The 144,179-nt window shown below is 38.0% G+C and overlaps 1 protein-coding gene across 1 annotated transcript; it reads right to left on the bottom strand.

Annotated features, from left to right (window-relative positions):
• Positions 1-28,389: 28,389 nt before the first annotated feature.
• On the bottom strand, positions 28,390-124,056 carry TBC1D32 (TBC1 domain family member 32). Its single transcript, XM_075707715.1, has 33 exons — positions 123,902-124,056; positions 120,195-120,356; positions 117,131-117,308; positions 116,417-116,488; positions 115,929-116,054; positions 114,943-115,021; positions 114,688-114,788; positions 114,539-114,600; positions 113,895-114,039; positions 113,100-113,159; positions 111,555-111,654; positions 111,138-111,279; positions 109,653-109,741; positions 109,259-109,401; positions 104,392-104,519; positions 103,049-103,250; positions 99,993-100,075; positions 98,153-98,291; positions 97,358-97,445; positions 94,906-95,024; positions 94,168-94,284; positions 90,584-90,672; positions 75,075-75,197; positions 73,737-73,845; positions 72,820-72,913; positions 62,192-62,317; positions 47,480-47,563; positions 37,687-37,756; positions 36,770-36,885; positions 35,596-35,750; positions 33,785-33,925; positions 31,747-31,935; positions 28,390-28,509 (listed from the first exon to the last, which is right to left on the bottom strand). Exons 1-33 carry the CDS (start codon positions 124,054-124,056, stop codon positions 28,390-28,392), a joined length of 3,906 nt encoding a protein of 1,301 aa, XP_075563830.1.
• Between the last annotated feature and the right edge of the window lie 20,123 nt (positions 124,057-144,179).

The raw sequence follows: 144,179 nt of genomic DNA, 5'->3' as shown, positions 1-144,179 counted from the left end.
TTCATCTAAATGACATGATTCAGCCTATAAAATAAGGCAAGAGCTGTATAAATGATTCATACGTACTAAAGTTCTAGAGTACTGAGTTTTAGGAAGAAGATTTTATAAGGGATCTTGTGGTTGAAGGAAATGAGAATTAATGAAAAGTGGTACTCAGAAAACATGACAGAGTGAATTCATGTAACAATGATGTGAAATAGTCTGATTGGGTCCTGCAGAAACCTTGATGACCTTTCAAAGAATCTCTGATCTAATTCAGCTTTGTAGGTTGGAAGTGATGCTCCTTAGAAAGGGTACCTGTAATCTATGAGAGAAACCATTTAAATACAAAATAAAGGTTGTATTTAGACTGTGACTTTCCTTTTATCTGCTCTTTCTGGACTTCTAGGCCTTGCTCAATAACTGTGCAAGGATGCAGAATGAATCAGAACAGTCATTTACATTTCATTTGAATGCAGGTAGTATGTTTTGTCAAGAGACTTGAACTTACCTCTTACAGTGGAAGATAACTTTGGCAGTACTGGGCCTGTAATAAGTAAAGATTATAAAATACTCTTCTGCTTGCCTCTTATTTCTTCAGTCCAACTATCTGTCTATCTGTTCTCCTCCTCTTGCAAATGGAGGGGAGGGTCTCAGCTGATGTCTAAGAGAGAAGTTAAATATTAGCTATCAATCCTCTTTCTTTGGTGCAAGAAATGTTCTAGGGAGAATTCCTATATGTTGTTTAATAGACAAAAATGTTAGGGAGGAATGTTTCTTGCAGCAAGTTTTGTAAGAAGAAAAGTCTTTAACTGTACTACAGTTAAAGAGGAAGCAGTTAATGACCTGCTACGCCACCTGGACGCTCACAAGTCTATGGGGCCAGATGGGATCCACCCGAGAGTACTGAGGGAGCTGGCAGAGGAGCTCACCAAGCCACTTTCCATCATCTATCAGCAGTCCTGGTTAACAGGGGAGGTCCCTGATGACTGGAGGCCTGCCAATGTGACGCCCATCTACAAGAAGGGCTGGAAGGAGGACCCGGGGAACTACAGGCCTGTCAGCCTGACCTCGGTGCCGGGGAAGATTATGGAGAGGTTCATCTTGAGTGAACTCAACAGGCAAGCACAGGTCAACCAGGAGATCAGACCCAGCCAGCATGGGTTCATGAAAGGCAGGTCCTGCTTGACCAACCTGATCTCCTTCTATGACCTGGTGACCCGCCTGATAGATGATGGAAAGGCTGTGGATGTCATCTACCTGGACTTTAGCAAAGCTTTTGACACCGTCTCCCATAATATCCTCCTCGGGAAGCTGGCAGCTCACGGCTTGGACAGGCATACTCTTCGCTGGGTAAAGAACTGGTTGGGTGGCCGAGCCCACAGAGTTGTGGTAAATGGTGTTAAGTCCAGTTGGCAGCTGGTCACGAGCGGTGTTCCCCAGGGCTCTGTTTTAGGGCCAGTCTTGTTCAGTATCTTTATCAATGATCTGGATGAGGGGATCGAGGGTGCCCTCAGTAAGTTTGCAGACGACACCAAATTGGGTGGGAGTGTCGATCTGCTGGAGGGTAGGATGGCCCTGCAGAGGGACCTGGACAGGCTGGATCGATGGGCCGTGGCCAACTGTATGAGGTTCAACAAGGCCAAGTGCCGGGTCCTGCACTTCGGTCACAACAACCCCATGCAACGCTACAGGCTTGGGGAGGAGTGGCTGGAAAGCTGCCTGGCCGAAAAGGATCTGGGGGTGTTGGTAGACAGCCGGCTGAACATAAGCCAGCAGTGTGCCCAGGTGGCCAAGAAGGCCAACAGCATCCTGGCTTGTATCAGGAATAGTGTGGCCAGCAGGAGCAGGGAGGTGATTGTCCTCCTTTACTCGGCGCTGGTGAGGCCGCACCTGGAATACTGTGTCCAGTTTTGGGCCCCTCAATACAAGAAAGACATTGAGGTGCTGGAGCGTGTTCAGAGAAGGGCAACAAGGCTGGTGAAGGGTCTGGAGAACAAGTCTTATGAGGAGCGGCTGAGGGAACTGAGGTTGCTTAGCCTGGAGAAGAGGAGGCTGAGGGGAGACTTTATCGCTCTCTACAACTACCTGAAAGGAGGTAGCAGTAAGGTGGGTGTTGGTCTCTTCTCCCATGTAGCTAGCAATAGGACGAGAGGAAATGGGCTCAAGCTGCGCCAGGGGAGGTTTAGGCTGGATATTAGGAAAAATTTCTTTACAGAAAGGGTAGTCAAGCATTGGAACAGGCTGCCCAGAGAGGTGGTGGAGTCACCATCCCTGGAAGTGTTCAAAAAACAGGTAGATGTGGCACTTCGGGATATGGTTTAGTCTAGTCTACCCTTGATTGGTTTAGGTGGGCTTGGTAGTGTAGGTTAATGGTTGGACTGGATGATCTTAAAGGTCTTTTCCAACCTAGACGATTCTATGATTCTATGATTCTATAAAATGCCTCTTTCTGGTAAGCTGCTGGGAAATATTTATTATTTAAAAAACAAACCCAAAATACAAAAAAAATGCTGTTGCCTGAAATGTCAGATAACAAGAATGGTTCAATTTTTTTGCTCAAAGCTTTCTAATACCTCATTTTTTTCTGGAAATAATACCTTTGCACTTATCTGAAAGGACTTTGCATTAATTTAGTCTTATAACTCTCTTACAAGACAGAAAAGTACTAGCCTTCTGTCATGGTTAAGAGAAGCAGGATACAATGTGTTTTAAGTAACTTCTGTCAGGTCATATATGGAGTCACTTCAGAGTCACCATGATACAAGATTGCTGAATGTATTCTTTCCTCTTCATCTGTTGTACCTATTCTCACATAATTGCCCCCCAGGGGCATGGAGACAGCTAGATCAGTGGGAAGTTTTGTCTTCTAATAAGTGGTAGATAAAATTTTGAAAAATATGTATTAAATGGGGCATTTTGCTTCACTGTGAAGGATGAAAAGAGGAAGATGATATTTCTGCCCTTTAGAGCAACCAAACAAAACATTTGGCAAAGCAGGAATCCTATGACTAATTAAAACCAGTGATCATTCATATAAGACAGTTTTCTTTTCATGAAAGAAAGACAATAACAAAAGAATGGAAGAAAGAAAGAACAAACTTAGGAGTGTAGTCCAACCTTTCTGATACATGAGTTGGAATAAGAATAGGATATATATAAAATGAGTGCTCATCTCATGGAGAATTTCTGTTAGTGTTTGGGTTAAAAAAAGGGTTGCAGTTTGAGGAATGACTTCCATTTTATGCTATTACATTTAACAGTTGTATGTTGAAGCTCTCCTCCTGCAAGTTCATGTATCTATAAATAAATTTAAAAAAACAGGTTACACCTGGAAAAGGCATCTGGGGATGAGAATGAGTGGTGGTAGGTTACCAATTCACTGTGAACTAGTGGTTCCCTCCTGTGCTAGAACAGGCATGGTCTGTGGGTGCAAGAGCAGGAATTTATCAATGAAGACAGAAAGATGTCCAAAACTGAGCACGCTGAACACTTGGAAGAAGTTTAATAAAGAAATCAGGCAATTTTAGGTCTTGGAGAAGGAAAAAATAAAAAAAAAAAAAGAAGAAAAGAAAAAACCCAGCGACAACAAAAAACCACGGAAGACTCCACTTCAGTGAGAGATCTAAGAAACCCAGTCAACTTAGCGTTTAATTTAAAGCAGCTTTAAAGGTGAAATGATTACAGTACAGAGGTACCTAGCTACACGGATTTCTGAAAGTGAAGAGCTTATTAAAGTAGCAGAAAAATGCAAACCACTAAAGAAAGGCTGAGTACAACCAGATATGTTTCCATAACAAGGAATATACTGCTACTTTTCACTTTTCTTAAGGATGGCAATTAAATACGGCCATCAAGCAGCATGAGAATCATTTAATACTTGAGCCTTACATCAAGATTTAGATATAGATCAAACAGAAGTTATGGGTTGGGTGAGGTGTGTGGCCTGTGTTATGGAGGAAGTCAGTACTTGATGGTAAATGATTCGTTAGTCCTGAAGATTTGTGACTTTTCTGTAAAAGCAGTTTTCTTATTAGTGCTTTAATCTATATTTCCAAGGAAAGCAGCTTTTCCTTTTAATCCTCAATTTACCTACAGCTAGGTTTTTTCAGAGCATTTATGTTGTCCTGTTAAGAATGCTCCCAGTTGAACACTTGCATCCTAATTCCCTCAAAATCATCCATCCACCTCATTAGCACTTTTGAAGGTAGGACTGTATTCTGGGTATCACTAGATGGATTTGGGATGGATTGGGGATCAAGTTGCATGGCTCTTTGACTATGCAGCAGTTTGTTTCTGGGGGCAGTGTCCTGGTTTCGGCTGGGATAGAGTTAATTTTCTTCCTAGCAGCAGGCATAGTGCTGTGTTTTGGATTTAGTAGGAGAAGAATGTTGATAACACACTGATGTTTTAGTTGTTGCTAAGTACTGCTTATGCTAGTCAAGGACTTTTCAGCTTCCCATGCTCTGCCAGGTATACAAGAAACTGGGAGGGGGCACCACCAGAATAGCTGATCCAAACTGACCAAAGGGCTATTCCATACCATGTGACATCATGCTCAGTATAGAAACTGGGGGGGTTGGCCGGGGAGCAGTGATCACTGCTCGGGAACTGTCTGGGTATCGGTCGGCGAGTGGTGAGCAATTGCATTGTGCATCACTTGCTTTGTATATTATTATTATTATTATTATTATTATTATTATTATTATTTTGTTATTATTATCATTACTATTTTACTTTATTTCAATTATTAAACTGTTCTTATCTCAACCCAGGAGTGTTTCTCACTCTTTCTCCTCTGATTATCTCTCCCATCCCATCGGGGCAGGGGGAGTGAGCGAGCGGCTGCGTGGTGCTTAGTTGCTGGCAGGGGCTAAACCACGACAGGCAGAGATGAGGAAAGACCCCCACAGAGCAGTAAAGAGACAAGTAAACAGTTGGCTGAATGTTCAGAACCAGTGTTTGCAGTTACAGTATTTGACGTCTCGTCTACTACTTTGATCTTGGGTAGCAATAAGCAGATCTTTTGTTACTGTGCATATTAACTGCTGTTGGCCAGATGTGAAAGTAAATGTATCATAGTCCAGCTCTTTGCCATCACCATGGAATAGAATGAGAACATTGTAGATGGTGGGACTGTGTAATCACTATGCAGAGCATATGGACTGACAAGCAATGCTAACACAGGAGCTTTTGTCCTCTTGTGCAACATGTTGTCCATAGAGATACAGATACCTGTCTGTCAGTGACTAAACAGGACAAGACCATATCCTTTGATTGGTGTATTTATTACTCAACTGCTACAATAACAACGGACACCAGGTGACTGCAGACAGAAAGTTTTCTGTTGAAGTGGGTTTGTGTCATACCCAGTATCTAGGGTTTCATCTTAGCAAGGACATTGCCACATTTCTATACACAGCCAGTATGTGTCTGTCCATCAATGGAGTCAGTGGGGGCCTGGCAGTTCACAGATTAAGTAACAGCTAAAAGACATGGTCTCTATCATCATTTAATTTAGCTCCTGATTGATGAGATTTGGCCAGTTTTCCTTTCATTCCAAGATGAAAATATTTTAACTGCACTTCAAATAGAAGAAAGCTACTCACTTTGGTTCTGACAGAAAGCCCAGCAGGGAAGAATAATTTTTGAAGCGGTAAGAACAAAACAGTCTGTGCCGTCTTCACTCACCCTAGTAAGATTAATTTCTTGCAGATCTATGCATTACACATCCAGAGGCTGAATATCAGTTCTGAAGGAAACCAGAAGCAATGAGTAAGACAGCTTCACTTCTTTACAATGCTAGCATCATTTGGGTTTATAGTGCCCTCGTTAGCTAAATCAGAAATGCCACATAAGTCTAAAGTTATGACATCTCTTCCCCTAAAACCAGGAGGAAATCACTTGCTTTTATAATGAAATATCATTTGCCACATGGGCTGTGCTTTCTAGATGTGGCCTGAAACAATTTTCATAGCAGTTAAAGTCTCCTGTATTTATTGAGTGTAAGGGAACTAGAGGCCAAATGCACTACATCTTTTCAGCTGAATTCGTGATTCTAGAATGGAGACTAGGCTTTCACTAATAAAGCTTGTAGTGAGGCTAAGAACAGAAAAGATAAGCCCTTTGCTCTTTTTGCTACTCATTTCTGGGACTGAAATGTGAAGTCTGAACTTTTGCAAAGGTGCAGAACAGCACTTTAAGATTTCTTGAATAGTCTATTCTTCTTAATGGGCTTTTAAAAATCCTGTTCTGAGTGTTTTTCAAATTGTACCCTATTTCAGCTTTTGTTTAGCACTTCTGCCTTTACTCCACACTATCATTGTGATAGCCAAAGACTGTCTGCACTATATACGTTTCAGAGGAAGGCAGATGGAATTTTTGGCTTGCTTTGTTTTTTACCTAAGGCTTCACATCTTTTATTAGAATACCAAGGCTTTTACTTGCTTATATATGTTCACATTGCTTATTGCTAAAACCAGTGTTCAAGTTTAATCCTCGCTGCAGTCCTGGGAGCAGACCCTCGTATGGGTTAATTTTTGTAGTTGCCAGAAATTTTGATGAAACACTGACCACTTTACGTCAACAGAGCATTGTCTCTGTTCAGATGTAATGTTCCATCCATCTTGCCGTGAGTTTTCTCATCTCTTCTTGAAGGAAAAATGGAGTTATAGAAAAGAGACAATATCCTCCGTAACTGTAAATCATTGTAGGATTGATTTTGGAGGGAGGAGGAGATGGGGAGACAAAGCTATAATGGTTTGTAAGAGTTGAGATATCTGGCCATAATAGCAGACAAAATAGGAATTCATTGCAGTGCAGTACCATATATTCCTTCTTTTGGGGAAGATCTTTGCCACACAAAGGTGGCATCTATACGAGTCTGTAATGCGTCCAGCCTGCATGTACTGCAGTGGGTGAGGAAACTGTGGGGAGGAATTGCACTTAGCTCTACCCGCTGCCCGTATTCTGCCCATGAACTTAGCCCTGTGAGGACTGTGGGAGCTCAATGCACTAGAAAATGGCAATGAGCTGAATTAAAGTCAGGAAAGGGTGATTTCCTCATCAAAGTATGCTAGCCTGAACAGAAGGGCATCGGTATTCAGTACGAGCTGGTAACAGGTTTAGAAGATGTAGTATAACCACCACGTTCAGGAGACAGGATAGGCAAAACATTTCTTGTCTGCTGCTGTAGAATAGAAATTACGTTGTCCCAAAAGGCTGTATTGAAATAGAACTTCGTATCTGTGCTTTGTGCTTTATAAAAAGTTGTGATACTTGGAGACGGCTGAACCAAAAGTTTCTTTTCTTCTTTTTTTTTTTTTTTTTATACCTGAGGAAGTGGGAGAAGTTTTATTACAGCGATATTTGCTAACAGGAGTTGTTGAAGGTGTGAGCATACTGTAATGCCTAGAGCAGGAAGCAACAACTTAAACAGCCTCAGGGAAGGCTTTTAAATGGGTTCCAGGATACCCAATAGGCTCTGTTTTGAGGGTTGCTCATGATTTTACTGAAGTTAAAGAAAAGAATGAAAGGAAATATTTTCCCAGCAAAGGTCTTTCTGAGTTGACCTTATAAATGTCTTACTCTCTAGTCTCTGCTGAATGAATAGTGAGGGGATCAACACTGTCAGTTGTGATGCATGCAGAAATAAATAACAAAATGTGAAAGAGAAACAGTTTTCTGTAGTTTAGTTGAAAACCATGAAAGTTACGGAATTATGTGAGGCATGTAGAAATCTGCACAGTTTCTTGGAAGGAGAAGCATAGGCCAGGATCCTATTTCATTATGTCTGGTTTTACCTCTGACTAGCTTTTAAGAGCACAACAGTCTAACATTTGAAACCCACAGTCACCTCATAATGCTGTGCTACTGTGGAATATCATAGGTGCATAGGTGATGTAGATTGAGGTGAGCATTGCTCACATGCAAAAGTCAGGAAAGGTCTCAGCTATGAAATTTGGATCCTGAAATGGTGATTCATAAAGTTTTTTAAATGTCTGGGAGTCTTTTTAGTTTTGCATAGAATCAGCTCTTATAATGAGATAAACATGGAGCCATAATTTAGCTTCACTGTTATTACAACAATAAGTCAGAACTTACTTAACAAAAATGGAAAAGGCGTGATTTTTTATTCTTCCTAAGACGCTAAAAAGGTATAGAAATTTTCACTTTTAACTTCTGTTAGAATTGAGGAGGAGGGAAAATTTTTAAGTTTTTGAGACTTTTATCCATGTATTGTAAAGGTTTCTGCATGCACTGATGATGTTCAGAATTATAACTTTTATTTACAGAGATATAATCTCTCTATATATTTGGTAAAGACCAGTTTGATTCTGAGTGAGGATAAGGAGGGTTGATCTAATGATATTCAGTTATGTTCACAGCAAATAATAGACAACTTTCATATGAAAGCTCCCTGGAGAGTGGCATCGTTTCTTACATGGACCAGGAAAGCAATACGAACAGTTCCTTATTTTCCTCATCTGCCTTTTTAGCTGTCCGTGTTAGTTTTGCAATACCAAATCAATTAATCAGCAGTGACATTCTGTAAGAAAAGTCTCATTGCCTATCACTCATGCACTAAAAAAACTATTATTCAAAACTACAATGTCAGGCAAAATGGACGTATTTTATTTTACTCCTGTGTCAAAGACTGAGCTTCTGATGATGACTGTTACTTTCTTAAAAGGGATTATGTTTCAGATATTTCTGAGAGCACAGAGAATCATCCTAAGTACCTCAAAGAGGCTAAGGCACCAAGTCACTCTCTCTCAGTTGAAGAATGATCAATTCTTGTAATCAACAGGAACCAAATGTGAATTTTCCCTGACATGCTGCACATCCAACATTGATTTATAGCTCATGAAGTCCCTCTTCTTTCTCACTGGTGCTATTAGATTACCAGGCATCCTCACAGAAGAGTAGACCATTTTATTCCACATCATGGTGTGTAGTAAACACAGGTAGGATGACATTAAAAAGCCTGGGATGAACTAACCATCTGGGACCTTCAAAAATCCAACCCTTGGCAGAACTGACCTTGGTCTGGTTGCAGGTATGGCATGCTAACGTCTGACTCAGAGCTTAGGACTGAATTAGAGCTAATCACTGCAGGCAGCATTGCAAGGCAGAGAGAACAAACAGCGACATTCAAATAAAGCAAAAGAAATTTGTGCTAAATAAGGAAGGATTGAATGAGTGGCTCTTTTTTATTATTTTGTAATGAAAAATTTGGGTTTATTACTGACCTATTGCTAAAGCCACTAGCATTAAATTGGAACTGGAATGTTAATAACCGAAGTATTTCTTCCTGATGATTCAGGCTTAATGCACCTTTAATTAAATTTATTGGAACAAGTGCTTTGCTTTTCTTGGAAAGGTTAAAAAATCTTGATAATGATCCATTACTAATTTAGGGATTGCATTTTTTGTAACAATCAATGCAATTAGTGAAGGTTGCTTGGATAGTTTGAAGCAAAATGTAATGTTAGAGCTTTGAAATGTTTTCTGTAATCTTTTTACACGTATAACTCTTAGCAGGCTGCTAAAATAGGATAGTGATAACAGTAAGACGATTATTCCTTTTTGTTATTTTTCTCAAATGCTTTCCCTATAGCAAGTACTGCCAGCAGTATTAAAAAAAAAAAAAGAACCACCCCGAGTTGACAAAGGGAAACCAAAAGCATCTTTATTCTTTCCACTTTATTCCTGAGCATGTGAATGATATGCCACTAAATCTTACCTTTTACGTAGAAATAAAGGTGGAAAAACAAAAAGTGAATTATCGATGCTATTGAAGTTGATGGGAAAACTACCCTGACTTTATCAGAGGTGAGTATGAACTCAGAATGAACTCTAAATGGCTGAAAGTTCAGTTCTGGCAGTAGATACTGAAAGCATGGCTGGCTGGCTGATATACCTCAGCATCTCACTAGTGCCTATTCATTTGCCTGTAACCTGCAGTCATGGCTTAGATAACAATAGTGGTAAGGTAACGACCTTGGATAGGATCTGCTCCAGAGGAGGTATATTCACCCTCATTTGCTGTTTGTGTGGCAACAGTGGGGAAGGAAAAGCAGAAGAAAAAAGGGAAGAATTGAAACCTTCTTCTGAATTTTCTTTTTCTAAGGGGGAAGAAAGTATAGAGTGCTTAATGTATGATGGTAGACTCCTTATGGGGTCTAACAGAAGAGCCTATCTGTTTCTATTCAAGAATATAACTGGGGAAGTTTTTCCACTGCTCTGATATCCGTGGGAAAAGAGAAAAAATTGCTAGAAATATGGCTAATGCAAAGGAGTTTCTGTTCTCATTAAAGTCCCCCCCTTGCTGGCGTATAGCGCAATTTGCTGCTACTCGGTGTTTTTTCAATACCTGATGTGAGGCATCAACAGGGAAAGAATCCTTCTGAACTGTAATCACTGGGCTATGGCAACGGATGGTGGTAATGACTCCCCTGGGGCTGCGTTTGTAGACAGCATTAAGGTCTGTTGTGGTATACCCAGTATTGCTTTGCTTAAGACAGAAGAGTTTGTACCAATAAGATGCCTTTCAAACAGAAGAATTGATATCCAACAAGATACTGCTTGTAAGATACTTGTGTTTTTTCTAGACCAGATATTAGTGCCAACCAACCTGTGACAGCGTGCACCCACCTCTGAAATACCTGTTTGGTTAAGATTAAACTTTGTTGCTTGCTGGGTGTACTGTAAAAGAAAAATACCAATGGCACATCTGCTTTCCAGGCACTTTTTGGTCAGGGAAATCACATGTTGCTGAATGTCATTAACTGCTCATGGGCTGGGAAAGTTTTTAGCTTTGGGAATCTACATTCTTCCATGACAATATAAATAACAATAAATACATGCTTAGTACTGATAGATGTTATAGTGAACTATTAATCTGTTTTAAAAAATGCATAAAGGAAAGCAACCTCCAGAAGGTGTGAAGAAACCCTGTAAGTTCCTGTTTACAGCCATGCATGGCAAGAAGGAGAGGGCTTGGGCTGGAGGCAGAAGTACACTTAAGTGTATTCTGCTGATGTAGCAACAGACATTGTTAACCAAAAGTCTGAAACCTAGTTTTACTTGTCCAAACAGTGTAGTACACATGTATGGATAGGCATTTCGGGAAGAGAGGAATGTTATAACCCAAAAAGAACCAAATTCGAACACATACTAATAAAGTTGACATAGATATTTATACTGAGCAGTTGAGGAAATATTATGTATATAGATTATTTTAATGAATCATTGCTATACAGAACAAATTTTCAGCTGCCCTGTAACAAGTATGTGTACCAGTCATCAATAAGGTGTGCTAAAGTTGTCAGAAACCACCGCAGAGTATACATAATTTAGAATTGTTACAGATGTCAAATGGCAATCCTGGAATGATAACAAAAGCCTTGAAAGTATAGGCACAGGAGCACAGAGAGGCCCTCAGACTATAAACATGGATGACTACTTATTGATCAGTCTGGATGCAACCTGGAGAGAAACTGGTTTTAGAGCATAACAAAAAACATATTGTTTGGCTTACCTGTGCTGATTGAAGGCAGTAGTGAGGCCAAGGTGTGTATCCTGAATAGTGCTGAAAACAGGAATCTCCTGCTGGAATAAAATGTATATTGTGAAAAATGGTAAGGCAAACCAGCAAATTTCTGTTAAATCTTTTGCCAAGCACTGTATGCAGGGTTCAGGTAGCTTAATCATGAATAAAGTTGTCTATCAGCCTGTGAAAATTGACTGTAACTCATTATATAGGTGGAGGTGTCTTTAGATTGTTTTTGCATGTCTGCCAAGACAAATCACTGGGTTCACTGTTACCATACTTCAGAAATTAACATGCAAAATTTATCAGTCTGATATCTTCCACTGTATTAATATACATGGGAGTATCATCTTACCACTAAAGACTATCTGGGTATTTGGTTAAGTTTTGGTTGATTATGTTTTGATCAATTAGTTTGGTTATATGCCTTTGAGGACTGGGTATTAAATCTGAATGCAACAGGACTTTGGGAAGGGCTTCAGGGTTCAAAATTTCAGTCTGTATACACTGTCATAGACATTTTTTTCTCTATAGGTTTGGAAATAAGGTCCTCTTAATATAGCCACTGTGGCAAATCCTGACAGTTACCTGTTCAGCTGATCACCTATAACAACTTGTTTTATCCTTTCAAGTGGAATAGAATAAATGAGAATTTTCCACAGTTGAATTCTTAAATTGGCATAAGCTGAACATGGCTATAGTTTGTCCATTGATGATGTCTCAAAAATTATGGAAGTTGCATCACACCATTCATCAGTATACTGGAAAAGTATACTGGAAAAGTAACCACCTAAAAGGATGGGAATGAGGTAAATGTTATCTGTTTTTAAAAAACATTTACATTATTTACTCCAGTGTTACAAAAATGGGGAAAATACCAGAAATAGTTGTTCATTTTCCTGGGTGGAAGAAAAGCAAAGAAGCTGTAACAATTAAAGACAAAGTTAGTAATTGATTTCCTCCTAAAGTGTGGGGAAAAGATGATTAGTATGTCAGAAAAAAAACACATTGTGGTGGGTTGACCTTGGCCAGCTGCCAGACCGCCACCCAGCCACTCCCTCACTCCCCCTCCTCAACAGGACAAGGGGAGAAAATATGATGAAAAAGCTCATGGGTGGTGATAAAAGCAGGGAGATCACTCACCAATTACTGTCATAGGTAAAACAGGCTCGACTTCAGGAAACTTGAGTTTAATTTAGTGCCTGTTAAAAACAAAGACAAAGCTAAACCACCTTCCCCCCGCCCCCCTTCTTTCCCAGCTCAACTTCACTCCTTTGCTCCCGCCTCCTCTACCTCCTCACGCCATGAGTGATGAGTTTTCCCTCAGCGCTGGGCAGTGTTTTGCCCTTCCTCACGCACGCAATCCCCGAGGCGCCGCCATCTTGGCTGCGGGGCTCAGCCGTGCCCTGCCGTGGGTCCGCTGGAACCGGCTGGAACCGGCTGTGTCCGGCACGGGGCAGCCCCGGCCGCCCCTGCCAGAGGCTGCCCTGCAGCCCCCCGCTGCCAGCCCCTGGGCACCTGCACCCCGTACACACACACAAAAGGCATGTCGGAAGGAACAAAAAAAGTGAAAACCAGAACTTTCAGCACATGCTGTAGAAGAGGGGAGGAAAAAGCAGGCAGAAAGAAAGTGCAGTATTTGTTTATATGGATATCTGAAGGGATGGCCAAGATATTCTCGCTGCTTTGTGCTCGGTGTGGTTTTCACGGCAGGCTGCTGGAGTGCCTTCCTTGCTGTTTTCCAATTTGTAGAATATTAGCTTTGAATGCAGAACGCCGAGATCAGTTTTTGGCAAAGGTTCAGAAAGAAAGACATTTTATAAAAAAACAGAGGAGTTTTATGTTTCGCATGATCTGCTGGAAACTCAGCAGGGTTGAACCCATGTTGGAAGCAGCATATGCCTTCATGGAGCCCCTTACAAACTGGGGCCTCGCACAGCCTGCAGCTCTGCACGCTCCTGCCTGGCTCCCGGAGATTAAGCAGAAAGAGTAGAAATGCTACTCAAATAAGTGTTAGTATCTAAGTGCTAAAATAATTTTGGGTGGGTCATTATTTATAAAGCTTATGGCAGAGAACTGTGGCCTGTAATGAACTAAACTCTACTGCTTTAAACTACAGGTATTCATGAGCCTACTGCAGCCCTGGTTTACGGGCAAACCGAGCTTGAGGGAAACTCAAACAATACAAGTGAGGAGCGGTGTCCTGCACAAGCACTATGGAAAAAGAGGTAAAGTTGAAAAAGTAATCATAGTAAACACAGGAGGAGTGTTATCAACGGCCTTAGGTTGTGAAAAAACAGGTCCTTAAGAGTTTCTTCAGAAATGCTATACATGTAGTGATAGTAGCTGGTGGTATAAATTTCTTTTACTGACCTCTTTTGTGCACAGGCAGGCAGGCTGAGATTACACCCAAGAGTTAGGTATTATATGGTAGAGATTCAGGAATTATGGAAGAGCCAGGTGTAAATTTTAGAGTTTTAGTAAATCTAAAAGGGTTGGATTCGGTTTGGGGATCTCCCGATCTGAAATTTCAGAGGCTGAAATCTCTACAGGGTTAGAGCAGAGATCAGCAGTGATTTTTACAATATCAAAGGCAGATTAACGAAACGATTCATAGGTAGTTGGGTCCTAATTCTTCCTAATTCTTTTGGTATTGTGGAAAATGGCCTGTATTATAAAATAATCACAATTATAAAATATAAATATCTTTCTCCTATTGGCATTAAACTGAGGTGTCGAACAAACATAAAAGTCATATTAGAAGAGAATGAGAAAAAAATCACTATCCCCATTTTTATTTATTCTTGGTGGTTTGAAGGCTTTTTGTTTGTTTTCTTTCAATCCTTCCCTCTCCAATTAACTTTTGGTGTTTACTGGGAAATTTGAGAAACCAAAGTAATTTTTAATTAATTGCTCTGTAATTCCTCATTTGCAAACATCTCATCTATATCAGGTTCTAAGACTGGTGTTTTGCTTTCAGTCTAACATACAGCAAGGAAAACGTTCCCTATCAAATTGGGCATGGGCTTAATCCCTACTTTTTTGTGGGTGAATGGGGTTAATTTTTTTCCAGTCTGAAATCCTTCTCTTTGATGAATGCCCTATGCTGCTTAAGAGCTTTTGTACCTTTCATCTCTAGACCAGGTGGAGTGCTGCATTGCTGCATTTCAGAACAGATTTTCTCTAACACTGTTCCCTATTCACAAAGAAATAAATGGCTCTTGCAGAGTCACAGCAAAGCAGAGTGGGGAGATGGGGTTAGTCACAATCTGAAAATAGTCAGAAAGAAAGCAGTCTCCTGAATGAACACTTTACTACTGTATGTGGCTAATTAAAATCCATTACTGATTTTTGCAAAGGAAAAAGCAGTTGAGACAGATTATTGGTGGCTTGTGGATAAAGCCTGAAGAAGATTGTATTGAAAAGCAGTGAACTATTTGCAGCTAGATATTGTACAGTAATGTATCGGTGATGTATGTCTGAGACTGACTGTGAATGATCAAAATATTTGAAAGAAACTGACCAAATTCTTAGGACACACCCCCATAGTTGGCAGTGGCACATCCAAAAACCAGTTTTAAAGCCTTAGATCCTATAAAGATGTGAAAAACATCTTTAGAAGCATCTAAGTACATACAGCAATTTGAATGTCTATACAAAGAATTGGATGCCAAGCATTAAGTGCCCCAAACAAGTATGTTTCTTTAAGCTAGTTTCCAGGATTTGTTATCTGTTGTAGTGCTGTTGGAATACCTTTACTTAAACAAATGTGTAGAGCTGGGACTTCTAGTTGATATCTTTTAATTGCTTTTTGATTCAAAAATCTGGAACTATTTAAGCACTTACATGTACTAAGAAGGTGTTCAGACCTTGCAGTTACTCAGTGAGATTGGAACTGGCTAGGCTTACATGGAGATGTGCAATTATGTGCTAACTCAAAGCTGATCACTCTTGCCTGGAAGTTGTATGGACATAGCACGGGCATATGTGCATTCATGTCTCTAAAAGGCTTCCTAACCCGGACTGAGCTGTGCCTTGTTAGTTTACAGCTGGGTGACTTGTCTGGTGTTACAAGGTGAGTACTTTCTTGTTTGCTTCTGATGAGGTTGCCAGCACATCCAGAGCAGCCAGGTTGGGAGGGTGGGAAGAGCTTGATCTCAGGTAAGCCAAGCGGGGTTTTTAAAATACCTGCCATGGGTTCATGGAAAACTCATCACTGTAAGATGTTTCAAAAGAGCTGCCTGAGGCCAGTACACTGGCAGTTCTAGCAAAATGATTCTGTCAAGAAATTGTCAGCTGTGTAAACACAGGACAGCATTGCACAGAAGACACCATTCTACAGTAGGGTGAGAACTCTGTTGATTTCATATACCCCTTGGGGCTGATTTTTGTTGCAAGCGGATGATGCTTTCATACCCATTGGAACTGCAATTTTAAATTCAGATGGTCTCTGTTGTGCTCTGATTACTTTATGAAGGGCCTTGCTTTCCAACTCCATGCTGGCATACTAATTTGATAGTTATTTCTTTTCTAATTTCTTAGTCTCAGACCTAATGTTTACACTCCCTCTAATTGTTTTTTATTATTACATTTACTATTTTAAATTCTGGTTTCTCTCTGTACCTTAAGTAGCTTGCTGCCAGTGGAGCATCTTTGCTACACCACTGTGCACACAGTGTTCACTGTCTGCATTTGCATAATGAGCTAATCTTTGTTGGCTGATTACTTTGTGGAAAGAATTGAACATTTAACTGATAATAATTGCAATCTATCAAACTGCATAGTCACTTCACAAATGATCACAGCATGTTTGCTAAAACTTCCGCTGAATTTTACGAGCTCTCACTCTCCAATTGACACCTGACTAGAAACTTTATCTAACATTCAGCTCTATCAGAAGAAAGCCTGGGATTTTATCAGGTCACTTGCTGTGGAATTAATAAAAGCAAGACATTTCTCAAAAAAAAAACCCTGTTCTTCGTTAAAGGTAATGATGTATCTTAATATAATGTTAGTTTGAGACCAACAGAGAAAAGTATGTGCTTTTCCAAGCTACTGTTTTAAATTGACTGCCCTGCCTTGTTCACTGAGTTTATAATTCTAAGACTTTCTTTGCAAGCAGAACTCCTAAAGCTTTACTTTCTTCAGCAAGATTAAATAACTTTAAAGGTACATGCTAACTTAACCATCACATCTAGCCTAAATTCTTCAATCTACCTTTTTGCAGAAAAGATTTAGCAGGCCTTAGCACAGCTTTCTGTATTCACAGATGAAACTTGAAGTTGAATTTACAAATAGCCTAATCTAATCTCAGTGAAATTATCACTGGGATTAAATGAAACAAATATATGCCAACACTGGCCTCTACTACATGGCAGAGTGGCATGTTTTTCTAAAGTGATAAAGTGCAGCTAGGTGCTTTGGCCTTTGTGAGCAGCACATTCTTTTTGTGACTTTGACTTTTTCATAAACATAAACCATGAGACTGTTACTGTAATTCAAGGAATTCTTCATACCTTCCTGTCCCATGTCCTGAAATGTTTTGAAACTGTAATAGAAACTGCTACTACAAATACTAAGGAGGAGGCTTTTTCTTGAGGATCTTGCAGGAGCTAAGGTGGAGACTGATCAAGTATTATTCTCCATGTTGTATGGCTGTGAATCTGCAGCACGGAGAACTTCTGTTTTGCCATTGCCACTGAGGAAGGCTGCGGAGTCAGGAACTAAATGCAGCTCTGTCTTGAGTGTCTGCTGAAGATGTGTATGTGGAGTTTCCCATATTGCTCATATTTTTAAGTAATTAGGACTCAGTTAGAGACTATATTTAAAGCATTCACTTCAGGACAAGCTTCCAGACAGACTTCTGTTAGGAGCTGTGACAACTTTTAAGCAGTAGCAGGCTGAGCAAAGCCTTGGTGCAGAGTCTGGAATTTGCAAGTAATGGTTCAGGTACCCCTTTACAGTTACTGATTCAAGTACACCCTTCTGAAGAACCCTTTAAAATGAATTCCTGATCTTATACGATTGCCGTCATTGTATAACTTTACTACTGTTTTTAAAAAAAGTGTAAGTGGTGGGTATACAAGGACCTTAGGGATAGACACTGGCAACTGTGGTAGATAGTGGAAGAAAAGGACAGTTGAATCAGCAAGCTGCAGTAAAAGCTATGTGCCAAAGAAAATTTACCGTGGGTCTCAGCCAGGATTTTCTCAAAGGAAAGCATTTGCTGTGTTGTTGGTGCCGAGCTTGTTTTCTTGGTTAGAATAGGAGAGAATATTTGGCTTTTTCTAGTTTATTGCCCATTCATATCTTCTGAAAGGCTCATTTGGAAGACCAGGTTCTGACATTTACCTCCTCTGCTCTTTAAATTCAAGTCAAACTGGCTGCTTACAATGCAGACCATGCTATACCATAAAGTATGTTAATGTATTTCTTTAAATCTTTCAAACTTCTTCTTCAATAGCTGAAATTTATAGCAGGAATACATTTATGTGGGGGGAAAACAAACTATTCTTACATTGGAGTTTTGACAGTTTCATCTTCTCTACTGTAACAAATGACAGTTTAACTGTGCATGACACAAGTGGAGGAGAGATTTTTCCATGTGTGCACTATTACTTATGTTACAGGTTCAGCTTGCAACTCTGATGGGGCACCCACTCTGAGCATCTAGAAAACAACCCCACAAAATAAGAGGATGTCCTTCTGCTATTTTAGTGATATAAACCAGCTAGTGGAAGGATCTGGTAGGAATGAGAGTGGTGCAAGCAGTGGGAGTATTTAACATAGGAGCAGGGGTTATAAAAGGTAGCAGGTTGTTACCTTGTGTTGCATGTAAGATTATGTCCTGGGAGTTCTTTATTACTCTCTTTCTCCAAGAAGTATTATATTTCAAATAATTCCATGTTATTTTGGGGGGCAGTGCTGATGGAGAGGGGGGCTGTTTTTATGGGAGACATTTAAAGGGGTTTCCCTCTCTGAAAAGAATCATTGTGCTTTTGGGAAATATTTAATGAAATCTGATGTTAAAATTTTGTTGCGGCAAACAATTCCATTATTATTCACAACAGAGAATGAGCTAGCTAGAATGAGTGGGAGATGATACTGTTTTCCTCAGCATAGCATGTTAGTATTGCATGATGTTGTCAATAGCTGTTTGAAACTCTAGCCTCACAGATGAAAAGCAGCTGGCACTAAGAATAACCATAGTGGTAGTCTGCAGCAGCATTGCAGAATAAATCCAGAACAATTGTTAAGCACTACACTGAGATTCTCTAACTTCTGCAGTTCAGGATGTTTTGGAAGCTTCAAGTCTACTGTATGTTGAAGGTGAAGGCAATTATTCAGGATATAAAATTAGTTTCTCTAAGGGAAAAAGCTGTTTGGCTCCTAGTGATTTGGCTGAAAATTCATTAAATTTCATTTTCATGGGAGTCTGAAAGGGTTGGGGTATGTAGAGGCCATAGTTTCCCCTCACCTCCAGGATCTGTACAAAATGAATCTCCTACGTGTATCTGAATGACTCCAAAGTGATTTAGACAGATGGTCTAACTGGCTTCATGGGTCTATAATTTCCCTCAGAAGGAATTCCTCGCCAAAACTGTATTTGTTCCAAACATTGGTTTGCTATTTTCTAGCAGGAGGCTTTTCTTTGTTGATTTAGAGCTGGAGAAAAATAACATTATAACTAAGTGCCATCCCGAGTTAAAATGGGAAATAAGTTCTTTTGGGCCTGAAAGCTTTACCTAGAAGGTCCATGACAACTTGTATATGGTATGTGGCATTGTTCACAACAGTGGGTTTTACAAACCAAGAAAAGGTTGATCTGCTTTGCTTGAAATGTCATCTACTCTGGAGAACAGCTGACAAATGGATTTTGTTATTAGGCTCCTTCCCTTTTCAATTAATGCTCATTTTGTCAATATGGTGAGACTGTCAGCCTCCTGCTTTTATTAGGAATATTGCTTTCTTTCAGCAGTGACCTTACCTGCAGCCATGGTGCAAAGGAATGCTGCAGTGTAAATGGATTGTTGTGTTGGCTTATGAATGTCTGTGTTAATTTAAAGTAACATTTTAAAAATTGTGTTCATTTTAAAAGCAGCTAGTTCCCACATCATGGATGAATCTGATACCATGATAGGCTTTGAGTTAGAGCAAATACCAAGGAAATACCAAGAGCAGATGAAATCTTTTGAGAGAGTAAACATCGATTTCTTTCAAATGGTTTATTTGCCTTCGAGTTTTTATTTTTGTCGTGTTTGTCTCTTTAAAAATCTACCACAAAAAAGCCTGCTTTCCCCATTCATCATTCTAAGCAAATTTCATGTATTCTCCTTGTCTCATTCTATTTCTGAGCAGGAAACTGACCTGATGAAATATTAGTCAAGTGTCAGTTCCCAATTTAACCCCATCTAAACTAATTTTTCAAACCATGTTGATACCTCCCTATGCACCACTGCATTTGTATGTTAAGCTTTAAGACTTTTTGTGATGAAACAGAATCGAACAGCATTATGCTCTGGAACTGAAGGGCTTTTTTTGATATACTGGTGGTTTGGTATCAGAGCAACAGAGAAGGTGTTTTTTTCCCCTGATACTCTGCCAAGTATACAAAACTTTTTGAACCAGTTCTTGTTAGTAATAAAACTGGTACCTCATTCATGATCTCAAATTAGAAGATTTGTTCTGCTTTAGATTTTGAACAAAAGTGAAATCTGAAAGGACATGGTCTGTGTATCTGGAAATAGCATTTTAAATGATTGGAAACTAGGTTGGATACTCTGGCTTTGACATAAGAGTCATACATCTGTCTACTTATGTGTGATCAGTTAATAAACAAAATGCCAGAAGAGGTGTCAAGAATACGCTCCACTGATTTGCAGAAATGGTACAAACATTGCAGTTCTCCAGATGACTTCCTTACAGGAAATAAATGCTAGTTACTTCTGACACAAATATAGTGTTATATTTCAAAGAAGTTTTAATTTTCTATCTGCTCAAACTAGTTAAAATTGTATCTTCAGTTCTAGTCCAATGTGGTATATAGGTATATATTACAATTTGAAAGGGAAAATGTGTGCTGTCACTACCATCTATTCTTAAATTCTTTATATAAATTTTTTGCTGTTCTACCTCAGATTTGTCCATCTCTAACTCCTTGTGTTAGTTTTGTTTGGGGGTTTTTTGTTATGATTTGCATAAAATGCATCAAAGAGATCTGGAAGAGATCATATCCCATTGATACTAACTGATTTTTTTTTTTTAATATATTTTAGGGACAGAAAGGTCAGATATCACAGAGTTAAGTCACTGTATAACTTGGGCTGTGGAACTTGGAATAAATTACGTATTTTAGAATGGCATGTGTTCTAGAATAGCATGTATCTCAAAAATCAGATCATGACTGAAAATATTGATCTGATTATTTAGTATCTTAAAAATAACTTCATTCTACTGGATAGTTATCTTCATTGTAAAATGACAACCTCCCAGTCTGTTCCCATAGCTCCTCATTCCTAGAGCTCACACATTCTTGTTGGTGCTGTGCTTTTCTTGTTTGTGGGGTGGGGGGGAAGATATTTGGCTAGACTAAAAAGACGTTGTCAGAAATCTCTTCTCCATATAGGCCATCACAGACAGTGAGCAAATAATCTTCTAACAATCTAACCTAACCTAACCATCTTCTCTTGAATGGACTAATTAGACTATGCCTCATATGACAGTGATTTAGTATGACACTTATTGTAGCTCTTTTCTCAGCCTTCTAATTTTTCTGCATGCTTCCTGGAAGTGTTGGGAATGGAATAGGGCATTCTTTCTTTAATAGTCCCTGATGTTATAAATAGAGGAAAGTAGTCTCTTCATTTACAAATTAGGATTTCTTTCTTAGCCACAACCCATAAATTTTGCTATTGCGACAGCATGGGATTCTTTCGGATAGCAAACTTACTGGTCTTTGTTACTGTCCTTTCATAACACAGTCCTTCTTGTTGTAAACTTGATGTTTGGCCCCTGTTGCGATATTGACCTGGCAGCTGGCTGTATTAAAATGCATTCATTCTAATTAGCCTGCTTCACCAACTGACCCAGATCAATTTCCACCACTTACTTATCTCAGTCTATTTACCTCTCCATCAGTTTTGGGGTCATCTGGAAGTGTTCTGAGAGAGGGTGTTACAATTTCTCCCACATCATTGGTTTTGTTGCAGTTTCTGCTGGTGCAATTCCTGTTACATGTCCTTGCCCTGGTGTGTGGATAAGCCTGACGAACCTGCCCGTTTCCTTAGGAAATGCAGCCTAAAGTGATTGCTTTCAGTGGTTGGTTTTCAGTAATGATGGCCAATAATGTACCTTTTGTCTCAAATGTTGACAGACTCCCAGTTTCCTTCCCTGGGAAGCTGCTGCTGTAAATCATTGGTGAGTGAGGGACCTGCTGTAATCTGAGAATTGCTCTCAGTAGGGACAGAGAACCCACATATCCTGAAGCTCTACTGATGCTAACTCCATTCTTGCCAAATTTCTTGCCATCCTTGAAGCACCGTCCCTTTATCAAAAATGCAAATGATTGAACAGAGTACACATTCACTACTACTACCTGGACAAGCAATTAAGGATGATTCTCATGCTGGAGGTGATGAAATGCAAAGAGATTGGCAATGAAGCATTGTGTCACTACTGTGGGTTATATGACACCACAGCTTTGCCTGTAGTCTGGCATTTTTGAATTTCCTTCTGAGTGTCGGCTCAGCAGTGCTTCTGTTTTATTCTGTATTGTGATCTCTTATTAATGATAACACGTACTAAAATTCAGCCTATTGACAGGGATCTTTTTATGTTATTCAGACTTAGCTCCTTTTGAAATCTATGGAATATTGCTATGGATTAGCTAGAAGTTACTTTAAGTCAACACAAAATGGGTTAGAGAAGTTGTGACTGTTTATCTGTTGACCTAGTGATTGAGCTGGACATCTCAAAACTGTGGAAAACAGAGTTGAGAGTGTAACTATTTACCTCTGATCTATTTTTCTCCTGTCAGATCTAAAGGATTTTTTTTAAACCTTCTAATTTTTTCCACTGCCAGTATTTCTCTTGTTGCATGAACACTATATATGGTAATGGGGAAACTGTTTCCACCTGCAGAACTGTCATTTTTACAAAAGCAAGTAAGCATTACTTGTATTTTTTTAGATAGGTACTCGAAGTTTTCAGAAGTAAAATAACGTGGCAAAAGGCAACATGGCAGACATGAACAGGTAAACAATATTTTTGTAGATTACTGACTTTATCCCAAAAGGCTGAGTCATGCTGCAGAGGCTGCTGAAGGAGATGGCCTGGAAACTGCATGTCTTTTAGGGATAACACAGATGTTTCTATTCAGCATGGCATCCCAGCTGATGGTTAGCGGGAGGTGAGAGACAGGCAGAGGCAGCGGTGCTTAGCTCCCTCCAGTAGGAGACTGGGTCAAGGCTGCTGACAGCTTATTTGGGGAGTCATGTCTTCCTACAACTGGCTTCTCAATTTTTCCAAGCTGGGGTTTTATTCAGTGGTTTGGGTTGGGGTTTTTTTTGCCTCGTTATGCATATTTTAAATCATGTTTGGTTACACATTTTAGGTACAAGCAAGGAAGCACTTCTTCTTATCCTTTGGTGCTTGGACTGTCACTGGGGATTGGGAACAATGGGACAGCTGAAAAGAAGAGAGAGAACAAGCCTGAGAAAGGTAAATACAATCAAGATGGAAAGCAGGGAAAAAGAAGCTGGAAGAGGCAGCCAGAAAAATGCAAATAGATTTAGAGATAGAAAATGTCTACATCTCAGTAGCCTTTAGTTCCCTGAAGGAAAATCGTGAGCTGAGTGAAGGGAGAAATTTATACATAAGCCAGCAAAGCTGGACGAGGGAATCTTCAAACCAGTGGTAATATAGCACGTGAGCACATCTTCAGATACCTGTTGCTAAATGGTCATTTGTTTTTAGACTGTTGTTGACCCAAAGAAGATGCCATTGGTTTCCCTGACTACCATCACTTCAAGCTCTGTTTCAGCCTACTTGCAACATGTGTCAATGTCCTGTTTCTGTCATAGGGCACAATGGAATTTTGTATTATTATCAGGTATTAAGATTTAGCATTTACATAGGATTTTCATGCACTAAATGTTTTACAAATATTCTCTAATTAATCATCTCAGCACCTACATGGACTATGAAACTGTAGCTGTTTTGCAGATGGGGAAACTGCAGCTGATTGAATTGCTGGAGGCAATGCAAAAAGTGCTTTTGTCAGTAGCAGTGCTTGGTACTCAGGCTGTTTGCTTTGTATTTGTATTCGACTCGTCCTCCTGATTATTGCGTACTGTACCTCTTTGCATTGATTTGATGCAATACTGATGAAAGTCGTTGTTATTAAGGGTCAGCTCTGCAGTGCCTCTCTCTTCTTTGTTGGGGGATGAGGAATACAAAGCGGCAGCTATTTAGATGGCAAAAGCCCCTGGGTTACTCAAATGCCTAGCACGAGCTAATTTTCCTGACAACTATCTGCTGCTGATAAAGGAACTGATGACCTCATAATTAGTAGCTTAATCAGCCATGGTCTTTTTAAAAATGTATAGAATTTCTAGAAACACACACACATATATATATATAAAAAGTGTTCTAGTGTTATTCACCATCTGGATGTTTGTCATTTGGTTATTTTGAGGTATATGCCAAAAAAGTTATTTTAAAAAGAGACTGCTATTAAGATTAGAAGAACAGATTTTATGGGAGTCTTAGCATGCTTTGACCCTGGTGTCAGGCAAATACTTGGTTCTATCAGTTGTTGTCATAATTTTTTCCTCACACTTGCCAGCCTCTTTTCTTAATGTAGGTGAGCCAACACAGTTCACAAGAATCCCAAAATATTTAAAACATTTTTTTTTTTTTCTAGACAGGGAAAAAAGCTAAACCCGTGAACTTATGAAATGCAGTGTCAGGAAAATAGAAACTAGTGGCAAAACCTTATCAGTGTTCACTCTTAGGTTGCATATAATTACAGAAATGTCACTGCAGGTTCTAATGTATTTTATAATTTGAATTTGTGTATGTGCTCACACATTCATTTTATCTTGTGAAGTTTTTTTTCAGGAACTTTGCAGTAATGTTTAGTTTGTCTCACAGGAATGTAGCGATGACGTAGGATAAGTCTAAATTCAACATTTGTGATTTTTGTTGGACTTCTAAAACATTTATTATATCACAAATTCTAACAAAAATATTTTGAGATTCCAGACATTCTGTAAAGAAAATGTTATTGCAGGTGTTGATAAAATATAGTATTTTCCCTACTTCTTTAACCAAATAAAGAACTACTTAATGCTTAACTTTCACTATGTAACATCATCTGGTAATGTTGCCTACATAACTAGGATGCAGTTGGCAAGTTTATGCTGCTTAGTTACTAAACTAGCTATAGCTAGTTGACCAATTGTGCTGGCTACTTACACTTCACAGTATAAAGACTTCTTCCTGTAAGAATACAGATGATAAATAACTTTTTGCTAGAGAAGCTGAATCTTGTTTCATTTGATAAAGACACAATGTCATTGGAAACATCAAGGTACTAAGGGTCTGATATTACAAGGTACAAGGGCAATTTACCAACTTTTTGTGCAAAATAATTACCAAGACCAAAAATCTCTTTAAAGTTTACTGCAGGGATGGGGCATTTCACTCTACATTGAAGTAGTGCAGCTATTACTTTGGCTGAAACAAAACTGAAATCCTAAGAAAGGATAGATGTCCTAATAAAAAGATAAATTCAGTATTTGCCTTTTAGAAACTGTGGGTGATTGAAGGAGGAAGCATGAATTTCAAGAAACTTCATAATTACTGATGCAAATTTACTCAGGGAAAACTAGTATCTCAGGGTGAGAACAGGTTTATTGTCCAAGCCTAAGCCAAAAATTATCTTGTTTTCAAAAAGCTGTTTAGGAACTTGATACTGATGACACTAGAGACTCTCTTACACTTTCAAAGTAAGTAATAACCTAGTATTTGCTGTTTTCTATGGAGTAGAACTTTGACTTCATCCAATTGCAAAGCCTATTTAGATGCCATCACTGAACATGACATTAGTGAGTGACACTAGATTCCAACACAGGATCTGAAGACCTTCCATGAAAGTTAAGGTGGTTTCATGGAAAGACTTTGTAAATCCAGGTTCTGGATAAGTCTTGATCAAGGCTGGGTTAGATGAGAGCATGGTTGTGTTAAGTCTGAGTTTGTAAAAGACTGTTTTTCAAAGAACACAGTTTGAAAAAATGCATTTATAAACGGCATGTGTAGGGGAGAGAAGGTGGGGGGAGAGTATCTAGAGATGAAGCCTTCTAAGCAAAATTTCCACTAAAGCCATTATTTCCTTTCTTCCATTAAGTCAACTTTCACCTAAGATTTGCCTACTGACTGACTGCAATACTTCTGAAAACAGTCTGCTTCCCATCTCTAAGACAGGAAGAGAAAATGACAGTACCTGCCTAAGCAGCTGCTAGTGAGCCAACTCACACGAGTAGGGTGCCTTGGTGAGTTGCTTCACAGCACCAAAAGGAGCTATGGACCAGTTTTAGAACCTACCCACAGGTCCCTTGGGCCTTTTAATGTAAAATTTTATCATGCACCATAAAATTCTTAATAGATAATCTAGAAAAAGACAACATCTGTGAAATAATTACAAAAAGACAAACCCAGCCCCCAGACCAAAGTCAGAGATCATCAGTCAAAACTACCTGTATGGATGAAGGAATGTTATAAAACATCAGTACTGTTACTCTGAGGGGAAGGCTGTGGGCCAGCATCAACAAATGCCAGTTTTTCACCTAGTGTAGCACAGGAGAATAAGCAGACAAGTGTGTCTCACTTCATGGATGGATGCTACTGCTCTGAAATGCTCCCAAAAGTTTTGCTCCAAGCCCATCTCTAAGCCTTCTAGGCTGAGCTAATCCACTGTCTGAACTCCTTCAACCTTCCCAATACCCAGACAGTGAACTTGGGCAACTCACGAGACAGACCTTCAAACCATAAAGTTCTACAGGTGGGGTAGTATATGAGAGTCCACATCACTATAATGCCTTGTTGTAGCAGAGAATGAAAAAAATAGGGTAGAATAGAGGTTCTGAGAAATGGGAATTAGTGCGTCTACTGAGAGAATACCTGTAAACACAGATGAAAAGACCTGAACAGAAGAGGCCAACAAAATACAGAAGTGAGGGAAAAAAAATACTGCAAAATGAAAAGAACCATCTACAAATAATATGGGGGATGCGTGAGGGAGACAAGAGAGGAAACTTGTCTGGCAATGGGTAGGATGTACCAAACACACCACACCTTTTCTCCTCTTCCATTTCAAGACATTAGCATAACAGATTTGAGAATAAATTTTAATAACTGTTCTAATTTCAGATTTTCTTTCCATGTGACTATGAATTTCTGCAGTTAGTAAGTTATCATCTTAAATGTCTACTTTACATCTAACCTCATGTGGGCATTGTAAAGGTTACATTTCTACTTGATATTTTCTTTTTTTGGAAATTTTTATGCAGAGCTGATTGACTGTATGAAAAATATTAGATGGCCACACCGTAATACCTTGTTATTTTCCTTCTACAGACTTTGATTACTTGCAAATACTGAAAGAAGCCCTCCTGCTTGCCAGTAACTATCATTTTATTGGCCACAATTTCAATCAAATACAAAGGCATTTATTAATTCTTGACAAGCCAACTGTGGTATTCATTTTAGGAATATGTTGTCATCTAATTGAGTATTATTTATTGACTCAACATCATGCCCAGTGCTTTGAAATTTGGATTAAAAAACCAACTATTAATTGGTGCACAAATATATATTGATTTCTTAAATAATATTTAACAATGATGTAATATAATCTGGAAAAGAAAGCCACTAGAATGTTTCCTTGGCTGCCCACTGACTGTAATCTAAAACCTATCCTTACAGCAAATGGGAAAGAAAAAGAAAACCCCATTTCTTTTGAAATTGGGAATTTCAGTCAACTTAACACTGCACTGGTGTTAGAAAATACCCAGCAGCCTTAATTCTTGCTTTTCATTGATGATGAAAGGCAAGCACAGACGAAGCTTCTTATTAGTATTCCTGTCTGAATGAAACCAGAATCTTTAAAAAGGATCCTTTTCCAGATATGTGAAAAGCAGGCCACTCAAGGACTTCTCACTCACTTATGCAGACAGAGTGTATGTTACAAATAGATGTTTTATGACATAAAATGATTCATTTTATTTAAAAAAAAGAAGTCAGGAATATCAGTCTTTTTTCACTGCGTGTATTTGAACACCCCATTTTCTCAAGCTTATCCACAAAGTCAGAACAGCTGTGTACAGAGAATTTGGTTTTCATTTGTTGACTTTTCATGCATATGAATACACACTAGCAGTTGTTTCTAAGAAAAATCACTTTTTCAGACCCTAGTGAAATATGAAGGTCTTAGGACTGTGCTACAGGGAGATGACGACAACGCAGTGATTTGGGAACAGGTTCAAGGCTTCATAGGGAAAACTTACGTTCTAAGGAAGACACTTCAGCATCCTACAGGTGAGTTCTGAAGCTGCCTTCTGCTAACTGAAAATGAGGCTGTGCATGTAGCCTGTCTGGGAGAGTGTGGTGTTTTAGGTCATCAAACTTAGATTAAGTCCTTTTGCAAAAACTATATTCTGAAAACCCTCCTTATTTATTATACAGTATGTACATTTATGCAGTCTGACTTATTTTAGGTGAGATTGATATATCAATCAATCAGCATCCTTTTAAAGGATGTAACCAAAACTGGAAAATAAAGTGCTTGTTTGCTTCATCTATGTATTCTGCACTCTTATGTTCCTCATGTCTTTCAGCAGTATAGGTCTGTAGATCGCCTCCAAGCTTTCCATGTATTCTAAATAATCACTCACTCGAAATCCATGGAGTGCTTCTTCCTGCACAAATACACACAGAAAACATTTATTAGCTAGGAAAAAAGATGCACAACTCAAATTTAATGAATTCCAAGCTTCTAAAGATAGCTCATTTGGTTCTGCTTGTCACAGCCTGGGTGTTTAAAAGACACACATTTTATTATATTTCATTTAGAAATAAAGAATTGGTAGTATCTGCTTCCAGACAGTTCCTTCTAATTACAGTCTTGGTAATAAATAGTTTTTTTCAGGTGGACGTTGTTCATCTCATTTTTGGAGAACATGTCATATGATGATTTTTAAGGAAAACAAAGTAAGCTTTAAGAAGGCAAAGCCAGGTACTAAAATAATCTTTTAAAAGATTTCTATACCAGCACATGGCATGCTAAAAGTTTGTTAGTGTGGCTTTTATACCCAACTAGATTCTCAATAAAACCAGGAGAGTAACAGTAAATACTTATTTTTAAAGTCAATGATAAAGAAAGATCTTTATGAAATGCCTAAATAAAAACAGAATAAACACTTCTGCATCACAGAGAAAAGAAGGTGCCCTCAGGAAACAGAAATAAACAGGCCATGTTCCTTCTCGTGGCTACTATACGTAGAGGAAGGAGGAGGATGCGCTGCAGAAAGAAGAACAGTCTAGGTAAAATGGGTGAATTTGTTGCTGCTTAGAAATGGAACAACTTGTGTGGCCCACCATCTACTAAGCAGTATTACAACCGTTGGCAGCATGTGCTGCAAAAAGCTCTCTGGAGCCAGACAGTCCTTGGGGACACATGTTGTATCTGCTGGTGTATTGACTGTGCATCTCTGCTAAGTAGAATTCTCCTGAGAGCATCTACTCAGGCTTGGAAGGCTGCACTTTGGCATCTGAGCATTTGAGATGGTTTTTGTATTTCTCCTCCTCTACTCACAAGTGAAAGCAAAGGCATGATTTTACCTTCCAAGTTGTTCTTCATGCACTGTGAGAAGGTTGACTACAGTGGAAAAGAAAACTGACTCCAATAGAGAACTGTAGTAGGTATTTAACCCTTTTTTTTTTTTTAAGCATGCAAATCCTACATTGATTAAATGTGCACAGGTATTAAAGCATCGGTCAACAACTTAGTTGTCAATAAGATGGCCCATACTTGCAGAAAATGAAGTGAAGAGTAGCTAAATTACTCCTAGAAGAGACTGACATACTGGCCTACATGTGCTACTACAAGTCACAAACCCTGTAGCCCGAGTTTCTCTATTTTATCCAAATGAACCCAATGAAACCAAGATAGTCAAGATGGGTTTACTGAGGTGGCATTACAGTATTCTTGGTTCACATGTGGAAATTACAAAGCTATGCACCTTCATCCTTCCATGAAAGCATTAATAAAAGATGAGGCAATAAATTTAAAATTCAGTTAATGCTGAAACTTCAAGATATCTCGAAGGGATCATAACCCATCTCAGCCAACAGAAAGAACAAGGAAAAGGGAAAAAATGTCCATGGACAATTCATTACTTCTACTTTCCTCTTGGCACAGAGTAATAGAAGATGATCTCTTTCACAGGTGGTCATCTGGTTTTTATCACTAGGAGGACACACTGAAAGGGTGAATGTTTTACTTATTTTAAGTGCTAGGCGTAATGTCATCTGAATTGACAGCAAAGTTGTCTCCAACTTCTTTTTTTGTGTGCAAATGAAAGTGTATTTATATTTTAAGAAGAAAATATTTGGGTTTAATTTTAATAGCTAGCTGGAACTACTTATTTGATAATACCAACAAAGGTGTACTGCTGTCAAATCATCATCTTTTAATTACAGATATAAAGCACATTAGAAGCTTAGAAACAGAAAGTACTATTGGTTCATGGAAGGAAAATAGGCAGCAAGACTTGTTTCTATAGCAAATGACCATTGCTAGCATGAAGCTCAAGATGTGTCATTACATGAAAAAAAATACAAAGTGAATATTTAAAGGTTGTAGGTATGTTGGGTTTTTTTCTTAGCTTGGATTATACTCTCAGAATAGTTTATACTTCCACTTTTAAGAGAACTGCTCTGCTACAGTAATCCAGATTTGTGAATGTTGTGCTGAAAAATAGGCTAAACCTTGAAACTGAATTGGGTTATTTCAATGAAAGGGCAGATGACTAATGCCTTTGCAAGTATTAAACCCAAGTAACCTCACATGAAGCCCATAATATAGCTGAAATTGAATTAATATAATGACAGAATATTTTTTTCTTTAGATGAATTAAGAGCTATCAAAAGCAAGAGTACAGTTTAAGTATGCTATTAACTCCTCTTTTTCTGCAGTAGTCACTCAATGAATTGTAAATACTCCAGTAATCCATTAACATACAGCATTTCTCATTAATTTAACAGTACCATGTCAAATCTTTGGCCTGTTTGTACTGTAGGTGCAACATACAAATTCTCTCTTCTATAATTTACATAAACTATCCCAATAATGCCATCAAGATGAAGTAGTTTTTAAGCCACATTGACCAAAACCAGGTCAAATAACACAATTCACTCATTAGACTGCGTACCAAACATTTTCAAGGAAAATGATTGAGCTGACTTATTATTCATATTTAAGAATATGTAAGTTGGATGCAAAGTACTCAGAAAACTATTGTTGTTAGGACAGACTAAGATGCAGATAAATAGCTCTCAAAAGAATTTTGACTGGAGAAAAAAAGAAATCGGAGAAAAAAGCAAAAATGTCTCTGGGAAGAAGAGTCAAATATTTGTATCTATTAATGACTGCATCTATAGCTAAGCAGTATCCTGCAAAAAGTATCTGATAACAAAACGCAATTTATAATATGGCAAAGAATACAAAATTGTGAGGCTGGACATACAGTAATTGGCATCTGTTCAAAGTAACGGCTCACTGAGCTTTGTGCCACATCTCTTCAAGCTTCAGTAGGAGACTACTGTGCAAACTCACCTTTCTGGAGAACATCTAGTTTAATGAGATTGGGCCCACATAGAGAGAGCTGAATCAAATGCCCTCATAACTTAATGTGCTTACTTACTTTGCTTACAAAAGGAACTGATGGGGACAAAATGCAGGAAAGCTAATCTCTGGAAAATACTATACCACAATTTCCTGCCAGGAAGTAAATAAAATTAAAGTATTATTTCACTCACTTAAAATCAGTACGTGAAATTCAGTAAGAGCTTCAGATTAAGTAACATACACATTTTCAGTACTGAGAGCTTTGCTTCCCTTCAGCAATTGAAAAATTTAAAAAAGAAACCCTTACTTTAAGAAAAACCTGTAGATCTTGGGCTTCAGTGTGCTTCAGGATGTCTTGCTGTAGGTGTCTGAACACCGAAATACACATATATATTTGATAATCAGGACCAAGGAAAATACATATAGCAATGTAGTGACAGATCTCACTCCAGTCCATGTAATTCCAGAAACACTGAGTTATCCATTGCAGACAAATCTAGATGAGAATGAAATTATATATAATTAAATTGTTGTATACAGTCATAATTGATCAGCTTTATCAGTTAACTTTTCTATACTACAGACCCATTTTCCTATAACATTACCCTACCTACGAAAATGAAAGTGATAAAGTACAAAAGCAGCCAAGAATCATCTTTTTTTTAAATCACAGCCTCTGAATAGGCTTCCAGTGAGTTCTGCTAAACGTAACACCCTGCATCCATGCATCTCACTTATCTGAGTATATTCTGGCAGCTCCTGAGGTTGTGACATAAAACTCAAAGTCCAATGAAAGCGAAGGTGATTTTTTCAAGATTTTTTTAAAATGTGGCCTAATGGGTAATGAGGGTGATGAAGGTGTGGTTAATGTGGATTTTCCTTTAAATCAAATTAGTTCTTTGCCTTATAAATGAATGGTAGGCCCTTCCCTAAGACACCCTTTCATTTAATGAAAGTGGGTATGGAACACGTTTAGTGACTCCTTTTTCCAGTTCTAAATCACAATGTATTAAGATATGTCCAGCACATTTCATTTAGTTCTAAGACCACAAATCTTCTGCTAATCAGTCCTTAAAGTGTTTAAAAATATGCAGCAGCAGAAGTACCAAGATTCTAATTAGAGGACAGCAGCCATACTCTGGCATTAAATCTGTTTTCAGGTATTTATTGATGCACGCAAGCACTTAAATACATCAGAATTGTTTTCACAGTTCAGGGTTTGCTTGTTTTTAATCCTGCAGCAGAACTGCAAAATCATAGAGAAGATACAGTGGCACCCACCAGTGGCATTTCAGTAACAGGTTAAATTAAAAAAAAAAAAAAATCCTCAAACAAGAAACCTTGTCAAGCAGTTTAGAACAACAACTATTATTGAGTGCAAACAATAAAAAAAGCATACAGTATAACTTACACAAGAATAGTTGAGGAAGGCGTTGACTGTCCCCTATGTGTTTTCCCACCCCAAAACAGGAACCTTATTATAAGCACCTATACTGAGATAAAGTCCGTCATCTGCCAATCTTCTCTCGTCAAAGACCAAATCCCAAGCTGACTATTTTAAGCAATATCCGTACCACACTGGCCTCTGCCCCCATTAAGTCTCTTAAGCTGCAAATCTTGTGGCAAAAAGGAATTTTGAAGGCATAAGATGAAACAGACTTTTCTTGCCTTGGAACAGCAATAAGCTTTCTTACTGCAGTGAGAAGTCCTTTTGCATTGGCAATCTAACTCATTATTGCATGAAGCTGTTTACACTTCGTCATGACTGTAGTCTTTACAAGTAATGCTCCATACACAGCATTCCACATTACCAAAGAACTGTAGTAAGTAGGTAAAATGAAAGCTAACATTATGGATAAATACTCTTCTTTAGTAACATCTCTTTAATATAGATTAATGTGTTAGTTGATTGTAACAGTTACGGTACCTGATATAAAATTAATTTTGCTCTGATATCACCTGAACTGCTTCCTGTTATACACCTATCCCAAATTACTCATTTCCCTCCTATGGAAAATTTAGAAAATCATTCCAGGGAATAACATATTCTATTTATTTTTAATGATAAATCTGAGGGTTTAGTACACATTATTTTTATCAAGTCTTCTGCATGAACATGTAAATGGCAGGTCATCAGCTGCAGTACACTGTCATTATTCTACCAAAGTCGGTTGCTTTCTATTTTCAGACGCTCTAAGTCACTATGCATTCAATACTATCTCTTACCCCAGTTTCAAAACCAGCACACAAGTGCTGTACAGAAAAAACACGGTAGTTCCTGAACAGCCTTGATTTTGCAGACTTAAGTCAAAAAGTTGATACTTTCATATGCTTTCATCAGTTACCTGGGATGGAGTGAAACCAGACATGTGGAAGGCTGAAAAGACAAGTGGCAACTCAGCTTTCAGCAACATTTCAATGTGGTGAGCACTGCAAAAATAGACTGGATGGATGCCAGATTCCACTGTGGTAACAGGCAGGTGCATCTGATTAACAACATCATCATCAACAAGAAAATCAAGATAAAGGATTACAGACTACAAAGATGTGTTATTTTAAAATACTTTGCTGAGAACAATGTATAAAAATATACACGTTTACTTGTAAGATAAGTAATCCCAGTTATTTTAGAGACAGGAAATAGAATAAACAAAAAAGCTCCTACTACCATTAGGAAAAACATGTAGTTAAACTAAAGAAAATTAAAAGTTAGAAACTGTTATTAAATATATCCTGACTATTCCTTTGCATTACCAATCTAGTTCTTTATTGCGTCTAAGCTTTAATTGTCAAAGCAGGGATGGAGAAACTGTTGTTATATTTTGAACAAAAGAACAGAAGTTAAAAACAGACAAATTTGTCAGATTTTTTTTTCCCCTATACTGGTGGATAGAGTGGAACTTCTATGGTATTTGAAGTTGTTTTCTGTGTCCACGTTTCTTTGCGGTATGTGTGGCTGGTACCAGTGAAATTCTATTTTGTGCAGCAAAAGGAACAGTGGTTTTATCAGAATGGAAAGCTCTGGATATCAGTGCCTGGTTTCTAGGTAATGAATCCTTGGCTTCATGCTAGAAGGTCAAGGTACATCCTTTGGAATTTTCCTCCTTCCTGAGGTAGGCAGTATCACCATCCATGAATAAGGAATTATCCAGCCATTGTTTTGACATTTTATTTTACTTTACATCATGGCAGTTATGCAAATAGGTTAATTAATGAATTTTCTCTTTGTGTTTTCAAGATATATTATAAAAAAGAAATCATTTTGGTACTGAGAATAAACATTAGCACTCCAGCAACCTGCCTGCCATGCTGGCTAGTTCTTGTATGGAAGACAACACTGAAGTTCTCAACACTGATGGTGTTCAGCACAATTATATTCACACAATGGAGCAAAATTTCATTGTGCTAGAATAACCTCAGGGCTGGACCCAGTGCTGTGAGTGGACCAATACGGTCACTTCTGGTGACAAGACAGACCAGTTCATATTAATACAGAAGCTTGCTTCTTATACCCCAGAGTTCTCTAGTAAAGACTACAGTTGTTTTATAGTTTATGGTCAAAACATTCAAGACAACGTGACAACACACAAAGTCAAACGGGAAGTTTTTTATTTCAAATAGATGTAAACCCCCCTAATGAAAGATGCAAATGAAGTTTCCTATACTACAAACTTGATCCAAAATACTAATAATTTAAAGTTGTCAAGTGTTCAGTATTTGGGCAGTAATAATTTTTAAAATTTACTAAATACATTCTAGTATATTTAGCAAATTTTAAAACTGATAGCTCTACTAAAATCAAAAGGATGGACTTGCACACTGTAATAATAAAAAATAAGATCATTCAACAGTATCGAAGGCTTCACACAGAATTTAATGCCACTAAGAAAGTTTATTTTACTGCCAGCTTTAAAATTCAATAACATTGCCTTTACTATCAGTCCACCTGTTATTTCACTACTTTTAAACAACCATTTGAGCAAATGTCAAATCTGTACTTTTCTGAAAGAATCTTTTAGGGTCACGTATTCAGTTAGAGGGCTTTAATGAAAACTTAATGCATTAAAAAAACCCACCCAAAACTAAGGAAATTGATAGTCTCCTTTAGAAACTTTCAAAGTTGCCTTTCAGAAAGAAACAGCTTTTAAATTCTTACTGATACATGCAGTCTTGGTAGCCAGAGAAATGCTGAAACAAGAAGACGTGAAAATCGCTGAAGAAACGTCAGTGTCTTCTCCCCGTCCCCTGACATTATGAGGAAGACAGATGATGCAAACCAGTCATAGCCAGCATAGCGCTCCCGCAAGCAGCCTGCGTGAGAAGGTTAAGGAACTCCGGCAGAGACCTCCTCCTCACTGCCCTGCAGGAACTGCAGCCCTCCTCCTCCCCAGGCCCGTGGGCACAGAGGCAAGAGCTGGTTTGTTAGAGATGGGACAAGGGGAACGCAGCTGTGCAGAAGGCAGCTTCTTGAGGCATGGCTGCCTCTCAAACTGAATTAAGAGAAACGATTTAAGCTATTTTCGCTATACACTACTTTTTTTCCAGTCCACAAGTAGTCAAGCCAAATCAACAAAAGCGAACAAAAAACAAGTAAATGCAAAAAACCCCGCACCAAAACAAGCGTGCTTGTAGTACAAGAAAGGAGAACGGTGGAGGAGGAAAACAAGGGTTGTGAAGATTATGGGGGGAAAAAAAAAAACCCCAAAGTAAAAGAAGAGCTTTAAAAAAAGAGATTAAGCATATTCTGACTAATATACCTGAAGGGTATTTTAATAGTGATATGCAAGTCTAATACCTGAAGAATATAGCAAAGCTTGTTGGAAAGAGGCATCTCTTTTATTTTGAAAGTTCCACAGTAGATCTGAAATAGTCAGAAGTCAAAACATTCCTGTTGATCAGACTACAGACTACTATCATTACATGGGCAATACCATTAATACCGTTGGTATTGTACCACAAATACTGTACCAAATACAAATACCAAAAATATTGTGCCACAAATACTCATTAGTGCCCAAAGGTGCATTGCTGCAGATTCTTTATCACATCCAGAAATATCTGATCCTACTCCAAGATAGTTTATGACAAAAATGAATGAGACTTACAATTTTAACAAAGTATGGGAACAAAAGAGTGAAGATTTTCTTGAGTGCATGGGGTATGCATTTTAAATTAAAATTTCACAGTGAATGTGCTGGTGGTTTTTTTTTTTTTTTTCTTTGAGTACATATTACACATCTACACCACCATCAAAAGCCCAAATTGAGAGTTCAAATTCCACTGGCATTTTTATATAATTTAATATAATTTATGCCATCAAAAAAGGATACAAAGTGAGGATACCACAGTTCTTTGCTGCTGTTTCAGAAATTTCTCACAATTCATTAACACGAAGCACAGCCCATTTTCAGCATGGTCTTTTAGCAAGTTTAGATATTTTCCATATCTAGCACAAAAAGTTAAAAACCAAAACTGTTTAAAGGTTAAATATTTTTAATTCCTAAAAAGCAAGAACTTGTATTTAACAGGCCTGTGAAAGTTAAGCTGTCATAGCATTGTTCATCACAAACACTATGTTGTAGATATACACATAAATGGTTTAATAAAACCTATTATGCTTTATCTACAAAGGATACACACCAAACATCTGCTACTCAGTGTTACAATTCCTCACCCAAATTCCTTTTAGTTCAGTTTTAGAGACTTGGTGGGGAGGAGCAAGTACTCTAACAAACGACTCATTTTCTTCACATATATTATTTAGAATTCCATGTAAGTATACCGTACGTGTAATTATTAGCATCAGAATTCAAATATTAATGCGAAAGATAACAATCTGTGGAAGTACAGACACAGTAGCTTTTCCTTCATCATGGCCCTGCAAATTACTAGCCAAATAAAATGTTTAAATGGCATATAACTAAGCTTAGCTAAACAGAACCATTTACAGAAGTAATGTGAGGAAAAAAAAGACAAATAACTCAGGATAATGTAATTTTATGGTAAATCTTACTAACAAGTTACAATTAGCCTTTACAACAATAAAGGAGAATAACCTATATAATCTGTAAAGATAATTTGATTATGTACGAATACCTTTTTCATTTTCAAAGTTAGAATTCATTTTCTTAAAGATGATCTTTAGATTTAAACAGTATAAAGCATTGAGTTGATGGATTAAATATCATCAAAGTCATGAAAATCAAATCCTAGAAATACACTAGGGAAATATTTTAATACCATATACCTGACTGTCATTTCAACACCAAGCTGCTGCACAGGTGAAAGGCTTTCATTCTTCACATCTGCATCCATGGCTAAAACAAAAGAAAAAATATAATAAAGTATTATGATAAATATGATTTTAACTGAATACTAATGTAAAACTTCTTTTATATATGAATACAAATTCTCGAGAGAACTGTGTCTTATTTTCAATTAGTTTAGTAGGATTTGCAAAGGATGCATCAAGAACCTGCATTCTTCATATACGTTTGTTTCTTTGATTAAAATGAGGAAATCTTCACTGTTAGTATGGTTATCATTAGCTTTACAGCACAACGTAAACAAACAACATCATTTTCAGTCCCATTTCTTAGTGGAGCTTTATCCTTTCTGGCCAAGAAATCAGACAAAGTGGCATTTTCTGATCTACTTCCTTTCATTTCAGTGGCCTTAAGTCTCCTAGCTGTAAACCCAACGTTATTAACAAAAATTCTATTTTGATACGAATCACAGAAAACTTTATAACTGATGGATTTTAAACCCCCTGTATTTCTATGCATTGTTCTTTCACACAGTAATATATATCCCGTTTTCTGCATTTGTTTAAAATAAAAATCTGTTAGACAAATAAATCATGAATTAAAGCAAACTCTGTTGTGATATTTTCTCAAAAATTTAAATTCTAAATGCAATTAAAAATGGGGCATTTTTTCCTCTCATCTACATATATCATCTAAGATAACGATACCTCAGAAAAAAATACAGTCCTATAATATTATGAGTTACAAAGCTGAGGGCTTAAACCTTTAATATACTTCTTTCAAAGTACTACTTAAAAAACAACAACAAATGAAACAAATAAATAAAGAAAACTCCTAACAAGTGACATAATTCCTTAAAAATGTAAATAACAGATACGGCAGCAGAAGCTAAAATGTATTAATGTAAGTGATAAATGTAAAAATCTGATTAAGCAGATCACACAGTAACTTGATATGTATTTTTTTCTATATTATTCTCACACAGATAGAGAATTCACACTGAAGGATTCCCTGGCTACCCAGTCAGGTAAACATTCCATGCTCCTGGTAAGCAAACAGGGACTAAGGTATTAAAGATGAAATATTTACAGGTGAAGGCAGGAAATGCCTCTGGTTAGGAAGAAAAGTTAAAGAAAAAAAAATTAAGCAGCACTCTGCTCAGATGAGAAGAAATAGGTTGAAATTTTCATGAAGAAAACAATATAGCATAATTACACTTGACAATGAAGCAATAAAATTCAGCAAAGTATGGTAAAAAAACCCCTGCTCTGTATTATAACTTTAATAGAGGACAATTATCTAAGTGTTAGGGTCGTGAGTAATTAACCTTTTACTTTTGACAAATACATTTATACATAAGAAAAATCAACTGGTCTTTGAGTAAAACGAATTTATTCAACAATCTGATGGGACCGAAATAGCAAACCCACATCAGAGAGGTTTTTTTATCCAAACAACAGAAGTTCAAGTATCTTTTGCATAGCATACCAGCAACACAATATTTGGAAGAATACATACAAAATCACAGGGCATTTGAGTTAAAAAGCCGCAGAGATGAGTGAAACAGTTCATCAGCTTTTACAGCTCCTGTTCCGAGTTACCTGTTTACTCAGGGCAATTACCATACTAAGTCAATTCATTTTCACGTTCCTGGATGCAACTGTGAAGGCAAGAGACATACTTATATCCTAGAAACCAGGGGGAATTTGAAAGAGTTGGCTATGACCAATGGCTAATTCAGTCCTGACGCAACCATATTTAATGGCAGGAGACAGGCAAGCGGTATAACAACCTCTAAGCCACAAGGAAGCCCTGCCTCCATTTTGAGGTGGATCCTCCTGTGGGCAGCAATGCAGGAGCTGGTATCCAAGTCCAGCAAGGGTGTAATGAGGAACAGCTGTATCACAACCCACACTCTGAGCCCAGTTTCCATTCTGTAACAGTTTACAGCAAGTACGGAATGCTTATTACCCATTAACATTAAAGAACACAGCTGATTTCATTGATTCTCATTGCCTTTTCTTCTCTGTTGTAATAATTTCTTACTTGCTGAAAAGGGTTTTCTGCTTATCAGTTTTCTTTCTGATATTTTCCCTGTATCGTGAAAGAAGATAAAATTAACATAGAGTTTGGATTGAATAACAATTCTGTACTACACAGCACCTCATCAAGGCAAAAACTTGCTTTGTACACGAGCGTATTTGATATAATCATAGCTCCATACACTAGGCAGTCGAGTTGCTGCCAATCCACGACTCACAATGGGAACACACAAACTGTGGTTCTTTGTCCTGGGTCAAAAGTTTTGATTTTCCATTTTGTTCACCAATTAATAGTCTGGGCAGACTAGGCTTTAAAAAACTATAAAGTCATTTAGAATACACAAAGGACCACTTCTTACTGATTAAAAACTGGACCTAGAAACCTTAAGTGCACCATTAAGCATAGGAAATTGTTATTAACAGTAAGTGGAATATTGAAATACTGCATATTGCAATCCATGGATAAAAAGTTGACTAGTAAGCTTGCAGGAGTATGTTGTAACTACTATTATAATGATGCTCATACCTCTGATTTAATACACTGAATTTAATTTTCTACAAAACTCATTTGACAGATACTTATCGAAACACCTGATATAACTAACTGCCTTGAAACACAATGGGTTTCATAACAAAAGGCATCAACAGATCAATTTTCTAAATAAGAGTGCCATTTATCCTCAAACAATGGACAGCACACCTCTGAACTGTGAATTAGATAACATGATACTGCACTGTGGCTATTATTAAATGCAATGAACAACATGGTTTGGCAGCTTCCTTTTTATTTATCTAATAAAACAAAAAATTCTATGTTGCACAGGTATTTTACACTTCTTTCTTTAAAAATGTAAAACAATGTAAAATAGAAATTAAGCCAAAATTAAACTAGTGACTTGAAGGATATCAGAATTCTCTAGGAGCCAATTTACAATTAAAAAGATTATAATAGAAAGTTGACTTTATCTCTCATTCTAAAACGCATAAAAAAACCCCACAGCAGTAAGTATGGACCATGCAACTGCTCTTTATATTAGCAACCTACCATACACACTTCAGATAAGCTAATCATAAGAAATATTGGTATGCCTGCTCTCGAATCTTTTTTTTAAATCCACTATTTAACACAATCTTCTCCATTCAAAAGAGAAAATGCTTTCTTTGAAACACCAAGGACTGAAAAATTTAAAAAAAAACCCAAAAAACCACTACACATGAAAAATTGTAGATTATATTTTTCTACAATAAAGAACTATTTCTTTTTATGACTTGGTAATCTTCCTCGTGTTTCCAACCCTTCTACCTCTCAATTAAATTCAGTGTTGCACAGAGAACCAACAAGACAGACTTAGGACCTCTGCTGCTTGAGTCGGAGGAGCAGTAAGCTTAGGGAGCAGAGCAAAAAAAGGCAAAGAGGGCTCTTTGAGCAACTTGTCCCACCTGGTTCAGTTATCCTAAGTCTGGGATTCCTAGGTAAGGCATGCTTCACTGCCGTTGCCTATCTGGTCTTCATCTTTAAAGAGAAACAATCCTGTGCATCCTGAATAGTTTCAGATGCAAATCAGGTGACCCTGGGAAGAGGTGGGGATTAACTTCTGTTTACAAGCCCTTTCCTTATTTATTTATTTATTGCAGACCAAAACCTAATTGTGGAAAAGAATTTGAAGTTTTTCGTCTTGTGTCAATAGGAAGAGATGGGCTGATTGTCTTCTGTGGTTTTTATCTTCCAGGTCTTCCTGCAAAACTCTGAGCAATCGTAAATGTCAAAAGGGATTAGGGGGAATGGGAAGAACAGGATGCCAGGAAGACAGGGAGCAGTTCTTTAAGCAATCTTAGTGTTTTCTTGCTTTGAGGTCATGACTGATCATTTGTACTAACTTTGATCATGCCCATTTCAAGCATCTTAATGGGCAGTACTTCTCATAATGTTTTGTAGCATTCAGGAGCACAAAACCAGACATCTCATAGGAATATGTAATTGCCTTTGCAAATCATACATTATGAAACTCAAGCTATAGCTACAAACACTTCAGAGTAAGTTAACTGGCATGCACAGTCCAGTAGTATTCTTCCTGATCGGATTAGACTTCTATCAACTTTACAACTCATATGACAGATTGCTTTCTCATTCATTTTCCCTCTCACCATGAAGAAGCTTTTATGTGTTTAAGTCAGAAAATGGGCTACATCGAATTCATACTGAAATGACTCGATACCAAGCTGAAACAGCTTTACAGCATATTTCAGAAAACTTGTATGGTCTTTAGGTAATAATTTACTTATTTATTTCCCTGTTTAACTGCTGTTACTCTAAAGAAACTACTGGCTTCCCTTTTGTGTTAAGTGAAGAAAATGACTAAAGCTGTTGCTCATATTACCGATTTAGCTTTTTCACTTCCTGGTGCCCAAATATTTTCATGGGTATATAAATAATCTTTTCAAAATGTTAATGAATGTTAAATTTTAACTTCAGTGATGGTAAGAAAGATGAGTTTTCTTTGTATACATGGAAAATACTTTTGATTCAAAGGAACCATGTAACAATACTGCAAACAGTTGAAAAACCCATGATGGCCAGAGCCACCTGCATAATTCATGCAGATGCTTCAAAAATATTTAAAGTTTGTAGTTATGTTCGCTATCAGATCTCTAGTCCCAGTCTTTGTCCATATAAACTGAAATAGTGGAACTCACTTTTTTTTTTTTTTTTAACCAAAAAAAGCAGGTTTTTTACTTATTCTTCAACAGGTACCTGAATACTGACACTGTCAGTGGGCAGGTGCCCAACAGTCAGTATAGAACTTTATGTTTTGTCAGCACCTATCCTCTGTCCTTCTGATGTCCTTATGAAAGTTTTCTATTTTAAAACATTATTTGGAATTGGGGCAAAGCAGAAATCGTACTTTTCTCAGATATTCTCTTCTGCCATTTTGCTACCATTTTCTGGTGGTGGTGTCTCCTCCACCAGGCTACTCATCTAGAGCACTTCTGATCTCATGTTCATTGTTAGAATTGTCTATAAAAAAATCCCATTTCAAAGAAAGGTACACTTATTGTTGGATTTGAACTGTGAATGGAGACAATGTAAACATGATCCAGGAATAATTGCTGGAGAATGTTTGTTGGCTTCTCATCAGAGCTAGGTAATCTCATGTACAGTTCCACCTTGACTATTGAAAGTATCTATTATGTCATCAGTATGCTTGTCATAACAATACAAGATCAAAATATTAATATCTAGAACAACTTCTTTATGTATTGGTCATCACAAGTACTCAAGCTAGTTTTGGCAGCAGCATCATTAAGAATGAACCACATTTTCAGTCCAGCTACATATAAACTGGCAAAGGGCGAAATGCATTTTGCTAACAGCATCTTTAAAGTGCTCACCCATCTTTAAAGAAGTGCATTCATCAAATGATGCAGGAAGAAGGGAAGAATGCCCTTCCTTCTCCTTCCTTTTCAGCCCAATTTGGGGTTGCAGTCCTGTATTTCTCATTTGCTACTCCTTCTGATCAGCTCTATACTGACAGCTTCCCATTGCTGTTTTTAAAATGTCTCAGTTCATTACCCGATCCACCTGACCCTTAGAAGATTAAGAGCTCATTAAATGGTAGAAAGTTCCTATGAGATTTTGTTCAGCCAGAGAACTAAGCCTCATCTAGAGAAGGAACACACCGTGACATTTGAGTTTTACAGCCAGGAAATCCCCTGAAATCCCTGAGGTTCTGTCCCTTTGGCAGTACATGGCAGAGCTGTTTCAGAGACAAAGTCCAGTGGAAATAGAGAACTCAACTGCAAGGTCATCTGCACAAACAGAGCTGCCAAAAAAACCAGTTGATCCTGAAAGGTCGTAGCATTCCCAAGTTTGGGCAGTCTGCAACACATGGCGGAGATCAATTAAGAAGTCCAGACACCAGCATATTAGATGACTCTGCAATTGAAATTCTTTGAGAAATGTGTTTGTTGGAACGCTGAGAAAAGTAACACATTTCCACAAAGCATTTATGTTGCAATGAACTGGAATTTGCTACCAGGAAGAGCAAGTGGCTATTTTAAGAACTTCATATCCCTAATGAGTAATGCCTATTTTACTACTATTTTACTACCATAGCAAATTTCAGTTTCTTGCCACCCTATTGCCTATACAGCTAGACATCAGTGATTTGGTTTTCAATGTTTTGGGGTTTTTTTCAAGAAGAAATTAAAAATAAAAGCAAACTAGAAAGTATTAATTCTGGGAAAGGGGATGTACAGAGTTCATTAACATTTAACATACATATTGTATGTTATTTTACTCATCTGAATCCACATCACAGCAGTATCTGCTGCTAGCAGAAAGTAAACTTCAAGTAAGAGTTGTGTTACTGTTTATAATTAAACACTGCAACTGCATAGTAGTTTATCAGATATTTTTCCTTCTCTCTTATCTTGAAAATGATAACAACCCAAACTAATTTGATTTTTCCATATTTGCAAATTTTATAATAGACTGAAATCCTGAGGGATTCCACAGCAGATGGATGACTGTGTTATTCTAATTACAACTACCTACAGGTTTAGAAAGCTGTCATTTTTTAAGATAATCAATTTTTCATTGCAAGAAACATGATAAACACTGAATATCTATGCATTGTACTGAATCCACTTTCATGAAGATTGTGGCTTCTCTTCATTAAAATTAAACAACTATTAGAAACTGTTGTTCAGTTCCTCAGACCTAAATTTATTCAAGAGAATGACGGACGGACACAATTGCCAAGTGCATCTTTAACTTACTTAGATACTTTACCTTCTAACAACTCATTAGCTTTACCTAATTCAGAAAAATGTTTCTACTGTAACAGCAGTTTTAGGATTTAGCTTAGATAGCGCTTACACACACATATATGGAAAAGATACTTTGTAATAACATGGCATTCGATAAGTAATTGTTCTCCTTGGAGAAATTCCAACCCTTTATACACATTAACAGAAAACCTTGGGAAATGTACACAAATCTGATCAATCATTATTCAATCAGTGAGAAACCTAATTTTAAGTAAATAAGGTCTGATAAAGATTTGAGCATGTTTTGTTTGTCCCTCCAGTACAAACACAGGAAGCGTAATACAGACTTAGGTTCTCAAAGCACGTTCCCTATCTTCATAGAAAAGCCACACTGTATGTTTTATGATGTAAAAAAGAACCTGTAATGAGTGTAAATTTAGCTATACGACTGATTCTTACAATCAAGCCCTTTTACTGTTTCAGAGTGGAATGTGATAATAGATTCAATTTTAGAGCCAGATTTGTGTTTCACTTTCATGTCAATCAGCATTAATTTATTGGTAAAGGCGCTATGAAATTTTAGTAACTATTTTCCTATAAAACTTAAAAGAAACCCTTGATGAAACATACGCTGCTTGCCTGAGCAACACTCTTTTCCCGGACTGGAGAACTCTTCACAAAAAGAGTCTGTGATAACGGTGTTGCTGATAGGGAAAGAAAGCATTAAGACAACACCAGCCCTTTGCCTACATTTCACATCAGTTTCTTGCCACCAGATTACTGACTATCCTTGAGAAAGCGGCTCACTGCCATTTCAGAGCTTGTCTTCATTAAAGCGCATGGACTATCAAAAGCATTTGCAAATGAAAATTGTTCACCAGCCAATCATTTAAATTTTGGAGCTTTTATTTGAGAACTGAACAAGCAAACTTATCTAGAATTAACATCCAATAGTGCCTGTAAAAGACTGAATGAAAAAAATATTCAGAAAATACAAAAAGGAATGTCATACAGACTGGGTTGGTTTATCATGGAAAGAAAATCTGTCAAACTCAAGAAAATTAAGAATTGAGGCTTCTACTGTGTTAGCTTTGTTTTGTTTCTGTACCTATTCTTTGGGATTTTCCATTCTAAAAAATTAATTTAATGTATGCAATTGTCACAGGATTTTCAAACCTGGTGTTTCTTCAAAGTTGGCATTAAATTTTAGATAAATAATGTAGTATTGTTGCCACCTCCACCTGATCAATGGTCATGGTGAAATCAATGAAGTAGAAGATCAGGTTCAACCTTCCTGAATGTGTTTTAAGTCCTAGATTTGAACAAGAGGTTGAGAAGAGTGGATTGAAACTAAGGTACTTGATATCTAAGTGAACAGAGTATGGACTACTGCTTCCCTTCATTAGAGTTCTTCCACACTGATGGAAGCACTTAGCTGTTATCATTAAGAAACAGCAGGATGCTGTCTTTACTGGGCAAGGCATCCACTTGAAGGTTGCACAGTTAGGTGTCTGTTCCTCCTCCAGTTAGTTTTTGCCTTATTCAAACCAAGCAGGTTTTCCTGTTTTTCTAACAGGAAACACTAAGGCAACCTTGAAAAGTTAGGTCTGTGGGCTATACCGTTCTTCAAAGACATGTGACATAGGCATTTCCCAGGACAGAAAAGAAAACTATACCTGGGCCTTCCACATCACTGGAGATGCATGATACTTTGAACTGCGACCTAAAAAGAGAATTGTACAGACAGGAGCAAGAGGGGCAGTCTAGGTATCAAATAAATCATTTACATCATGAAGACATGATGTAGGCTTTTAAAGGAACCATCAAAATCATAATTTGAATTGGGAAGTGTCAGAAATATGTAAATAGCAAGTCTTATGAGTCCACAAAAAGATTTTTATTGCTCATTATGCCTCCTGAGAAGTTGAAAAGTAAATGACAAACTAATGCAGGACAACAAAAAAACCCTTTAAGTATCTTTTAAGGAAAAATAAAATAGTGACAGAAAGAACTGTCACTTCAGCAACTCTCTTCATTAAACAAAGAAAGAGATTCTCAAATAAAATTAAGAGTATTCTGTTAGCAAGCTTTCAGAAGGTAAAAGGCCACTACATAAAAGAAAGAGATCCTCTAAATTACTAAAGGGGTTTTATGCTTTGAAACTTCAAAGGCAAGTCTGACGTCTCCAAGGACACTATATTTGCATCTTATGTGTGAGAATAAAATAGCAGTATAAATAAGACTCTCCCCAAAGCAGGCTTGTTTCTCCAGAGTTAGTGGCAGAATAAGTACTCTAAATGACTGAACTACAACCTAAGAGAAAAGTCCTGGACAGATAGTAAAGTATCGAAGTGCATTTTCTGGCAGATATTAACAATGCTTCTAAATCTTCTAATTTTGCAAGTGCTTCAAAATATTAAAATGTATTACTTTACACTCAGAATGAATTGTCTTTATCATTCATTCTGTATTCTTGGCTGTAAGCACTATATCTGTACAAAACTAACACTCAGATTACTCTGCTGACAATAGCAGTTCTTTAATACATATCCTTTAATGCAATATAAATTGCATACCTTTGGGTTGATTATATATTATGGGGCTTTCAAAAGGTGAGCCAGATTGTTTACACCATCTTAAATGTTTACGCCACCAGCTTTGCAAATCATTCTATAATAGGTGTCAACAAATACTTTGAATCATACCCTCACCTGTTCTGCATCTCCATCTTCCCATTACACATACAGAAATGTGAAAGCCCATCACTAATAATTATCTGTACTGTTTACTCAAGCACATCATCTTTTTCTCCGAAGTGAGGTATTTCCCACCAGTTAAGTAATGATTTTCTCAGCTCTTAAAGAACATTTTAAACAATCCCCCAAATGTTACAGATACATTTACAAGGAAAGTAATTTAAATATGAAGAGGCTGCATGGCAAGAAATTATTAGGAAACTGACCGTTATGGTTTCCCGTGCTGAAATAACAATCCAATCGGCTTTCAGAAAGATGTGACACGAACTTTTCAATTAATTCTGCCAAAACTGCAAACAGTAAAAACCCATTAAAACATTAGAGGCAATGAACAAAATGTGGAACTACATTACCTAACAAAATGACAATATGTGAGAAACTACAGCTATTTGAATTCCTGCATGTTTATTCATGCTTTTATGGGGGAACAATTCAAAGCAGGCATTGCACTTTTGCATTCCTAACACCATTCCTAACTTAAATTAAATTTTAATAGCTTTACTGAGAATATATTCAGTGTAAACGGAAAGAGAATCCCATATTATCTTTATATCCTCCAAGGATTACTTCAGAATTTGTTACACGATTTCAATGTGAAATGAAAATTAACTATAATTAAAATACAATATCTTACCACATTTGTCTGTGTATGTAGACAGGAAAGAAAAAAAAAAAAAAGAAAAACCACACACCAAAAAAACCCCAACATTCCACATGCAATAAAAAAACCACACCACCCCAAAATGATGCTAAGAAAAGCAAATGAATTTTTAACAGCTGTTTAAAAAAAGAACAAACCTAAAAAAAAATCTAAAACCACCTGTGTCATCACAAGATAAAAATTATTCACTTAAAATTAAGCACTGGGAGCATTTCCTTTGGGAAATTCTGTATTTTATCATTAGGAATATTTCCTTTGGGAAATCCTGTATTTTATGATCACCATAATGTTCTTATTCAGTTCTTGCCATGGAACTTTGAGTCAGCAGATACTGCACAGATAAGTCAGATACTGATATCTGGTCACTATGTAGGAAATCATATTTCCCGCTTTAACAGGATGTTAGCCAGGAAATTATCAAGAACTCTCAATGACAAATCATTATCAAAAACTGTTCCTGATTTCTTCAATTCTGCAAGTTTGAGGCTACTGCAACTGAGCACACTACCACATTACAGGTTTAAACAAAGGATACAAGGAAGCCTTTATGCATACTGCATGGAGATAAGCCATATTAAGAATTTAAGATAGCAACAATGAACATTTTTTATAAGTAAATGCTATGCTAAACCAGCTGCTGTTGTCATGATAAACAGGATTTAAAGAATAGAGATACAACCTTCTTTTCACAATAATGCAAAGCAAGGAAGTGTATTTAGAGAGTAACAAGTGCTGCTACCCATGGGATTTCCTGTTTCAAGACTGCATGTTACCACTTCCTTGGCAGCACCTCAGTTTAATAGCACTGAAGCTTCAGCCCCTGGTCCCCCGTTCGTGCACATAACTCCATGAACCCACAGGTGGTTTTGCTGGTTTTAGACCAAATAATTCCACTACACCATTTTAGAGGATAGCTGTATGAACAGTTGTAGCAGCACAAATAAGGCATAACAGTCTGTGGTGGAGGTGGCAATGGAGAAAACTAGAAAACTCTTGAACCAGCCTTGCTGACAGGAAAACTAACACAGGAGACTGCAGTGCAAGCTCTTTCTTGCGTGAGGAGGAGGAGGAGGAAGACAGAACTTCCACCCACAGTCTGACGCTTGTTATGCCAGAAAAATAATGAAGAAAAAGATATCATAAAGACAATTAAGTCTTCTTCCAACCATTTTAAGCTAACATACTTGACTTTAAATCCTTTTTTTTTTTTCTCGATTAGTTGTCTAAAACATTTACAGAAATTCATTTACACTGAATGAGTCCAGAAAAAGTTTTTAAAAGGCTGAGTTTTGGTAATACTATGTTGATGGGTAGGGCAAAGGGAGAAAAAGTTTCACTACAACAGCTAAACATGGATTTACAGTTAGAGTAGCCAACTCCAACAGTAACAAAATTAATTTTGCATTGCAAAGGACTACTAAATCAAAACAAAAAAAATTACATGTGTAATTTATATTCTTATGCATTTTTATGGAGAGAAGAAACTGCTCATAAAACATAATATAGCTGGTTTTAATCATGGTTAATAAACCACATGGGGCTAGCAAAAAGCAATTTATTTTATAGAAGAGTAACAGTTTATTCGTTTCATGAGAATAAACAGAATAATCTCACTAATCTTCACTAATATGCTTAGTGGAATTTGGTCCACAAACAATATAATGAGTATTTGTGTAAAATGAGAAAACATGTCTATACCTGGAGCTGTAGATAGCAAAAAGCAGAAATTAAACTTAAAATTTTCAACTAGCTAGATGTTTACTATATGACTATTAGTACTGTGATTACTGAAATATGCCATACTATAATACCAAACAGGAACTATGTTAAAAAGACTAAAATACCACATAATTCAGAAAATTTAAAACCAAGTCAGAACATTGTACATTTCTTCCCTTTTTGTTGGAAGGTATCCACACGCTTGACCTCGCAGTTGAATATTTCAGTTCAGTGCTTGAGTTAATGGGAGTAGTGACAGCTCAACTGCTAAGCAATTTTTTGAAACTCAAGCACTAAATTGATTTCCACCATTTGAAAGTATTTATCTAAGTGCCTATCAGGATCTTTGAAAAGCTTTTAATCAAGTTTGAGAGACGAAGACTCACATAAGAGTTTACCAAAACAAATTTGGTTAATACACAAATAGAGGGTTTTCACAAGACATTGTCTCTTCCAGAAGAATGTCCATGTGAAATGACAAGTAGTTATTTTAACTTTTGTCTTTTAATACTAAATTATTTAGCTGCCATGTGGACGCTCCCTGAAAATCTTTATAAAGGTGGAAACTGGCTCAGTGATTTTTCATTTAGCTGGAAAAGCAGACAAAAAAAATTTAGGAAAGTTCATTGTACAGTACAGGTGGTATTGTTGTAAAAGCCCACATTCTCATGCAGAGGTTATGTTCAGAGACAGAGATTAGTGTTGTGGCCTACCAACTCAGTGAAAATGTTGATCATCTTAAATTATGGTAGCTTGGCTGTATTCACATCGAAGTTTTTAAGAGACTGGCAATTACCTCATGCAAATTTAACCCACACATCCAAAATAAAGAGCATTTTAATTTAAGAGTGTGTAATCATATACAAAATAAATGAAAGGGTTTTAAAATTCCCTAAATGATTGCAGTATGCTCATAAAACAGCTGAATTCCTGCAGGATTTTTTTTTTTTCCCTTGAAGGACTAATGTACAAAAGGAAGATAATCAAAATGGCTTCTAAACTGCATAAGAACACTGATTAAAAAAAAATCTTGTGATTAAAACCGTTTTAACAGATAACCACCATGAGAGGTTATCTAATTCCTATTCTAAAAGGTTTAAGTCAAAAAGGTCAAAAACTGTGAAAAGCATCAGATTTTTTTAGATCCTCTAATGTAACTAGTTACTGGATCATATTCTATACCAACTCACAGATGCTTCAGAGGAGTTTAAAAGAAAAAGAACTTTCTTAAGAGTTCACAGTAGTCCTGCTTGACTTGTGTTAGAGGCTAAAAATTCAAGAGTGAAAAACTTGGGCAGCTGACTTCTTTGCAAGAGTAGTGTCAAAAATTTTCAACTCCATCAACTATACTTCAGTTTAATAAATCTATGAAAAACACAGCTAGCAATTCCCTTCTTTATGGCAACAATAAGGAGGACTTTTTTGAATTCCTAAGATAATGGGAGAGACTTTCAATTATTGTACATTGAAATGGCAGAGGAACAACCTGCATTTTCTCTGAAAGGAAGAAAACAAGATAATAAAAATTCTTACAGTGCTTCCATTAGAGATGAAGGTTGCATATCTTATACCAATATACAAGTATCTTCTTTATTAATGCCTTTCAAATCCTAATCAAATGTCAAAATCTTCACACACATGCATGCGCATTCTCATGCACTCACATTGCTTACAGGATATCCCTTTGGAAGTTGCTCCAAACTGGTTTGTGGGATAGATGAAAGAAGTTTTGATCTGCAATTGTTCTTCCTGCATAACATGAAAGACCCACTGTTCCACTCTAATTCTGAACCAAGCCTCCTTGAAAAATCAAGTAAGGACATAAAAAGATAAACACCTTTTTTGTATTATTCTAAAAACCAGTTTTGTGAATGCAGTATTTTTCAGTATTTTTAAACTGGTCATACTAAAAAATGAGAGCAGACCACATGCACAATCTAGATCTAATTGAGCGACCTTCGAGGCAGAAGATATGGCCCATATTTAGAAAGATCAAATTGATCTTAGAGAATCTATGTTCTTCTGGCAGAGAAGAACAGGCTTCTCTGAGGATCAATTCAGAATGAAAATCTAACACAGTTACCCTGATTTGTCTTTTTGAAATCACAGCCTAGAGAATTCTCTCTCACACACTTAATAAGAGAGCCTATGGAAGACTACCACACAAGACTAAAGTTAGTCAAATCTTTAACTGGACCTAATGAAGACTGAAATTTAAATAATTTTCTCCTTAAAAGAAGGAACAACATGCTAGTAACAGCTCTAAAAATGTCATATTTCATTGCCTTTGAATCCAAGTCCCTATTATCTTTACTTCTATATACAGGCAGAGTGGTGACAACTGAGATACTCTCCTTGCTGAGATTCTAGTAGATGTAAAATATACCTTTATATAAGACACATTTACAATGCATTTACAATATTATTTTGATAAACTGCTGAAGTTTAGCATTTTGTAATCCTGAAAAAAAAAACGAAACCCACAACCACACACAACAGTCATTACCTACTGAAAATATCCATCTTTTTGGTTCTTCAACCCAAGGGGAAAGTTCTGCAGTTACTTTCAAGTTTTTGCAGCACTTGCTAAAGGACGTAGCACCAAACGTCACAAACAATGACACTGCCTCAAAGGATCACAGTATTTTTCATCAGCATATTTTGGTAGAGCTACCTCAGACGATGCAGCGCTCACAAAGCATTAAGGGACTGCAGAACACTGTGTTGGTCATAACCACTCTGCCTTCATCAACCATTCTGCTTGTAAAAAATGAAGAAAAATCCTGTGTTTTCCAGTAAGATTTCATATGCAATTTCAAGAGCTGCTATGTTTGTCGTATCTTTGAAGTCATCAGTAGTTCCTGAGACTAAAAGACTAACTGCCTGAAGATGAAAATTACCTTAAAAAAGAAATATGCCTCCCACATGTATGTGTGTGTGTGTGTTTAAAAGAGAACATTCTGGAGGTAAATTAATAGGCCCTAAAGAATATTGGTAATCTAAGTCCAGATTCCTGAGGCAGATACGCTGTGGAAACTCTGAATGACGCCGTGGAGCAAGTTACTTGCTGAGTTTACTATCCCTATCCATATCCACATATGGATATAAAGCTTGAGGAGAACGATTAGGATTTGGGGACTGATTACCTCTCAGTTATGAAGGGAAGAATGTTAGCATATAATTACATGATCTCTGCAACACCCTCAATTTCTGCTACTTAAAGTCTCCTAAAAGAGAAGAGGAATAAAGGCACTGAATCTGCCCAGACAAGACAGACATCAGCTGCTGACACAACACGGACTAGGAACAGATAAAAAAGGAGTTGCTGGGGCTGAAAGCAACAGAAATGCCTTCTGCAAAACCTGAAGGATGAGAAGGGGGAGACAACTGAAAAAGGCACGGATGAAACAGTCAAGCCAAGATCACTGGTTCAAAAAAAATATACCTCCCAATCATATGAATAACTTGAACATGCAGTATACTAAGCCTAGATTCACAAAGCCCAATAATTTTCTACATAAATCTAAGTTATTTCTCAGAGGAGTTGATTGGCCTGTTTCTCTTCCTGCCAAACCCTAGATGACAATACACAGAAAGCTCTTATCTAGATGTACTAAAGATGCTTCAGGGAGGCCACAAGCATTGCAAAGAGTAGTTCAAAAGAGGCCAAGACTTAACCTGACCAAGGGTTCTATCCGTGGTTGTCTAGCTGGTCTAGCTGAACCAAAGACATATACAAAGACGCGCAACAACAAGCAGCTATATGCCTAGCGTCCACAATTCTGTAGCACCTTTATAGAAGGAATGACTAGAAGAAGGCCTTTGTCTTAGCTTATGGTGCTTAGAACAACAGCATGTAGAAGGTGGTTGTCTACACTATGACTTGCTTTTAGATGACCAAGAAAAAATCCCACATTTTCAGTCCTGCCACACTATAAGACATACAAGCCTGAGGAAGGTTTGTATCTCCTTTTAGTGGTACAATAAAGCCATTCAAAGCTGGATCTTGATGTTTGACCACAGAAATTAAAAGCTACAGTCAGAGGTGATGCTTTAGTAGAGAAAACACCAATCTAGGGATGAAGATGGACATTCCCAAAAGTAATGTGATACCATGGCATTTAGCGTAAGAGCACTGACCAAGTCAATGTGATAGCAATCAACACCAGAAGAGCGAATTAGAGATATTGATACTGTACAGTTTGCTCAGGAATTTTCTGATGGAGTTCAAGCAGGTTCTATAGATTCAGCATCTGGTAATCCTGACAACAGATTACAAAATACTTTAAAAATCAATACACACTACCCTATAGAGTCATTGAATCCAGTGTTGTCTTTGCTGATTATGTTCTGGTTCAACTGCTGTCAATGTTAGTCTGACTTAGAAAGGGCCCAGTACAGGAAGTGTAAGTATGCATCTTTGTTCCGTAATCCTTGGAGTTTGCTCCATCTGTAACTAAAAAAAAGTTTTGATTTCTTAGGATCTGGACTGAAGCCTCTCGGTCCTCTGAAATTTGGGAGAGCTTCACATGCTGGAAAAGATACATAGCAGCACAGCTGTCTCTCAAAAATAGTTTCAATGAATACGATGTTGTCTCAAACCACACAGCTAGCAGATATTTTGCTGCTTCTGAAATATCTCCAAGCAGATATGCATCCTTTGAATAGCTTTGCATCCACCTTAAATTACCAGTACTTGCACTTAGTTTATAGTATAACTATTCTTTTGTAGGGTGGTTTTATTTATTTAGAGTTTCATTATGCTATTCTGTTTCTATTTTCATACTTTATTTTTTTGTGTGGTTTGTGAAAGCACTTGCAGAAGTTCCTGTGATGCTTAACAACAACTCCATGGATACTTTCTTGCTGACTTTTACTCCCAGTTCCATCGCAGCTGGAAACAGTTATTCCGAAGCAAGCATAATTTTTTGGGTTAACAAATCTTAATGACTCTGCAATTCCTCATTCTAGCTTCTGGTGCCTCCAACAAAGTTACAGAAAACAACCTACACAGGTTTTGAGTCTGTGTATGGATAACGACAAAGCACAAAAGGAAAGACTTTTTCTTTGTAAGCCACCTACTTTAAATATATGTTCTGCTTTTTGAAAAGATATGGTTTTTCAACAAATAATTCCTTTTAGATGCACGAAGACAGACTAACAATTTTCAGCAAAAATTTCATATAATCTAAGAAGAGATCAGTCTAGAAAATATGCTGCATTCAAATGAAATCGATTTTACAAAGACTAAATTATTTGTGCTTCACAATAACATCAAAAAAACCCCTCACTGAACTACTAGATCAGAGTCATGCAAGAAAAGTAAACATACCATTTTGCTAGAAAAATCTAGGGGTTTTTTAATTGCTACTCTTCAATTTATTTTTCTTATATTAGCAGAATGTCGTGGTTTAGCCCCAGCCAGCAACTAAGCACCACGCAGCCGCTCGCTCACTCCCCCTACCCCGATGGGATGGGGGAGAGAATCGGAGGAGTAAGAGTGAGAAACACTCCTGGGTTGAGATAAGAACAGTTTAATAATTGAAATAAAGTAAAATAGTAATGCTAATAGTAACAGTATAATAATGATAATAATAATAATGATACACGAAGCAAATGATGCACAATGCAATTGCTCACCACCCGCCAAACGATACCCAGACAGTTCCTGAGCAGCGATCGCTGCTCCCTGGCCACCCCCCCCCCCCAGTTTATATACTGAGCATGACGTCATATGGTATGGAATAGCCCTTTGGTCAGTTTGGATCAACTATTCTGGTGGTGCCCCCTCCCAGTTTCTTGTGCGCCTGGCAGAGCATGGGAAGCTGAAAAAGTCCTTGACTGGCATAAGCAGTACTCAGCAACAACTAAAAACATCAGCGTGTTATCAACATTCTTCTCCTACTAAATCCAAAACACAGCACTATGCCTGCTGCTAGGAAGAAAATTAACTCTATCCCAGCCGAAACCAGGACAGTATCCACCCCTTATTCTATACCATCTACGTCATGCACAGGCCCTCCCCTTTCCAATGTGTTCCAATTAATTACCACCGCTTTCCCTATCTTGATATACACACAGATATCATTCCCTTCGTCTATGGCCCATCCCTCTAAAATGTCCATTGAGTTCATTTAGCCCATGACTTTGGGTTCCATCTGTTATCACAGTCTTTCAGAGCAGGAGAGGTGGTGTGCAGTGTTGGACTGTTGCATGCTGAAGTCAGTTCTCATTCCAACATGGTTTCATCAAAGTTCATTTTCATTAAGCTGGGCAATTCTTACTGCAATACCATTGATGTGGCATATAGCAATCATAATATACAGTATTATATACTTAATATTAACCTACTATATTATTATATTAACATGCAGTTAAGAGATAACATACAGTTAAGAGATAACGTACAGTATTATAAAGCAATTAATATTATACAATTCAGTTCATTGGCTATTTTCACCCAAAATCAAATTCCCTTGAGGTACACATTGGGCTTCCCCATCCTTTCGCATCACCCACCAAGTGCACCCAGGTCCTTGAGCAAAAGCAATCCCACGAATGGGTTTGCCTTTGCCAGAGGGGGAAGTAACCCAGACTGTCTTCCCCAGCATATTTTTCATGTGCACTACAGGAACTTTATCTCCTTCTACAGTACGTAGAAGTTTTGATTGGGCAGGGCCAGCTCGATTGGCAGATCCCCTGGTGTTAACTAACCAGGTGGCTTTTGCTAAATGCGTATCCCAATGTTTAAATGTCTCACTACCCATTGCTCTCAGGGTAGTCTTTAACAATCCATTGTATCGCTCAATTTTCCCGGAGGCTGGTGCATGGTAAGGGATGTGATACACCCACTCAATGCCGTGCTCTTTGGCCCAGGTGTCTATGAGGTTGTTTTGGAAATGAGTCCCGTTGTCTGACTCGATTCTTTCTGGGGTGCCATGTCGCCACAGGACTTGCTTTTCAAGGCCCAGGATGGTGTTCCGGGCGGTGGCATGGGGCACGGGATATGTTTCCAACCATCCAGTGGTTGCTTCCACCATGGTGAGCACGTAGCGCTTGCCTTGGCGGGTCTGTGGGAGTGTGATGTAATCAATCTGCCAGGCCTCCCCATATTTATATTTCAGCCATCGTTCACTATACCCAAGGGGCTTGAACTGCTTGGCTTGCTTGATTGCAGCGCATGTTTCACACTCATGAATAACCTGTGCAATACTGTCCATAGTTAAGTCCACCCCTCGATCACGAGCCCATTTATACGTTGCATCCCTTCCTTGATGGCCTGAGGCATCATGGGCCCACCGAGCTATAAATAATTCACCCTTATGTTGCCAGTCCAAATCCACCTGAGCCACTTCAATCTTAGCAGCCTGATCTACTTGCTGGTTGTTTTGATGTTCTTCAGTGGCCCGACTCTTAGGTACATGAGCATCTACATGACGAACTTTTACAACCAGGTTCTCTACCCGGGCAGCAATATCTTGCCACAATGCGGCAGCCCAGATTGGTTTGCCTCTGCGCTGCCAGTTGCTCTGCTTCCATTGCTGCAGCCACCCCCACAGGGCATTTGCCACCATCCATGAGTCAGTATAGAGATAAAGGACTGGCCACTTTTCTCTTTCAGCAATATCTAAAGCCAGCTGAATGGCTTTCACCTCTGCAAACTGACTCGACTCCCCTTCTCCTTCAGCAGTTTCTGCAACTTGTCGTATAGGACTCCATACAGCAGCTTTCCACCTCCGATGCTTTCCCACAAGACGACAGGACCCATCAGTGAACAGGGCATATTGCTTTTCATTTTCTGGCAATTTATTATACAGTGGGGCCTCTTCAGCACGTGTCACCTCCTCCTCTGGTGATATTCTAAGGTTTTTCCCTTCTGGCCAGTCCATGATCACTTCCAAGATTCCTGGGCGACTGGGGTTTCCTATTTGAGCCCGTTGTGTGATCAATGCAACCCACTTACTCCATGTAGCATCAGTTGCATGATGTGTAGAGGGGACCCTCCCTTTGAACATCCAGCCCAACACCGGCAGTCGGGGTGCCAGCAGGAGCTGTGCTTCAGTACCAACCACTTCTGAAGCAGCTCGAACCCCTTCATATGCTGCCAGTATCTCCTTCTCAGTTGGAGTATAGCGGGCTTCGGATCCTCTGTATCCCCGACTCCAAAACCCTAGGGGTCGACCTCGAGTCTCCCCTGGTGCTTTCTGCCAGAGGCTCCAGGTAGGGCCATTCTCCCCGGCTGCAGTGTAGAGCACATTTTTAATATCCTGCCCTGCCCGGACTGGCCCAAGGGCTACTGCATGAACTATCTCACGTTTAATTTGTTCAAAGGCTTGTTGTTGCTCAGGGCCCCATTTGAATTCGTTCTTCTTCCGGGTCACTTGATAGAGAGGGCTTACGATCTGGCTGTAATTTGGAATATGCATTCTCCAAAAACCCACAACGCCTAAAAAAGCTTGTGTTTCCTTTTTGCTAGTTGGTGGGGACATAGCTGTTATTTTGTTGATCACATCCATTGGGATCTGACGACGTCCATCTTGCCATTTTATTCCTAAAAACTGGATCTCCTGTGCAGGTCCCTTGACCTTACTCTGTTTTATGGCAAAACCAGCCTTCAGAAGGATTTGGACTATTTTCTTTCCCTTCTCAAAAACTTCTTCTGCTGTGTTGCCCCACACAATGATGTCATCAATGTACTGCAGATGTTCTGGAGCTTCACCCTGTTCCAGTGCTGTCTGGATCAGTCCATGGCAAATGGTGGGGCTGTGCTTCCACCCCTGGGGCAGTCGGTTCCAGGTGTATTGAACACCCCTCCAGGTAAAAGCAAACTGGGGCCTGCACTCTGCTGCCAAAGGGATGGAGAAAAATGCATTAGCAATATCAATTGTGGCATACCACTTAGCTGCCTTTGACTCCAGTTCATATTGAAGTTCTAGCATGTCTGGCATGGCAGCACTCAGCGGCGGTGTAACTTCGTTCAGGCCACGATAGTCCACTGTTAGTCTCCACTCCCCATTAGACTTTCGCACTGGCCATATGGGACTGTTAAAGGGTGAGCGAGTCTTGCTGATCACTCCCTGGCTCTCCAGTCGACGAATCAGGTTATGGATGGGAATCAGGGAGTCTCGGTTGGTGCGATATTGCCGCCTGTGCACAGTTGTGGTAGCAATCGGCACCTGTTGTTCCTCAACCTTCAGCAACCCTACAATCGAAGGGTCCTCTGAGAGACCGGGCAAGGTGGACAACTGTTTAATTTCCTCTGTCTCCAAAGCAGCTATACCAAAAGCCCACCGGTACCCTTTTGGGTCCTTGAAATACCCTCTCCTGAGGTAGTCTATGCCAAGGATGCACGGAGCGTCTGGGCCAGTCACAATGGGGTGCTTTTGCCACTCATTCCCAGTTAGGCTCACTTCAGCTTCCAGTACAGTTAGCTGTTGGGATCCCCCTGTCACTCCAGAAATACAAATGGGTTCTGCCCCTCTATAGTTTGATGGCATTAGCGTGCACTGTGCACCAGTGTCCACTAGAGCCTTATACTCCTGTGGGTCTGACGTTCCAGGCCATCGAATCCACACAGTCCAGTAAACCCGGTTGTCCCTTTCCTCCACCTGGCTGGAGGCAGGGCCCCTCTAACACTGGTCACAGTATTCGCTGTTCACTTCCTGTAAATGTGAATCAAAAGTCCCCTGATCAAGGTCGGAAGTAAAATTAGCCCTCTTACTCTGTCTCGGGAACTGCTCACTGGAAACTGGAGCTGCAATTTTCCTGGGAGAACCGCCTTTTCTAATAGTTTTTCCTTGCAACTCACGCACCCGTGCCTCTAAGGTTGAGGTGGGTTTTCCATCCCACTTTCTCATGTCCTCTCCATAATCACGCAGGTAAAACCACAGGGTGCCCCATGGTGTGTATCCTCTATATCCTCTCTCTTGAGCATAGGGACGTTGACTCCTAATGGCTGAGACACTGGTCCGTGCAGGTGGGGAGTAGGACAGATCCTCTCTGAGTTGTTGGAACTCTTGGCACATTTTTTCAGACAGTTTTTCCACAGCCGAGACACAGGCCCGTAGGGAGGAAGAGAGCTTTTCTTCGTAGTCCCGGAGTTGTCTAGCCACTTCATCCACCGTTGGTGCCTCATCGTCTTTCCAGGCTAGTATTGCCAACGAGTTGGAATACGATGCTGGTGTGCTCCGTACCACCTTCCGCCACATGGATTGTGTGCACCTGACTTCATCTGGGTCTTTCGGTAACTGCTCATCATTCAGGTCACTGTAAATCACCTCCAGCACGCCTAATTCCCTCAGATACTGGATACCTTTCTCTACGGTGGTCCATTTGCTTGGGCGGTATAAAACATCCTCCTTGAAGGGATACCTTTCCTTCACGCTTGACAGAAGTCGCCTCCAGAGGCTGAGCGGTTTTGCCCCTTTTCCAATTGCTTTGTCAATGCCCCCTTCCCTGGAAAGGGATCCCAGCTGCTTGGCTTCCCTACCCTCTAAATCCAGGCTACTGGCCCCGTTATCCCAGCATCGGAGCAGCCAGGTGATGATGTGCTCGCCTGGATGACAACCGAAATCTTTTCGCATATCTCGCAGCTCACTCAGGGATAGGGATCGGGTGGTCACCATCTCATTTATGGGTTCTTCCTCCTCTGGTTCTCGTGATGGCCCTGGTTTATCTTCATCCCTTACTAAACGAACTGATTTCCTCGTGTATTTTTTCTTCTGTATAGGGGCAACTGATACCGGCACAGGTTGGTTCTCTGGTTTAGCCGCAGTGTCTGTCACTGGGGTTTGAGTAGCCGCAGTGCCCATGGCTGTGGTTTGAGTAGCCGCAGTGCTCATGGCTGTGGCTGGAGTAGCCACAGTGCCTGGGGCAGGGGTTTGAGTAGCTGCAAGGCCTGTAGTGGGGGTTGGAGTAGCCGCAGGGCCTGTAGTGGGGGTTTGAGTAGCCACAGTGCTTGTTGTTTTTTCATCAGATCCAGAGACCTTCTCTTTCTTTGGAGGGTACTGATTAGTGTTGACCACGGCTCGATAGGCATGGGCCAGTCCCCAGCATGTTGCAATAATTTGTGTCTCTCTGGAGCTACCAGGGTGACAACATACTTCTTCCAAATACTTTACTAATTCTTCAGGATTCTGCACTTGTTCAGGGGTGAAGTTCCAAAACACTGGAGGTCCCCACTGCCCTAGGTACTTGCGCATACGTTCCCACACACCCTGCCACTCATAACTATCCAGCCTTGGGGTAGATCTCTGGATGGTATTTTTAAACTGCTTACTGACCTTTATCAAAACGGAAACAACATTCCCAAGAAGTATCAATACAAGTATCTTAACTGCCCAGGGGTGTTCAAGATACTGGAAAGTTGTTGCAATGAAGGAGGAAACATCATAGAAGAAAGCAGCAAAGGTGCCATTCTGTATTTCCTCCACAACAAGCCTCTCAGAGTAAGAAGTATAATTGCTAACTCTCTCTATGAGGTAGTACCCAAAGTACAGTACAGTGACTTCTGTATGAAACCCAAATACCAAAGAATGCTCAAGGTCAGGGTTTTGATAAGGAGCCTCCCAAGCAAAAGATCATGAATCACTGCAGAGCATAGCACACTACACAAACTGACAACAAGCTTTAACGCATGCTGCAAAAAAAAGAACATGGTGCAGATCAGATGAACTAATATCGTGACCGGCAACTGTTAACAGACTCCTTAATACACTCTGGTTAATCTGTTGTTATCTCAAACCCTTCGGGCCCCACGTTGGGCGCCAAAAAGAACTGTCGTGGTTTAGCCCCAGCCAGCAACTAAGCACCACGCAGCCGCTCGCTCACTCCCCCTACCCCGATGGGATGGGGGAGAGAATCGGAGGAGTAAGAGTGAGAAACACTCCTGGGTTGAGATAAGAACAGTTTAATAATTGAAATAAAGTAAAATAGTAATGCTAATAGTAACAGTATAATAATGATATACAAAGCAAGTGATGCACAATGCAATTGCTCACCACCCGCCGACCGATACCCAGACAGTTCCCGAACAGCGATCGCTGCTCCCCGGCCAACCCCCCCCAGTTTATATACTGAGCATGACGTCATATGGTATGGAATAGCCCTTTGGTCAGTTTGGATCAACTATTCTGGCTGTGCCCCCTCCCAGTTTCTTGTGCGCCTGGCAGAGCATGGGAAGCTGAAAAAGTCCTTGACTGGCATAAGCAGTACTCAGCAACAACTAAAAACATCAGCGTGTTATCAACATTCTTCTCCTACTAAATCCAAAACACAGCACTATGCCTGCTGCTAGGAAGAAAATTAACTCTATCCCAGCCGAAACCAGGACACAGAAGCTCATAAAAAATACATTCAGTTGTTTCTGAATGGTTATGAATCTCTTTCTTCACCTGTATCACAAAGCTGTCTGACTACATACACAACATTACTGACTACTTGTATAGATAATGTAATCCTCAACAAAACTTTAAAGAACAGTTGCTTACTCGTGGCCTTCTGTTTGCTTGCTTTGTTTAAGTCAGTAAGTCATACTCACTTGTTCCACTGATGATATCCGGTCTGGCTTTCATGACTTTGCAGAACTGTTTTCTACAAATTTCTGTCCACCCAGTTTGCTTCTCTGGACTTTTTAAGAGTGATAAGAGCCCGTCAAGATCTTTATCTAGAAGAAATGAAAAATGAATGATTCTGTAATGATAATCTTAGCTTATTTTCTTTTTTTTTTTTTTCCTTTTTTCTTTCTTTTAAACTTACTACATAAGTAATAAGAAGCTAGTAGTTACAGAGTAACACAAAGACAAGTAGATGCATTCAGAAACTAGAAACCATTTCAGTGACAAACAGGAAAGTCAGACACAGCTGAGAGCCCTGTCATTGCCTGGTATTTTTTGCAGACCTCATACCTTAGGAAGAAAAGACTAAATAGATGTCCCTTATCCTATCACAATTAAACTGGAGAAGCAGTCCTAAAGCTGATGACATTCTGCTTTATACAGAACAGAAATATTCATTCTACTTACTGCTTTGGTTTGAACATTTAAGACATTACTGAGGGACATTTTATAACTCCCCTAAAGTTATTACTCCCCTGTCCTGAAAGGATAAGAACTGGAAAGACATTTTAAAGAAAGTAGTTTGTTATTTCCATGTAATTTCACCACTCTGAGAACCTAAAATAGAAAAGATAGGCAAAGATCCTCCACAAAATATCACTGGTTTAATAACAAAACCGTGAGGTGGCAGCACTATTTTGTAGAACATGAAATGAAGCATGATAAGATGGCAACCTAACAGTGTTCCATAGAAAACTTCTGCTTCTTTCTGTAAGCTGTTTTCCTTCGGATGCTTCTACTATGGACAGATATGGCATATATGTGTATGCCTTCAGGCTGCTAGGCATACCTATCAAATAAATTTTGCGAAAATACATTGGGCTACCCATGCTGTGAGAATTCTTATAATAGCTTTGCTGATAATCTCCAGCATTTCCCAAGTTTAGCACAAGGACTTAAAATTGGGACAAAAGGTTACGCTAGAAGTATACTTTTGCTGTCGCTGAAATGTCACCTTGCAAGTTTTGCGTTAATATTTGGAGAAACTTAGAATTTTAAACTGAGTTTTCTGAATAATTGTGGTGTACCCAACATGCTTCAGCCCAGGCTCTTTGTTTTGATGCTGTCAGACGCTGCAACAATATAATTCAGGCATTTTCTAACTTCTGAATACTTGACTTTTTACCTGAGCACTATTAAAACACAGTCTTTTGGTACAATTTTTATATATGAGGCACAAATGTATCAGATAACACCTTTCATTATATGTTCAGCTTGCTTATAAAACAAATTTGTGGAACAGTTTACAAAAAGATCTTTATGAAAGATTCCTTTTAAATGCAAAGAAAGAATTTCAAAGATTGTTCCTTACTGTTACTTCTACCTTGTTATTAAAGACACATTCTGTCTTTACAATAGGGAGACCTGCCTTCAAAATTAAAATTGCCATTGATGCAATGACAAAAGGACAGTAAGTATGTTCTCTTCTCTCTTGGCTGAAGCGATATTTTTTTTCCTGCCTAAGTTAGAAGAAATTACACATACTTTACCAGTTTTCTAGACTAAAATACCACAGGCTGAGGCAGTGAATTTCACAACTAGCTGAGTCTCACAGAGGTTTGAAAACAGAAGAACCATAGTGACAAATGTAGAACCAGCATGTTCTACATTTCATTCCAGCATGTTCATGTAATCATACATGAAAATGTTAAGTTGGCTTTTAACAATACGATGTCTGTACTTAAAGCCTTAAGAATTTTTTCTTTACATCAAACATCTTCCGTAAACAAAATCTCTATCTTGGACTTCACAACGAACAATGAATATTAGCAAGCTACCATGCTGCATGATGGCACAGCACACTGAGTAATATATGCAACGTAGCAATTGAAAGAATGCATACATATGCTTTGGTAAATCAAAAAGGAAATAATTTCTTCCCATATGCAAGATTTGTTAAAAAATGCTAATATATTGGGACTGTTCAGATTCTGTTTTTCTGAAGGTAGACCAAATTTCAAGTTCAACTGCCACGTCACTTTATAAAGTAATCTTATGTAAGATAAAACTGATCAAACCCAGCTTTCTAACAGAAAATCCTGACCCTACAAAATGAGAACAGTCGATTAGACTGCCTCTCCTCACCAACTCTCCCCAGAGTACTTGATGCTGCTATAACTGCAGGGGAAAAATAAAGGTAGTATCTGTATTAAGGTAAATGCACATGCACTCACTCCAGCTGTGTGCAATCCCTTGGCTATGGGAGCATGCAGTTCCCATCCCTATGAAAGGATTGTAGCCTATATACTACTACTACTACTACTAACTATTCACTAAGGTGATGAAGGTTCTTCATACCCTGCAAACTCTCCTTTGTTCTGTTTCTCCATTTTGGAAAAAAACCACTACAGAAATAAATTCTGTCATGAAAAGTGACTTCTGATTAAAGATTCAACAACTGTTTGAGCCAGTCTACAGCTATTTATAATACTTGCTGTTACTTTTACTTCTTTAGAATATTTCCGTATTCAATTTTCCAATAAAACTTCATTGTTTCCACAAACAAAATACTATTTTCAAATTATCTTATTCTTTTAAGATGATTAGAATATTTTCAACAGAATTACAATATTGCATATGATTTATTTTAAGCTGGTCTAAAGACCTTAATGGTTTATAATCAGTAAATTGTATCCCTGTCACTGGAATTTATTATACGATACACAGTATTTAAAAAAAAAGCTGATTAAAGTAACTTTATTATTATAATTAATAATTATTCCAAATTAATTAACATGAAATTCCTTTGTCATCCTCAAATAACTAAATCCTCAGTTAGTATCTTTCCAAATAACACGCACTGATGCTTAGAACAGCTTACGTGAGTATGAAAATTTAATGTGAAGAAGGATTTACTCTTATAGGATTATCAGTAGGATTTCTAGTTCTTTCTCTGCCCTTTTCTGCTATTTCTATAACAGGTGAAGCTTGAAGAAAACCTTAGAACTGCAAAGCAACACTCCTCTACAAGTTAAATAGTTATTTTACTTCCTAAACTATTGTAGTAATTCAGTTTGGCAGATGAGGATCAAAGACTACAAGCTGAGATTTAATCAGTCAATTTACCAGCGACCAGGGTGACGTTTTGATTCTTCTGAAGGAAACAAAGCTACTTAAACACCGCCCCCCCCCAATAATTTGAAGAAAGTAGGACTTCAAGACTATGGGCCGTCCATCTCTGCTGCCTCCTCCTGGCTTCTTGATTTGACCCCTGTGTTTCTTTGCACAGTTTGTCTCTCTAATATTCTTCCTCTTCTGCAGGTTTTAAAAAAATTAAATCTTTATTTTGTGATTACTGAAATGCACACATGCTAGTATCTAGCAGCCTCAATGTATCCAAAATTGTGCTGTTTAAACATGTAAGCTTTTATAATATTAATTTATGCTCCAACAATAGAATAAGGAAATAAAGATTACAGTATTACAGCCTTTTCTGAAATTTTGCTGAAGACCATAGAGCAGCTTTGGTGGGCACTTGGCATCCAGCCAGGATCAACCCACCACACCACTGTATTTGCCTTAAGGTTCCTGTGGGAAGGTAGTCTTTAACAAAAAAGGAACTTAAGCAACTTCAAATATGTACCAAATATAACTAATGCAGATATGTGTATGCAAGTCTGCAGAAAGTCTAGAGAAGAGACAAAATCCAAGAATAAATACTCTTAGTAAAATTTGAACTACCGATTTACCACAACTGCCAAGTCAACACTTAATTTCCATTTCAAGCATGAGAATAGAGACAGGCAAACAACCTACTGAAAACAAGAACTCGTTTTTATACAACCAGTGGATTTTTTTCCCCAGTCAAGGAGGATATAAGACGTAAGATCCTCAGAGAGCTCACAGGAATGTTCAAACTCAAATGACAGAGAAACAAGCTTAAGATCCATGCAACCAAGATACTATAGCATAACCATATATTTAATATACCCACTACATACTTTGACTGGAATCGTATTGTGGCAACTCACAGTATCTTATTTTCTTCCAGCTAAACCATTCACTTCTCTTAAGAGCTTGTCATTAAACATGGACTATCACTTCCTCCAGCAGGACATCACAGTACAAAAAAGAGAACCTTCGGGGATTTTTTGAATGAAAATTGCTTCCAAAAAACTCATGATACCAAATAAATACCAGCTCACTTTCACAAGTTAGTAGACAACTATAACTTGCCCAACAGTATTACCACATAGCTGGAACTCCAACTACCACACAGTGCCGGGCTAGGCATATTGCTTGTTACTGAGGGCTGGCTTTCACACTGTTGCTAGAGGTGTTCTAAACACCTGACAATGCCAAAAGAGAGAGGTCCTGCTCTTCCTTCTTCTCTTTTCTGGTACGTCAATAAATGGGTTCACTAGTTATCATAGATTAGGGTTCACTAGCTATCGTAGATCATCCAAAGGGACCTGGACAAGCTGGAGAGGTGGGCCTGTGTGAACCTCATGAGGTTCAACAAGGCCAAGTGCAAGGTCCTGCACCTGGGATGGGGCAACCCCTGATATCAATACAGGCTGGGAGATGAAGAGATTGAGAGCAGCCCTGCAGAGAAGGGCTTGGGGGTACTGGTAGATGAAAAGCTGGACATGAGCCAGCAATGTGTGCTTGCAGCCCAGAAGGCCAACTGTATCCTGGGCTGCATCCAAAGAAGCGTGGCCAGCAGGTCGAGGGAGCTGATTCTGCCCCTCTACTCTGCTCTGGTGAGACCTCACCTGGAGTACTGCGTCCAGCTCTGGGGCCCTCAGTGCAAGAAGGACATGGACCTGCTGGAGCGGGTCCAGAGGAGGGCCACAAAAATGATGAGGGCTCGAGCACCTCTCCTATGAGGACAGGCTGAGGGAGTTGGGGATTTTCAGTTGGGAGAAGAGAAGGCTGCGGGAAGACCCTATTGTGGCCTTTCAGTACTTAAAGGGGGCCTATAGGAAAGATGGGGACAACCTTTTTAGCAAGGCCTCTTGTGACAGGACAAGGAATAATGGTTTTAAACTAAAGATTAATAGATTTAGACTGGTTATAAGGAAGACTTTTTTTTACAATCAGGGTGGTGAGGCACTGGAACAGGTTGCCCAGAGAGGCAGTGGAGGCCCCATCCCTAGAAACATTGAAGGTCAGGTTGGATGGGGCTCTGAGCAACCTGATCTGGTTAAAGCTGTCCCTGCTCACTGCAGGGGGGTTGGGCTAGATGACCTCTAAAGGTCCCTTCCAACCTAAAGCATTCTATGATTCTATGATTGATGACTTGAAATTTTTTTTTTTTTTTTTTTTTTTCCCCTGGAAGAAATGCCAGAACTACTGAAGGAGGTGAAGGACAGGAACATGAGAGAACAGAGGAAGGTTAAAAAAAAAAAAAGAAAAAAAAAACAGCAATAGAAAGAAAAGAAAAAGTAAGGAAGGAAATGAGTAAGACCTTCCCCTTCTTACGATAGTGTGCTTTTAAATATGCTCAACCATAACAAGAAATCATACCCTAACAGTGTGATTGAAGAGAAGCTTATGTCAATTTAATTAATCTGCTGCTGTCCTGCCTTCCTCCTTATATGTAGTTATATTTTGCCATCCCATCCCTTCCTTTGTGCTAGCACTGGTTGCTTTGTGTAGCCTTGTCAAAAAAACCAAACCTATGTTTACTAGTTTATGAAGCTATGGAACTGCACTATAAATAACCTACAGTTACCTGCATGTATGAAATCTGAACCACCACACCATAACTTTCTGCAAGTTTAAACTGATCTCCTTCCTTAAAAGATGCTGCTTTAATTCTTCAAATAATTCTTCAGCTAGCTTTTGCATCTAAAGTGGGTAAGACCTAGGAAAATCCATAAATGTTTTCAAAAACGTCAGAAACACCACAAGCACATGTATCTTATTCAAAATCTAAATTTAGGGATAATGAATAACCTGACTATATTATATTTGAATACTTCATGAAAACAAATCCATATACGGATATATATTTTAGAAAAGCCCACGTACATTTCTAATAGACCTGTCCACTTATTTCTCTTTCATCTTTCATTAATTGAGTGGACTTCTTAAAGAGTGGAAGACAACAGAAGGAGGACAGGTCAAAAAAGCAAAGGTGAAGACATTTGTGTGAAATTTTAAGGGACACCAGGAAAGCTAACATAGCTGGTTCTTTGACAGAGGAAGTAAAAAAAAAAAAAAAAAAAAAAAATTAAGAAGAGAGATGGCTAGTTTCAGGCAGGTATCAAAAAACATGGCTGAAAAGAAATCTGATTTAAAAAAAAAACCAAACAAAAAAAAACCCCACAGAACAGAAACATGGCAGCATGTCCCCATTCAAGTCAGAGTGTAAAGCAAAGAACTCAGAGAACAGTGGCTGAGATAAAACATCAAAAGACTTTAAGAGCATTATCACAGATTTTTGGTAGCAATCCTGGACTGCACGAGTCAGGAAGAGAGTAAGATTAATGAACGATGGGGTGCCTATGTATATGGAAATGCTAAGCAGCGAATGCGCCATTGCAGGACAATTATGGACACTATTCTTCAATCACACTCATCACCAACTGTCACAACGGCAGAGCTAAGAGAAAAAAGAAAAACAGATCTTCTGTGCAAACAGAACAGTGAATATTGCAGTTTAATACAGTTCTAAAAATTCTAACTTTTAATAAACTACAGTGTAATTAATATTACAAGTAAAAAATCATTATTTTAATAGTCATATCCTGAATAACAAAGGACTATATCACTCTTTGAAAACCACTTAATAGCTCTTCCTCAAATTATCTTACTGAAATAATAATTGAACAATTAAGGCAAAAGCAACAGGGTATCTTGCTGCAGTGTAAACAGGTGGAAATGGCATAATTAATTTCCACATGTAAATAACCACGACACACATAAATCATTTGAAGCTTCACTATAAATTATCTTTGACAGAAGTGAACCATTAATATACTGCTATCTGATAGCTTTCCAATTCTAAATACTGGCTGAAATAATATTAATATACAACCCAGCAAGTTTATTTTTCCATATATCCTTTCCTACAGACACATATACCATACAGGCAAATGCCCAACATCTGCAAAACCAGGGCAGATATTTGTAAAGAGTGATGCACTACAGATTTTCCTCAAATACAAATATACTTTTTGGGTGAGTCTACCCATTCAAAGTGTCATCAAGAAATGGAGGAATGACTCCACTGCTCCAATTCAGTTATTAATTTTACCAGCATAAGTTATGATAGCTTTATTTTCAATCCAGTGAGGCAAAATATCCAGTTACTAGTGTTTGTGTGAGCACTACATCAGCACAGAATAATAGCAAGAGTGTGAAATAAAAGTTCTCCAAGATGCAGCCTGAAGGCCTTGGTGCTGGAAAACACATGTTCTAGACACTCTGCAGAGTTAGCACTGCTCTGCTTTTTCTTACAGCTAATTAGTCCCCTCTTTTCCCCCCCAAATTGAACAACCAAAAAGGTCCCAGTGCTGCATGTTTACCCCTGTCCTTCAAAAGAATTTAGAGAGGGAAGAAAAAAAATTATTTCTTGGGTTTTCTTTGTAGAAAACTCAGCATGAATAAGTCCTTTTCAGTGACCACCCCTCATACGCTACTTTTAAGTTCTATCTATGGTTTCCATTACACTAGATACATTCACAGGCTACATGAAGTCTAAGGCTGTGGAAAAGAAGCTTCCTGTTCCCTGACCTCAGTAGTACATAATCTTTTCAACAAGCAACTGCCACACTAGTTCCAAAGTATTAAGTGAGTAATTTCAGCTTGCACTCAGAAAGGCATCTTCCATTAGTTGAGACACACCCCTGGGAAACAAAGGTTCTGTTATTGCGTCTGTCCTTCAACTCCATCTAAAGGGAGGGTCAGAAGAGAAATATGTTCAGAGACAGCAATATCATACCTGAGTACACATCTGTAACCCTCCCCCCCCCTCCAGCCATCTCCAATATCTGTTCTATAGATATATTTAAAAAAAAAAAAAAAAAAATCAACTCAGGTTATGTTTTTACAGCTGACATCACAATTACATGACGGACACAGGAGAAAGAAAAGGTAAGCTTCTCTTCAGATGTCTATGTCACCTGGGTAATAAGAGAGGAGGTAAGTAAGAGGTCAGGACAGACAGAATAAAAGCTAGTTACAGCCTTTTCAGCCAAAGAAACTGTACATTCTTTAACAGTGTTAAGAATCTAGTAGTCTTAATTATTCATGTAACAGAAACACCCCAAAAAGGATAGGAATGATACTGCACAGGTTACACAATGAAACACTGCAGCATAAAATCTGAACGCAGACAGCTTCAGGGAATCGCAGAAACATCGCTGGCCTTCAATCCCTGGTGACAGGTATAACAAAGCAGTCATGCATTCCTATTCATACAATGTACAAGCGTTTGCACGGCTGCAGAACTCTTGCCATTCAGAAGTCTGTGTGAACCCTGTCCACCTCCTTGCACTGAAGCAGAATTAAAATTTAACAAGCATTTGTCTAAACTGTTTTTAAAACCTCCAAGCAAGTTGTGTAACACACAACATGAATTCCGAATATTTACATCAAAGAAGATGTTCTTAAAACCTCCAATGATGATTTCACAACTTCCAGGTGTATCCTACTAGATTTTTTTAAATTAATTTTTAACAAAACCTTTACAAGCCAAGTAAGCCAACTGTTCCTTTTTCTGCATAGGGACACAGAAAACTATCAGTCTGCCCTCCTTTTAACATACTAAGAGACTTGTATGACCTCTGTCTTTTTAGCATCAGTCAGTTCCAAATATTTCAAAGTCACGATGTGTAGCTGTGCTCTACAATCCCTCAAACATGTCTATTTTCCTTAGACTGCAGTGCCCGTGCAAGAGGTACTCCACCCAAGGACTCACCACCTTCAACCGACAAAGATCATCTTCTGTCTTGTAAAAATGTAACTCGCAGATCTTTCTCATAATCGGATTTTTAACCTCTCTTGTGAAAGAGCACTCCTATTACTGCCATACTGTATTGCTGAAGAATACAGTTCAGATATTTCCAATCTTCTAATCATGCTCTTGATTTCTTTTTTTCCAAGCCCTAGAAATAGCAATTTATGAATTTCATTCTTTTCACTTTTGATCTATTTATTTTGAAAGAAAGTATCAGAGTAACTTACACATCATGAAAGCTTCAGTCTGGCAAATCAGATATTCACAGCTTGGTGGAATAATCTTTTTTTTTTTAAATCAGAACTGAAATTGAACACTTTCAATGTTTTGTTTTCCTTTTTTTTCCCCTCCAAACAGCAAACACAAAATATTTTGTTTGGTTATGAAACTAAATGTTCTGTTCATTTTTCAGTTATATAGTCTTTTACCTCAGTAACATCAAAAATGCCATTTCAAATAAAAATATTTCAATACTTCACCAAACACATCTGCAAACTTTTGAAACTTAATTTCAGCAAGTTTACTGTTAGTCAAAAAGTTTTACCCTAGCTTTCTTAGCTGGTTGTCATCCACAAAAGTGACAACTACAATCTCCATTCCATTATTCCACCTGTTAATGATGAGCAACAGAATTGCTCTGAAGAGAACAGAGAGGTTCTGTGTGATACAATAAAATACGCTTTTCCAATCCAAGAGCAATGTTACCTGCCTCCTTGAAGACATATTTAAAAAAACTGGGCACCCACTTCACAGTGATTTGATTGTTTTCCTATGAAAATAGCCTTAGGAAGCCTGGAACAATATTACCAAAGTTAAGATATAGAAAACTCCCATCTTTTATTACTACACGGCCTTTCCTCTTGTCAGAGAAGGGAATCACCTTTTTAAATTTTTTTTCTAGATATTTATAAACAGACTACTTTGTATTCTACAGTTAATGCAGAACTTCTATCACTTTTGAAAATCTGTATCTTTTAAGGCAATTCTCAAATAATTTCTAGTAAGTACATCTCAAGGATACAGGAAACATGAACAAATACAAAGAATGATTTATTTACTATAAACCATTCATCAGATTCTTTTGCGTTGTCTATGCAAATTAAAACCTTAAAATGGTTTCTCTGTATGAATTAAACTGCTTTGCCTAGATAGTTCTTCAAAGGATTCTTCAGTCTGCCCACATTCCAAATTGATGTTCAGTGTGCAAACCAACTATCCTAAACGCTGTCTATTTCACACACCACCAAGCTTTGTAAACACAGGGATCTGAATCACCAAAATAGTGTACAAAAAAAATTGTAGCTTAACCATACTGTCTTGCTTCAGTTACTAGAGAGATGATATAAATACATCTCATGAGTCACCCAGCTGAGATGAGCCAAAAGGTTAATCCTGAAGTTTGCATAAGAATTAGATTACTAAACAGAGCTTTGCAGATTGACAGTTACACAAAGCCAGACAAGCAAAACCAAATGAACTTATTTAGCTACAAATGCAGCCAACAATAAAAAATCCTTAGGTATTTATGAGATTATAATCTGGGGGATGGGGGGTGGAGGGTGGGGAGGAAGGAAAAAAGATTTAAAAAAAAAATTGACAGAGATGCTTGTTTGACATCTACACTGCTTGCATGCTTTTCTGTACCTTGTCTGAATTCAGCTTTCCTAGGAATTTCTGCAAGATAGCACTTTGGCAAAGGGAATGATGAAAACATTGGCCAAGGATATGGATCACTGCCCTAGAAACAGGACCAGAAAGAAATTAATTTAGGAGAAGAATTAATAGCATTTGCTTGATTAACACATAGGTAAAGTTCCCAGAATTATTGTCTATGCACCAAAATTATGCTTGATAATACAATTTGCAATGAGATACTCCATAACTGAAAAAACAAAGTTAAAGGATACAAAATCCAAAAAGCATTTGAGCCAGAATTTTTTCCAGTATATAACACTGACAGTTTTGATTTTACTGTTATTTTTTACAACCAAAAAGGAAATTGCAGTTTTTCTAAAAATAAAAAAACCCACAAAACTGTATTTCCAATTTTATACATTGATCTAGCTGTCTTTGCTGTGCTGACAGCCAGTGAGAAGCAGAACATTTAAAGGAGTTGCTTAACAAACACTGTATTGTTAGAACATCAATGAAAGCTCCAGGTATTAGATACTGCAGATGAAAACCCAAGCACAGAAAAAATATCAAATAAAAGAAAAATATAACAAATGGAAAGCTAATAAAGAAAACACAGAAATATATAAGTAAAAAATAGACAAATTGCATTCACTTTTATAGTAGGAAATCTAATACTAAAATGGAGCTATGTAAACATTTCATCTCAATGTGATATATCCCAGGCACGTGCCAGTCCCCAGATAGTGGGAACAATGTATTTTTTCAGTGTATTACTTCTTAACAATTTTAGCCCTTTATAAAGCTAAAGGTGGAGGGGTGTTTCTTAATGTTAAATAATTTTCCACATGCTGAATTATCAGCAAAAATGTTCAATTAATGAAGGCAGGAGTTATGGAAAGAGAAACTGTTAAACTTTAGATTCTAACCTTATCTAGTACTCTCAAAGGCAAAATCCTTTCCTGTGGTCCTCCAATCAGATTTATCCTTACAAGAACATGGTTTCTCTCCACTGACAGACCATCAATTATAAAATCTCTGAGAAAAAAAACAAACAAAACCCAAAAAACTCCAAAAATCAGAACCACTTTGATTTACCGACTGTTTAATTCAGAAAACTTTAATGAGCAAGGATACCTTGAGAGACATACCAAAGTTAAAACACAACCTGGAAAACACATAGGCATAAAGAAATAAACAGAAGCATGAAATATTTTGAGATGTCTGCAAGCATTATCCTAACTTCATACTTCCCTAGCTACTGCTAATTGGAAACATCTGAGCAATTACTGGACGCAGAAGAGTAGAAAACTTTGCAAGCTTTGTTATGCCCACACGCTCAGTAATTAGGGCAGCGACAGTTAATGGACCATCAAACTTTGCTTCTTATTTGGCTTACCAGCAAATTTCTGCTGTCACAAATAAGCAGAGTTATTCATAACTTAACACACAGCCAACTTGCTGTCTGAAGCCCAAGGTACAAAATTTTTTAAAAGGAATAAAAATCAGTTTCTATACACCAAGTTTCTTACAACTTTTTCCTTAGTAAGGAAATAGTAGGCTTCATCCTCAAATGGTGTATAACAATCATATATAACTGCTGAGATTTTACACATACTGTTTGATTTTAAACTCTGTACTGGTCCCATATAGCAAACAGTAAGAGGAAAGTTATCAAGATTCAGCATGCTGAGAGAAGGACAAAATGTCTGTGACTAAATGACTGTCCACTTCTGTCCCAAAAAATACACTTTTCCTTTTGAAAGGATACATTGTGCAATTTTATTTAGAAGTCAGCAATGGAAAGTCACAGAAGTTGGAGAGTCGACTAAGTTATAAATAAATAAAAAAACCCAAACCCCAAAAAACAAAGTACCAATGATGCTTTTCATTCATAAACATTAAAATAATATCCTAATTTTATATTATATACATAACATAAAAGAATAATATAAAATAAAAAGGTGTATTTACATCCACAAATTTTTTTAAGAAATAACTTAAGATTAACACAAATAAAAGTAACAAAAATATTTGCTTTTTTAATTTCTTAAACTTGGAGGTGGACATGGGAGAAAAAACAAGACTGTTGCATCTTTTCAGAATTTAACATTGACGATAAACCTGCATGTAAGTAAACTTATGCACATTAGAAGCCAACTTGAGTGAGAGCATTTGTATGTTTAAAGCCACTAAGGTATTCATGTATTTGTTCTCAGGAGAAAAGTTTGATAGTTAAAATAACATTTACATCAGTCACTTCTTACCCTGGTCCTTCTGAAGTTTCTGTGACATTTTCCTCCTGAGCAGTTAGTAAAACTTGTGACACCTTATACTGAGTCTCCAAGAGTAAAAGGGTGTTGAGCTCACAGCATAGCACATTTAACAACCTGCAGAAGGACACGTTGAAATGATAGCATGTCAGTCAGGAATCCAGTAATGCAGAGTAAGACAACAGCAAACATGTTTATGAGATCTCAAAATGGAAAGAAAAAAACCCCAAAACAACAAAAAAAATTGAAGTATTTGAAAAATACCCAGACAGAACAGGGTCAGGAATGCTCTTTTATGTCCCTTTTAGCCACTCAAGTGGCACAGCCTTGAGCACAGAGAGAATGGTTTCCAACAGATTTTCCATGTGCACTGAACAATCAGAGAAAATACTCACTGGTCAGCTCAGTCTGCTTTTGAGTTTATATCACAGAATAACAAAAGTGACACAGCCTTAGTAAGACATTCCATGTGAAATGTGAAGGAATTATACAATACTAGGCTGGTAAGGCAACTCAAAATCAGGTTGTCCAAAGGCAGGGAAGGGAGGAAGATAAAAATACATCTTTCCTTTAGAAAACAGGCTTTTAAACACTTCTGTACAATCAAATTGAGCAGAGTTCAAAAGCAATAAAAGATTTAACATGTAACAAAACCAACAAATTAAGTCTGATCAGCATTATATTTTGCATTCATGTAAAACTTGATATGAACTAGAGAATAAATATTGGTTGCAATTTGTAGTCTGTTAGTCGATGCTTATTTTCTTCCATGTAATTCCCAATATGCTTCTACTGACAATAGCAAAAATTTGCAAGCCATCCTCTGGATAATTAAACACCTGCAAATTCACAAAATTGTGGCCAAGGATTAAATAGCTAAGATGATAATATGTCTTTTCTTTTTTTTTCCCTGTTGCTTTTTTAATATAACTTGATCTGTTCAGTTTCAGTTCTCTTCCAAGTTTTATTTAACTATTTCCTGACTTGTGTTCTCAGTACTTTTCTAAATCACAGAAAAAGAAATGCCAGTTCAACTATAAATTTTTTTTATTATTATATAGAAGAAAAATCCATAAAAGAGCACTGAAACCATTACGAAGACAGACCATTTCTTCTGTTAAGTATGATGACTTTAAATGGCAAAAGAACCTGTTTCCAGCAGTTAAAAACCACTTGGGAGAAGACTGATGGCTGAGAAAGCTTATAACATCTCCTCTGGTACACAAGGCAGAGCAAAAAAATAAAACAAACCATAAGCCAATAAAATTACGTAGAAGGGATAGTGGCAGGATAAATGACAAAATGTATGAGATCTAGTATGAGCAGCCGCTGCTGGGGCATTCAAATGAAATTTTCATCTACATGGAAAAATCCATTTAAAAATGCTGTCACTGAAGTACAGGTATTTGGTTAAAGGTAATATTGCATTGCTTTACCTTCCAAAGTCATAAATGTATAGACTAAAGTTTGAAACTAAAAAAAAAAAAATCACATTTTATAGTGTGTGTATTTTGTGAGCATGCTTGAATATGGCTGTGGAGTTTTTCTTTTTTGTTTGTTTTTAATTGTGTTTGGAACATAAGAATTGGATCAGACCACCCAGCTCAATATCCTATCTATAAGGACTGCATGCTTATGAAAAGGTATAAAACCTTGACAGATATAACACAATAAAATCAAAGCACATCTTCTTGATATATTTAAAAATTTTGTTTTTCAAGGAGAATTCCCAACCTAAACGTTGCTGAAAATTGGAAGATATGCTTTGATGCAAGGTCTTACACTTGAGAAGGAATAACCCCATGCAGCAGTACAGGCGGGGGACTGACCAGTTAGAAAGCAGCTTTTCAGCCAAGGACCTGGGTGCCCTGGTGGACAATAGGTTGAACAGGAGATAGCAATATGCCCTTGAAGGCCAACAGCATCCTGGGCTGCGTATGGAAGAGCGTTGCCAGAAGTCACGTGAGGGAGGCAACACTTCCCTTCTATCAGTACGGGTGAGGTCATACCTGGAGTGCTGGGTCCAGTTCTGGGCTCCCCAGTAAAAGAATGACATGGACACACTGGAGCAGGTCCAGCAAAAGGCCACAAAGATGATTAAGGGCTTGGGCCATCTGACATAGGGAAAGAAGCTGAGAGAGCTGGGACTGCTCAGCCTGGGAAAGAGAAGGCTCAGGGGAGATCGTGTCAATGTGTAGAAATACCTGACAGGTGGGTTTAAAGAAGATGGAAATAGTCTGTTCTCAGTGGTACCCACTGAAAGGGTAAGAGGCAATGGGCATTAATTGAAACACCAGAAATTCCATTTTAACATACTGTGACAGTGGTGAAACAGTGGAACAGGTTGCCCAGAGATGTTGCAGGACCACCAGCCTTGGAGATATTCTAAACCAGACTGGACACAGCCCTAAATAATGCTCTCTAATCAAACCCACTTTGAGCAGAGCAGCTGGACTACACAATCTTCAATCTCCTTTTCAATCCCTATTCTGTAATTCTGTAAAAACTACTAATAAGCTATACCATATTCCCAGGAACAAACTACAATACAGATAAAGTTGAAGGTTATCTGAAGGCAGTCTTTTATAGAACAGTAATTTTTAAAGACATTCAGAAAAATCAAAATATATTATCATAGTTGTGAAAATATGGTAGTAATAAGTAATTTTGTTTCTGAATTCTGCATTTCCTGCCCTATGTCATCCTTGCCTTTCTTGGAGGGTGCTCCCTGGATTCTCCCCCTTCAACTATAATTTCACAACTAATACTTCACTGTAAAAATCTCTAGTCTGAAAGAAGGCATGCTAACTAGTACTTGTGTACCTATGTAAACTGACTATCTCCTTGGTTTTGGTAGGTGGACTTCCTTTAATTACAGCAGTTCCTTCATGGGATATAAAACAGCTAGTATATAATTCTAGCTGCTAAAAAACCTTGTTAATTTTTATGCTGCGTCTCTAAATTTTTTCACCTGAAAATGATATAATTAAACCACCTATGAATTTCTCCGAGTTGCTAAAAACACCCATTATGAGGATAGCTTATTCTCATATTTCCAGTATTTTTCCTGAGTTCCTTTTAAGAACACAAAAATATGATGTTCCCTGTACTCCCGTTTTCTCAGTTGTCTCTTTTTTCCCAACTTCAGATCATACCTCTCCAATACACCCTTTATTATGATAAACCCAATTTAGTTTTCCAGTTTTCTGCAGTTCCCACTACACTCCCATAGACTATTCTTCCTTACTTTTGTAATGTACGTTCTTTCCAAAGCCAATCTGATGCTCTGTCCTCACTTCAGGGATGCCTGCAAATGCTCAGCTGACAGTGAAAGATGCAAGATACTATTCTTGGATATAGTAGTTGTAATAGTCTGTGGTGGGTTGACACCAGCCAGCAACTAAGCACTTACCCAGTTGCTCAATTCACTCCCCGCCTCCCACAAGCAGACCAATGCCTAGCCAGTCTCTGAGCAATGGCTACCTGCAAGACCAAGCTCCCACCCTGTGAGTTTTTATTGCTGAGCATGATATACAGTACGGAACATCCCTCTGGTCAATTCAGGTCAGCTGTCCCAGCTCCATTCATTCCCAGCCTCTTGCACACCCCTAGCCTACTCACTAGGGAGTGAGTTAAAAAAGAAAGCCCTGTTGCTGAGCAGTGCTTGCCCAGTGTCAGCCAAAACATGGGTGTGTTAGCAATGCTGTTTTAGTCACAAATCCAAAACACAGCACCACGTGGGCTGCTATGTAGAAAATTACCTGCATCCCAGCCAGTACATAGTCCTAGCAAAAGAAGATAAAATTTCATGCTATAAGCAGAAGTCCATCCACCATAGGAAAAAAAGACACCGGCGCATCCAAAGTAACCTATACTGCAATCTCAGTGATAGATGTTGTCATAGTTTAACCCCAGCCAGCAACTAAGCACCACGCAGCTGCTCGCTCACTCCCCCTGCCCCAGTGGGATTGGGGAGAGAATTGGAGGAGTGAGAAACACTCCTGGGTTGAGATAAGAACAGTTTAATAATTGAAATGAAGTAAAATAGTAGTAGTAGTAATAACAATAATAGTAATAATAATATACAAAGCAAGTGATGCACAATGCAATTGCTCACCACCTGCCGACCGATACCAGCCAGTTCCTGAGCAGCGATCACTGCCCCCCCGGCCAACTCCCCCCAGTTTATATACTGAGCATGACATCATATGGTATGGAATAGCCCTTTGGCCAGTTTGGATCAACTATTCTGGCTGTGCCCCCTCCCAGTTTCTTGTGCGCCTGGCAGAGCATGGGAAGCTGAAAAGTCCTGGACTAGCATAAGCAGTACTTAGCAACAACTAAAACATCAGTGTGTTATCAACAATGTTCTCATCCAAAACACAGCACTATGCCAGCTACTAGGAAGAAAATTAACTCTATCCCAGCCGAAACCAGGACACATGTTCAGGCAGCGTGCAATGGCTAACCAAACCTGAAATGCTTGCATCTATGCTGTCTATAAGGTATTCCAGTGATGTGACCCCAAAATGGCAGGCTAAACTGGTCTTTAGTAAAAGGTTTTCTTTTGGCTTGCAGTTACTGCCTTCTATAGATAAAGGCATGGCTGATTCAGGCCAGTGCAAAACATACAGCACAACATTTGTAGAGAGCTCAGCTATAGGGCGAGGTAAGGTCGGTCTTTCTCTCCCAGGAATCAATATTAAAAACATTAAGTGGGAAAAAACGAGGACTGGAACCTCTGTGGTAGCAGGACCTCCTTCATGCTAAATGAATATGTATAACAACAGAGAAACCCAAAGCAAAATTTTCATTAAATAATTCCTGTGTCATCATCATGGGGGACAGCCTCAAAACATTTAACATCAGAGCCTACATTACCAATTTGATTTATTCTTTATTATGCTTTGAGTAATGGCCTGAGCTCCAATGAGAACACTGATCAAACTGTGAGTGGCAATTACCATCAAGTGTGCCAGACAAGTAGACAAAGGCAAATGGCTAGCAAAATAAAAAAAGAACCCAAAAGCTACCTAGTCAGTGTTAGAACACAGGGGGCACTTGGAAGCTTCAGCCATGCAAAGCTTTGCATGCTACCTTTGCAGGCTGAACAAAGGACGTTGGTAATGAGCAGAGAGAACGTGCCTCTGCATGTGGTCTTTCTAAAGAATGAAGGCTTTTAGTTGTCCCACTGAAGGCAATGCTCATAGTGGTTTTGAAAAATATGAGATCTTCTGGATACAGAGTATTTATCAATACCCTGAGTTACACTTCTGATGCGTGGGACACTGAAAGCTATTACCTCAGGGCAGTCATGTTTCTCCCAGCAAGAAAACTCAGGGACTGAAGTATTCCTTATGATGTTTTCCACATGAAGAGCTTTTCAAAAGAGCACCTACAGCACTTTAGCTACCCAATGTACTTACAAATCACATGTAAGGTGATCGCTCATGGTAAAAGAGTTTCCCTTAGCTAAACATGAGCATCACTTGCCAGCCTAGAGGACTCAGAAGTTTTAAATTTCAGTAAGTGAAGGATTTTAATTTTGATCAGTGAAGAAAAAAAAAAAACATTAACAAGTAAGTGACATAATCCTACCACAGATTCTGCTGTTCCTATTTTATTAATTATAAATTGTTTTAAATGAACAAACCTAACAAACTTCTATTAACTTATAAACTAACAAAAAACTGAATTAACCGTATAACTACATGCTGCAGAAGCATGCCAACATAATCCTGTTGCAAATCCCCATCACTACTAATGTAGACTCTGCCTTCTTTTACCTTTGGATTATTAAATAGGGGTCAAAGATTTACAGGACATGTGCACTCTCCAGTGTTCACTATTGCAGAAGTCTTTTCCCTCACACACATCGAACATGCACAATTGGAAGGAAGAGGTTTGTTTCCAAAGAACTGTATATCATTTACTAAATAACAACCACACTTAAAAATAATAGAAAATAGGTCATTAATTAATAATTAACTCAATCAATTCTCCTTATTTAATTGAAAAAGGTTTGGTAGGAGGTAATTGGAGGACTACATAGTTTTTCGTGCTTCCATCGTAAGAATTCAAATCTGGTAGATACGGAGGAATAAATAAATACTGTCAGGCTCAATTCCTCCCCTCTCTCACCATACTCCTCTCCCCTCAAGAGGAGGAACTCTATGAACATGGCTTTTTTCTGTTCACAATAACATAAGGATGTTGAATTCCACAGGATGTGACATGAGAAAGGTTTCTTCAGTACATCCAGCCAATAGCACTATAAATGTTGTTGCAACAGTAGATGTACCAGCCAGTCATTCAAATGTTAGTGACCAAAAAGATCCATCAGTGGCATTAGACAACACTGTTCACGGGCTATGACAGTGTATTTAAAACAAAGATATGTGGACAGCAAGAGGTACAGCCTTGTTTCTGGCTCTGCAAGGAAGATGGAAAAGAAAACATGAAACTAGTAAAAGAATGGCATGTTTTCTAAAGGGGAAACTGAAATTGTTTAAAACCAGTTCTAAATAAAAAGTCTTCCTTCAATTTATAATGAATGAGATTTTAAAGAATTATATACAAACATTTTCAAAAAGCTTCTGCTACTCATAATGCTTTTTAATAAAGAGAAAAAGAAAGAGGGGATAAATCCAAATAGCATGTTGACCTGAGGAAAAATAATAATCAGGATTCATATCTTCTACCTTTAGAAAACAAGATAATTAATGCTCCTTCCATTGTCTTGCAATCATTAAAATCACACATTCTCTTAATTAACAATACACATAATGTAAGTACAATTAAGGGAACAAATTATTTCATATGTTGAAGCTACCTTATCATTAAAATGCAATTATATATAAGACGGTGTGTTTACAATGCAAACACAATGGAAAAGAATGAATGGGTGTTTATTATCTGTATTTCCTAAACCCACAAAGCTGTCTCTTGCTTATCAGATGTTTGTTCATCTCCCAGCTCCTGTAGGATTTAATTCATTCACCTGGATTTCACTGGAGTGCACTAGATGAAATTTTGGCTAATACGTACTGCTTTGAGGCAAATTTCAAGACACTGATTGATTTTGATGTCAGTATAGTATAAGCCATTTAAATTCTCTTTCCTAAATCTTTCTCTTACTAGTTTTGTAGGCCAGCAAAAATAGATACAATGCATTTTTATCATCTTTAGCATCCATTCAGCAAGTAAGAAAATAAGTATTATAAGAAAAAACATGTTCACCATGGTATTTTATGACAAAAAAAAAGTGACTTAATAATGTCAAAATATATATTATACAAATCTGAAAATAACAAGCCAATATTCTTTTTCTATCTGTAGCAGGCTCTGTGGCAATACAATCCTGAGGCTGATAATGATGAACATGTGACTTAGACTAGTATTTACAGCTTTCTGTAATTCCACAGAAACATAAATGCATTTAGAAGATTCACACAGAGCACTATAATAAATACTCCTTTTACAGCCTTACCTTACACAGGCCTAGAATAAATCTATTTTTCATTGCAGTTTAAATTATGATTCTACAAAATAGGTTATCTTCAGATATCTCTAATGCTAAGCAAGCACATTCTGTCTTTAAAATTAAACAGTCCCAATTTGCATATCTGAAGGAAAAGTATTTTACTCTCAAGAGTTTTTCAGGTATTTTCCTGCAGAAAGCCAAACTCTTTAACAGAGTGCTGTCCCTGTTGCTTGACGCCCACTACCATGAGGCGTTTCAGTGAACAAGTGTGAGGCTAACAAAGATTCTTCTGATTCAGAACGTACACACAAAAGATCTTCAGAATGTACACACAAAAGATCTTTTGACCTCACAATATTTAGGAGTTTTATTGATTTACGGCCAAAATAAGCCACTGGGGAAAAAAAAGGGAAAAAAAGAAAATTTGATAGCAGCATATGTATATAAGATAGCCAAAGAAAGAAAGGGTGGTTTTTTTCCTCTTTAAAGATTTCAGATACCTATTACTGCCATATTATCATATATCCACAAAAAAACAAAAAACAAAAACCACCAAAACATTTTTCCAGGAACAGTATGTGTTATAAATGTATTCTGTTAAATGAGGAAAATTTTTGTAAAGCTGCCTGTAGACCAACTCTGATCCCCTCCCACTGCTCACAGTCTATGCCTATTCCCAGTAACACTGTTTCTCTTTCTGTTTGTTATGGAAGCCAACACTGACTTAGTATCTTTGAATTTATTTTGGAGTATTGATACTTTTTAGGGACGAGGGATTGGTTATCAAAGGTAAAAATTTGGTATTTTGGCACGCTTTAATCCAGATAACAACACAGTGTCACTAACATTCAGAGAAAACTCAGTTTCTGAATAGACAGAATAGCAATATGTAAATGCTTTAGGCAGAGGCTCCGAAAATATGTATTATGCATATATTTTCTTGGCAGGCTGTAAAAACTCAGAACTCATGGATGTATTCGCTGTACTGAAATACTAGGTAAATTGCGTTGATGCTGTGTAATTCATCAGTCTGAAAGAAAAAGTATGTTACTGCTGTTTACTTAATTCCTTTGTTAATGTAAGTTACAGAGATTCAAAGAGCTTGGGCTTGAAAGGGAGGTGGTTAAGATCTCCAGTGTCACACCTTTATGAAAACTGGTCTTTCTCACATCCAATTAACTTATAAGATAATATCAATGGGTACACTTGTATTAGAGAAATAAAGCTGATCATTAAATTAAGAAAATTTTCTGTGGTTAGAACGTTAAAAATTTAATACTTTGACTACTGCTGTGAATTCCCTTTCTCCAGGATTTGTTCTCTGACGGCAACTTAGTCTTTCTATTTTAGAAGATTCAGTTCCTGTGCACCCCAATTTTCAGGCTGTACAAGAGTGGCTGAGACAGACTTCAGTGTTCTTTTATTAACTAATATTGGCTGATTGAGAGACTTCCTGCTTCTAAATAAGTACAAATCTGCTTTGAAGTTGAAAGTTGAACTGACAGTTTGAAAAATCTTTCTATACACAAGTTAGGAAATGTTTATATACTGCCACTTTTCTATTCTTATCTCCAACTTCTTGCCTAAAGTTTCCCTTTAATAATTAATAATAACTTTTTTTTTAATTAATTGAAAAGGACCTTCAAGTGAATAAATCTCATCCTAGAAGCATGCAATTAAAGGAATACCAGATCACTGTCTGTGAAGCTACTGAAGAAGAATTCTAGGGCAAGATACTTCCAAGTTAAGAATTACAAAAAAACAGATTCGGACCAGCCTGCAGCTTGCTGTGGAACTGAGTATTTTACCTTGATCACACAGGACCTAGTTTGTGTGAATGCACTCTAGGGAGCATTCTTTATATACTGAGAAATACTGGCTATGCAAAACCATAACTAGCTTCCCTACCAGCGGCGCTGGTGAGGCCGCACCTGGAATACTGTGTCCAGTTTTGGGCCCCTCACTACAAGAAAGACATTGAGGTGCTGGAGCGTGTTGAGAGAAGGGCAACAAGGCTGGTGAAGGGTCTGGAGAACAAGTCTTATGAGGAGCGGCTGAGGGAACTGGGGTTGTTTAGCCTGGAGAAGAGGAGGCTGAGGGGAGACCTTATCGCTCTCTACAACTACGTGAAAGGAGGTTGTAGTGAGGTGGGTGTTGGTCTCTTCTCCCATGTAGCTAGCGATAGGACAAGAGGAAATGGGCTTAAGCTGCGCCAGGGGAGGTTTAGACTGGAAATTAGGAAAAATTTCTTTACGGAAAGGGTGGTCAGGCATTGGAACAGGCTGCCCAGAGAGGTGGTGGAGTCACCATCCCTGGAGGCGTTTAAAAAACGGGTAGATGTGGCACTTCGGGATATGGTTTAGTCTGGTCTACCCTTGATTAGTCTAGAGTGGGCTTGGTAATGTTAGGTTAATGGTTGGACTGGATGATCTTAAAGGTCTTTTCCAACCTAGATGATTCTATGATTCTACATTTTCCCTTTGATTTCTACTGCATGCACACTGCTTTTCAGAGTGGGCAAGCTTGAAAAGGAAAGTTGACAGCACAGCCAATGCAGGACTGTCCTTCAAAATAACAGTTCCGAATTCATACTTATTCAAAATGAAAACAATCATCCACCACAAAATGCTATATTAACATTAAAACCAAACAGATACACCTGTGTTTTTTTGGATTAAACAGACTGTGGAAATACCTATATATTTTAAGTTTTGTCTGTAGTTACACAGCTAGTAACCAAAATAATTTTAAGTCACTGAAGCACAGCATACACATGAAGAAAAATGTAGTTCTAAATTGCAAAAATTGCTTAACATTCAAGTAAGCAAATCTGTAACTCTTTGGAACAATAAGAGTGCGTTATAAAAAAGTTAAAGCAACCTGTAAGTTAAACAGATCTGAAGTTCAGCAGTCAGCTCTGGGTGAGCCACACGTACAACGATACCTGACCAAATATCAAAGTATATGGCTGTATAGATCTATGAATGATTAAAAAACATGGGTTTGGCTGTATAATTGATATTGAGTCTAGCAGAAAGAAATGTTTCTAGACAAAAGTTTCACCAAAATTATTTGGTCACACAACTGTTCAGTTTTTCAATGTTGCAGTTATCATAAACATTTAAATATTTTATTTCTACATAGGAGCAAAGAGAAATGTAGATATTTTGCTATTTCTAATTTACTTTCTAAATTTTCAGATCTGTTAAGGATATGATAATATTTGATCTAACTGCTGCTAAATTTGATATTCTTGATGGAATTCAGTCAAGGAGCAAACCAACTACACAAGGCAAGGTTCACTTTACAGAACACAGATGTCTGCAGTGCAGCACTCACAGAAAAGTTCATGGAACTTGGTTTCAAAAGGTATTTAAAATGAACTGTATACCTCTCATATTCAGATAATATAGCCAGAGGTTTCTTGCAAGCCTTAATACTATAAACAATACAGTAAGTGTGACAAATTTCAGAATCATCCAGAATTCTGGATGATTCTAATAGGGAACTTTGAATAACTGTGTAATAATAAAAATTCTCCTTGTGCAGGCAGTTGAATTAGTCATAATGAAAAGCTTGTATGTGCCAATTCTCTATTATTTGCAAAAAACATTTGTACAGCAAGCCCCACATGCTCATGAAAAACCATTTAACCAGTAAGAAAACACAGTCTTACATTATTTGTGGTATACACAGGCCCATATTAAAATCCCTAGAATTGTATCTTCCTTTCTTTTACAGGAAAGGCAATGAAAGGCAGGGGGAAGGGAACAGGGCTTTTGAACAATCAAAAACACCCTGAATCTGTTAAAAATGAAGTTAAATATGAGGTCTTAGGTATCACTGAGGTTCCAAAAGTCCCTGCAGAACATGAAGCCTCTACTGAAAATTGTATTTAAATGTTTTAAAAATGTTTCCTTTATCTGACTGCTACTTAATTATTATCTACCACTTTTATGAGTAGGTTTCCACACTAAAAATACTACTTAATCTTTTCTTGAAATCTGGCTGTTTGACTGGATTTTCACTTGTTCTTTGACTTTGTCAGTGTCCAGCAGAAAATGTCATTACCACAGTGAACTCTGAAGCTCATCTTATCTGTGTAACAATATAGCTTCTTTCACATAGAATCATAGAATCGTTCAGGTTGGAAAAGACCTTTAAGATCATCCAGTCCAACCATTAACCTACACTACCAAGTCCACACTAAACCAATCAAGGGCAGACTAGACTAAACCATGTCCCAGAGAGCCACATCTACCCATTTTTTGAACACTTCCAGGGATGGGGACTCCACCACCTCTCTGGGCAGCCTGTTCCAATGCTTGATTACCCTTTCCATGAAGAAATTTGTCCTAATATCCAATCTAAACCTCCCCTGGCGCAGCTTGAGCCCATTTCCTCTCGTCCTATCGCTAACTACATGGGAGAAGAGACCAACACCCACCTCACTACACCCTCCTTTCAGGTAGTTGTAGAGAGCGATAAGGTCTCCCCTCAGCCTCCTCTTCTCCAGGCTAAACAACCCCAGTTCCCTCAGCCGCTCCTCATAAGACTTGTTCTCCAGACCCTTCACCAGCCTTGTTGCCCTTCTCTGAACACGCTCCAGCACCTCAATGTCTTTCTTGTAGTGAGGGGCCCAAAACTGGACACAGGATTCCAGGTGCGGCCTCACCAGCGCCGAGTACAGGGGAACAATCACCTCCCTGCTCCTGCTGGCCACACTATTCCTGATACAAGCCAGGATACTGTTGGCCTTCTTGGCCACCTGGGCACACTGCTGGCTCATGTTCAGCAGGCTGTCTACCAACACCCCCAGATCCTTTTCAGCCAGGCAGCTTTCCAGCCACTCCTCCCCAAGCCTGTAGCATTGCATGGGGTTGTTGTGACCGAAGTGCAGGACCCGGCACTTGGCCTTGTTACACCTCATACAGTTGGCCTCAGCCCATAGATCCAGCCTGTCCAGGTCCCTCTGCAGGGCCATCCTACCCTCCAGCAGATCAACACTCCCACCCAACTTGGTGTCGTCTGCAAACTTACTGAGGGTGCACTCAATCCCCTCATCCAGATCATTGATAAAGATATTTAACAAGGCTGGCCCCAAAACAGAGCCCTGGGGAACACCGCTCGTGACCGGCTGCCAACTGGACTTAATTCCATTTACCACTACTTTCTGCGCTGGGCCACCCAACCAGTTTTTACCCAGAGAAGACTACGCCCATCCAAGCCATGAGCTGCCAGCTTCCCAAGGAGAATATTATGGGAGACTGTGTCAAAGGCTTTGCTAAAGTCCAGGTAAATGACATCCACAGCCTTTCCATCATCTACCAGGTGGGTCTCCAGGTCATAAAAGGAGATCAGGTTGGTCAAGCAGGATCTGCCTTTCATGAACCCATGCTGACTGGGCCTGATCCCCTGGCTGACCTGCACTTGCCTGTGGAGTTCACTCAAGATGAACCTCTCCATAATCTTTCCCGGCACTGAGGTCAGGCTGACAGGCCTGTAGTTCCCTGGGTTCTCCTTCTGGCCCTTCTTGTAGATGGGCGTCACATTGGCAAGCCTCCAGTCATCAGGGACCTCCCCTGTTAACCAGGACTGCTGATAGATGATAGAAAGTGGCTTGGTGAGCTCCTCTGCCAGCTCCCTCAGTACTCTCGGGTGGATCCCATCTGGCCCCATAGACTTGTGAGCGTCCAGGTGGCATAGCATGTCGTTAACTGCTTCCTCCTGGACTATGAGGGCTCCATTCTGGTCCCCATCCCTATCTTTTAGCTCAGGGGCCTGAGTACCCTGGGGATGACTGGTCTGGCTGTTAAACACAGAGGCAAAGAAGGCGTTAAGTACCTCAGCCTTTTCCTTGTCCTCGGTGACAATGTTCCCCCCAACATCCAGCAAAGGATGGAGATCCTCCTTGGCTCTCCTTTTATTGCTGATGTACTTATAAAAGCATTTTTTTATTATCTTTTACAGCATTGGCCAGATTAACTTCTTGCTGGGCTTTTGCTTTTCTAATTTCCTCCCTGCAGGACCTAACAAGATCCCTGTACTCCTCCTGACTTGCCCACCCCCTCTTCCAAAGGCGGTAGACTCTCCCTTTTTCCCCTGAGTCCCCGCAAAAGCTCCCTATTCAGCCAGGCCGGTCATTTTCCCCGCCGGTTGGTCTTACGGCACATGGGGACAGCCCGCTCCTGCGCCCTTAAGACTTCCTTCTTGAAGAAGGCCCAGCCTTCCTGGACCCCTTTGACTTTCAGGACTGCCTCCCAAGGGACTTTCCCAACCAGGGTCCTGAAGAGGCCAAAGCCTGCCCTCTGGAAGTCCATCGTAACAGTTTTGCTGCCCCTCCGCTTGGCATCGCCCAGAATCGAGAACTCTATCAGGACGACCTCCGACCACAACATCTCCCACAAGCCCTTCTCTGTCAGTAAACAGCACGTCCCCTGGTAGGCTCGCTTACCAGCTGCGTCACAGAGTTATCCTCCACACACTCTAGGAACTTTTGAGACTGCTGCCTCTCTGCTGCGTTGTATTTCCAGCAGATATCCAGCAAGTTAAAGTCGCCCACAAGAACAAGGGCTAGTGATTGCGAGACTTCTGCCAGCCACTTGCAGAACGCTTCATCTATCTCTACATCCTGGTTGGATGGTCTATAGCAGACTCCCAACAGGACATGATTACAGATGAGCTTGTTACGTTGCTCATATGTGTAGTTACGGGTAGTTCTGTTGTTTCACAGGGTATAGGCCCTGTTAAAAATACTGTAAGCATTCAACACATGATCCACATTATTTGTGTACCAGTCGCTGTCTTACAGCGTGGGAGTCAACCACTTATACAATCAGATTGAGTAATTCATTTCTGCCTATACCTTAAAAAGGGTTCCTGATATCATTGTAGGAGAAATCTGTCCTTTTACCTTATAAAGGTAGAACACAATTTAAAAGTGAACTATTATTTTAAACTGTAAAACATCTCACTTTCCCTTATCCCTAATTAAATCAATGGAAGTTTTGTCAAGCTTTTTATGGAGTCAATATAATCAAATTTCCTCTTAGGACTTCTCATTCCTATCCAACTAGTGATTTCCTCCAAAACAGCATTTATAACTCCTGATTTATATGACAAAATCATGTATCTCCCAACTCCAAATTCCGCCCCTGTTCACCTCCTCCATGGTCATCTTTATCAGCAAATTATACTGTATCTTATGGTTATTCATACCTAGCATGACATAATTTTACTGTGATATCAAAGTGCAAATACAGCTGCAGAAAACTAATGTTGCAGCACTTAATCAATTGGGCTATATCTTGCCCAAGTAAGGTTATCAAAGTTTTCCATACTATGAAATACAATCCAGAAGATCTTTTATTTCAATTGCACAAAGTATGTTCATAAAAAAATATGATTTCAGGGATTTATATATTCAACTTCAGAAAACAGAAAAAATGCAGAAATTAATTTCTGTGTTAAAATATTATAAAGGACTTAATATTACAAAACACAAGCATGACAGTGTGAGCATATTTTAAGTGTTTCTTCAGGTTCTAGAAATATTTGGAATCAAATGGTACTCTCCTCAAAATAAGTTCTGGTGAAATTGGTGATAATTAAAACAATACAAAGAATTTTAAGTACAGAGAGACTAGACAAACCAAACTGATATAAACATGGTAAAAAATACTTTGTTTATTTTAGTATTTCAGTATGATTTTTGTTTCATGCACTACAGTGGATGTACCACAAGTTCTTTTCAATCAACTAGGCAAAATAACAACATGCAATTTCTATTACTGCTTATCATATTACAATGTATCCATTTACAGGTAATAAGATTAGATTCATTGCTATTCTCATTTTGTAGGCCATTTTTCATTTAATCTTCTTATGTTAAAAAAATGGGGAATTTCACCTTCATACATAATAAAAACTAAACAATGTTATCTTATCAGAAGCAACACATCCAAGCATGTTATATCCTATTTAGTTAATGTGACCAGAGAATAAAAAATGAGCATCTTACCTCAGACCAAAGGTATGTGATTGTTCATAACTGAATAAGGAATGAATTTTAGCCTCTGAATTCAAAATTATAAGCCTGTCAATGATATCCTGCCAAAGGAAGACAAATGTAAAAAACTCATGTATGATTTTATATTTTATGCACACAGTAGTTTCATAGGGATGTTTACTGTAAAATGAAACTTATTATTAAAATGCACATTGAAATTATTTCTGTAAGAAGAGGTGCTTTCCACCATAAAAGTCAATGGCAAAAAGAAACCATACAGAAAGGAGGGGGGGCGGGGGTGGTTGGTGGTGTGGAAATCTCAGTTAAAAAAAAAAAAAAAAAACACTAAACATATAAAAAGATTGTACCATATCAAGTACCCTAGTTCTTATTTAGTACTAAATCACAACAAAAATGTTAAACTGTTTTTTATATGTTTGAAATGTGTATACATCTATTTTAATGAAAAGAACAGCAAATCCTTTAGTGTAATACTCTTTCTAACACTGGTTAGTACAACATGCTTCAAAACATGGCCATTTATTCTCAGTGTAGCAAGGCTTGGCTTGCACGCTGAGGCTTACATGTTTCATCCTACAGCATCTCATATAATAGACAACGACCTGTGGCTGCTTCCCACTTCTTCCACAAATCCAACCTCATTATCGTCCCTTCTGGTTCACTGCATATCCAAACTGCTTCTGAAGAAATAACTTCATTAAAAGACTAAGAAATGCATAAAAACATTCACTGAAGTTATCGTCTCAGAGACAGATTGCTGTGCTATGGTCAGAAGAAACAAACTGCGAAGTTCTTACAGGCTTTCTTTAATCTGGATTAAATCCAAACTTTCATTTTCTCCACATTTAAGAAGTATAGTCTCAGAGACAGCAGAGTGAATTATTATTCAACTGGTTAGATCATTGAGTCATTTCAATATGATAGGAGAGAAAAGTTAGAATCCATACTTTCACAAAATCAACCAAAGCTCTGGTTTTCAACAGTGACAAAAGTAAACACCACAAGTAAAACTCCCAGTAGTAGAAAAAAAATCTAGAACTTGCCAAAGTAAACTGTCTTCATAATATGCATTCTTATTTAAAATACAGTTAAACCATATTTTCCCTATTAGATTTTTTTGGGCAGTAGGGGAAAGGGCTGTGAAGAATGCACTTTTTCCACACAGTATATCCACAATAAAATTCACAATAAAACAATTCAACTCAGACCTCAAGGCTGTTCATAAAATCGGTAATGCAAGCAATTGATTTGTTTGGGTTTTAAGGCATTTTAGACATTTGTACATGTAAAGAGTTAAATGCCATGGGATATTTCTCTGGCAACAGCCTCCTCTCATCTATACATCAAAGCTTGGAGCCTGCAAATGGGTAGAAAAAGCAGGCACAGAGAGAGGACTACTGAGAAAGCAGACCAAGTTCTGATTTGGGATATTGCGAAGGAAGATAATGAACGAGGTCCAACACAAGGTCCGATCAGAAAAATGTGCAGATAGATTTGCACTGCTTAAACACAGAGCATAGCTTAAATATTACAGGTAGAATGTCATGTGCTTTGAATACCTAAGATACACCACCTAAATATAAGATTGTCCATAATCACTGCAAAAAAGAACAAACAAACAAAAAAATCACCCGCTTTAACATGTCTTTCAAAGCTACAGATCTGGAGGGTATCTTCCAAGCTAGATTCCCTTGCATATATGTACTGTAGAACCTTTCAAAGAAAGAGTAGAGGCAGACAGAAGGACCTTGATTCATCTGCTCCATTTTCTAAAATATTTTTATATGGCAAACAGAGTAAAAAAAAAATCTGGCGTGTATTAAGAAAAATTTTCCTATGGGTACAAAATAAAAACCTGATTAGTCAACAGTTACAAGCAGTAAAAGCCCAACTGATAACCTGTTCAGTCCAATGATGCAACTAGCTAGCCAAAAATACAAAGGAGGAAAAAATGTTTAAATCCTGTGTATTTAAGAAATAAAGGACATACAAAGATGATTAAGTTCTGTGCATTATCAAATATAGTTCAGCATAAATATTACAAGTTAGATTCTGTAGCAATGTGACACGATTCAGAAATATAGAAAAACGAAGCACACAAAGCAATTAGGTCTTCAGATCTTCTAGTGGCACCAAAATTGCTTTTACTTTGCTTTCTAACCACAGTTACATATCATCAGATCTTTTTATCTTCAGCTTTCTGCAATCACTGCCCAAAAACATGGTTATAACAAATCTGTATGTCTGCTTAACCCCAGAAGTTTTCTGAGTACTTAGACTTAGCCATTATATGTTAAATTAACGTTAGATGAACTGACTATTTCCCTTCTTTTAACTACGTAATCTTGGATGTCTAGTTTAGGCTTACAAAACCCACTGTTGCACAGTAGTTAAGCAAGACAAATCCCATCCAAAACATCTGTAACTGTGCAGGGAACTTTCAACAATTGTATCAGTATTGCTATTTCTGGAAACCTAGAGAATTCCATGAAAATGCTGAAGTGCCTCAAATGCCAAGACAACATAGGCTTTCAAAAGTCACAAAAATCATTACTTAAGATTCACCCAATCTGAAAGTTCTCAAGTATGTATCACCTTCAACACACATCTATCTCCTCTGCTCCCAGTGCCTCAGAAAACTTGATGACTAAACAGAACTATCCATCGGTGGACATACCAACATCGAGTAGATTGGAAAAATGAAATTTATCATCCTATTTCCTTCTGAAATCATCACAACAGTATTACAAAAAAGAACTACAAAAAACCCTTCCAAACATAACACACACTATTATGATATACTCTGTCTAAACAACTTAAACTACCACCAATCCAGAGCATGTGCTAAACAAACACTTTAACAGAACAGCAATTCAAAGTGCTAGCTCATTAGAAAAAAAAAAAATAAAATCAGACTTTAACTGCCACTCAAGGTCACATTAAATTTGCCTGTGCTTTGTAGATGATAAAAAAAACCCTAATGTATTGCAGTTGGATGAACCAATACAAAATAACACTAAATACAGAAATGGTAATACTATTTTTCTTAGGACTGAAATATGCCTTAATCAGTAACTTTCCAATTAGTGATTTTTTCTGTGTGTGAATCATCTGTGCTATTAAGAAAGTCTGGGGGGTTTTGTTTGATTTGTTTTCTTTTTTTTTATTTTTGTTTAAATCCACAGATAGTGTGACAAAGCAGTATTATATAAAATACAAGTATAGATATTTTCCAGCATTTTGCAGCATGTAACTGCATGCACATACAGAGATGTTTATGTAAGCCACTTTGTTTTCATGGAAAAACACAATTCTAACACAAGCCAGGAAAGATGATCTTTAAATTAGGCATCAAATTTTATATTATCTTTAGGATTTCAAAATGAAAATTTAGGTTAACATGAAGTGATATGTGCATATACTGCCCTCATGCTGCATATAATACAAAATGCAGAAAATTTCAAAGTCTTTCAGTACGAAGAAAAAACTTATTCTGTTATTACAGTAACATTTTCTCTGGGAAAATGTCTTCACAGAAGTATTTATTTTCCTTTCAAAATAAAAGCTATACTTACAATAATATCTGTAGGTACTTCGCGGAGTGAATACATTGGTTTATTTGGTATATCTTGTTTACTCAGGAGCTCAAAAACTGCAGGGTAAGTGAGCAAGTTTATCAGAGACAGAAAACACTAGAGAAAGAAAAAAAGGGGGGACAAGAGGGAATGTTAATCAGTTAACTATAACCAAGTCAATGTTAACAATTACTTGCCATTTACTTCAAGTTTGTTCTTATCCTTCTTTGTAGGCTGAACTTGACATAGAGCTGCTCAAAATAAGACTGCAAACCCTGGCAGGTGCCTATATAATCTAAAAGTGCAGGAGTGTCTGTGAAATGTGTATTATCTATCGAATTGTACAAGCAATTTTGAAAAATATAATATTTTCATTATCACATAATTCTAAAATCTAGAGACACAGCATACTCTAAAACACGTCACTCTCCCTGATCTTACTACAGTAATCAGAGACGTGAACTGATAGCCAGGATTTTAAGACTTTCACTTTTGTCATGATTGTTATTTATTATTTTATATTGCCTTTAATGGATCTTTGGCATTGTGACCTGCCATGCAACACAGGAATCCTTTCAATCAGTCATCATTTGACTAGTATATTATACTAATTTTGCCCCACATGCCAAGAAGCAGGTATAGTCACAATAAAAATTTACAGAAAGTTATGTATCATCCTATCTGAAATACAGCACTGTTTTTTTCCATGGCAATACAGAATATTAAGTAATTTCTCACCTTCTGACAGCTTTGGTCAATAGGGTCAACTGGAGTAGATTTGGGTTGGGTTATTCTCAAATCATCTTTTCCACACTCCAAAAGAGCCCATAATTCAGTTACAAGTGCCTTTATAAAGCCTAAAACAAATTTTTGTTCTAATCATGAGAATAGCAAGAATACCAAACAATTTTCGTATTAAAAGCCATTTTATACCACATTTCTAACTCAGATTCTCAAAATTCTCTACATTGTGGACTAAAATTTCACAAGACAGACTGCCTGAGGGTTACTCTCCCTGCTATTCTCAATCCTTTAGTCATAGAATAGAATCATAAAATCGTTTAGGTTGGAAAAGACCTTTAAGATCATCCAGTTCAACCATTAGCCTAACACTACCAAGTCCACCACTAAACCAATTAAGGGTAGAGTAGCAGTTTCATGTTTCCTGGCTTGGTGGCTAGATTATTTTTTAATGAAAGTAAAAACTAGGAATCATTCAAGTTGGAAAGGATCTCTAAGATCATCAGTCCAACCATCAACCCAACACCACCATGCCCACTAAACCATGTCCCAAAGTGCCACATCTACCTGTTTTTTGAACACTTCCAGGGATGGGGACTCCACCACCTCTCTGGGCAGCCTGTTCCAATGCTTGACTACCCTTTCCGTGAAGAAATTTTTCCTAATATCCAACCTAAACCTCCCCTGGCACAGCTTGAGCCCATTTCCTCTCGTCCTATCACTTGTTACTTGGGAAAAGAGACCAACACCCACCTCACTACAACCTCCTTTCACGTAGTTGTAGAGAGCGATAAGGTCTCCCCTCAGCCTCCTCTTCTCCAGGCTAAACAACCCCAGTTCCCTCAGCCGCTCCTCATAAGGCCTGTGCTCCAGACCCTTCACCAGCCTTGTTGCCCTTCTCTGAACACGCTCCAGCACCTCAATGTCTTTCTTGTAGTGAGGGGCCCAAAACTGGACACAGTATTCCAGGTGCGGCCTCACCAGCGCCGAGTACAGGGGAACAATCACCACCTCCCTGCTCCTGCTGGCCACATTATTCCTGATACAAGCCAGGATGCTGTTGACCTTCTTGGCCACCTGGGCACACTGCTGACAAACTACCTTTCTAGAGTGGTCTGCTTATATTCAATCTAAAATCTACAGCAACAGTTTGCAAACACTGTTATAGTAGAGTAGGATGATATTTATCTATCTTCCATGTAAATGAGTTGCTGACCTTTTTTAACAAGTTATCTGCTACAGATCAAGGCTTAGCTGGTATTGGCTTTACGGTTTTAAAAACACAGATTTACTATAACTCATTAATAAATGAAAACATACCACAATGAAAAGTTAAGGACTGAAAAAAGCTTTTTAAGAGAAGCACTACTAGCTGACTTTAAAATGTTAAATATTTAAAATAGAAGAGGAAAGATAGCCATCTAACTCTGAAATCTCCAAATGTAAGTTACAGGCTTAATATAAACTTCACACACATTACACAACCTCCTCTCAGGGTTGAAAAATCACTGCTGATTATTTTTGGTCTAATGTTTGTCTTTGATGCCAAGGGCCATAAGAAACAACTTGGCTGAAAACCTTAAACAGGACAGATGGGTTACTCCTCAGGTAGATCTGCTCCCTGATTTCTGAAAGATCCCAGAGGCGTAAATAATAAGCAACTAACAATCAGTTTCCTTGACTGGCAGAATTTGCCTGCCTTTCTGACAGTCTTCCAGTCAAGTCATTTTTATTACACACCAGACTCTTTGAGATACTCAGAGAGAATATTTGTAACTTTTGTACCTCATGGACTTCCTTAGCAACTTAAGACGGTAGCTTTATTTTATTGATAAAATGCTAGTTTTAACATAATGACTACCTAGACCGCTGGGTAGTATGGCAACAGTTGAGTTATCTGAAAATGAATCTGAAGGGACTTTGTGGTATGGGTTGACATATGAGAAGAATCGTCAATTCAGACAATTTCAATTCCATCTCACTATTGTATAAGAGTGCCAATGACATTCACACCTTTACAGTTTCTCAACCTTTGAGCAGTCAGTAACCATGAAAAAGTACATACAAATTACAGAAATCAACAGTTATTAATTCTGATCTGTAGATCTATAAGAAGCACCTGCAAATTGATAGCAACTTATTTTTTAACAGATATAAAAATCTTCATGCACATACAGGAAATTCTGGAAACCCAAACCAATGAAGTAAAGATTTTGCATAATGTAAGGAAAAAAAACCTCAACCCTGCATCAAGATAAGGGAATGACTTAAAAGTTGGAAAGAATAAATTTCCATCAAGAAGAAATCAATAGACATTTAAGCAGTCTTTGCTAATACTGTGTAATTATTCTACTCAGATCATCTTTTTTAATATCTTTCTTAGGGTCTTTTTCTAATATGCAAGACTATAGCACATAACTATTTATAACAATATTATTCTTCAGTTTACCTGAACTCTGTAGAGCTACTGCACCTGTTGGTGTTGTTGCCATTTGTGTAACAATCACTCTATTACCAAACTCTTCATACTCGTTTGTCTGTTAGTAACAAATATAAAAGCACTGTGTTAGTTATTCAGAGGGCATGAAACTCTCAAATGATCTCTTAAATATTGATCTTTCCTACACTTGTTCACAGAATTTAATCCACCGCATGGTTAGACTTGAACAGTTCATAGATATTATCCTCTACAGACTTACTGGGGTCAGATTCCAAACCAACCATCTTTATCAAGTATCTTATCAAAATTTAAATGCAAAATACTATGGTTGAGACATGTAACATCAGCAAAAAATAAAAACATTAGAATGATAATGTTTTTTGCACAGATTCATTAGGATGTCTGTAACATTATGGTTTTTCTCTTAAAATGTGTATTATCCAATTTTTGGTTACATTTCAAGTATTGTCTAGCATATATCTAGGTTTCAACACCACCTACCAACTTGGTCTGGAAAAATTTGCACTTAGAAGAAAAAAAGAAAAATATTTTGCTTAGCATTTCAAACTTTACAGCAAAAAGTCAGAAAAACTAAATATATGCCTGACATTCTGAAGATGAGTAACATCCAACAAACTTAAATCAGGTGTGGCACCAATATCAAAGATGATATTTTAAATTCATTTTTGCAAAAATTAAGTGACAAAATGGTTTCTGGATTTATTTTCTTATTACTTTTTTTCTTCTTTATTTTATTATAACCATTAAAAGAAAGAAAAACTGTACAGACTCTGTAATGCTTACCTGGAGTTTTTTTGATAAACTGCTGAACATAAAGTTCACACAGTCATTCATGGCACCTGAACTATGAAGCAGAAATAGTCCTTTGGGTGTGGCAGAAAAATTTAGCAAGGCATCTAACAAAGTCTCTTCCCATAACAAACTGCAAGAGTAACAAAATAATAATTAAAAAATATATGTAAAAAGCACAGGAAAAAAGAAAAACTACAATTTCTAACTTTGAAAAACAACACCACTTCATTCACTGGACTATGTTTACTCTATATGTTTACTCTATGTTAGTTTAAAAAAAAGCATTTGAGAAAGTTATAATATGTATTAGACTGTATTTTGTACAAACATTCAATCTCATCCTGGCAAAACTGAGGTTAGGTAGGAACACAGAAGAGAAAGACAAAATAATGGGGAACCCAAAAGACCCATGCCATCCTTAAACGTACTTACAACTTACTATCTGACTCTAGACAAGTCTTTTAAGGTATTAATGTGGCAGTTACAAATTGGCAAAGCAGGCACAGAATTTCTCACCAATGTAAAAACACTATGAAGAACTAATAAAATCTGACGTTTGAGGAGATAAAGGCTCCTGCTAGAAATTAGTATAGAATTATGAAAATAAGGTGCTATATATACACAATTTCACATCGTAACAGCAGAAATGGAAAATATGTTCTACAGACATGGCAGGAAGAACAGCCATTGCAAGAATAAAGTATGATGATACCCTCTGCCCTACAAAATATTCTATGACCTAAAAAGAACAGTGAAGCAATTACAGCACCTTTCACTAGGTACCATCCTTGCAGGTATCAGTAGACTCTTGTGATTCTGCTTCTCTAAAAGCATTTGCTTCCTGGATTGTCATCTGTAGTTCTCCTTTCCCATTTTTGACTCCTATCACCAGCAAGCAGCATGTAGCTTTCCTCATAGCAGTCAACCATTACCCCAACCTTTAATCATTTCTCCTGCAGAATCCCTGCAATGTCACGTTTGGAAGCAAAAATTTCACCCAGAAATGTATCAGCATGTCTTTTTCCATAGTTAAATGGAAAATCTAGATGCTAGGAGGAAATTGGAGCTTGTGTCAATGGTAGTGATTAGTGACAACCTCCTCAGTCGGAGCTCTGCATCCCTAGATTTCTTTTTACCACTAGATTTGAATTGCTACAACCAGTTCACGTGCCATCACTACAGACTAGAGTAACAACTGTTGAGGTATCTTTGCAAATTATACATGAAATCTATGGTATAGTATAAACAAGGATCTACTTAATTAACTAGGTTCTGCACTAACACTAACATCACCCTGAATTTTCAGGCTCCCAACTATTTGTGTATTTCTCACCTTGATGCATACAAACATCTATAAAGGGACATTAAATTTTAGCATAAAAGGAAGGATGCCTTTCACTTAATATGTACCAGGTTTTCAGCCAGAATGCTGCCAATCTTGCTACATAGTATTTTGAAGGTGTAGATACCATTCAGCAGAACAGCATTTTAAATTAACACCACGTCAAAGCCATAAGATAAACTCTGACAGCAATTTTGGTTTATGCTTTCTAATTCACATTTTCCTCAAACCAATTTCTGTAGTCAGAAAGAATAAACTATAAGTCAATTTCACATAGAATACACACAAGTCTGTAAGCCAAGAAAGTCCTGAAAGGTCAAGAACAATTTTGTAACTCTACTGAGAGCTATGCTAGGATAACTTCACTCCCTCTATCTACCCCTATATTTTTGGCAAAAAAAATACAGGGTTATAAGGTGCCTCAATTGTGGATAAAGCAGCAGTGTGTGTTCATACTTGTGCATGTGCAAAAATTAAGCATCAACTTACATGTTTTTTGACTCTAGACTTATTGATGAAGTTGAGTCTGCGCCAGTTACAGGAGTGGGTATTCTTTCTGAAAGCAAACTCGTCTGTGAAATAAAAAAAAAACAAAACACCAAAACTCATTACTGTTTATTTACACCATTTTTGAAATCCAGATCTTGCTCATTCTCTTGTTATAGATCAAAAAAATAATGGTGATCAGGTTGTAGTCCAGCCTTTAGCACAGAATACACTATTCCATTACATTTTTTCTTCCAGGAAAGCTTATTTTTTATTTTTACCTTGGGTACAAACCATTTTAAAGGTAGTACATTTTAAAAATTTTTATTACAATTCTTAAAATAAAAAACTCTTTCTTTATACTTTTTAACTGGAGACTCCCAAAGCAAAAAATTGGCATAAAAAATTTAAAAAAAAATATCCAAAAGCAACTCTTTATTCCACTTCTGTCACAGGTAATGGAAATAACAGCCTCTGGAGTCAACAACTCAATACCAAATTTATTAAGTAATTCTGCCAATTTTAATTTTATTCATGTATAAATTATATAAATTTATCTATATCAGTATGCATATAATTACAGCTACAGGCACAGATAAATATATATACATGTTTTTATATTTGACGGAGTTTCTAATTTAAGTGATATTTGAAAACAACTGGTGTGAAAAACACTGTATATTTAAGATGAATGATTTAAGCTGGTTTATGTTTCTAGGGATAAAAAGCATATTACACCATTCTAATGTAAGTAAGGAGTCATTCATTTACTCTCTTATAAATGTGATCTAATAAATCCACAAAAGATTCCTCTATTCAACAAGTCAGTTGTCCTGGATATGTTCATTCCCATTTTATTATCATCTGTACAAATTCCGTCCCATTCTAGCAGAATCCGCCATGAAAAAAAAATGTTTCTCCATTAGTCTTAAAACTCCAGGAGACGTGTAAAATACGAGGAAACAAATTACCAGTCTATCTGTTAAAAAATTGTTGCTACTGCTTGCATAAAGTCCACCAAAGTCCACCATTTTTGCTACACTATAAATGGTAGAATATTTTATAAACTGCAGATGTTTTAAAATTGAACAATGACAGAAAATATAAAAAGCAATCAAGATGGCAGAGTTGAAAATGTGACTTTCCTGTACTAACTTGTCAGTTCTGAAGTCCTTGAATATATAGATTCCACTTCAGCCTCAATTTGACCTCCAAAGAGACGTTAAGAAATGGCACTTTGTCAGTTAAATGTTTCATGATTTTTTTTAAATTCAACACATTTAGCCTACTTATCTTGTATGTGTCAAAACAATTTGTCTAAATGATGTTCTATACCATAATAAAGGATTTTAATGCGGGAAGAAGTCTTTGCATGTGCAAATGCTGTGGTGCATAGAGCAAATAACTGGAAATGCCCATCAAAAGCATGTAACAGTCTGCCTACGATAAACATTAAATAGAGTAACGGGTTGGTTCAAGTAAGACTGACTATTTACACAATAGGAAAGCACAAAAAGACAGACAGATTGTTGAGTTATGTAAATTACAGCATGATTCAAGAGAACTAAACTCCTTAATTCAATAAAATCCTTCTCAGCGCAAGGAAGAGCCTAAGTTTCAAAACCAACATTCTCTGATGAGAAAGAGTTTACTGTGATATAATTATGATTGTAAGTAATAATATATTTTATTTTCAATGAAAACGTATGCTTTCATGATAATATTCACATATAAAAGCAGTGAGAAATACCCACAGCTGGTGATTTAAGTCTCTCTCCTATTCATGTTCTATCTTTCTGACGTTTTTCTGCCTCAGTTTAGACTGTGACTGTATTTTTAAAATTTCTAATCATAATAAAAGCATACAGCATTTGACAGGAAGAATAGCTATTCCATTCTCTTTCCCTTGCAATTCAATCTCTCTCCCACTTCCTCACCTCCAAAAAGAATCTTTAGGTTTTTAGCCAATTTTTTCTTCTAGCTTGATCTGATCCTTCTCTAAGAAAATATTTTACAGTCACTGGAGGAAAAGAGATGGTTACATTTTTCAGTATGAAGTGAAACAACACAGCTAAATTTTGGTTTTCCACTAAGAGTTCTAATATCTATAGTTTAAATATGCTTTCAGTTTAGCTGGAAGCCAAAGTTGAAGCTTTGTATGCTACCCTTACTTAAATGCTGCTGACGTTATTTTAACGATTCAAGTGTTTGCTTGAATTTTACTTCACTGTGAACTTTTTGAAAACTGCTCTTGCAGCATCTGCTGCCATTTTCCCATCTTAACTAAAATTTTATAGTAATAGATAAGAATTTTCACACTGCATATAGCTATCAGAACAATGAAAAGAGAATTAGTGAATAAAGCAGAGATCCATATACCTTGTTCAGTAAATTTGTAACAGAAAGCAGAATATGCAGAACTGTTGGACCCAAGCTCTTTCATGCAGAAAAAGCATTACACTAGCAATCAAACCGAAGTTGAAGTACAGACTCCACACTTTGAAGATATCCAAGTACACAGGTAAGACAAGAACTCCTGCCTGGAACTTCTCATTATGGTCTCTTGAGAATATTTCAGTGGCATCTAACCATGTAAGTCAAATATTTGGAATCTCCTTTTTTTCTCCATATATCCCACCAAAACTAACTGGTTTAACCTAAAAATTACTAAGACCACATCTCAGGAGTTTTTCCTTTCAAAATATCCCAAAACAAGAGTGAAGACCAGATCTGTGATGGACACTGGCTATCATGACATCAGGTGACCTCTAGCATCAAGGACAATGTTTAGAAAGGAGTTACCTATGAATGATAGGTCTATCCATGCATCTTGAAAGTTCCTGATTTAATCTTAAGGCACAGAAGTCTCAAACTAAGCTTCTGCTAGGTTCACATAGCGAAGGAAAATTTTAAAAGTAAAACTTCATTTTTAGAACAATTCCAAGCATTATTTCTCTACTTAAATATACGCAACCTGAAGCAAAGAACAACTGTTACATAAGCTGAACCTCTTACAGTAAGATTTTTTTCCAATCTTCCCAATCCAAAACAAGATTTACCTTTTTCCAGGCCTCTCCAATAGATTCATGCAAGCCATAAGGAATTAGCACCTGCAGGCCTTCACAAGTTCTGTACATCTGACGACATACAAAAATGAACGCTCCTTTAACAACTGGCAAATTCTCGGATCCAGATAAAAGAGCAATGTCATCACGAAGAAGTTTCTTTGTAAACTGAACAATTACATGAACAGCTGTAGGACTAGAAATAAAATAACAGTTTTAAAATGTTGTTTTGTAGTCATCAATAAACCTTGAAACAAATCCTTTGACTAAACTTATTTAAATTTTTCTAGGGGAAAAGAAATTACCGAAAGAAACTACAACCCGCTATGGAAGGTCCAACTATATTATAACTTTTAACACCAGTCAGAAGAAATGTACAGCAAGTGATTTTACTTTGGCTACAGGTCTACTATAAAGCACAAATGCATCGATTGTTTTCCATCCAGCCCACATAGCCATGAAATACACAGACTGTACGTTTTATAGAAGTCCAGTTGAGAAGAGTAACAAGACAATCATTTTAGCTTCTGCTTAATCAGTGTTAAGGATATCACTAAAAGGCAAAATTTGTCCTTGTTCTTCCTTTTTCCTATCTGAAATCTCCTTCTGAAGTCTTCCAGGATTGCAATGCAAAGGACAACTCTTTCTCCAAAATACCATCTTTTACTTCCAACCTCACTTAAGAACATACACAACTTCTGAGATTCCTTCACTTAGGAGACATACATTCCATATATTTTCATGACCTGCAGCTTAGCTATTTTTAAAAGCTAATCTCAATTTTACTGCCCAGTTTCAAGTTTTAGCATCAGCTAACAAAATACTACCAACAGGATCACACAGATCCTAAATTAGGTACAGTGTTACGAACGTCAGCTTCTGATACAAGATCTGTATCTACTACATGTATTGAAAAGTGAATGCTACATTAAATCTATTCTTTCAATAAGTTAGGTTGATTTTTAATATTTATCCTAAAAACAAACAAACAAAAAACAGAGAAGAAAGGCCTTTGGCCTGAACAGCAGCACTATGAATATAACGGAACTACATTCAGAGAAAGGAAAGCTCTCACATGGATAAGAAAAACAAGTAAACCATGGAAATCTCCCTTAATAAAAGTGTTGCTATAAATTGTCATTTCACATGCTTATAAACATAAATGTCTCCCTAATACATTATCTAAAACACTTACTACTTTACTTGATGATCAGATATTTTACTCCAAACATAAACAAATCACGTTATAGATAAATGAAAAAACAGAAAATGAGTCTCATAAGACTAATGTAATTCATTAAAGTACTCACTAATGCTATTCATTAATGCGCTCTTACCTATCTTCTTTGGCAGTTTTTTCATTTTCTCCATATAGAAGAAGAGAAAGACCATCTTCTACAGCAGCAATCCTTGCCAAAATATCAGCTACATCAATTAAAGTAGTTTCAAGACAATTTATATACACCTATTTGGAAAGAAAAAAGTTTTCAATTCAATGCTTTTGTGAAAGCTGTTTATTCAAGTCTGGCTTACATATGCAGAACCCGAAGGTCACCTTTCTGATGATTGCTTAATGGCCTAAACAAAATAAGTAAACAGCCTATGTTCAAATGCCCTCACACAGAAATCTTCATCACAAATGGCAATAATTGTCATTTTTAATGATTATGGCACAAGTTTAATGACTGCACAGATACAGAGAACAGACATTTCTGAACTCCTTTTCTCTTTTGCCACCATGAATGTGGAAAGGCTCTTGATACGTCATCTAGGGGTATAACAGCAATCAAGGTGAGAAACACGCTAACTCCCTCACTGCTGCATATGCATTGGCAACTCTTTGGCTAGAAATGGAATTTCTAGTTCCCAGGAAGGTCTTCGTGTCCACCTCACTTCTAGGCTGCAGTAGGCCCAAACAGCTTTGGAATCATGAGGAAAGTCTTTCCCACTGGAGCAAAGCAAAAGTTATCTGCCAATTCCTTATTCAATTCAGAGCACTGTATAGGCACAACTACGCTGTAATCAAAGCGGACCAATATTTAACACTGGGGTTCAGACTGTTCAGTCTGGTATCATCACTAATGAATGCACCACCCAAATTAATGCTCAACTGGTCATTGGTCATTAACAAGTGAAGTCAATATTCCAATAGCAGACAAGCTGTGACAGTGTGACACTCCCCCCACCGCTCCCCCAACCTTTATCTCCCGTAACCCTGCTCAAGTGATAACCACCAGTGGCAGTCATAACGGACATGTCTGGTCATGATGGCTGCATCTGGCTCAAAGTGGATTCAGGAGACAGATAACAACGCAATAGCCAAGGCCTATCGTGCAATGTGCCCACCTAATCACAGTGAAGAAACTAAAATCTGTGGTCAGTACACAAACGCAACTATGAGCCAGTCATTTTACCCCCATAAATAGTGAGCAGCCCAAGAACCCTTGGAGCTCTCTTGCACAGCAGCGGGCTGCACACCAGGATCTCCCCTTGAGTCCCTTACCATTGAACCTTGTTAACTCACTGGTTTATATCAATAAAGTATATTTTTGCTTCTCTCTCTTACGAGTGAAGTGCATCACTCCCTCCATCTGTGACACAAGCAGAACATGGGTGCTCCATGAAGAACCCATCAGGGAGCAGCAAGGTCAGGATAGTCTGCAAGGGACAAAAAGCCAGGAACTGAGTGTGATAACAAGGCAGGCAGAGGCAGTGGCTTGCCATCGGATGAGCAGGCAATCCCACTATACCCAAGCAAGGTGAGCAGACAAAGTCCAGTGATAGCAACTAGGTTCACCCAACAGCCCAGATCCCCTCCACAGTGATGAGGGAGGTCCAAGGTTAAGCCAGAAAGCCGAGTCAGTGAGTCAGGGTCAGCTCCAGACAGAGTAAACAGAGTCAGACACAGCCCAATGATTACCAGGGAACCAGATCTATAGTGACAAAGCAGGTATGAGGTAAAGCAAGCAAAGAAGTGATGTCTGTGGGGCAGGGTTCAGATCAATGGGACATTAGGCTTCCAGGCAGCTACAACATAGTACAGGCAGGAAATGAGGACAAGAATCTCAGCTTAAACAACACTCCTGAGTGCAAGGTGGAGCGAGTCCACACCAAGGTTTATTAGCAGAGTCATCACTGGGGGATCTCTGCTGAGGCTTCCTAGCAGAGCTTTCTCAAACAGCTCTCTTCAAGGCTGGACACCCACACTATTACCTATGCTGGCCCTGAGCCCAGGCTACCAAGCCCAGGGGAGGGGAAATAATGGGGAGATGTGCAGAGGATCTGACAGTAAACAGCAGCTGTAATTCCAGAATACTTACGCAGTGTCCTAAAGGTACTCAGCAAAACTCTGTTCCTGTCCATATGCCTCAATAATTTATTTGGTCATAAGATAATCAGAACATACCTTCTCATCCAGGGACTGAGAAACACTCCAAATTCCTAGGACTTATACACAAATGTACTCACAAAGAAGGACAGTTTTCAAAGTGAGAAGTCCTCTTTGGCAGCTTCCCCCTACCCACACCCAGGACAACAGAGCAGAGTCAACAGCGAGATGAGCTAGGGGAGATTACTGTTCCCAGTAACACTTGTTAAATATCTGGTATGTCAGAATGGGGAATAAAGCACCACTCTCCTGAAGCTGAATCCACTGCTTAAATCTTTTCCACTCTTCTGTTATTCATCAAGGACAGCTGTACTCACAAGAGAAATTATTTTTTAAAATGCTATGCAGTCCAGCTCCTGCTGCTTCTCTTACAGGTAGCTCTATATTTTATATAGTGCACAGGGGAAAAATAGTCTTCCTACTTTAAAATTTAAGGAATTTACTATTAACACAGGTGGTCAAAGTAACCCAAGAGAAATATACCATTTTGACTTCGGTTTATTAGTTACAATTTTCAATGATACAGAGGGTTAAAAACCTCCCTGACCTTTTATTTTTAGGTTACTATGTATCACGGTTCAGGATTCTAAGAAAGGAACACACTGCTGTCACTGTTTCTTCAAGAGTGTTATTATTTTGCTTTCCCTGTGCAACACCAAAAAAAAAAACCCCAAAACATGGTACTTTATTTAAAATGCGAATGCAATGTTCTGCACCAGCTGTGCTTCAGCAGCAACGCAGAGGCTACAGAGCCCAAAAGGTCAATACTGCTGCCCACAAGCTGATCCTTCTGACAACTCCTACCTATAGCCACCAAGTTTGTCCTTCCCTCCACTACAGATACACAATACTACTCTGCTTAAAAGGCAAATAAGGCTTGTACTTATCTGAGTGAATTCAGAGCTCAAATGTAAAACAACAGCATTGTGTTTGCTCATTAGGCCCACTGTACAACCAAGGAGCTCCATATGCAGCTCCAGCACTACCCACCCCACAGCACCAGCTGAAGAAAGATGCATGCGTGGCCGTAGCCTTCCTTTTGACATAGGCATGGTCCAGTATTAGCATCCAGCATTAGGATTCCTGGGTTTCTATGAAGTGCCAATGGTTTGGTTGGGAAGAAAAACCAGTTCAAATTCTTGTAAAAGGGGAAGAGGGTCGCTCTGACTTGGTCTACCTTTTCTAGCTATTGGTTTGCCAGATGCAATACAAAACAATTTGTACCTTCGTTAGAACAAATATGACATATTCCACATTCACAACACATAACCAACCTACTAAAGCTACTGTATATTAAGTACTCCTGAACATGACCTATTTTTTTAAACAGACCAGTTACTAAGTCACAGGAGGGCTTACAATTTGTTAAGAGTTCAGCTACCTATGACAGACAGCTGAGCACAGCAGAAACAAAAAAAAAAAAAGGAAGAACTGTTAAAGGAATTATCTCAACGTTTAACTACTAATGTATAATAAAGAAGAGAGACAGTTGTATATGCCTTAGAATATCATGTGACCATAGAGATTGCCTGGGGGATTACACAGGCATCCATCACAACAAATCAATGAAGTATTGCCTTAGTACTGTTTTTAAGTTTGACTGTCAGTGTTCAAAGCATATGCAGGCTCAGTCATGTTTTGTATTTGAAAAAATTTGCACTAAATTTGTGTGATGTACAGTAAAAACAAGACAACTTAAAGTTTTAATCTTGCAAAAGCATCCATAGGTAGCCTTATAATAAAACGTATAAGTAATGCTACTGCATTACAGATACCCACAGAAGAGCTAAATTATTGACATGATCAAGTTTTTTCAGGACTATGGTTTTAAGCATTACAGAAATACATACTTTAAAATATTTACTCGGAAACCGACTGTTTACACTTTTGAAATAGCTTGGGAATATTTCTGTATGGGTAAAAATATTTTCAGGAATTAATATGAAGAGACTTTTCTGAAAAGTAAACAAACGCACTGAAAAAATAATCAGAAGGGTACCGACAAAATTCAACTTTCAGAACCTAGATGACGTATTTAAGTTAGGAACCCAGACTGTCTTTGCAAGCATGAGTCTCAGGAAGTAAATTCAAAACTTCTCAGCCATTAATTTTTCTCAAAGTCTCTTTATGTAAGACAGCTCAGGCTCCTCCATGGGCATTTCAGACCCTCAGCCTCTCTGTCTTGAGACTTAGAGTCACCTAGATCAATTAAATCATCTCAGTCAAAACAAAAACAATAGGGCAAGCTGAAACCATAACTAGACCTTCAAGTACCTAGAGGTAGATAGTATTTCCCAAGATTTTTACAGTTCTTATAGAAATGATTAAAAAAAAAAAAACCCATACAAACAAAAAACAAACTCCTTTTACCAATTCAGAAAATAATAATTTTCCATGAAGAATTACGTATTTTACCTATACTGATTATTGAGAACACTTAACTTCAAGCTGCCAGCTGAATTTAAAAAGTAATAAAAGCAGGTTGCCTTTTAAATAGCAGGTAGAGCAAATAAGCATCCAAGAAATATCCAAAAGACACACAAAAATGTTGGAAGAAAAAAAAAATTAAGCGATACGATTTTCCCAAGGGAATGGTCTCACTACAGCACAATTTTTGCTACTATTCACAAGATTTCAAGAAAACCAAGTTTGTCAGACCAATCACAATGACAGCCTATGCTATTTAGAGCATACTATTATAGCTAATATAGAAAATACTACAGCAGTTACTAGGAGACTAAACGAATCTTCTACATAGAAAATACAGAATGAATATATTCTATAGATTCAAAAATATTTGGAAGATTACTACAAACCTCTGTGCCACTCAGTAAACTTTGAACAGGATGAAGTAGGGCATCTATCACTGCATCCGTATATAAACATTCAGCAGCACATTCTGTTTGATCGCAAAAAACTTGCAGAATCTCCATAACAAGACTTGCTGGAGAATAATTGTCTGGTGAACACAAGAAGTATTTGTTTATATTTTATCTTACACAAACATACCTACATGGCTTATGTAGATGCTTCTGAATTCTAATTTTGTTAGGCACTGATTTAACACAGTTAGAGGGAAGAAGAAAAGGTAAGGGAGGAAGGGAAGAGAAAAATCTGCACAAATTACAGACCCAAATTAAAAATTGCGAAAGTTACCAGATGCCTTATTATAACTACATATATTAGCATATATTAAAAACAAACATTTACCTGTATGCGCTGCCAAAGCTGCCTTTGGGTAACTTGGAGAGTAATAAATAAGCTGAGTAAATAATACCAACAGATCGGTTATGGATACACTATCTATTAAAAAAAAAAAAAAAAAGAGGAAATTACTCTGCAAATTAAAGTGCAACTTTAATTTTACAAATGAAATGGATTTTGTAAATATATGTGAACGATGTTTTGCTTTATTGAGGAAATCAACATACGTACAACTGATAAAGCAAAGGACATACACGTCCCTGGGACTCTACCAAGGTATTTCATGATCAACTTATAAGGCTTGATCTTGCTCCCAATTTAGCCAATAGCAATTTTACTGTGTCTTCAATTGAAACAAATGGCAGACAAAGTTTGAGAAAGCTGAATATACACAGCTGTAGGAAAAAGCATTACCTTGCTATTAGATTAAGTGAAACAACTGGAAAAGAGACAAGCTGTCAGACAACTCTTCCTCAGGTCTGAAACAAAGTAACAAACATGTAGCTAAATGCAGGTTGGAAGCTATTGCTCCAAGTTTAATGTAATTATGTTAATAAATCAGACAATTTGTGGGGAAAGAGTTGCTATCCATGAAGCTGAGAAGGACACTATTAAGAAGACAGATGGTGGGATCGTTACTTTTGTAGGGAAGAGGAAAAAGCAACCATCACCAATGGATCACTGCTTGAATGTTGCTATACAGATAATCCATGAACGACAAAAGCACTCAATTAGTAGGTGTTTCTTCCTCACAACTGCTCTGCATTGGATATTTTAAGTCCTGATCCTCAAACCAGAGGGACAAAATACCTTCAAAAGACAAGTCTCAGAATTAGTATCCAGTAATGGTTTGAATTCTACGCTGAATTAATAAAGTTATTAATGTAATGGAATGCTACAATTGTTCTCACACACTTGCATTTGCCAACCCTGCACAATGTATCTCCATATGCTGATTTCTCTGGATGTCCAAGGGCTTTTCCATCTCGTATCTTCTGTCCTTATTAACAGCTCTGTTCCACAGGTACCTTTTCCTCTACCTGGTTTACATTAATTCTATTAATAGGTTAATCTCAGAGCAATTGTTTTCAACTTGCAATTAGCTTGAAATACTGATTTTGTTTCACACCTGAAAAACAGTTTTTGTCCCTGGATGTCTCTCTTCCAACCAATTATATCAATTGGTTTGACAAAAGGTATTACTCATGCCTAGAAAGACTGAATCATTTACACACTTATCCAACTCTCCTTCAACATGAAATTAATGTACTAAACATAAGGATAAAAGTGATCTATTCAACCACATCCATCAAAGATTAAAAAACTGTGTTGATGCTCAAAATTACCTATACCATCTTTTAAGAAAGGTTTCCAGGCACAGAATTGCTGAACAGAGTATTGTCCTGTAATGTCCACAATATTGCAGTGGAAACATACATCAAGTATGGATAAAGTGTTGCTCAACAGGTTTCATTTTCCTCAGCCCTCCACTTACCTTTTTTATTTTTCAGCTGTACTGGAAAGAGATTTCGGCCTTGCTTATAAATCAACAATCTTCCTAAAAGGCATAGCGAATGAACAAAATAGATGTACTGCAATTCAGGTCCAGTGTAAGAAAAGTTCTGCTTATCACCTTTAACAATAAAACCAAAAAATTAGAACTTGACTCTTTTAGTTTACTCTACAGTACCTAGCTACTACCTGCAATGTATGTAGATCATTTTGTATATAAAGACAGCCAGCTTAAGTAACTAACCACTGCTATTAGTGTTTTCTCAAAAGACACACATACAATATTTTGGGAAAAAAAAGAACAGATAGAATATCTTCCTCTTGAGGTAGCATGCTGAAAGACCTAGAGAATACGGATGTATATGCACATGATGCAAGACATGCGAAGATACTCACTACAATGCTGCTGGGAGAAGTCATTGACTCTGGAATTTTTATTAACTGCTGCCTTGCAAAATTCAAAATAATCAAGACATTGCTGGACAGCTGCAATAACCTGTGGAAAAAAGCACAAAATAATAAAATACCTTGTATTTTACAATAAAGTAATTCTCTGTTGTATCCAAGTACTGTCTTTTAACACAAGGACCTAAATATTCACTTCACTGCAATTACCTCATGTTTCAGTCCTTTGGATGGGTTAACCAACAGGAGGCAAAATTTTACAGGGCTATTAAAACACATTGCCATTATTATTACCTTACCACACTACCAGCTCTATAAGCATTAAGACAATCTATGAAAAAGAGTACAGAGAACATGCAAGTATTTTGAGAAGTTAATGTCAATCTGTGATTGCCATATTGTCATTACTATGGAAGATTTTCATTTTCCACACGTGAAAACCTTTGTCTTGAACTGTAAGTTTGGTTGTTGGGTGCTGTCAGTGCTACTACTGTTCTTTGCAGAAGTGCTGTATCATTATCATAGCATTATCACCTAATCAATGTATATAAATGTTTAAAAATTATCAGCATGGATTTAGAAATGAATCACAAATATTGTTCATATGAACAAAGAAGTACATTTAGATTTATTACAGTGTGCAGGTGCTAACATTGATTCACAAGTGTAAGTAAAATAGAGAGATATATGTAATAAAAAAAATATTTAATCGGATGTTTACTCTATGCTTATAAATTAGATTAGACTACCCTGCTCACAGACTTCCTATCATAAACTTTTTCTTGCATGGAACACGCTTTATTCTATGCATACAGATAAACAAGACAAACATCTTTTATAGTTGCCTGTATCCTCATCTCCCATCTTTAGGTTTCACCAGTCACATCTATTCTACATTCTATTTCATTTGTATTACAAGATTTTACAAAACAAAGCCAGAGTCCTGTCTATGTGAATGGGTCTGACATCTATATTCATCTTACTGAAAACAATGAAACTTCCATCCCAGTGAAGAGATCTGCCCATACAGAATATGTGAGAGGATTAACACCTACATTACTAACGATACTTTCCCCAGTGTGGTTTATTTTGCTGACACTTTGAATCCTTAATGCTTCCTATCACAACTTAAAGAACACAATGGTGGTTTGTTTGTCTCTTTCCATCAAATATCCAAATTCAGCATAGAGTTTTTATAGTATTTTTTCATGCACCATTTGCTATTTTTACATTGTCAGAAATAATTCTCAATATGAATGCAACATACGGAATTAATACAAAATAATCCTAGTTAACTACCTGCTATAAAACACCCAAATTTCCCCTTACTCAAAGCTGGTCACATACCCGCCTTTGCATTTAACAATGATTCATTTAAGCAAAGAGAAATTGGAAAAAAAAAAATCAAAAATGCTCATCCAGCTAAACAACAAGGAACAGCTCTGACAAAATGGAAAAAAGGAAAAAAATATGCTCAAACCACAATGTGCAAATGAAGAACAAGTTCCAAGTAAATTTGCCTTGGGAAATACTTACCAAAGATTTATATTTCTTTTCCAAAAGCCTAAGTACCACTGTTCTGCTGTAATACGCATGCTAAAATGACAAAGAAGAACTAATGTCAACTTCAAACATCTAAGTTTTATTTTTTAATTAAAAAGTAGAAATCATCTCCAATTCTGTTCTATTAGGGATCCTGTGCACAGTACATATTCAATGTATTGAACTCCAGTTTGTGTAAACCAGTATTATAGGCAACCGAGCCTTTTGTTTGCAGTACATTTAAGATAAAAAAAATGATGTCATTAGAAGAACGTGTAGCAGAACATGCAATAAACAGAAATAAACAATAACGACACTGAAATGTTAGACTACCTGTTTTGACATTGCCATGTAAATCCTAAATTATAAGTTTATACATGGTAGGCTGCAAAAAGCTCTAATGTCCACTGGAGGTTAGCAAGTTGTGTGCAGCATATCATACATATAACTGTACTTTCATGCTCACTGGTTCTTCCAGAAAAATATTTGCATCATTTGCTGGCTGTCAGTCAATTACCACAAAGGGACTGAAGTCCCAAAGCGCAGTAAGTTCTCAGAAATTTTACGAAAACTAGTAACTGAGTAGAAATGGAGGGGGAGAGTAGTGTTAAAGGGCAAAGGACATAAATGCCTAAAAAACCCCCAGACTTCCTTAATTGCAGTATTCGTTATAGGTTGTTATCAGGTCTCAATAGGTCTGCGATAATAATAGTCATAAATCAAACTTTTCAAAATACATGTCAGACATGAACAAGTTATGTGTTGTTGGGGTGGGGTTTTTTTGCTTACCGTCCACTTTTTAAACCATATTGCTTTGATATCTAGCAGAGCCAAGAAGTAGATTGGACTCAAAAAATCTGGAGAGGCAGGATGATTAGGCTCATGTTTTACTGACAAAAGTGACAAGGTACTCTCCACTACTTCTTCCATGTACCTTATGACACAAATAGTAAAAAAATGAACAGAAAACAAGAGTCTGTTAAATCCACCAATAATGCTCAGGAACAAATTTCTGGTAAAACCTCATTGTTCAGGTAAATCATAAATATCAACAACATTATCTTTAACTTGATCCTGTAAGGATATTCTTTGTATTACCATGAATAGAACTAATAACAACATATGTGTGTTTTCTCCAACATGATTACATATTTGATTACACTTGTTACTTTGTAAAACATCAAAATGATTTTTGTTAAAAAGCACTTAGAACACTTCAAAAGTTAACTAAGCAGCTTAATATGACCTATGACTACTCCTATACAACTTCCATATTCCACTTTTCCCAGCCTCTATTTATATTCCCCCGCCTTATCACTGACCAGTCATCTGTGCATCCTGTAATCAACCTTTTGCTAAAATTACATGCATCTAATTATATGTCAAAAATCATTAAATTAAGAAACAGTGACAGGTTTTTGAAGGTGACATACTTTTCTGGATGACGAATCCAGGAAGAGGGAGCTTCCTTTTGGTACTCATTTAAAAGGCGGACCTGAAAACATAATTATTAAAATTAAAAAATAAATAATGCATGATGCTTCAGTAATGACAAAAGAAAGTATGGAAAGTTCAGTTATACCTTTTTAAGTAAATGATTTATATCTGTGTTAGATACATCCAGGCCAGCTGAAATACGAAGAGAATATTCTCCAGAAAGAAAGTACAACTCCAAGTGTCTTGCTAAAAAAGAAGGGGAAAAAAAAAAAAGAAACCCTCACCTCCATGACAATAGTGGCAAAACAGACTTATTATACAGCTTCATTATAAGAGTTAACTGATTTTCAGGAAGTACATAACTCACAAAGTCTTAATTTAAGTACTTAAATGCACATACCCAAACTTGTATAGACTTCTCTTGTCATATTAAATGGAGAAGAACAAAAGGTTTTTGCATAGAATCTAAGAATTTTCTCCTGAGAGAGAAAAAGTAAGCAATGTATTAAATAGTCATGTAACTGTGTATTATTACTGCACAATAATCAATATGCAGTGGCATTATTCTTAATATTACATATTGCTTGGATATCTCTACAGATGTGAAGCATATTTTATAAAAATATACAGTTTGAGATCACAGAAACCTGCAGTCCAAAGGAAATTTTACTTGAATACTTTAACTGACAGCACCAATGCAAAGTCTCATGGAGATACAAAGAAGGAGATCAGGGAATATTACTGTGCTTTTCCACTTAACATTTTTATGTTATTAAATGTACCAATGACTTGTAACTAGCAGTGTTTCAAGCGGAACTGTAGACCTTCTGAGCTGAAAGAGAAATAAATACATGACAGCAGCTGGGGCAACTTTCATATTTATTTGATAATCACTTTAAAATTCAAAGAAAAAGAAAAAAAGGCTTAATTGGCATAACAAATAATATAAAAGCAGTTTAAGCAGCTTTTCCTCATCAGTGCCTGTGTAATATTACTACTATCATTTTCTCATCATCATGAAGCATATACTTGACTTAAATAGGAAATAGTAACATACCATGTTTTACAGAAGAGTTTTGTCAATTTTTTTTTTACATCTGTTTGCTAAAAGACATTCAAACCTCTTAATTCCCATTAAAAGATATGTAAATGAGTACTCCAGTCTCTAAAAATCCTATTGAAACCCTGTTGTAATCCTTTAAATCAAGATGTACTGGAATCATATAGTTCTTTTACATCAAAAAGTTTATCTGATACATACACAAATAATAAAATGTCTTGGGACACTGCTGGACTACTCATAATACATATGTAACTTCTTATTCCTCTTCAGTACTCTTTACTAAGGCTACATATCTGATAACTAAATACAGAACATTAGCTTACACTGAATGTTGCATCAGGATCTGACAGAGACATCGTTAGATGCTTACGCAGATTTGGCCAGCTCTCAGAGTTCAGTATATCAGAGGGAGGGGCAAAGCACAGTGTCTGCAATGCTTCTTGGCGAACCTGAAATAGTCAAAAAGATGAACACCACAAATCCGTTCACAGCAACTTCTCAAATACGTAATTTACAATATAATTTGGAGGAAGGAAGGAACAGGACCTCGCTGTAGAACTGATAAGAACTGTTTACACCAGTTCCCATCTACCATGCCGTTTTCAACTGCCAGACAATCCCAAACAAATCTTACTGAGACAGCACTCTCAAAATGATGTTTCTCCAAGCTGCACTGAAGCCAAGATATATGAACCAACAAAGACAAGATTCCACTGAGGCACATATGAACTCTTATGTACATAGAGTCTGTTTTCCAATATGCCATAAATACGCATTTGTATTAACATTTTACTACTTCTTTCAAACTTACTTCCTTAGGCTGAATAGGGTCAAGCCTTTCTACAAGCAGCTGCAACTGTTCTTGACTCATGAACGTATAACTCTGTAATACACATTATAAAATGATCATTAGAATATTTTATTAAACTGAACAGCAGAAGATTAAAATCATCAGTCTTTCTGATATCTAACTTACTTTTAATAATTAGGACTTCAACATTTATACTAATTTAACATTAAAGTCAACATTGTAAATGTTTTCTGCTGTCTACCCAAAGCTGAATTTACAGCAACAAAATTCTCATTATATATTTTGCTTCGCTTTACTTAAAACTTTCCTGTATCTTCATAAAATCCCTTATAAGAATTCATTCCGTAAGTAATATAGCATAGTGCAGTAGTCTGGAAATGAACTGCACATTACTTGGCTCCAAAAGTAAAATCACAGTAAGTTAGATGATGTATTGCTTTTACCATTATTTTATCTTTTTCTATGCAGTACTTGCATAGGTACTTTAGAGCATATGGGCATCATATTCATCTCGTCTAGCATATGCTGCCTAAAAGTTAGACAGCTAGTGTAAGCTTAGTACTTCAGAGTGAAGGAAAGATAATTAATTCAGTTTAGGATATATCAAAGATAGGAAGGATGAATGTTTTTCTAGGGCTGCTTCTCAATCGCCACTGCCAGAAGGTTAACCATTTTGCAGTACCATGCTTAACACAGAGAGAAAACACACTGTACTTGGTTCAACGAGGAGTCACTGTCAGAACAGTTGTCTGTATAATAGCCACTCTGACGTTCTTTCTTTGTTTTACTATCCAGCTCCTTATTACGTATCCGATCTTCTTCAAACTTGTTAATCAAAGATTCTACCACAACCATCATGACATTCTTCAAGGCGTGCATCATTTCCCTGTATCTTCAAAGTAAAGATGATTTCAATATTAAAGAGCATAAAAACCACTAATTTAAAAAAACCCACTAAATCGTGAATAACTGAATATGGCATAATGCTACTTAGACCTGAACTCACTGAATTTACAGAAATGAATGAAAAACAAATGCAAATTCAAAATGAGCAACAAAACATGTTTGTTCCTTAAATGTTTCAGATAACTATATTTTTAAATTATACTAAAATTCTTTTTTGCCCTTCTAAAACCATTCAGTGAAATACCACTACCATAATCATGTTCTGGGAGGTTGTTAAGAAAGAACGATGTGGATCCACCAGAAGGGAGAATCTGACCCTGAGAAAACAGGCCAGTTCTCATCCTTGTTACTGTTTATGTTTCTTCAAGTTCAACATGCAATTTTTCTTCTGCTATAAGCCTCGAGCAGAACCAATAGAAGAGAACACATCATCCTGATTCAGGATCTTGAGTATAGGTCATGCACACAAAGTAATTTTCCTTCTACAAGACCAGGGTTTTTCTAAGTTACATAAATTGAATAATAATATCCACAAGGAAGCAATTCAAAATAAAAGCTGGTTCAGAAAAACATGCTATTGTAAAAAGTTGATATTTTATTTCAAATTATTTTTTACTTTAAGGCTACTATTACTTATTTTACAGTCTCCAAAGACATAAATTACCACATCGTGCTTTAATATCCTCCTACCTCTCAAATTAAAAATATAAGATACAGACATATTTAGTTCATTGGAGCTTCTTCTACCAACTTTAATGAGCACAAGAACCCTAAGGTCCTGATCCTTGAAACAAAAATACACAAACAGCATAATCTGAAAAACAGTCATCCTAATATCTATTTTCTATGTGAAAATAAAAGCCAAGTGTAGTTAAGAACTGCTTTCTAACATAAATGACCATACTATGAAAATACAGAATGTATCACTAAAGTGTTAAATCCCTTAATACATTTTTCTCCATAAATACCTTTAAGCATACTACCTACCACAGAAAAAGAGTAATTGCAATGAACAAAACTAGAACCTTGAATGATCCTGAAATGATATCAAGACCATCACAGTGAGACCCAACAATGCTTGATCAGAGTTCAGAATGCTTGTAGACAGGTAACAAGGACCCTATAAAAGCATGGTTCATAAAACATATTTCTGTGTACTTCTAGGTAAGAAACCTCCTAAAAACAAACAGAAAATAAAATCTTCTAGAACAGAAACATACACTATTTTTTAATTCCTTTCTTACTGAGGACACGCAGTAAACAATAGACATCACGGTAAAACACTAGTTCCACTAAAAGGAAAGATGGAGATGAAGTTAAGATTGTGCAGTAAAAATGGGGCGGGGGGCGGGGGGGGGGGGGGAATGTTCAGCTGAAGTAGCATATAAAACCATTTTAGTGGCTAAAATATATGAGAGTCAAAAATTGTCTTTTTTTTTCGTTCCTCTGCAACACATCAAAATGACCACTGATGCTAAAATAGTTGGGGGTTGGTTGGTTGTTATTTCATCTTTCAACATCCACCATTTCAGGTGCTCACTTTAATTTCATTGTTTTCAGATTGTAATGGTTCTACCTCAGTAAAGCCTCATCATGGCTCTCTGTGACAATTAAAAATAGAGAGGTAAGGACCTGATTCACTATGATGACAGAAGTATACTGTTTTAATTAGAGAAACAATTTTTAGAACTGCTTTAAGCATTATGATGTAGTTAGATTTTGTACAGGAATTCCAAAAACAATGTGATGCATAGACTACACTTTTGAAGTTTTACATATTTTCTGGAAGTAACAGCTGTGCATACTAAAATCCATTTTGTAAGTACTACTGACCACTGCTTTAAAGAATCACGGCAATTATCTGCCTATGCAAATTCAAAATCCAAAGCATGACAATTCAGTAAGAGAGCTACCAGCCTCTGTATTCCAAGGAAAAGGTATTTTAATGTCCATAGGAAGGCAAATAAAATTAGTAGGGAAGAGATGACTACGAAAAGAATTTAACTGGTACTCACAGAGGTTTTTCTATTTAAGGCTTCTTTACTAAATATTTTGGTGTTCAAAGCCAATTAATCTGGACCATAGACCCTGTAATACACTGATATGTGGTTTTGCACACCTACTGATTTCTGGCCATCTGATAGTCCGAGTCAAAAAATCTTGGATATCTCGGACAGTCGGTCCACATACCAATTCTAAATTACACAGACAGCACTGCAGAATTACCTCTGTATGTACACTAAAATACAAAGCAAGATAGCTCAAACTTCAATATTTAAACTAGTCAATGAAAGCAGATCTGACTAAACATACTACTCTCACAGGACACCTAGCTAGATCCCAAGGAAGCAATCTCAAAAAAAATATACATGTATTCTAATTTATGGGGGGGGGTTTGGGTTTGTTTTGTTTTGTTTTTTTAGAAAACAACATTGTCATGCAGACTCCTCACTTAGATATAAGGAAATTATCAAACTTTAATACCTGATAAAACCAATTTTTCCTTTAGGCCAATTTGCATATCACAACTGAATTTAATTTGCAGCTAGTGAAATACTATGAAGTAGCAATTCTTCTCTCAAATCTTACCTGTGCCCAACTCCAGTGCTAGATACCTCAAAGACTTTATAGATTTGCTACCAATCTTTTTATGCAATAGTTCATAATCTTAATTCTGGAGTGAGACAAAGCATGATAAATTGCAATGTAGGGTGGAAATGTCTGAATTGCTTAGCACTGATTTTTGAAAGCAAAGAATCACTTTTGATACCCATTGGTCCAGAATTTATTTTTTCAAAACAAGTTCTGGAAAGGAGAGAGGAAGACAAAGACCAAGAAGAAACAAAAATGTGAATTACATGTATACACTCACTCTTTCGATTCACGGGTCTTCTTAGTTACATGTTGGACAAGCGTGTCATAGCCAGATACTTCACCCTGATTTTGAGCAGAAGTACATTTTTCTGTTTCTTCTTCAATCACAGATCCCACAGTATTATTTATATATTGCCTAAGGTATTTCACAAACTCATAGCTGCAACAAATATACAGAATTAAAATGTAAGAGATTTCCTTGAGCTCACCATCAAACATTTTCAACATTATATTAACATTCCCTATCTTCTCTCCCAGCAGACCTGTTACTTTAAGGTAAGGGTTTATGACTTGCAGAGAAACAAAATTCAAGAGTGTAAAAAAAACCACAATAAAGTTCGATTTTCTTCAATATGGTCATTATCAGTGTATTCCTAGAAGAAACAATACCAAATAGTTTCTAATTACCTTTTGTACTTCTTCTAAATGTAAAAATCTACTCAGACAATAGGTTAAGGTTTTGTACAGAAAAATCATAGAATATCAAGAAAGCTCAAATTTAAAATTCCAAAAGAAACACTATTTGGAGCATCCTGAATATAGCTCTGTCTTACAGTATATCCACCTAGTATTAATATTTATGCAGTATACATACAAAATGAGAAGAAACACAGAAAACACAATTCATAAATTCTAGCATATGAGCACATCTAAGGCTTATGAAAGTCTGTGCATCATGACAGTATGCAGATGATCTCAGCCAAACTGACAAACTAGCTGTCTGTGATTACATGTACATGTTAAATGTAAGGAAATTGGCACTTTGCACTCTTATTATTAGATACAGAAATTTGTTCAAACAATAATATGAATAATCAGAGAGGGATTTTCAAATGGAAGACTCTTGCTGGGTCCTCAGACTCTATTAGCTAGAGAAATTGTTAAAAAGTAGTGGTCAGCATATATAAATGGGGTTTTTTTTGGTTAGTCTTCCGATTTGTATAAAGGACAAGGCAAACAGAAACACACAAAACAGTTACCACACATAAACAGTAGATGCATCATTATATCAAATGCAGATGTGCAAGTACTTTGTGTTGATTTGGATAAATACAGAGTGAGAAAAATTCAAATAAAAAAGTCAGTTCACCATGTAGGTACAGAGTCCAAAGCTATAAAATGCAAATGTAAATAAAAGCAACTGTTACAACAGGCAGCTGCTTTTGCCTTTCTTGGATATTTAAAAAAAAAAAAAAAAATCAGACTACATTCAAGATACATTAAAAAATATAAGCACAGAAAATTGTGTCTTGTGTCACAATACATACTTCCTCACTGGACTGCCTACCTCAAGTTCCATCAGTTAGAACAGTTCTGGTTTTTTTTATTTCCCACTTATTTCCATTCCTACATCACTTTTGTTCTCAATGAAAGTAACAGAAATACATCTCAAAAAAGATGCAAACATGTTTATTTGCATTTTCATTTGTCTTCAAGGCTGGCTTTTTACTTCTGCAATAATGAAATTGCACACGACTCTCCACTGAATGAAAGCTTTCATAAAACTTCTCCCATTTGTTTTATGACAGTAACATTTCCAGGGTATACATTTTTGCAGTGACTGCTTTGCCCTGAAATACACAGCAATCACATCATTATTCATGCCACTAAGTTTACATCTGCTTGATGTCCTAGCCTTGATCTTCTGCATCATTCTTCCACCTTAAAAATGTTTTGCAACAAATAAGTGTTTCAGCAATGATAGAACTACTTCTTCACATGCAGAATCAAGTCAGACTGATCTGGTTGGGCTTACAAAGGAAGCACCGAGGGGGAGCGGGGGAAGTGTTAAAAAACTCTAGGACTTTAAGGAAAAATACAACAGAAAACATGCTACATATATAGTTAAAAATCCTGATTTCTACTACTGGACATAAATTTTGAACATGATTCAATTTTCCTTTTTATTAGCCTTCTGAGGATTCTGTGTTTCTGTCTTTTCTACATCAAAGTGGTACAAAGGATAAAGTAAGGCCTCAAAATCTGATAAAATTACTGAGGCAAAATAACCATGAGGCAGAAGCAGTGCTGATCAAAACGCTGAGCTGAACTAGCGTATTGGAAAATGCAAAAGCACACACTACTAATAAAGGAGCTTGCAGTCTGGATGGGTGGGGTAAGGATCAAGGAGAAAGCTTCTTAATGGTCTTGCTAATAAATTGCCATATGACCTCTCTGACCTTCCATGAAAACCAACCTATACTGCCATGGGTCATGAACAAGACTAGAATACCTCCAGAAATATTTCAGCACCACAGAGTAATGCTCACATTCTGCATTTAAAGCACCACTTGATTTTCCATTAAATGCAAGTTAAAACTTTTCTCATGGAAAGAAAGTTATCTTTAGGATCACCAATTTTTTAACATTCCAGAAAGAGTTATGGATACCATGGTTTCACTGTTCTAAAGGGGAAAGCTATGTATGACTTGTTTCCACCAGCTGTAGACTTTACTCCCTCATCCTGGGTATTCGCCTAATAAGTCCTCAGAAGAAATATTGACAGAAGCAATTTCATAGGTTTCTGGTTGTTTGGGTTTTTTTTTTTTACTATATATCTCTTCCTTTAAATAAAAATGTTTTTCTTTCAAAATTACATGTAATTTTCAACTTTGATATGTTCATAACCAACTTTTTTAGTCTCATGCTTGTCACCCGGTAACCTGGTGCTCAAAATTTGCAAGACTGCCAACAAAAGTGTTACCTGATACAACTTGTAATACAAATTAAAATTGCGCTAAAATACATTTTAAAGCATTTAGCATCTTCAGAAGATACAAAAGCATGAAGGTTTTAAAATTATAGTGAAACTTTAGATAAACTGCCACTGACAAAGCAATGCTAAAAACTAGACAGATTTAAGAGAATGTAGATAGCGCCACTTCTGAAAAAACTGGCAGGGAACCAGCTTTCTCAGAAAAAGTCAGGTCACAGAATGCTGGTACTTGTTAAAACGTCTTCAAGGTTATTTCAGCTTGATATTCTCTTGACTTCTCATAAATGAACACTAAAAATCTCCCATGTAGTAAAAAATAAACAAGTTAGAATACCATAGAAAGGAAAGAGGAGTGTGGGCTCCAGAAATCTAGATCGTATGTAAGTGAGGTTACACTGTCAAGTCTCATTTAACAGAAGCGTGATGGCAATACATTTCTGCTTTATTCAAAAAACAAATTAAAAGAATGACTACCTGATAAGATATATAAGGGTTCAGTAATAAGGGTTCAGTAATATAAGCCAGACAGAACAATCAAATATGGAAGCCAATTAGCCTTCTGAAAATTTACCTTATTTTGAAAAACATTACATTGCCTAGCAGGTGTCAAAAATACTGTCTGGCAGCCTTCAGTGAGGCTTTGTTCTAGATTCTGTTTGCATGTGCATTTAGTACATTACACACACACATGCATCAGAGTTGACTAAGTTATGTAGTTTTGTAAGTTCTCTCTCTCACAAACGACTCGTCAATTACTATTACAGTAAAAATATATTATCAAGAGTGAAAAAAGAAAAGAAAAATGGCAAAATTAATTTTATTCTCTAAATTAGCATCTTTTGAGACTTGATTAGTGATGGGAATATCTATATACATATAAACACATACACATTCACACAACAATATAAATTGTAAACATTCCCAGGAATAATATAGTTCAACACATTTCACCTCCTTCAAAACATTAGAAATAGCAAAAATATTTTTACTTGTGAAAACTCTCATCTGTTTCCTCCAAATGCAAGAGAATCTCTTCTGCACATTCTGCCGATGGGGCTCCAGTGATTTTTTCCTTCACACTCTGCAGCAACTGTTTAAGCATAGACTGTAACAGAGCTTCATCTTCACTTGTGAAGTGAGACATCTATGTAAAGCAAATATAAGAATTACAAGCTCTCATATTTTGGGGTTTTTTTCTCCTCCTCAAGATGCTAAGAAAAGTGGCAATTTAAGGGATTTATGCTTTTTTCCCCATTAACAACATGAGATTTTCTATCAAAAGACACAATCACAGACAAGAAATATTTGATAAAGCTTATCTTCAGACCAACTGGAAACAAAATAATCAAATCAGTTTTAATAAATCTCCTGTTATCTTAGTACAATATTCTTAAACAAGAAATTGCATTAAGAAAAGCCTGAATATTCCTGTTCGTAGTTGCCTGAGGACTTGCCCATCAAATAGGCACAAGACTACACCATAATTTAAGAAAAAGGGGGTTTTACAGATGTAATAACTGTATCTCGATGAGAAACCTCTACAAGTCTCTCAGCTGCTCCTCATCCACTATTACTACCCAGTTCTGATTTTTGGATCCCTCTCTACTCAGAGCTGCTGCCGTGCCCATGAACAAAGGTGCTGGCAGCTTTTGCAAGGGCCAGGTGGAATTACCAGAACTGTTTAATTTCCCTGTGGTGAACAACTGCAGTGACCTGATAGAGTCTTGTCAATTTAACCCTGCAGCTGCTGGGAAAAAATGGGAGGAGCAGCAGCAGTAAGAAACTAAAAACATCTGTCAAGTCCAGAAGACAGCGTCTTATCAGCTTAATTTTCAAGGGTTGCAAAAAAACCCAAATGCTCCATTTCTGTCTTGATTAATTAATTAACCTAAATTCATGGTTTAAACTTCTTTATATGCCAAGGAATACTTTCAACTCCCAGTGGCAGTTCTAGCTTGTATATTTCTAGTATATTTGAGGAAGAATGATTTAGAGACCTTTGACTTTTTTTAATTAAAAAAAAAAAAGTCCTTCAAAGACTCTCTAAGCATCTATGAATAAACAATATGCACACTGGGAAGAAACAATATAATAAACCACTTCTTGAGACTTAAACACTATTAACCAACAAAAAAATCAAAGCCACATAGCACCAGCTGGAGCAGTTACCCTTTATGAAAGGTAATGGTTCCTTGAGCTAGTGGTTCTCTGTGGTAAGTAGCACAGGTGCTGAACATTTTACTTTGATAATTCAACATTAACTCAATTATCTTACCAGAAATAGCATTAAAACAAAAAAAAAAAAAACCACAAAAAACCACAAATCCCTTGTATGAATCTTAACTCCCTGCAGTCCTCTTTCTTACAAATTAGTCTCAAGTTATTTAATCAAAGTCAATGCGTTTTTAGGTGTCTACAAACCACTCTCATAATTCTTATATTTTGACCTTAACATTGGTTACTAACCTAATCCCCTGCAAAAAACTTCACTTAGTATTTTGGTGTAACTAGGAATTTTTAAAAGTGTGAGTATCTGGATACTGGTTGACAACCAGTGCAAAGCCCCACTCAAATTATTCATAAAGACAAATCATGAGAATATTGCAGTCTCACTGCTTTGAAAAGTCTTACGCAACCACTAACAGAGACACTTAATCTTAAAATAAATTTGTAAAGGTTTGCGGTTTGTTGTGTTTGGTTTATTGGTGGTTGGGATTGGTTTTTTTCCCAGCAGACATATCCCCCACCCAGTTTCCGGGCAAAATGTCAATGATCGTTTTCTCCCTAAAAAACCTTACCCCACGATTCTATAAGAAGCCCAGTTTGTGCAGTCTTTCCAAGTTCAAACGCGTTTTCCCGGCGCTGTCCCACAACCGCACAGCCTGCCCCAGACCCACGGGATGGTTCAGAACGCGGCCTGCTGCAGCATTTACCCTTACGCAAGCCTTTGCTCCAGCAAGGTTTTGAACAACAACAAAAAAGCAGGAATTTTAGCAACCAAACAACGACAGCAGTTAACAGAAATACCAGCAGTGCGAGAAGTCCTACCCCCTCTCGATTTTCATCGTCATTCAACTGCGCATCGGTTTTTGGCAGTAACCAGATTTCTAATGACAACCCATGTAGGAAAGCACCTTGCCTTTTTAAAAGGCGTCGGGAGAAGAGGCTAAACCTGACCAGGTCCTCCTCTCACGCTATGGCTACACGCCCCGAGGGGCTTTGCCAGCGGGCCCGGGCATCGCTTTAGCGCACCGCAGCTGCGGCAGCCGCCCGCCCCGCTCTCCCCAGCCAGAGGTCTCCGAGCCGCCGCTCCGCCCGGCCCGGCCCGGCCCCGCCGCCCCGCACCCCCGGTTCCGCCCAGCGCCAGGCTCCGGGGGCCCGGCCGGGCCCCGCCAGCCGCCGCGGGTTGCTGTGGAGAAGCCCGTGGCCGTGCGCGGCCCTCGCCGGCTCTCTGCCCCCGCCCCGCAGCGAGGCCCCCCCCCTACCCCGGGCCGGCGGGAATCACCTTGAGGCGGCGGCCGCCCTCCCCGTCGCGGCGGCCGCGCGTCTCCCCGGGCGGCGGCCCTTAGCAACCGGCGGCGCCCGCCGCCGAGTCTCGCAGGGCCCTTAGCAACATCGCGAGAGGCCGGCGGGACGCGGGAGGCTGCTGCCCCTGCCCGGGGGGGGAGGCCGCTCTCGCTGTCACAGCCCGCCCCGGGGCGGCGGTCCGGGCCCGAGGCGGGGAGGGCGGGAGGCCGGCAGCCCCAGAGGTGCTCTGGCGACGGTTTCGAGCAGGAACCGGCCTCCGGTGCCGCACGGAGGCTGGCTGGCTCTGGCCGTCCTTCGCAGCGCCTCTTGGTGGTCTCTGCTTTGTCGGCCCAGATTCTGTAAAATGAAGGTGCCGAGGAATAGCCACTGACCTAGGAAAAGACTGAGCTGCGCTTCCCGCTCTTTTTCAGCGCCGTGGTGAAGTACCCTACCCCCAGGCGACGGCAAGGGAAAACCCATGGCCTGGGTAACTGGGACAAATCTGTCAATAAGGGTCCCCCCCAGCAAAACTCACTGAACATTCAGCCGCAGCTGACTTGGCGCTTCCAGTCTTCAGGCTGGTGTGTCAGGGCTCACCTCCCTCCGGCCCCCGGTGGCCTCCAGCCTTCTGTGTGCCGTAAGTTTTCCACTGAAATCAAAGGAATACACTCATGCCGTGACTCCCAATTTACATCAGCCAGAGAGCAGATTGACTCAATAAATGAAAATATGAATGGCAAGATATTTTCCAGTGCTCTTTAACCCTCCATCCCCTCCTGGGATGGAGGAAATTGTACAAAAAGAGCAAAGAGGTTTCTTTTCTAGTCAACAAATAAAGGCATAACAGAAAACAGAGAAAGCATTTTGATTTGAAATCATTTTCCATTAGCTTAGTGTAACAAGCAGAAATGAGTTACAATAAAGACTCATAATGATGTTTGACAGTGCTAGCATGTAAGGTGGCACATTGTACGTTTTTATCCTTCACTCTCTATGTCAGTAATGCTAATCTGCCATGATGAAATGTTCCTGTGAGTGGATCTGTAGCACCTTCATTTAATAGAGCTCTACCTAAAGGTAGGGATCCACTCTCTCACAGTAGAACTACTAGCATGTTGGGGCCAAGCACGTAAAATACAGTATTTCCATTGCAAAATGATCATTTAGGAATTGAAACAGAAAACCATCTTACTGTTAGTTCCTCAGAAACAAGGTTTTGACTAGTAGCAATGGAGTCTGTGCTACATTTAACGCTGTTCTCTTCAGCACTTTCAAGTGGCCAGTGCCCTCAGATACCCACAAAACAAAAACTGAAACAATTGTCTGCTGACTGCTGCTTGCAAAGGATGCTGAGTAGACTCACCAGAGTCCTGTTAGCTCGGCTGTGCACTCTCCACATCTTCTAAGTGCACTGTTTGGAATGGGCTACAAGTGACAGCAGCTTATTCTTGGTCCAAGGCAAGCTCCTCTTTCACAGGCAATAGAGAATTTTGCTGCTTTTCTGTCCCCATCCCAACTGAGAAGTGCTGTGCTGTGGTACAACACTTCTAATTCCTCTCTCACTTCACAAGCACTGATTCAAGTGACACCACCTCAATTTCATGGCTGGTATGAAATAAAGAAGTCCAATACACATAACATTCAGCATTCCTAGTCCTTACTAGGCATTTTAGCACGCTCTTCCTATCTTATAAAACAACTTTTAAGACAAATTGCAGTTGTAATGGCATCACAGGACGATATTCTCATGGTACATGTGGTGCTTCTGAAATCCTTCCATTCCCTTCTACTCTCTTCCACCTTCTGTGTTTCATCCAGCTTCTTTTCACATGTCTTTCAGCAATTGGAACCTGGAGCCCTTTCTCCTGAGCCAACCTGGCAGATCTCAGGTGCCACGTGGCATGATCATAGGGTAGATACCTTCTGAGGGTGATACTCTAGAGTGAGTAACACTGTTCTGAAGTACATCATGTTTACATGGAAGGATGTCAGCCACACAAGAGAGGTTGCAATCACTGTGAAATTGCGCATGCTGATTTCACACTGGTGAAATTCCACTGTCTCTTAGACAAAGGCATCCTTTTCAGCAACAAAAATATTCCAGATGTTCTCTCCCATTTGTACAAACCGGAAAGCCCCTGGCTCCTAACCCTAGCTCAGGAAGACAGGAGATACAAACAAGTCTTTTTAGGGTTTCAACATTCGTAGGAAGTCACAGTGCTGACTTCTGTAATTTTAGAAACTTAGAGGAAACAGCAAATGCACCAGTTCTTAGAATGTGTAGCATATAAGGTAAGTTTCAAATTGTGAAATGTTACAGGGATGTGAGTAATTTAAGTATTACAGAGAAGTTTAATTTTTGTACCTGAAGATTAAGAAGATTCTCTCCCCATACATTGAACATGTCCCAAAATTTGAATTACGAGTTTATTCCAAATTTCTGTAAATTTAAAATGTTCCTGCAGTGTCTCCAATGTGGCAGTTCAGAAAGCAGGAAACCGAGGTCAACAAAGAAACTTTACAGCTAATGATAGTAGGGGGAACATCTGGTCTTAGTGCTAATGTCATTACACCAGGGAAATAATTTCTCTCCTTTCCTCCCTTTCTGCTCTGTTCTGCCCTGCCCTCTTCTCTTTTCCTTCATTGTAACTGTCCACAAGACCACCCTTTTGTGGATGGCACACAGCTGGAAAGATTTTGATTTTGTGTAGTTGATACACAGCATTAGTGTCTCCAAGAATCTTTAACTAAGACTTTCAGCAACTCAGTAGGTAGGACCTTTGTTTTAGCAAACTAAAGTAGTTGTTTTTTATTATCATAGAATAGTTTACCATAACCAGTATGTACTGAAATCTCACTTCATGCTTTTCGTTGGCTGATGCTGTTTTCAAAGGAGTATATACCAAAGAACTACAGGGGAGGGGAAACAACACTTGATAAAAAACCAAAACAAAACCAACTTTCTATTCTCCATTCCAGAGCTAGAGCAAGACCAGGAGGAGCCAGGATATCCCCACTTCAGAGTTTCCCAAACTAGGACTAATATAGATGTCAGGAAAGGAGAAATAAGTGTAAAATCTGGCTCTGGAGATAACACAAGAAGCCTACCCCATCTTTCTGAATTCTCTGACATCCCTTAAGCAGTTCTTGAGCCCCCAAATAAAAGATGAGGGCACTTCATCAACCCTTTTATGACAGCTGTGGCATTTGTTGCCCTCTCACATCACCAATCATGGGAGTTTCCCAAATTTGGAGGAACAATGAGCATGTTTTGAGAGTTCATTAGATCATAATCTAATCATAAATATAAAAAAGGAAACCGCTTAAAATATTACTGCTGATGGGAAAGTCTTTTTAAATAATCTCCAAAGGAAATTTTCTATTTTGAAGACCATCTGTCCTTTCCTCCCTGTGCACTCTAGGGAAATACTAACCCATTCCTAGATGTTTCCATTAAAACAAACAATAAGGAATAGGTGAATAAATGGCCATGAGGGTCACAGGCTGGATCACTTCATACTATCAGCTCCACTTGGAAGGCCTGTATTAAAACACACCTATATAGAATTTACAATGGTTCCATTGCAAACAAAAAGGAAATAAAGTATCGTGACTTTAGTCTAAAGTTACATCAGATGAGTTCATACCTGACTACTGAGAGCTAAGCCAATATAAACCATGTGTAAGCTCTTACAAGAATGAAAAAATAAAATTGGGTCCATTTACTTAATTGGTAATTAAACTTTGGTTATACTAATATTTCATAAAGACTGAAGCTCTTATACTGCTATTCTTGATTTCTTTCATCTGAGAAAAAGAAGTGAGAAACTGCCAGGAAATCAATAGGTCTCTTGCATAACATTGTAAAGCACCAGCTTGGAACCATCCTGCTCAATAACAATCAGGAACATTATTGATTAAAAATTTAACTTAGTGAATATATAGACTCTGATTTTTCCATCTATATTTTATGATGCAGTTTTCAATAGATACTCTGTGTGTGGTTGTAAAAGTAACTACTGGAACTGAGGTTCAGTACAGGCGATAAAATCTACATTGCAACACTAAGTAACTGCCTCAATGAATCAAAGACAAAATAAGCTTCAATGACAATGTAAATATCCAAATGCCAATAAAATGATTTTCTGATCCACAAAGCTTTCTTGGTGAAACTTCAAGGAGCTAAGGACATATGTGTCACTGGCTCTGATTGGCCTTAGGCAAATCTCTTAACATTGGACTTACTTCTTTACTGGAAATTGAGGATAATAAAATTATCTTTATATGTCATTATGAAAAGTAATTTCGTATAAGTACAATATAATAACCAAATGGCATCATAAATCTCTCATTTATTTGCCATTTGTTTTCTAATTAATATGTTGGTCTTTTTTTATCATGTGTTTCCTGAAGGTGGCAGCAATATTCAAGAGTTGCGTGGATGTCTGACTTTTGAACCTATTGACCTGGAATACAGCATTTCTTTCAATGTAAATGTATTTGTATTTATGGCTATTTATAATATGCTAAAATCAAACTTTGATGGCATAGATATTGTGGTTGTGGACATATGATGTACAATATTGCCACAGAATATGAAGAAAATATGTTGACCTGGGGCGATGGGATAGCTTATTCTTTTGTCTGGTAAAAATTCAAAAGCTAAAGGAATATTCCTAAAGTATTAAATATTTTTAATTAACATTGTACTGTTGCTTGCAGCTAAAGTTATCCATTTCATTGACTTCAGTGAAATCTGGATGATGTACGTTTTCTGAAGTGAACTGTTAGCTCATTTGTGGGCACGACATTAGCACTTCAGAACAATACAAATATTATCTGTGATCACTGAGGGAAGATTATAGCCTGTCTATAGGGTTCCTTTCAGTTCCTTTCCTCCATTTGATCCTAATTGTTTATAATCACTGCTAGAGTCACTCAGGCCAACTGTATCTCACACCACCATCGCAGGGTTTTAATGCAAGAAGAATCTTTAACACTTCCTTTTGCCTTAGACTCAATACACTTTGCATTATTGTGAAATGGCTTTGCTACTGAGGAGAGGCAATAACATCGACATCAGAAATAGGAAACAATTTAGAGAACTCTCTTCCTTGTTTTTGCTAGCAGTTGCCTGGTCAGGGACTTGTAGGTCCCAGCTGCAGTCTGAGTGGAGAATCATGGAAGCCAGCAAAGACATCTCTGCAGCAGGGCTCTTCTCCCCTTTGTCTTTCACCCCAGGACTGCATAATGTTAGGTGACTCCCATGCCCGCAAGTCTTCTGTTGGCTCCAGGTCTGCTCTCACAACGCATCCAGGACAGGAGCCCAAGTTCTGGTACTGCTGTCCCAGAAAGGCCACTTTTGAGGAAAGGAATTGCATAGCTGCCGATGGTCGTGCTGCCAAAGGAGGTGCAAAATGGAGGCAGAGGCTTCCCTGTGAGTCTTCACTGGTTCAAACGGACTTCCCAAAATCCTCTTATGCTTTCAGAGCTGAATGTTTTGTCCTGAGAGAAAAGTAAGGAAGAAACTGCATTTGTTTTAAATGCAATTTCCCCACGTAAATGTGCATGGAACACAAAAGCTACAATTTTAAATTATTCTAACAGAGTTTATTGCACTGCGCTTCCTAAGGATTCTGCTTGGCAAACCTGGAGACCTTGTTTGTAGTTGTATATGAGGATTGCTGTGCCTTAGAATTGTCTCTTTCTTCTTGTCCTCCTCAATTACTGTCTGTGCTAGCTTGCAAAATGGTACTTTGGTATCCTGAAGTTGAATATTTTTATAATTGCTTGATTTTATGCTCATCTTTTGTGCAGTATTGTTGAAGTAACTTCCTTCAGATTTCCTCCCAAGATTAGCATTAATTCCTGCACCCACCACACTGACGTTTCAGAATGCCTTCACCAGCTCTTCTGAGCTGCTGATGTGGTATTCTGCTGCAGACACCGACTGCTATTCCTTTTTGGATTTCTGTCTTAGATTTCCCTAAAATGTGTCATTGCTATCACTTCCTTTATTATACCATCTGTACTACAAACCCTATATAAGTGGTTTTCTGTTGAGCCACCACACCTTCTCTCTCCTCTGTTTTCCATCTGTCTTCTGAAAATTGTATCTGTCCAGATAAACTACAGCTCCCCTTATCTGATGGCTTATTCTGCTGTAGTTCTGAATACCACTGTCAAACACAATACAATTTCCTCCCTGCACTGTCACACCAAGTGCTTTCTGTAATCTTAATGTTTGCAGGGAGTCAAATACTTGAGACATTTGCTACGTAAGCTGTTGTTTTATATTCTTTTGTTAATATAAGTTATAGTCTTGTTTTTAAGGGTTTCTTCTAGTACAGATTAATCTAGCCAGATATGACGCACAGAAAACTTTGTTCTCTTCATTTCTGGAATGCTGTAAAATGCTTGAGAAGTAAGCAAATTGTGCTCTTTGCTGCTCATTTGAAGTTATACTCTTTTGTAAGACTTGCCTAGGAGGACAGAAGTTGGCCCGTACCTTGCCATGCTTTATTCCTCTGTGTACTTGCAGTAACCTGAGATGTGTGCTTTGTTTTTCAAATATTTTGTGTCCTAGCAAACTGTGACCTCCTCAAACATCAAAGTGATGTTTTAAAGAAATAGTAAAAGCATTGCTTGGCAACAACACTGTTTATTTAAATTTCAGAAAGCACTTTTTTAACTTTTTCTTTTATTTCAGTTACATGATGTCTGGGATCCTAATATAATTTTACATCTGAGAAAAGTTTTTGGAGCTTCTCTGAACAAATACTATGTCTGGAGTAAAGAAAGGTGGATGAAGAAAAACACCAGTCCCGAATGTCTTCACACACAAAAAAATGGTCTTTTAATGAAACTGATTTTAAGATTGTTGTGTAACAGAACCTGTTGTGCAATGGAATCTCACTGGTAACACGCAGACATCCCTTAAGATAATGAATCTCATTTCTCTGGAGAAGTAAAAAAAATATGTTAGAATTTTGTATTATTGAAGTCAATATGCCACACTCCTCTCTGGTATAATTTCAGTGAATTTTAGTGGTAAGGATGAATTTGATTCAGTAAGTCTGCAAATACATTTCTCTGACATGAATAATAATCTCTAAGTAAAAAACAGAATATTTAATATTTTCATTGACATTTATTTTAGTGCTCTCATGGCGTGAGTAAAATTCCAATAGAGACATGGTTTTATCAGTCAAACTCATTTCAGCGAGGAATAAGACAAATACTTTTATATCTTGATACACCTCCGCAGTAGCTGTTACAAATTTTGTAATGCATATTTTGTCCCAGACTAAATCATTGTCCCCAAAAGATATTGGCAAGTAAATAAAATATTAGCCATATATTACTTTATTTTAGTATTTTGAGAAAAAAAGTAATTTTCACGGAAGCCATATGGCTTGCAGCAAAATAAAGATATCTATCCACAGGCCAGGCATAACAGAAATCATTAGGGCTCTCTGCCAGTGCTTTAGGATGTAAAAGTGCAAAGCTACATTCAGTTGGACAGGTCTTTCCTCCCTCCAACCAGGACTTTGAATGTTACAGCTGGTTTGACATGAAATGTCCTGATTTTTTTAATCTCTATCTGTAAACTTGGAAGACAATTGGACAGCCTGCAAAAAAATATATCCCCCCTCTTCTTCAGTTCAGAAAACTCATCTTTTCAAATCTTTTTTAAGGGGACCACCTCCTCCATCCAGGCAATTGTACTTATGCATACCTCTTTGGGGTAACTACTGCAAAAAACATGCACTGACTCCCTGTTCTCCTGGGTCAGAAGTTTATTTAAATTCACAACGTGGGACATGGGTCCCTTGATTCAGGAGGTACCTTTTTTCCAGACTTGTGAGTGGTCTTGTTTACTGCACCAGACCTGCAGTGTACAAGTCAGTGTGCCGAGGGGGAAAAGGGCTGTGATTCTGGGCTGGGAGAAGTCAGCTAATGATGGAGGTCGGGAGTGTAATCTTCAGTCCTTTCATGTAATGAGTATCTCATCGGTAAAATGGGTTTTATGAACTTGTAATGACTTGATTGAAGACTGATTATTCTGCTTGGAATCCTTGGAGCACTCCCATAGCAATGCAAACTATGCTAATAATGTGTTAATTACTATTTTAAAGTCTGTTTCCCTTTTGGTGCACTCTTTCTGCTTAACTTGGGTTCCTGGGCTTGCACTGGAGAATAATGTGATAGCTGAAGGGAAGAATCCATGTGGATGTGGACTCTAAGCTGGTGTAGCTTGATTAACTTGATTTATGCTGATGGGCCTATGTTAAATTACACCAGTGGAGGATTCAACCCCAGTTTTAGGGAGGATATCCTCACAGCTGAGTAGTTCTTGGCAAAGTTCTCGAAAAACTTTAAAAATACATTCCTGCTTAGTTTTCAGCATAATTTTGCTAGCTACTCTGATGCTTTATAGTGTTTGTAGTACTAAATAAGTGTAATGCCATTGTGTTTCATACTCTGTTTTACTGTTTATGCACCATATGGTATTGATGTGTATTATATTGCATATAACTCAATACAATAAACATAGCATTACAAAACAGAGTTGCTGCATTTTTTTATTACAGGTAGGTTACCCACTGTGATGAAAATAATATAAAAATATAGGGAAATTATTATTCCCTTTCTTCCTACTTTTTATTCAAGAAATAACCCATGGTAAATTAGGTGCAATTTTCATGAAATTTTATACAAACATAGATCTTGTATAAAACAGTAAATAAGAGCTGCTAGAATTTTATGGGGTTTACACCTGAATTTTAAAATTAGTTTATGTTTGTAATGCTTTGCCTCAGAGGTTACTTGAAGATCAGTCCTGAGGGTTATTGCACATTCTCAGTTGTTTCTGAAGGCAATGGATGCCAAGAATCTCACTTTGCAGAACTGAACCATTTATTCTTTCTCTTATTTACCCATATGTAGAATTTTTTGCATTTTAACTAGGACTCTCTGATTCCTATCCATCAGAGACTGAAATACTTAGCTCAGCTTACTGAGATGAGCTGTCCTCTGCAGATGACTCTGATTACTTAGAGAAATATACTGCATGGCTCTCATTTTGTGGACTTGATTCCAGAATGAGACCTGATATCCAAAAGGGACTATTGAAATAGCATTTTTTAGACAATGCATGGGAAGGTTCAGTGTCCCAAGGCCCTCAGCTCATTCTTACTTGTTTTTTTGCCTTCCCCCAACATACTGAACAAGGAAGGTGCAGGTAGAAAAATGAGGGACCGTCCCTCAAATCCTGCTCTGGAGCTTAGGTGCCTTATTCAGGGATGGAGGTATGTGCCTCTCCACTTTTGGTATCCAGAGTCCATATTCTCTCCCAAAAGTAAGTGCCCATCAGGACTGCTTGAATAAGCTAGGCAAAGATCCTGGTGTCTTTTCAGAGTGTGCCCTAGGTCTGTCTGAGGAGAGATTAGCAGTGGTAGATCTGCATATTAGGTGTCCTCCAGCCTGAGGGACCCCAAACTTTCCTCTGTTGGCAAAGTCCCTATCAGCAGTCCGTAATGTGAGCACTGCAGGGAGGGGAAGGAAGTTTCCCAAAGCAGTGCTGAATTCCTATAGCTGAAAAGCTCATACAGGGATGCTCATACAGGGATGGAGCTTGACTAGTGTCATGGCTAAGTACTGATGTGGAGTGTCGGTACTTTTCCTTTTATTACTCTTAAGTCCAGTAACTGTTTAATATAAAATGCATGATCAGTCTTGACAGTAGAGACAGTCCCATTGTCTCACCCAAGTGCCCTAGTGGCTCTGCCAAGCTCCCCATCATTGGCTTTCCCTCCCTCTTTGGCAGATCCTGACCGCCTTCGCAAATCCTCAGTAGAAGAAAGTCCTACTCAGCCTAGCCTAATCCTCAGCAACTATAAAACTCTCTGAGGAGCGCGTTTGTGTTGAATTCCAAGTTTCTAGGGCTGAGCTAGATAACATCAGTGAGCACTGTGAGACTGAAGAAGAAAGAGGTGTGTAGGCATTTGGGTTCTTCAGAGCCAAACAAGAGGCTGCATCCTAATTTTCAGTTTGGGGTATAAAGTTTACCAAGTCCTGTTTACAAAAGAGTTACTTCTGAATCTGGTCCTAAATGTTTTCCATTTTTCACATGTGCCTCTTGCTCTGCTGAGTTGTCTCTAGGTCAATGACAGTTCTTATCCCAATTTCTGATACCTAGGATAACATAATAAGGATAGGATGTAGAAGATGTGTTGTATCTTTATATAAGCATAACACTCTTTTTCAAATTGTCGCTTACTTTGTATAAATGAATGGCTTTTTATCAGACACGTTACAGCAAATTACACCCTACATGGGGTACAGAAGGGAGTGAAAGGCAGTCTGGATCAAACGTACAAAGAAGTGCTTATATATGCTGTATTTTAGAAGTTTTATCTGAAAGAGTGGCAGCATGTAGGAAAATTACAGCCCACCTTTCACATCATCTGCCTGTCAGTGATGATTTGTGTGTTATTTAATAAGTTAGCAGAACCTGTCATCTCCCAACACTACATATTGCTTGTACCAGAACACCAAAGCCTTGGTTCGTAATACATTATGCAGATTAATTTGTCCTGGATAATTTTTCTAACATCAGTAACACTGGCTTTGTCTTAGCACTCTTACGATTTTACAGCTACACAAGATCAATGGAGCTACTTCACCTGAATCCTCCTTCTCTTCAGTTTTATGCTAGCGTATCTCAACTATCAGAAAGCAATCACATCTATCTATCCTAGCATTAGTGACCTAGTCATGCTTGGTTCTATAAAAGCATGTGGTGCAGGTCCCATGGAAGGAGGGCCAGGCCAGGCTCGGGCTTCCTGCAATCATTACTATTCATCCTGCTGCAACTGTGACCCCCCTGGAATTTTAAACAGAGAAACTGCAGCAGCTCACTGGGAACAAGTGAAGCTGTTCAAGTGCTGATTATTCCAGCAGAGCCTGAGCAAATTAATTAATAATTAGGTGTGAAATGAATGTACACCTTCTGTTTTCCCTAGTATTTTTCCCATGTTGCTAATTTGCTTCTGCACCACCAAGGGACAAAGTAGATTTAAAGAACATATGTGGGAATGGGCTAGAAGTCTCCCCAGGTAAACCTTGTTACATTTGCTAGTATTTCTAGTACGGTATAGAACTTTGTCTTAACTCTTTAAAATGTCTGACTCCTTAAATCCTAAATATTTTTAGTGCCCATTTAAACAAGACTTAATTTGCTGATGAGAAAGAGAAAGTAGTGCTTTCTCTTTATGTTGTATTATACTATATAGATATATAGTATATTATTTCATTATGTCTTATCCTGTATGTTTGTATTTCAAATGCATTGTTTGAGGGTGTTTATATAGGATGTACTAACTGAAAATGGTGTGAGTTGATGTTAGGGCTGCAGTATGGTGTATAATGTAGCAATGTGGTTTTGGAGGGGTTTTATATGTTTCTGTATGTTAAGCAGAAGGTTTTTCTCAGAGTGTCTTGTGAATCTTTACAATGAGAAATACATAAATGAAGTTGAGTGGACCTGACAGCCTCCGTATGAGCACTTAATTACAGACTACACCAAAATGCAGTATGAATATTCGAGACATTTCGGTGAAACGATAGCTTTGAATGTCACCTGCAATATAGGGCGTGGGAAGATCTCTTAGAAATCTGAGGTGACACAAGCTGTTCCTCTTAAAAGGTAAGGTTAGGGACTTTTTGCTCTAAGCAGCCATCTCTGGGCCTTTTACAGTGTGTAAGGCTATAGCTATGCCCAATCTTTATCTCATTGCTCACTCTGTTAACTCAGACTGTGACTTTCATTTTCGGCAGTCTTACTGACTTTTTTGATCACTCCAGGCTGCTGGACAGGGATGAAGATACCTGTAGCACAGGAGAAATTATGTAAGTGTAGAAACTTCCATGAGAGTAGGTAGAAGCAAGTTGCTTAATATGACCAGAGTTTAAGAAGTATCCATTACTATAGGAGCAACATGTGGCAAATAAGAAGATGAAAGGTTCTTTCCCTTTTCATAGAAAAGGTGAGAACAGAAAATCCTTTTTTCATAAGCAGAAGGATGTCTACAGTCCCCTTCCCACTCTTACCTCTTCCTGAATGTACTTGACCTGGTAGGGAAGCTCAGCAGGTCTTTACAAGATTGCTTTGTTGCTTGTTTTGAATTTGGTGCTATTCAGGTATCTCACTTCCATTCCAGTCACGAGTACCATTTTGGTCAACTAGGAACATCAAAAGGTGAAATGACTTGACGCACTCTAGCAGTCTTTGAAGTAGCTCATTTATAATGCGGATAATTTCCCAAACTGTTCATCTTGCATGTGTTAGCAAATAATCTGAACAAAATCGAACTAACCCATCTTGTTCAGATTAGCCTTCTTGCCAGCATGTTAGCAGAGGGACTTCTGTGGTCCCCAAGCCTGTTTATTTTAGTGACATACCAAAAGGTGGCACTTTCCTTTCTTTGGATGCTATGTACCATCAAAAGATCTAGGAATAATCTGAAAGGTAAATAGTTAGCCTACTTGTAAACTGTGGTAAGAATATATGCCAACATTTAGGTTTACAAAGGGTAGTATTTGCATATAAATCCAAAGAACAGTTTACGTAAAGATTTTTAAAAGGCTGATTCATCAAAAATCAGTTACAAAAATACATTAAATAGAATCTAAATGTTATGGCTGAACTTAAGTGGCTTGATTATACTTTTAAATATCTGGCACTGTGTTTCCACAGTCCTAATAAACTGAATTTCTCTTTCTTCCAAAAATTGTTTCTGCTGTTTATCCCATTTGAATAAATATTTGTGCTTGGACTGGCTGGCAGGGGGAGGGAGCCAAAACCCTTCCACTGAAGTCACTGCTGGTGAAAGCCCTAAGTAGCACCTGCCTTGTGGAACATGGCACATGCCCAGGTGAGGGACTGTCCCCTAGTAGCAGTTACAGAGTTGGTCTGTGACTGCTGAGGCTCACTGCCTCCCAGGAAGAAAAATTTTAAGGTTCTCTCTGTGCAGTCTTAGGCTAAAACATTGTTAGTGTAAGCCTATTATTATTATGGATGTCACAAGTTTTATAATGTGGATGTTCTGTTTCTTCCCATCTCTTCTCATAATCCCTTTGTAAAGCTACCTGTTCTGCTTCATCCATGCAGGTGGAATCTCCTGAGTAAAGTAGGACTATTTATTCCATATCCATATTTAATCATCTTTTCAGATTATGGATCCTTCACTTTAACCAGAAAATTTTTTCTGAGCATAAACCTTCTCTTCAGTGTTAATTTATCAATATGTACATGTATACCTATGGCTGTGTAGAATAGCTATTCATAATTATAACCACATTTCCTGATTTCATCAAATTAACAAAACTGGCCTTTAATAACTCAGGTCATTTTCTGCCTTTCATTTTCCATTTGATTTATTTGCTTGGTTTAGGAATGGAAACTGTTCCTCTGTTTGGCTTTGTCTCTCATCTAATATAATAGGTACGTAGGTAGGTAGATACATCTGGGGAAAAAGATGTTTAACTTAAACCTCTGTATCCCACTGAAGAGGGAGAATAAATTTTACTCAACTAACTGGAAATGCTTGTAGTCTGCAGTTGCTCTGTGCCTTCAGTAGTACAAGATGTTTGAGGGCCTGTGACATGTCATACGCGATTTTTCAGTGGCAGAATCAGTTGCAGGCTTGTATTTCCACTCTGTGAGGTACAGGCTCTATGACAGGGAACACCGTTAAAATCCCTAAAACTGAATAGGAAAGAATGTGTGACGTGCTCCAAATTTTCATTTCCAACACTTGAAGTCGGTGGTGTGTGTTGGGGGCAAACAAAGCGGGTGGTCTGAGGTGGGACCCTCCTGGGTGGTTGGTTGTGCACCACTGAGTGTGTGTCACCCAGGATAGCGACAAAAGGAGGGAGGGGACTGTCCTCCTTTTGACTGGGTGCACACCACTTGCCAACACACCATATCTCATTCTCCATGTTCTGATTCAGTATTGCATCTGATCACATCAGATTTAGAAATACATGTCTCTCTGATACCTAACAGTTACTGCTTTCAGTGCATGGATGAGGAAAAGAACCAAGTGTCATTATCTACTGAAAAAGATCAAACATAAGAACGTATCTTTCTTCCCCCTCATTTATTATGTCATATATATTTCCTAATCTTTCCAGTCTCTATGTAGTTCAGAGAAGCTTTGGGTTCCTAACAGCCTTGAAGTTCACAGTATTATAATATATGCTACTACAGTAGCAGAATACAAGACACTACATTTTATATGTCTGTGATGTGCATTATTTTTTTTCCTCATAATTGACCTACCTCCTACCTCTCGCCACCAAAGCAAAGCCTTTCCTCTTTGTCTCCTCTGCTTTTTTGCTTTCAGTTTTTCTTGAATTTGTAATGGAAGTAGGAAAGTGGGAGAGATCCGTAAGGTACTTGAAGAATCTTAAATCCCTGCCGCTCTTATCAGAGCTCTGTGGAAGGGCTGCCAGCTGCATTCTTCATTCCCCTCTGCTGTGCCAGGCTATTCTTCCTCCCTCTGCCTTGACCCAGCTTCCTACAATCCCTCTTCCCTTCCCTATCAGTTTGGAGCAGAGCCCCAGCATGTATCATTACCTTAGAAACACCTCAGGGGAGAAAGCCCCAAAGTTGCTATTCTTTACAAGGCCTGCCTGGCCTCCTCCCTTACTATTTTTTTTTCCCCCTTGTTAGGCATAGAAAGGTCAGGACCTTGCCCCCTGAGTTCTCCTGAACTTTGGGTGCTAGCCATAAATTCATTTAACTATAAGGGAACATCAGAGTCTATTTAAGTCAGTGGAAAGACTCCCAATGATTTTGGAGGAGTTTGGATTAATGGCTGTGAGACCACAGCATGGGTTGTGCTGGTCAGAATTTCTTTCTGTAGCAACCCTATCCAGCAAGCCAGAGGAATGCCATGGCTCACCCTAACTCCCCAGAATGCTTGCTTGCTGTTGTAGTCAATGGTAACTACAGCAACAGTGAGGAGCTCTTTCTTGACTCGTGTCTTGAGCTATTTGAAATGAATTATCTTTTCAGTGATGGTAATATTAATAATTTTCTCTCTCTTTTCACAAAAAAAAACCCTTTTTTTCCATAAAGTCAGTGGCCTACTGATTCATACAATCCATCCACACTTTTACAATGATGCCTCATGTACCAAAAATTCCCAGGCTATGCAACTTCCTTTATTTTTCATCAAGAAAACCAGAGAGCACACATTCTTACTTCTTACTGGTATTTAGCCAAATTTTTCCAGCATTACTTTATCCATATCATATTGAGGTTAACATTTTTTAAAAAATATCTGTGACTGTGGTTACATTACCCCACAGTCAACCCTTTGCTAAGTTTGATGTATTTAGTACTTTTAATTGTAGCTTATAATTAATCCCAGCCTTCTGACCATTTCTGTTACTCTTTACCAAACTTCTTCATTTAGTAATCTTTTTCTGCTTATTGAAATTAATTTTAAAACTCTCAACCTATTAGCCAATTTGGCCCTTTCAGATTTCAACATTTGACTGGCAAATTGGTGCAATAAGGTGGGCATCTTACATTAATGTTTTTTAATGAACTATTGAAGAAATTACTTTGCAAAGCTTGGAGCTCCTAATTTTCTTGGCATATATCTCCTAACTACGCACACCTGGGTATGAGTTCTTGGCTTAACTTTCACAAGAAGTTGTTTCCTCTGTAAATGTTTTTTGCCAGTTACTTCTGACCTCGAGATCCAATTTTGCAATTTTTCCAGCCTTTAAGACTAAATCAGAATATTCTCTAGGGTATTTTATTTCTTCCTAATAACTAGAATCTCGTATGGCTTTAAATACTTGCATGTCATGTACTGAATATGTGCTTTAAAGTTATGTCAAATGAAGATGGTACAAAATCTATGCAAGTTGATCCACAAATTATGTTTTGTTGGTTGATACTTATAATCCGTTCCTCTTGTTTTATTATGATTTCTCAACTGTGGAATTTTTCTTCTTCTGTATCTCTGCCAAATTATATGTTCAAAGTAATTTAGTTTAAAAAAAATCAGCGTGATTCTTCATCAAGGAGAAAAGAGGTGGCTGCAAAAATTATAATTTTGCTATTTTAGGCAGCCAGAAGTCACACAGTCAAAGAATGGTAATATGCAGCAGGTAAGCCATTTGTTCAGCGCTGACTGTGAATTGGAGCCAGGACAGAAGACTCAATCATTCATGTCAAAACCAAATCCTTAAAATAATTTATCATATCTGATTTAGACTCCAAGAGAATTGTAAAGAGGACGAGACAAAAGAGATAGCATCAGAGATGTCTCCAAAATGTTTGATTATCTCATTCAGGCAAGCAAATTGTGAACTGCCCCATCTGGTTCTCAATTTCAGGCTTGGATAGAATTCCTACAGGTGCTACATATTTAAAAAAAACCCCACACAACCAAACCACAAAAAAACCCCACCCACCTGTCTGTCTTTAAGGCATGCTGAGACCTGTATCATTGGAAGTTGAGAAACGACACCAAACAACCTCTGCCATTGTTGCTGGGTAAGAAAGTGACACAATGGAGCCTAAGAGTAAAGGAGAACACTTGGCCCACCATTTCCACCTAGGTTTCTCTGGGGATGAATTTGGCCTCTTATCCTTATGAGGAGAAGCTGCTAATGTGATGCTCTCTGGAGGATGCTGTGTGTTAACAAGAAGATAGTGTGGAGATTTTCTTACTCAAAAATGTATGTCCAAATGTTGTCAAAAACCTTAGTGTAGTTTGTATCATAAAATAATAGAACAGCCCAAGTTGGAAGAGACCTCAGAAGATCATCTGGTTCAACCTATGAAAAGAAAAGGAAACCTAGATGAGATTATTTAGCACCCTCTCCAGTCATGTCTTGAAAACCTCCAGTGGTGGGTACTCCACCAATTCACTGGGGAGGTTGTTCGGTGAATGATTGTTCTTACTGTCAAAAATTTATTTCTTATACCAAGATGAAACCTTTCCTGTTACAACTTGTACCCATTGCCCCTTCCCTTCTCCATGCAGCTCCTTGTGAAAAGAGAGCCTCCATCCTCTTTGTAGCTGCCCTTTAAGTAGTGGAAAACTGTGATGAGGTTCCCCCTGAGCCTCCTGTTCTCCAGGGTGAAAAGACCTAACTCCTTCAGTCCTTCCTCATAGGGCAGGTTCTCCAGCCCTTTGGTTATCTTCGTGGCCCTCCTTTGGACTCTCTCCAGTCTGCAATGTCCTTTTTGAATTGTGGGGACCAATACTGGACACAGTACTCCAGGTGTGGCCTGACAAGTGCTGAGTAGAGTGGGATGATCACATCCTGTCTCTGCCAATAATGTCCTTGTGGATGCAGTCCAGGATCTGATTTGCCTTTGTTGTTGCAGCAATGCACTACTGACTCGTGTCCAGCTTGCTGTCCACCAGGACCCCCAGGTCCCTTTCAGCAGGGCTGCTCCCCAGTTACACAGATCATAGCCTATACTGGACTATTTAGTTGTGTTGTCCCAGGTGGAGGACCTTGCACTTGTCTTTGTTAAACTGCGTACAGTTCTTGCTTGTCCACTCTTCCAGCCTATCCAGGTCTTTCTGTAAGATGGCTCACCCTTCTGACATGTCCACCTCACCACCCAGTTTAGTGTCATCAGCAAACTTGGTGAGGGTGTTTTCAATCCCATTTATGTGAAGGTGTTGAACAGAGTGAGACACAGTATTGATCCCTGGG

Source organism: Pelecanus crispus, chromosome 3 (assembly GCF_030463565.1).
Source record: "Pelecanus crispus isolate bPelCri1 chromosome 3, bPelCri1.pri, whole genome shotgun sequence".
NCBI classification, from domain to species: Eukaryota; Metazoa; Chordata; class Aves; order Pelecaniformes; family Pelecanidae; genus Pelecanus; species Pelecanus crispus.
This window is presented reverse-complemented; position numbering and strand designations above follow the sequence as displayed.

Bases quoted from the DNA above. Each gene is read 5' to 3' on its own strand.
- TBC1D32 (XM_075707715.1), bottom strand. From the start codon at position 124,056: ATGTCTCACTTCACAAGTGAAGATGAAGCTCTGTTACAGTCTATGCTT. The intron at 72,914-73,736 runs GTTAGAATCTAA...TCCTGTTTCTAG, and splicing joins CTTTGAGAGTACTAGATAAG to GGCAGTGATCCATATCCTTG. The intron at 62,318-72,819 runs GTACAGAAAAGC...CATTTCTTCTAG, and splicing joins GAAAGCTGAATTCAGACAAG to ATAAAGATCTTGACGGGCTC.